At 36.5% G+C, this 142598-nt stretch overlaps 12 protein-coding genes and 1 long non-coding RNA gene across 15 annotated transcripts; 4 read left to right on the forward strand and 9 right to left on the reverse strand.

Moving 5' to 3' along the window:
* Nucleotides 1-17781: 17781 nt before the first annotated feature.
* LOC106637374 (uncharacterized) lies at nucleotides 17782-84832 on the forward strand. The gene is made up of 3 exons (XM_089590360.1): nucleotides 17782-18426; nucleotides 75863-76133; nucleotides 84099-84832. The coding sequence occupies exons 1-3, from the start codon at nucleotides 18304-18306 to the stop codon at nucleotides 84428-84430; spliced, it is 726 nt and encodes a 241-aa protein (XP_089446486.1). The 5' UTR covers nucleotides 17782-18303; the 3' UTR covers nucleotides 84431-84832.
* LOC111644118 (luciferin sulfotransferase-like) lies at nucleotides 45695-48879 on the reverse strand. The gene is made up of 6 exons (XM_089590354.1): nucleotides 48673-48879; nucleotides 48025-48211; nucleotides 47840-47936; nucleotides 47450-47751; nucleotides 46230-46324; nucleotides 45695-46158 (listed from the first exon to the last, which is right to left on the reverse strand). Exons 2-6 carry the CDS (start codon nucleotides 48197-48199, stop codon nucleotides 45841-45843), a joined length of 987 nt encoding a protein of 328 aa, XP_089446480.1. The 5' UTR covers nucleotides 48200-48211; nucleotides 48673-48879; the 3' UTR covers nucleotides 45695-45840.
* On the reverse strand, nucleotides 55917-63758 carry LOC111644119 (luciferin sulfotransferase-like). Of its 3 annotated transcripts, none has more exons than XM_089590391.1 (6): nucleotides 63729-63758; nucleotides 57668-57854; nucleotides 57482-57578; nucleotides 57088-57389; nucleotides 56397-56491; nucleotides 55917-56325 (listed from the first exon to the last, which is right to left on the reverse strand). In XM_089590391.1, exons 2-6 carry the CDS (start codon nucleotides 57840-57842, stop codon nucleotides 56008-56010), a joined length of 987 nt encoding a protein of 328 aa, XP_089446517.1. In that variant the 5' UTR covers nucleotides 57843-57854; nucleotides 63729-63758; the 3' UTR covers nucleotides 55917-56007. The 3 variants fall into 3 exon arrangements, with proteins under 3 accessions (XP_089446517.1, XP_089446515.1, XP_089446516.1); XM_089590389.1 differs by lacking the exon at nucleotides 63729-63758 and adding an exon at nucleotides 58844-58875; XM_089590390.1 differs by lacking the exon at nucleotides 63729-63758 and adding an exon at nucleotides 58848-58873.
* A 13375-nt stretch (nucleotides 84833-98207) lies between the features above and the next one.
* On the forward strand, nucleotides 98208-100297 carry LOC149375100 (uncharacterized). The gene is made up of 4 exons (XM_089590475.1): nucleotides 98208-98345; nucleotides 98419-98549; nucleotides 99604-99742; nucleotides 99801-100297. Exons 1-4 carry the CDS (start codon nucleotides 98208-98210, stop codon nucleotides 100122-100124), a joined length of 732 nt encoding a protein of 243 aa, XP_089446601.1. The 3' UTR covers nucleotides 100125-100297.
* On the reverse strand, nucleotides 100273-103300 carry LOC106637341 (tetratricopeptide repeat protein 27). The gene is given in 9 exon segments (XM_014350087.2): nucleotides 100273-100707; nucleotides 100772-101070; nucleotides 101134-101295; nucleotides 101381-101533; nucleotides 101596-101769; nucleotides 101847-102179; nucleotides 102258-102324; nucleotides 102406-102457; nucleotides 102460-103300. Coding segments are annotated over 9 exon segments (2226 nt in total). The 5' UTR covers nucleotides 103178-103300; the 3' UTR covers nucleotides 100273-100439.
* An 892-nt stretch (nucleotides 103301-104192) lies between these two features.
* LOC149375101 (uncharacterized) lies at nucleotides 104193-108295 on the forward strand. Its single transcript, XM_089590277.1, has 9 exons — nucleotides 104193-104304; nucleotides 104490-104608; nucleotides 105950-106081; nucleotides 106720-106890; nucleotides 106999-107261; nucleotides 107352-107574; nucleotides 107688-107811; nucleotides 107888-108031; nucleotides 108183-108295. Exons 2-9 carry the CDS (start codon nucleotides 104506-104508, stop codon nucleotides 108277-108279), a joined length of 1257 nt encoding a protein of 418 aa, XP_089446403.1. The 5' UTR covers nucleotides 104193-104304; nucleotides 104490-104505; the 3' UTR covers nucleotides 108280-108295.
* Nucleotides 108296-109288: 993 nt separating this feature from the next.
* Nucleotides 109289-115794, reverse strand: LOC149375102 (uncharacterized). The gene is made up of 8 exons (XM_089590476.1): nucleotides 115760-115794; nucleotides 115475-115685; nucleotides 113027-115388; nucleotides 111143-111194; nucleotides 111019-111083; nucleotides 109660-110943; nucleotides 109523-109574; nucleotides 109289-109458 (listed from the first exon to the last, which is right to left on the reverse strand). Exons 1-8 carry the CDS (start codon nucleotides 115792-115794, stop codon nucleotides 109311-109313), a joined length of 4209 nt encoding a protein of 1402 aa, XP_089446602.1. The 3' UTR covers nucleotides 109289-109310.
* Nucleotides 115795-115796: 2 nt separating this feature from the next.
* LOC149375103 (uncharacterized) lies at nucleotides 115797-116413 on the reverse strand. The gene is made up of 3 exons (XR_016292898.1): nucleotides 116397-116413; nucleotides 116051-116223; nucleotides 115797-115950 (listed from the first exon to the last, which is right to left on the reverse strand). It is a non-coding gene; the product is annotated as an uncharacterized LOC149375103 (long non-coding RNA).
* A 339-nt stretch (nucleotides 116414-116752) lies between these two features.
* On the reverse strand, nucleotides 116753-118444 carry LOC149375104 (protein ELYS-like). The gene is made up of 3 exons (XM_089590477.1): nucleotides 117346-118444; nucleotides 116968-117263; nucleotides 116753-116818 (listed from the first exon to the last, which is right to left on the reverse strand). Exons 1-3 carry the CDS (start codon nucleotides 118442-118444, stop codon nucleotides 116753-116755), a joined length of 1461 nt encoding a protein of 486 aa, XP_089446603.1.
* A 910-nt stretch (nucleotides 118445-119354) lies between these two features.
* LOC149375105 (uncharacterized) lies at nucleotides 119355-130399 on the reverse strand. Its single transcript, XM_089590478.1, has 5 exons — nucleotides 130378-130399; nucleotides 129978-130009; nucleotides 119876-120253; nucleotides 119436-119786; nucleotides 119355-119372 (listed from the first exon to the last, which is right to left on the reverse strand). Exons 2-5 carry the CDS (start codon nucleotides 130005-130007, stop codon nucleotides 119355-119357), a joined length of 777 nt encoding a protein of 258 aa, XP_089446604.1. The 5' UTR covers nucleotides 130008-130009; nucleotides 130378-130399.
* Nucleotides 130400-130682: 283 nt separating this feature from the next.
* Nucleotides 130683-132913, forward strand: LOC149375106 (uncharacterized). Its single transcript, XM_089590479.1, has 4 exons — nucleotides 130683-130724; nucleotides 131040-131170; nucleotides 132220-132358; nucleotides 132417-132913. The coding sequence occupies exons 1-4, from the start codon at nucleotides 130683-130685 to the stop codon at nucleotides 132738-132740; spliced, it is 636 nt and encodes a 211-aa protein (XP_089446605.1). The 3' UTR covers nucleotides 132741-132913.
* On the reverse strand, nucleotides 132889-136101 carry LOC149375107 (tetratricopeptide repeat protein 27-like). Its single transcript, XM_089590216.1, has 9 exons — nucleotides 135956-136101; nucleotides 135023-135878; nucleotides 134875-134941; nucleotides 134464-134796; nucleotides 134213-134386; nucleotides 133997-134149; nucleotides 133750-133911; nucleotides 133388-133686; nucleotides 132889-133323 (listed from the first exon to the last, which is right to left on the reverse strand). Exons 1-9 carry the CDS (start codon nucleotides 136014-136016, stop codon nucleotides 133056-133058), a joined length of 2373 nt encoding a protein of 790 aa, XP_089446342.1. The 5' UTR covers nucleotides 136017-136101; the 3' UTR covers nucleotides 132889-133055.
* Nucleotides 136102-136506: 405 nt separating this feature from the next.
* On the reverse strand, nucleotides 136507-137725 carry LOC106637320 (uncharacterized). The gene is made up of 4 exons (XM_014350061.2): nucleotides 137664-137725; nucleotides 137210-137564; nucleotides 136929-137130; nucleotides 136507-136863 (listed from the first exon to the last, which is right to left on the reverse strand). The coding sequence occupies exons 2-4, from the start codon at nucleotides 137524-137526 to the stop codon at nucleotides 136621-136623; spliced, it is 762 nt and encodes a 253-aa protein (XP_014205547.2). The 5' UTR covers nucleotides 137527-137564; nucleotides 137664-137725; the 3' UTR covers nucleotides 136507-136620.
* Nucleotides 137726-142598: the final 4873 nt, after the last annotated feature.

Genomic DNA, 142598 nt, shown 5'->3' on the forward strand with positions numbered 1-142598 from the left:
TTTTCGGTATATACAACGTGCTTAGCGTGATGGTTGAAGAAACAGAAGAAATTACTAATAATAATAAAAATGATAATAATAATAATAATAATAATAATAATAGTAATAATAAAAATGATAATAATAATAATGATGATGATGATAATAATAACGATTGTATATAGCAGTCGATGTATCAATAATACTCTCAATCTATTTTGTAATTTATTCGTGATTTCAGGATCAGCCACGCAATTATTGTTTAGCGCCGTTGAGTTTTCGTACAATCTAATGTACCATGTTATAAATTTTTGCCTCCAAGATTAGTTATTTTTGACGTTGTTCTAATTAAATTTTGCATCAATTACCAAAACTTCTCAAAGATTCAACTTTCCCAAGTACATTATTTTAATTCCACGAGGAAAGTTTCGCAGATAAGGACGATGCGAGGGATGGATCGTTATATATATACGTAAGGTAGGTACACGGGTTTCATTCCTCTTATCTCCACCTTGAATTTTTGTGTCTGAAAATCAAACGAAAGAATCAGCAATTTCGCAAACAATTAATCCCAAAGTCATCTAATTGTGGAAAAATAAGAGAGCGCCTTTAATGGAGAAAAGTGACTGTTATCCTTCTCCTTTGTCCTATATGTGTATGCATACGCGCGTGCAGCTATTTACTCTAGCGCGGTTTTCTTTATGCTTGGATGAAACTTTTGGTAGCAAAAAGAAAGGAGGGGGGAGGGGTTCCGTTGAATCGAGATGAGAAGACAAATGCGAGCGAGTCGGCGAAAACTTGGGAGACAATAGACGGAAAGCTCTTGGCTAAGCAAACTCCGAGGCGGAGCTTTTCAGGGAGTCAGTTGAATATTTTATTGGTGCGTGTTGGAGTATATTTTGCGAAAATAGGGAATTGAGTTTTTTTTTTTTTTTTTTTCGTACGCTCCGTTAATGGATTTAAGTGATTTTGCTCGATACTCCTTAGTGATGCACGAGTTTAACTTTCACTACACCACTTAGGACTTTTTTGTTAGGCAGAGCCACGTTTTCCGAAATTATAGTGCATAATTTGTGCTGAAAAATACTTCATTTCATACATGTTGCAGGAAAAAAAATAAAATATAAGTAGTGCCCAACTTGGTGATTTTTCACTCATAGTAAGTGAAACATCTCTTGAAAGTAATTTGTTGTGACGAGAGAAAATTAACCAGCCATAAAAATGAAAGAGCAGCAGAGCATCGGCATTAAACACCAGAGACATGTTTAAGAAAAATTTCTGAATTTTCCCTCTGCGGCCACCGTTTCGGCAGACCTTGGCCCACGTATAAACACCCGCGAAAACGAGGCAGACAGCAAAGCTCACCGACTTCCTTCGCCGTTGTGTTTTTGCCATTGTTTCCGCGTCACGAACAACTTGGCTCTTACTTTTTGATGTCATAACGCCCGCATTGCTGCATAAAATTACACACGCGTGTATAATAGAGCAAAGCTTTGTGTGGTTTTAATACGCTCGCGTGAGCTGGTTCTATGGCTGGTACAGGGTGCAGCTAAAACGGTGATTTTCGTTTTCGAGTTGTTGGGCGTTTTGGAATCGCATACGCTTCCGTAGCGGAAAATCGAGCTGGTTTCGTGAGCTGGGGTGTAAACGGATCATCGTGGATAGCCGTGCGAGGCGTTGGTGGTTTTGGGAGGGAGATTGGCGTGAAAATCGGTGTTTCTCGTTCTTTGGGATGTGGTTGAATTAAAAAAAATTTTTATTTATTTTTATAACAAGAGTTTTTTTTCCCCCTATTTTTGTTTGTCTAATCAAGGAACAGACTGTAATTTTTCATTTTTGCGAGCAACATGTGATTGTAAGTAAGAACTTGCGGTGCTAAAGTTTTGTCTGTTACTAAAATTTCAGTAATAATTAGATTTATGTGATATATTTTTAACTTTAATTTTTCTTTTACAACCTGGGCGTCTCGTGCTTTCAGCTTCATTTACATACTTGGCGAAGAAAATTATTTATTTTTATGCTCCATAAATACGACTAAAACCTTGCTTAAGTGATTGCACTCAGCAACCTCATTTCTTTATGTACATTCGAATAAAATACAAGTACGTGTTTTTTTTTTTTTTTTTTTTTTTTTTTTTTTTTTTTTTTTTTTTTTTTCAATTGAAAAATTATTAAGGAGAGAAATTTTACTAATTACTAAATAAAAAAAAAAGGAGGCTTTAACGGGATCTTTTTTTAATTGATTTAATAAATTTCACACACAATAAATACAGAAAATTTATTAGTGTGTAGTGAATATTTTTACACATAAGGCGATTGAAAATTGCTCATTTAAAAATCTTTTAAATAAGTAAGTATTTTTTTGAAATAAGTAATCAATAAAATCCAGTTGCAACTCCTTTTTTTTTAACTATAATTATGAAGACTACAAAGATTATTTTTATCTCTTATCCAAGCATGACCAGAACAAAAATTCATTTAATTAACAGCATTAAAATATCGCACGAAAAGGTCGACGCCTTTCCTCTCTTCGAGTAGCTAATATTTTCTCTCGTGGTTTCTTGTCAGGATGTCACAGGATGCCACGAGTTTTTGCCTTTTTAACGACATCCTTGAGACCGATTTGTACCGAATATTTTTTTTTTTCCTTTGAAATTTATTGTACATTGACAACTGAGTATAAGGGAATCAGAACTATCGTTGGCGTTTAATTAATACAAAAATTAATACGTTATAAAAACAATTTAACAGTTTTTTAACTCTGGTATGGAAAAAGTAACCAATACGAAAAAATTCCTAATAATGCGTACATGGTTTAATAAGTTTTCTATAAATTATCACCATCAGCAGTACTATAGGACGTGTAAAAGCTACTTTACTCAGCAGAATTTATATATATTTTTTTTCATTTTCGCAACTCAAAAGAAAAAAGTTTTTTTTGTTATTTTGGTTTTATTATACACCAACAGAGCTTGATTTTTTTACACATTTCCTTCCTCTTTTTATGAACAGTAGTCCCAGGAGTTATGGCGGTCCGCAAGAAGCCCAGTGGAGTTGAGACGAAGAAAGAGGGAAATAAAGGAAAAATACTCTCCTGAGAACTGAAGGCCCATTAAGCGCGAGAAACGAAAAGTTGCTGACTGCATCCTACGCATGCGTACCTGCATACATATATATATAGTGTGCTTTTCCGTGAGAGCGGCATACCTACGAGCCATTTTCCTTTATGTGTCCGGAAAACGCAATGACCCGCATGTGTGCACGTTTTGAGTAAAGACGCATTCCGTTTTTTCGTTTGGAGCCCTTTTCTTTTATTAGATTTTTTTTTTTATGTTCGACAACCTTGCAAAAAATGAACTACCCTGGCAGTATTTTTCTCGTAGCCTAACTCCGTCCTTCGTAATATCAAATCACTATATCGCAGACAAGATAACGCATCTGAAATTTTCAAAATTTATATATTATTGCGAAGAAATGGTTTTCAAAAGTACCCTAAAAAAAAATTTCCAATTCAGAATCGTGATACTAGTCTCGTTATTTTTTAGACTGAGTATACTAATAATAGGTAGTTAAATTTATGCAAAAAAAGTAAGCTTTTAGATTCAGTATAGTTACATAAATATTAGCACACATGAACCTCCTTTTGTTTATTTAATTTTGTTTTACAAATTCATTAAAAATTCACTATGTGAGCGGTTGCGTTGAATAAATCAATAAACAGTCGAACATAATAACTTTTTTTTTTTTTTTTAATTTTACATGAAATAGCCCAAGGGTAGGTACACAAAATACAAGTTTTTCAATGTTTTAATTGATTGGAATCAAGGGTTGTGTATCATATTCGAGTGAATTTTTTCAAAAATGACGATATACGAGTATAACAAAAAAAAAAAAAAAACGCCACGGGGATGGAGACTTTTTAATTAGCAGGTATGAGCAAATGACATACGCGCGAATCGAAAATTTCCAACATCTCCCGCATGGTAAAAAGAAAAAAAGTCCCTTTCCGTTAAAATCCTTTCGGTATAGGTAGAAATCCACGAGTATATATATTATACTTTTTCCACTACTGCGGCTTATTTAAAGAGCACTTGTCTAGACGCGTATACATAGAGACGTCGGAGGCGCGATGTTTATCCTTTGTCTCTTGCGGAAACCGCGCGTATCACAACGTACGCGTAGGTATGCAAATAGGTTTGGAGATATCGGTGCCGACGACAGGCGCGAAAATGCGCAGCTGCTCGGAGGAGCTGTGAGAGTACGTATACTTGCAGTCGAGGGCAGGGAAAATGATAATTTTATACCCGTGGCGTAGGGCTTTTGTATAATTATACGCTTCGAGAGGTGCGCCGCTACTTATGAATATTGAATGCTAAGGGAGGAAGTGATAAAAGGGTAGGTTTGGGGGTATGATGGCAAGAACTATTACCATATGGTAACCAACGTTGTTTTTGCGTGTTTTGCTCTTGCTTTGACTTTTTTACAGTACCTTGATACATACTTTTTTGTTTAATTTTATAATGAATTTGGTGATCTTTTAATGTATACTAGCAGAGATGGACCACCTGATCTCGATGCAGTAAATTAGACAATGGTCGTGTGATGTTGAAAAGTGAATACGATGCCTCTTCGTATATTTTAATTGCGTTTTTAAATAATTAGGTGCCGATACTTTTTCAATTTTTTTGGAATATAATTTTTGGCTGATAGTGTTGTAGTACATTATTTGTGCTAGACAATTTTTTTTTTTTTAATTGTTACTTCTTTAACTCAATACAAATTTATTATCTCTATATTATATTTTGAATAGTAATCAATGAAAAATTTTTTCAAAAAAAAAAAAAAAAAAAAAAAAGCACTGCACGTAGGAAAAAAATTTTCTTTTACAGTGTAAAAAAAAAAACCCATAAAATAATTGCGCTTACGCCTGGAAAGAATTTTCGAAAAAAATTAATTTACTTTGTAATAGTTTTGCTTTGGGTGCAAGACATAATCGTTTATAAATATTTTTTTTTTTTTATTAAAAAAAAAAGTCATTTTTTGCAGGGTTAATGTATTCTTAATTTTTATTAATTTTCAATCATATTAATTAATTCGTATGGTTACTTTGTACCTTGGGAGTTAACAAAAAAAAAAAAAATGTCGAAAAAAAAGGGACCCCAGAAAAATGATAAAATATTTCGTATTCATTACAACAAATTGATTAAAAAGTCATCAATATTATATATGCTACCACTGAACTGTTGGCTCTCGGCATAAATGTATTAATCCACACTTGCTTTATTTCGATAAAATATTAAAGTCACTCCTAGGGCTTGAAAATACCCTGTTTTTTTTTGAAGAATTTACTCGTACTCGTACGTGTACACTGTATACAAATGTGCACAATAGTGCGCTCCTATGGCTCGTTCAATTGAACCCAATTGCTGATTCAGACGCGCCGTCGTTGTATAGACACATTACGTCAGTCTGTCAGGCACGAAAGCACATATAGTTTCAGTCGTATGCGTTTATGGAATGTACATAACTACATGGCGTAATTGCATCGTGTTGTGCATAATATATACTCTTGGTGCGCGACATTTTGCATTATGTTATACAAATGTCGCATATAGGCCACTTTGAATCCAGTGTATAAAGTGTTGGTGTTTCATTTTTATGAGTGCAAACAACGGCCCGGTCAACAGTTAATATTACAAAGTATAGCAACACGCGCCCTTGAACCAAAAAACTCATTTAAAGTTGTCGAAAATCATTTCAAGTCATGCAAAGATCCTGAAATTACGTGAAATCCCCAAATGACTCTAAAGTCACGAAAAAAGACCTTGAAATAACTTAGTCACCCAGAAATATTGAAATTCATTGTCTTCATCACATACCTTGGCAGTCTCAAACAGACTTGGGAATGATTATTCAGTCTTCCTGAAATCGTTTCCGTCTACTTGTTAAGTACAAAAGAAAAAAAAAAAAAAAAATCAGATCCACTTCGAGATCTCAATAGAAATTCTTGAGGTGTCAAATTTTTTTTTTTTTCTGATGACCTGAAAACTCTCTTTGCGTGATTCTACGTACAACTTTCAGTCTTTTTTTGACCTCATTTCGAGAAAGCCACAGCTTTTTCGTCAAACTCATTCCTTCGATTCACCCGACGAATCCACACCAAAGAATCGCACGCGATGATTCACCAACGAAACGCGAATGGAGCACCAATTGAAGGCCCCTCTGCACATCCTATACGGAAAACGAGCACATCGTCATCCTCGTGTGCGCGTACAGTCATCGTCCCTCGTGCTATTAAAGCTGCCGCTGCTAAACAACAATCGCCCAACAGCTTAAAAACTCATTAAACGAAAAAAAAAAAAAAAAAAAAAATTCACCACTACTGACAGCACTACGAGTTCCTCGACAACGAGTCAAGAGAGCATCAATTCAAGAGCAGCGCCACAGTCATTCCACATGAATTTATGAATGTATACGTACATATGTATACATACCCCTTTAATTCGGTAAACGCGCGCGTGTAGCCACAATCGGCGTCTCTGGAGGTAATTATTTCATTTTTGTCGTTGCATCAATAATTTGAAGGGGCTCGCAAGGAGAAGGTGAACCGATAAACAACAATCCAGAGCAACTCGGGCAACCTTGGCTTCCTTTACCCCCTCCCCCCCCGCCTATATATATGCCGCATCCCGTTCTCAAAATGCACATCTTGGATTGTCGTCTGTGCAAGCGGCTGCAGTGGCCCAAGAGGCCCGTAACAATAGCTCCTCCTCGGCTTTATATACGTAATCACCAATTACGTCGCGTCCGCTCTTGTCTCTCGCTCCGGCATAATGTACACACAGAAGCAGGCACTACACGCGCTGTCGAAAATCATCAACTCACCGTCCACGTACGCATGTAACTACAGGGATTTATTAGTGTTTTCTCTTTGCGCCAATTGGAGATAAAATTTCCGGCCCGAAGAACCGCAAGACGGACAATGCAGGCGGTGGAAAAGTATATATGCGGTGATCGTCGTCGTGGAAGAGCTACTCAACGAAATGGTCATTTCTCGCCTATATCTAGATATGGTCAAAGTATGTGTGTTCGTATAAAGTATAATATACGTGTGTGTATGTATTTTAAGAACAAAATACAAACATTATTCAAACAAAGAAACTTGATGCTAATCAATACGGATATCGTGAGTCCTGTCTGATTTTATAAAAAATAGACTCATACGTGTTTTGGAAAAACAGTCACACCCTGGAGTAGATGACCCTCAAATGATCTATCAATAACCAGCTTATATCGTAAAAAAATCAACGAAATGGTAATTTTTTTTTTTTTTTTTTTTTCGATAATGTCCAACGTTTTTGCCGATACTTTCAGTATATATGCAAAGTTCGTACTCTTGCACCTGCACAGAGTACGTAAAAGTACTTTCAAACATGCCGTGCGTGAAGTATCTATTTTACGCACCGGCTCACAAACATCAACATAAGTAAATAGCTCTTGGTATATACATATATATCTACAACCGAAGATGCACATAATTCAATATTCCATTAATTATTATTTAACAAAGAAGAACATAATATATGATATATCTTATAAGAAGACACGTGTAGAGAACAGAGTTTCTTGCATCAGAGTGCGGTGTGGCCGAGTCTTTTAAAAGTACATCATCATCACATGCATCATTTTTGGCATAGCGCATGGAATATCGTTAATTGTACATCAACTTGTGCGTAAACACGTGAAAAAAAAAAAAAAAAAAAAAATTTATATTCATATTTCAAAAGCGTCGGTCATTTTCATCGAACGAAAAAAATTTCCACACGCTTCAATGAAATCCATCCCGATCTCATAAATATGTATATCACCAAAAATTCGCAGTGAAAATAAAGAGGGGCTGGAAAAATCCTTTGGTAAACATCATTTTGCGCTCGGATCTTGCTCCACCATCCGAAAATATACGTCCTCGTATCCGCAAATACGCAGCCAATTAGTTGCCACACGACCCTCACACCTGTACATATATATACACGCGGGCCTATATAAACAAAGAAGATCAGATAACGGTTAAAGTGGAAAGTTCTAAATAATGTATAACCAACGCGTACAAATATACCTTATATAGTTGAGCAAAGTTTGAGCGTAGTTCATTCGGGTGTACGCGTGTACGTGTACGAGGCACCGAGGGTTAACTATTAAGCTAGAAAATTTCACATTAGCCGGAAATCAGACCTTTTGAGATCATCCCTTTCAAATAATCGAGGTATTTTCCTTACGGCGAGTAGAAAGTACTAATCCTGCAAACAACACGGTTTTTCAAACGATTTTATTACCTCACAAGAGTGCCTATAAGTATAATCAGTACGACACTTGGTGGCAAGTTTCACCCGGGGGAAATGAGATTATTAATTACAGTGTCGAGTACAACGTGTATGTGTGTATATATATATATACATACGAGTGCGCGTATCCGCAAGAATTGGGAAAGATAATAAACTGTGTGGGAGAAGACTGCTGATGGTGAGGAATTTAGTTAATTTCCTCGGAAGGTGCACCCGTAGGTACATTATGTGTTTCAGGTCTCTGATTAACGAGCCAGTTCCGTTTACTTAATTTCTGCGAGGAGAAGCATCATGTACCGGTAAATGTATGCGCAAAATGGAGTATCGTGATGTACCATACTTTTTTATCAGTTGGTATACCCGCGTGACAGAAGTATGACCCGACTTTGGCACAATTGTTCTAGGGATTTTTCAAAACTTGAAAAAAATGTTTCGTATCAGTCATTATTCATAATACACTGCTATTAAAAAAATTTATTTTTCTGGCAGACATATTCTGTAAATACATTGGAAATATTTTATCATACTGTCAAGTGTTTCAAAGATCATGTGACAGATATTTTTACAATATTGAGAAACATAAAGTGTCGTAGGTGAACAATATTCCGATGAGATATATCATTATTAGTATAAAAAATGTTTTTTATTTTAAAATATCCGGTGCTAGTAGATAAGTGCAATGCATTCTAAATATTACAGTTTATTAAGTATTTTAATTAGTTTTTAACTATTTTTTCTAAAAAAAATTTTTCTTCATTAATACTGCATTTCACACTAAAAATAAGTTAAATTATTTAAAAAAAAAAAAAAAAAAAAATGAGAATAGTTTACGTGCCCAAGTCAGATTATGAATATCATTTGACAAGGATTTTTCGGAAAAATTATTAATCAAGTACACGTTAATTTACAAAATGATTATGTAAGTATTACGTTCATGTTCAACACATTTGCTTTTTAATTTAATGAAACACTTTCGCGAGCATTTTTTATTTTGTGAATCTAAAAATAATTGATGCTTTTTTTATACTGATTAATTTGAGCTGAATTTTATTAGCAGTAAATCAAGTAAGATAAGAAAAAATTACGGTAGCATCTACCTACTGTTCCCAGAATGCTTGAACGAGAAATCATCGTTTACCATAGTTTTCGCGTCGTTTTTTCATTACGTTGTCCTGCTAACAACTTAAAAAAAAAAAAAAAAAAAAAATGAAAAGAAAACAATGGAAAAATGGAGGATATGCGTAATATGCGAGTCACGTGTAACGTATCCAACTCCGAGAAGAAGTGGAAAAAGGCTCTTTTCGCTTGATCGCAGGGGTGAAAAGGAAAAAAAGTGCACCTCTACTTTCTCAAAGCGCGAGGAAATGGGAAAAATCATCGGAGCGGAGGTTGGGAAAATCGTGGTGCGGTGTCTGGTATTTTGATTTGACAATTTATACTTGTAATGCTCACGTAGACACTGCATGCGAGTGGTTTTTTTTTCTTTTTTTTTTATCATCAGAGTTTTGCTAAAAATTTTATTTTTAAATAGTACTTTTATTTTTCCTTTTATTATAAAAAAGCTGTGAAAAGTCTCTCTTTACGTTCGTATCGATTTTACCGTACAATATTTAAGAAAATACTTTAATTTGTCTCCAAAATAGACGAAACTTTTTTCAATCGTACCTAATCAATTAAGTAAAAAAGGTTATACTTTATAAATGTATGTATCAGAACTGAATGATACTAACATTCGTGACAATGTGCTCTTTACATGTCCAAAATTTCGAAAGATTTAACCTATTAGCTTTTCAAGAGAATCTCTTGTGCAGACATGGTTTAATCTGCATTTCCACAACTTCGCAGTTTAAACTACGAGCAGAAGCAAAACGTATTACACGAGCATGAGGTGCCACAATTTTCCACACTCGTCACGAGGAGCCTCGCTTCTACGCATAGATTGCAGGCGGGCCATACGTAAATACGCAGGGGAGACCGTAGTCTTTTATGCTAACGAGGGAAAAAGAAGCACATGAATTTTTCTCCCTTTCGGAGGGAGGCAGATATGTAGCTGAAAGGGAAGACTTTTTGGGAGGTAAAAAAAAAATAAAAATGAAATGAAATTCCGACTACCAAGGGCGAGCTAATTTCGAGGACGCCCCGGGTACACCAAGCCATTTTCTTATTTAGCGAATCGTAACGCGGCTTTCAAAGGACTTTTCATCCGTACTGATGAGTTCATAATTAAAATCTGATGGTGATGGGCGCTTTGTTAAGCTGAAATTTTCATTTATAGACGGACTGTGGATGCTTGCAAAGTGAATTTTCTATAAATTTTTTCTGCGTATTTTTGCAGTTGGTTTTTTTTTTTTTTTTTTTTTTTTTTTTTTTTTGTTAAAAATATATATTTGTTGCGTTGTAAAACTTACAATTATTTCAAAAATAACAAATAATGACATTACACAAGAGATAAGAATTAATCATCAACTGCGTTCCATTTTCATTACACCAGTCAAAAACCAGTGAGTAGAAAAAAAATTTTTCAACCTTTTATTTTGAAATTCGGACTTTTTTTCATCAAACGCAATACACCTTAGTAATAAAAAATTTAGATGAAAAAAAGAAAAATCAGAAATGGTATCATGTGTTACATAGGGATCATCAATAAGGGATATACATTTTTTAACGAGCCACTCGTTTTTTTTTCACTTTACTACATTTCTAAATTTCTAAGCCACTGATAGCTTACGCTATCCGCAAGCCACCACACAAAAAATTTTCAAGGAAAAAAAAAAATTTATTTTAAAGATGAAAAAATCGACATAATGTATAGCTATAGCTTTGTTTTCGAGATAGATCGGAACCGTGTCAGTCGTACCTAAGTACATAATATATATTCACGATCATCTACGTAACACGAGAACTTCTGTAAGCGTACACTCCCCTTTCAATGGACATTGTTGGAGAGTTAATGGACTTTGCTACAAGTATAGGTATCTCAGCGATCTGATGGCATAGAAAATTATGTAGGTGATCTCTTAATGTATTGGTATACACGTACCGTTTCAAAGGTCACTTGGCACGTTGTTTCGAAAAAGAGCCGTGCATGGATAGAAACACAGACACAATTATTTAATGGATTTTCAAAAACTTTGGAATGAAATATTTTTTCGGAAAATGTTATATACATGTGTTATTTGAAACACAGTACTTACTGAAATATATAAAGTATAAGAGCAAATATGTAAATGATTCCTCGATTTCAAAATTCTCGGTTTCTTTTTATTATAAGTAGAAGGAAAATAAGTAGTGTATAAAAAATATTATGTTGTGAAATATTTGAAAAACAAATTATACTACGATCAGGGTGTATGCGGATTCATGGCTTTAATTTCTACTCTGATACTTTGAACGAAACTAGTTTCTGAAAATTGAACATATTTTTTTTCAGAAATAACATTAAAATTGGACCGAATGTTCAATGTTTTTAATATAAACTTCAAATCAAAATCCATGAATACACTTTTTATTAAAAAAGTTATTTTGGTGAAACTCAAATATCAAAATATAGAACTGATGAAAAGAGAAGGTAGAATTTTAATAACGCGAGTATCTGTGTACACATTTTCTTTGTGTGTTTTCACAAGAAAAAATTTTGACTTTTGATTCGTGATAAATTAAATACTCAATTAGCACTTATCATCTTGGTTCTTGCTTGTGTTAACTTTTGTGAAAAAATCGTTTTAATTAATCCTACAATCATTGTTGGTTAAAATTCATTGCTTATAAACGATCAAAAGTCATGAATACAGACTACTACTTTGCCTGTTATTTTTGGTTGTCCGATAATATTAATTATATGATATACGACAACTAAAACAAAAATTTGTTTTGATATAATTTATTAATAATTGAAATGGTTAATTAATTAAAAATACATACCTCTATTTTTTTTAAATTACGATAATTTTGACACATTTTGTTTTAAATTATTTAAAATAAAAAATTATGCAAAAGATATTCGAGTCGTTTTGAAAACTATTTCACATGAAATGTTATCATACATGTTAAAGACGAAATTATAATTTTAAATCATCGTTTTAATCGAAAAAAAATAACTGAAAGTGTGTCCCGATGTTAAATGCTTGATTTTATAAAATATATTTCAGTAAAGTTGACAATTTGAATGTTGATTTCGTGAGATGTTTGATTAGGCATTTTTTCAACTGCACAGCTCGAAAAAACTGTTGTAGGAAAAAAAAACAAAAAAAACAGCTGATCTCCCTTTAGCTTCATAATAATTTCGTTGGGCGCTTTGACGTAGCCTCCCCGTAACACAACAGAGAAACAAGAACTTCTCACAAGAGATGCGAGACTGGTGTCATTTTCGTAGAACTCTGAGATTATTGGATTTTCGGAACAAAGGAAGGAAAAGCTTTCTCTCTCTCTCTCTCTGATACTACCTTTTAGATCCATTTTATATTAACTTTTGGGCTGATACTTTACTGTTGTTGTTGTTGTCGTAATGTGAACGTTGAGTTCGTAATGTAACATTTTTTTTTTGCAAGTATTTGGCAATAAAATCTAATAAAAAAAATTAATAAATGTTCCATAATTAATGCAGTTTCTGAGAGTCTTCCTGCAAATTAAGTCAAATCAATATCTATTGACTAATCAGGATATTTTAACCTAGAAACGTCAGAAGCCCATATCACACAAAATTTCATAATGTCCACGCACAACATTATTTTGTTATGTTTTATAAAAACGTATAAAAATAATAAATTGAAAAAAATTTGACTGTCTCGTGAAATAAAATCACCATAGCTCAAACTTTTTTTTCGCACTAGCGTAAGAAAATAGATTTATCTACGTACAAGTATCAATTTATTGAATGTTACAAGTCATTAAATGTTATAATGAACTAAAGCAGAAAACACGGTGTCCACTTAATAAATTATTTTCATTTCGCGATAAAAATCGTTAAAATCGCTTTGGTGTATACGAAAATTCAGCGCGACCACACAATGTACGTGTAGTACTACGAGAAATATTAACAGCCTACTTTTAGAGGAAAAAAAGTCAGATTAACGCTGACCCAAAACTTTCCAGTCTTTAAAGGCGTTTATTAGCTCGTTATCGTAAGAAATCCTTTTGAGGAGCCAAATTATTCACAAAAAGTATGACAACTACCCCCATAGCTCGTTAGCTTTGTACTTGCTTGGGAAGAAAAAACATTTTCATTCTTTTCCTCCATACAATGAAATTTCTAATCCACGAAAAAAGAAAAAAAAAATCATAGTTTTTCCAGTGTAAAAAACTGTATCCCGACCCAAGCACATACTACAGCTCTGGTCCTTAAACAAGTGCTCTCCTCCGCTTGGAACATCACGACCCTCAATAGACCGAGAGTAAGGAGACGGAGAGGAGCCGTGCTTGGCCGGACCCGATAAGCCATGTCAGGGACGCGTTTACTTTGGCAGCCGTCTTTCCAGCAAAAGGGAAGCGCCGTTTTGCAAGTGTAGCTTCCCTCTCTCTCTCAGTCGCCACTCCTCACAAAGGCTTGTATCGCCCTCCACGCGAAAGAGAGACACTGGGGAGCTTCCTCTTATCTCGCGCGGGTATGTGTGTTATACCTTCACCCTCGCGTACGAAGAGGAATTGATATGCCGCTTTTCTCGGGCGATTGATCGGACCTCGGGTATATATGTATACTATCTGGGGGACCTCAACAATGTGTGTATGTGTATTGGGGGAGTTTGAGACATTGGTTTTTATTGGAGATGCTCCGGTGATTTGGGATCTTTTTCTGCTTGCGTGTGTGGAGTGTATTTTCCAGGGATACAGTTTTATTTTTTCGCTGGTGGAGGACAACTTACGGGCTTTTCGGGGCCGTCTCTAGCTGATACGCGGAATATGGGAATGCGATTGTTTCTACTGTTTTTATCAAAGCCGAATTTGGCGAGAGGATTTTTATTGGGCAGAGTTTTTTTTTTTTTTTTTTTTGACAAAAAGTTGCCTCGAGACCGATCGCGTGAGATACATGTGACGCGATTTGGTTCAATTTTGTTATTCTTGACCTATATACCATTACACCTGAGACGCAGTAAACAAAGTAATGCTTTGGTCACTTGAATAAGTTGGTGATGAAGACAAAGTAAGTGTGGTGAAATAGCTCATTAGAAAAAATAAACGGACAGTCTTTTGGGCTTCACCGTCGTATGGTACATGTTTTAAGGTATAAGATTGTCGCAGTTATTTAGGACTCTCATATGTGATGGAAATCCATTGGTTGCGTATATAAGTACTATGAGCTCGAATCATGCACAATTTATGAGCTATGGTACATACAAGCGACAATCGCAAATAAACCAAGAGACATTATCCAAGTGTCTATATAATGTATTTGTATTGCATCATTGGATGAATGCACATTTTTTTTAGCTTCCAGCTCTAAATAAACAGCTCTTATTGTGCGAGGTTAGGCTCTCTAATAATCAATATTAATAATTCATAATAAGGTTTTCAGACAGAAATAATGCTATCCTGATTTGTGTACTCATTTGCAATTAGATGCTAGATAGTACACGTTCGAGCATACATTTACGTAAACTTTTTTTTTTTTAATGAATAATCATTATTTAAAATGTTCATTTTTTACCTTAAAAAAAAAAACTAACGAAAACAGAGCGTATCAAAGCTCGGAAGAACGGGTCGCTTGACTGAAAAAAATTCATCAAGAGAAGCTTTTTTTTCTCAGCTTGATGTGGGAATTATCAGGAGGTAGTGCGGTTTACGAGTATAGATCAATGTTGATACAAAAAAAAATTTCAATTTCATTTGCCTGTAAAAAAATGAATTTTTTTTTTTTTTTTTTACTTTTACACAGTGTGGAACTCTCGCATGCATTACAGTTGAAAATCTAACGTAATCGCGATGCAAAATGCAAAAAAGGCGATGAGTAAGGCAGCAGCATAGCTCGCCCAGAGAATTTTTATGACTGCACTGTACGTTTTTGCAAAAAAAAAAAAAAAAAAAAAAAAAAAAAAAAAAAAAAAAAAAAAAAAAAAAAGAAATGTTATCATGTCAGCACATCTCAGTGTCCTCATTTACATAACTCCACTCCATAAGCATCATCTTTCCCTCTACGTAATCCCCAAGAGCTTCATAACGCAGTGTCAGCCAGCTGAGGGACGATTCCAAAAAAGAAAAGAAAAAAAAGTACCGGCTGACGTCGCTCATCTCGCCCAAAGGAATAATCCCAGGTGGTCTTGGAGGACGGAAACATGCTAGCGGTTTTTCCTCTGCCCTGAAAAGGGGAGAAAAGCAGCGGCCAAGCTGTCGCTTGTACTTTGGAAGGGGAAAAAAATTTTGGAGGATCCCCGGTGTTTTTAGTTCTGTACTAGGGACGCTCTGACGACTCGAGCGGAACGCGATGCCCGAGTGACTCGCATCTTAGGAATTAACAATTGTACCCAGGAATAGCCACTTTGGCCAGTTCTAAATAATAGCTGCGAAAAGTGCTGATAATTTTTTTAATTTACTAGTTGAATGGCATCGATCACACGTGTAGCTTTCCAACAGATTTTAACTGATAAATTTTTGACGATTTTATGCTGAAAAAAAAAAAAAAAAAAAAAAACTACTTTTTCTTTATGTGAATCATGGCACTTGTGTTTAAAAACCACTACTTGGCGTATAGTTAAAAGAAAAGACCAATTAAAGGCTTTTCACTTTTTTTTATCAAGTTCCCAAGACGCAAGGGAGAGCCAAAATTTGTTTCACGACCACGCAAATACGAAAAATACAATAATCCTTGGTAATGCATCCCTCGATCTTGCCCGAAAACCACGCCTATTCCACCGGCGGCGATTCGAACGGCTGAACTCGTACTTCAAATTAAACCGAGCCGAACTTTCGGGTACTTGTGCACATACATATACATCCGTAGCTATCGATCGCCCCATATACTTTATGGAGTCTTTGCGGATAAATTTGGGCTCGTCTGTTAGAAAAGATAAGTCGCGTTTATAATCGTCGAATAATTTGGCGAACAAGTTTCACGTGAAAATGCATACCTATTTACTTGTTAATCGTGGACGGAAGTGCTCAATCGTCACTTTTTTGGGTGATTGATTCTCTCGAATGCAACGCCCTTTGTATTTGTACTTTCGAACTTTTGTTTTCTAAATATTCCACGAACCGGTCGATTTTAGCGCTTTTACGCTTCCCGTGTAATATATGATGTACTGGAGTATATATCCCCAGCGTTTCCAGTAAATTTAACTGTCGTGACTGTCCGTGTATAGCATGTAAAAATGTATCCACGTATATTATCAAGTGCAGCGTACAAAAGCCGCGTTTACGGATGAAAATTTCAAAAAGCCCTCGAGAGGAGCCGGCGTGGTGGGAGAAAGGGTTGTAACGGACGTCGAAGATTTTTCTCGAGAATCTTTTTGAATTATTAATCGACTGTGCACGTTGAATGTACGACAAGGACTTGGAATTTTTATGAATCTCGACGGGATTTTCTCTCTCGTTCTGGTATAGCGGAGCTATACGGCGAGTTCCTATCGCGTTACTGTATTGCAAGCGCCTCGTAAATTCAAACTCTACGTGCTCTTATGAACAACATTTGCGCAATAGAGACACGAGCGTTTGCTCCTCTGGGTCATCGTTTGAAAAAAAGAAAATACAAGCACGTGGATTTCCCAGCGAGAAATTCTTGAAAAAAAAAAAAAAAATACAAGCACTTGGATTTCCCAGCGAGAAATTCTTAATAGTTGGGAATAATCGAATTGTCTGTCAAATTTTAAATGTACCATACTTTGGTAAATCCAACTAAACTTTTGGGTTTCCCCTCCAATTCATTGGTTGCAATGTCAGTTTATGATTTAAAAATCATCGTTAAAATTAAGTTTTCCCTCGATGAGCTTTTCTACGGTATATAAGCTAAAAATATGCAGACAAAAATCATGTGATGAATGACACGGAGGTAAGTAGGCTCAACTTGAACGCGCGATCTCCAAATTAATTGACAAAACTTTTCCGTTGACTTTGATAGCATATACCTTGCACCCTTCCCATAAAAAAACATCCTCATATCCCCTGATTAGACAAACCAAAGCCCTCCGCCCCTTCGGTTCGCGTCAACGAGCGAGCACAAGGCGAGCTTGCAAGCTCTAGAATCCACTCGACGTCTCCATGGAGTTCCTCCACGAGCGTACAACAACAACATCATCATCCACAACAATAACAACGACAGCGCACTGTAGCGTATGCTTTTCTTGGGTCGCCTCTTCGTCGTCCGATTGAGCGGGAACTCCAGCAAGCGGCGGCGGCAGCGGGGCAACGGCGGGCTTTTATTTCCCTCCCCCTGTCCTCCGCTCGAAGCTGCCGCGCGCGCATCCGCGAGAAAGCCGGGAGTGCTGTACCGGAGTTGCGCGCAGAGCGCTTGCAAGCCTCGGCGCGATCGCACGGACCTTTTTTTTTTTCGTCTACACCCTCGCTTGGTGTGTGTTTGACAGGAAACAAAGAAATAAAATACACATGTGTTTTACCGAAAGTAAAACAGGGATAATTGATTGCCGGAGTGTTTGTACGCGGTGAGTTAGCGCGAGTGGTGTAAGGACGCGGCTGGTGAGACAAAGTGCCCGAGTGCGCGTAACGTCGTGGTAAATAAACAAACGTGTCGGTGAAATTTTTTTTCCATTTTATCTGTGTTTCGGGCGTCAGAGTAATTTGAACGAGCTGCGCGTTTCGACGGATGCTCCGTGGTACAAGTAAGGGCGAATGCGGGGGCCAAGAGAAGCGCAACTGGTGTTGATACACGGGGATAACGGGCGACGAGTGACGAGGTTCTCGCGCGGTAGTGTCTCGAAGGAAGGTTCTTTTTTTTCCTTTCTTTCCTTGTTTTCTATCGCCTAGTGAAATCAAAGAAGAGACGTTTATAAAAAAAAAAAAAAAGTAACAGTGCACCAGCGAGAGTGAAGAAGGAGGTGCAATGATGACCAGGTGGTGCGCGCCACTGGCGATGCTGCTGGGCTTGGCCAGTGGCATGGCCGAGAACGCTATGCTCAACCAGTGCAGCGAGCTCAAGGCCCAGGAGCACCTGGACCTCAACGAGGTGAGCCTTTTTTTTCCCACGTTACCCCACACACGTTACCACATACGTTAAACAGATGTGTCTGATAACCATCCGTATACCAACGATTGTTCGTGGTAGTCCAAGTTAACCATGAAAAACGTAAAATACCCAATGGTTTGAAAAAGTAACTGTGAATCGCGGTAAAATTACACGCTTCTGAGGTAAAAATTTCCTCGATTGCTTCATTCTCGTGATAACACATCTCTATGAAAAAAGTTTTTCCTTCATCAACGTTGATAAGAAAAATGATGAGATTCCCGAGTATGTACGTTCCATCGTACAGATGTATTTTTTTGTTTTTTTTTTTTGTTTTTTTTCCAATGGCAAACTTTATTTTTGCGGGGAGGCGTCAATAATTCAGTTGGTGAATTTCCATCTTTTCCACTCTTTGGCGGGGATCCTCGAGACATCACGGGAAACCGGCAAACTTTTAATGACGAGCAACGGCCGAACGGAATTTCATAAAAGTCACTCGCGCGACGAGACCCAATCTGCGGTACATCGAGCCAATCTCGTTTGATTTTCTCGACACCTTGCGCGAAAAATCCAAACGCGGTTGTTCAAGCGGAAATGAAAATACAGCCTCGTCTGCCGTACGGTAATAAAAGCACGAGGTCGATGACGCGGAGCGTCGGTTTTATTGCACTCTGATGCGTATGATACGCGTTATGTAAAAAAAAAAACAAAAAAAAAAAAAAAAAATTAATTAAAATGAAACACACGCGTTGTAGCAGGGAGTTGTGAGAGGCAGATGAAAAAATACAAGAAAAGACGGAGCAGAGGAGAGAAGGAGAGGGGTAATAGAGAAACGTAGGGAGAGCAAAGCGCAGACCGATTCTCGCGTTACGAGCCGGGATTATTTTGAATAGGAGGCGAGCCAAGGTCGAATTCATTTGGGTGGCATCAATTGCGGCTGCTGCCGATGCTGCTGTGTACTTACTGATGGACGGACGCGTGTTTTGTACATCGACCTTTGGTGCTGTAATTTTTTTTTTTTTTTTTTGTCTTACCTCGTGGCTGAGCTTGCGAGCTTTTTTTTATAGTAACGGTGTAAAATGTCTAAAATGAAATAGAAGGAAAAGTTTTTTTGCCTACCAAATAAAGAGCCATTTTCCTCGCGAGTGAATAGCGTAAGCTTTTACTAATGAAAAAAAAGCTGCACTTTCTCGAAAGATGAACTCTCGACTCCAGAGTCTCTTTTTGTAAAACGTGGGATACTTTTCCTTGCTCGGTTCATTAACTTTTTTCGTCTTGCTCCCGCTCTCATTGCGCATTTCACAATCCATTATCCTCGCATTATTCAAGTCTTTCCGACAACTTTTACATTATTAATTTCCTCCATGATTTCGCGGCTAATTTGCGCTGTTCTGCTTTTTACATGAATCCTGTTATTGGATTGTTGAAAAAATAACACCGTAAAATTATCGCGTGAGTTTAGTTTTCAACTAAATTATAAACTCAGTGCTAACTCGTTGGTACAGAGCTTTTTTATTTCTGTTGTAGCAATATTTTAATCATCTCTCTGTTGTAAATTATCTTATCTAAACACATGATTGATTTTACCTAATACGGTCCTCTCTAGTACAAACATTCGTTTTTTTTTTTTTTTTTTTTTTTTGCAAAAAAATAATTTTCCTGCAGTCCAGACTACACTTTACTATTTAAATAAATAAAAAGTTTGATATCGTTACGATCAGTATTTAATTATTTTCCATACATACACGTGCACACATACATTATTCATTTCTATCCGATGCATTTTGATTTGATTACATTACATTTCTATATGTATATCTAAGTTTCATTGTAAGAAATTTCACGATCTTTCTTTGTCTTATCATAAAAAAATACAAATGAAAAAAAAGACAGCCTTTTTTATTTTGGTGATCATAAAAAAGTTAAGAAAAATAAAATTAACAAGAGTTGAAGTACCTCAATGAGAAAACAAAAATGACCGATCGATAACTTGTCCCAAACGCTACCCTTTGACGAATTACCGAAATATAGAATGGACCAGACGGACGGCGCTCATCAACTAGATTCCTCAAATTGTTTCATGTTTCTTCTTTTTTCCTTCTTTTTTTTTTTTTTTTTTTTTTTTTTTGTACTTCAATCTCGTTCGGTATCTTTTTTCGAAAAAAAGTCCAAGCAATATTCTACGTATTTATACCAATGGTATTATTGGATCCTTTCACCCAAACATACGAAAACGGCAGTTTTTAAATTCGAAACATCGAATTTATTGAAAATTTTTTCTAGTACATTAGTTGTGAGAAAATTTTTTTCCCAAAGAAATATGCTCACACCGTCCAAACTGTGATACGTACAATTCGACGATTATCTTACCCCTGCGCGATCAGCAACTTCATGCACCCGTAAAACATAATATATTACGTTTCAGGTACACTTGAATATCTTCTTATTTCATTACCTACGACTGGCAACTTTTTCCCAACCTAAAGTTCATGCAAATGTCCCCATACTCCAAAAGAGTGGCGGAAACAGAAAAACATCCCGGATGAATCGCTACGAAAATACCACCAGTAAATGGTAAAGACCAATTGCATCTTTCGTATGGCCTTACCTTCCAACCGTAGATCTCAACCCCAGTTTGATTAAATTTCCCTCCCTCCTTGGACGTGGAAAAAAAAAGAAACCAATCCACCCTTCGGATGGAAAAATCTCTTTATTCTGCCTCCGTTAAGCACAGGGTAGTTCTTAATTATATATGTACGTATAGCATCGGAGCCAGTTCACGGTCAACCCGAAAAATATAAACCCCCCCCCCATCCTCCATCAGCATGTACCTATATTATGCGAAGCAACTCCATTTAATCAGATTTCAATCAACCCCGCGCAAGCTCTTTCAAAAACATCACGCGGCACATACGCACAAACGTGGAACTTTGAAATTTCATTATCCCACGAAATTGCCCTAGAAATCGGTGGACCCTCTCACCGAAACTCTGCCCTTTATTAAGCACCGCCATCGACAGCAAGAGCACGGGTTCCGAAATTGCGTTTCGAATTACCTGGTTGACGAACGCGTCCGTTTTGGAACGCGTCGCAGTACCGCGGCACAAACTGCGAGAAATTTGCGGGTGAGGTGTGTTTCTCCCTCGTCTCTGCACTGCAGACTCTGCGAGCTCGAGTTTTAGGAGCATCGAAAAATCGCTTGGGACGCGCGGCGCGACGTCACCGTTGGAGCTGCTATACCCCGTGGGAGTATGATCGAGCACGCCGCGTGTGTTTCGTGGATTGAAACATAGGAAAGGTGAAATCCGTACGAGCAACAGTGACAAACAAAACTACACACTTTTTATCTGTATAGAAGCATGAAAGTGGAAATGTTTCTGTTTTCAACAAAGTTGAATTTTCTTTCTCTTACGCTTTTCGTACTTACTAGGTATGCATGTTCATGGTAGAATGGGTGGAATCTTCCTATGGATTTTCAACCTATTTCTGTATGGATAAGATCAACTTTTGGTCCGACAGAAATTCTTATTGAGGACAACAAGTGTTAGCGTACTGTGCTAATGTCATTTATTTATTTATTTTATTTTTTTGTTCTTGCTAAGTACTCCCAAGTAAAAAATTACTAATTTTATACATACTGATCGAGCTGGGCCGGTTTCACTCCTATGTTCGTCTGACCTTACTTGTTTGTATCTACTTAACTTTGGGGAGACGATGAACTCCATCCTGCTAATGGTAGATGAAAATTAACACAAGTATAGCTTTTACAGTTGAACTAAAAAACAGAAAATAATTTATCGTTGTATGCACAATGCACGAGCGTGGAGATTGCCAATGAAGTATCTTGTAAAGAAACAAGTTAATAATGTGGTTGGCTGTTACTTTTCTAATAATCATGAGTGAAAAAAAACCGTCCATTTTTTTTTGGTTTGGTATTAAAATAGTTATTTACGTTACAAGTGCGGAATAAAAGATTTCATTGCGAGTGCGTAGCACGAGTGTGATCGCAGGGCACGAGTTACTGGCATCGGCCACGAGTGCGAGTTAATCACACGAGTACGGGAAATCGTCCGCACGAGTTACGTACAACATTTTTTGTAATATGCGTGAGGAAAATTGATATAAATAGTAGAATAAGTAATTTAAATAATGATTTTGAAGTTTAGGCACTTTGCATTATTCATCCGTATGAGTTGGATACAATTAATATTAATATAACAAATTTCTGAATTATTGAAAAATAGTTGAATATAAATTAAAAAATAATTAACTCACAAGATACCTCGACTACAAAATAAATAAAATAATCATTCTTCAAAATAAAAAATCATTTTTATTTTTTAAAAACTATATAAATAAACCTAATTTTATTACAATTTTACAATTTTATTTGAAAAATCTTGTATTTCAACTGTTGAATTAAATTTTATAATTAAATAGAATACAACTTATAAGAGAAAATTTATAGAGAGTGTGTGCAATTTTTTTTACTGAATTCCACAGTTTTCTATGTGTATTAGGAATTTATTGGTTGCTTGTGCTTCCGTTGGTTTTGTGGAAAAATTTTTGTAAAAATATTTTCAGGAGTATGGAAAATGATTTTCCGCACACTGGAAAATAAAAAATCTTTGCCGCACACCGGAAAATAGTTTTCCACACACTTTTTTCATGATCAGTGTGGGAAATTTGATGCGCCGCGCTAAAAATAGTGTGGAAAACACCTATTTTCCGCACACTATTACGAAAACAAATTTTTTTGATTTTTTGTTATTATTTGTAATTCAACAAATCGCAATAAAAGCAATAGATGCAAATGAGACAGGGGATTTGAAATGAAACCATCTTCAAGTTTTTGCGCGAGTTGAGTATAACCGTGAATAAATTTTCAACAAAAGTGACGCCATACAGTGTTCCATAAACACCAGTAGATCATCTCTATGTAGTTAAGTATACGAGTTTCGTGCCCAATCATCGAAAGCCGCGTGCGTCATCCTACTTCCACTCACGCGTCTTGTAAGGAAAAAGACAACACTCTCTTTAATACAAATTGACCGAGCAAACCTGACTCATCTGGCTTCTGCTTTGTCACCCAACAAAAAAAACATCCAAGTCAAAATGTTGTGTTTTTCCCTCGGAGCTCCGAAAGCTCGGCCAGAAAAGGGCGTGAGGCGGCTTTTTTTGTTTCCGTTGCGTGGCACATGATAATAGAACGCTCCTGTTATAGTATAAGCTTCGCGTCGTCTTTCTTGGCTGTGAGATAAATCGACGCGTGAAATAAAAAGATTGTTTCGGCATTACGTATGGAAAAGATCAAGAATTATATGTATACGATGGTCTGAAAAATTTCTTACACGTACAACGCGTGGATTCATTCTAAAAGTTCACTTGGTGGAAAAAAATGACAACACCACCGCTCCTCTGTATCTACAGAACTGAAATAAAAGTTGTGATCCAGTTGAAATGATTGAGCTTACCTTCCGAATTTTGAAGTATTTCATGTTTATGAAACTTGGGAATCGGTGGAAGCTCCAGGGTAAAAATTAAAAATTTCATTATTTCATGGTCTTAGCTACACTTCGACCATTGAACTACAGAAAGTTTCTCACTATTTTAAATACAAAACTGAGTACGTTATCATTATTATACCAGCCAATACGTACAAACTTACAAAAAAAAATAGAAACATCTTGCACATCGCATCACAATACCTCGAACAATTCAATACCGTATCACCATAATACCGAACATTCCCAAGAATTCACTGTCGCGTTTCCCATATCTATGTGTAGGATACCCATACTCGTCGACGCCCGCTCGAGCCCAATGGAATTTCAATTCTCGTGCGATCGATATACACGCGTTTCCTTCTCGCTTACTTCCACATGATTGAAGAATTTAAAAAAAAAAAAAAAAAAAAAAAAAAAAAATTGCAAGAGAATAGAGAGACGTATAGAGACATATACGACATGAACTAACGAGCAGCCCAATCTGTTGGAAATAAGCAACTGCACGCAAGCGTGTACGTCATCGAATCCACATTCAGCGTGGTACTGCACGCGCGATTTACGTCAGACCCCCTTCCCCACCCGCGTTTTGGCACGTATACGGTGGAAAAGCCACGCGTGGCAGGTCAACGTGTATCGAGTGCCATAGGGGCTCGACTCGCCCCCTCACCCCAACTTGAAATTTATCGGCCACTCTTTCCAGCATCCATACTGTGATTTTAGACGCCAGTGTGTGTGTGTGTATCCACATGCGCGAGCAAGAGTGAAGTATGCGACGAGCACGATCCGGCGAAATGGAGCATCTTTCCTTGGCGCCTTCCCACCCCTACGGGAAAATTCTTGTAGGATACAGTGAATTCCACGTGTGCCAAGGTAAGAGAGGGAATAAAGAGGAAAATAGTTGAGAAGGATACCGGGGGGAGAGGGGGTGAATTTCCGAGCGGCCCTCGTGAATGGGGTTTACTATGATCGAGCTTTAGGACTGGGCGTGAGATTCATGGCGTGTATAGCCTGCTCCTTGGAGCTTAGGGGAGGTTTTTTTTTCAACCCCCTTTTTTTCCCTGCATCCGCCATCGGCCTAACCCATGCGACTCTTTTTTTTTTTTTTTTTTTTTTTTCATTCAACTCATAATATGTTAAGACTGTTCGGTCCAAGTTTCGCGGTGGTCGGTATTTCGTTGCGCCATGGCACCCTCATCGCATGTACCTCGGATACTGCACTTTGCATTTTAATATTAATGAAAGAAATCTGTCGTACACACACACGTAATTTCGGAATGAAATACATGATAGCGGATGATGTATACACAAATAACAAAGTCACGAGTAGTAAAGTAAATTTTTTTTTTTTAGTAGAATAAGTCAGGGTGCGGTAAGACAACCCAGATAATGCAAATGGCGCGGAACCTTGACTTTGTCCTCTTTTCATTCTCCTGGAAAATCCTTGGGATACTTATTTTCGTAGCTCTCATTGCGTTCCTTGCGCTTTTATCCATACGACCAGAAAAATAATCAACGCGTCTATGTAGATCGTCTACTGCTGTAATTTTTTTTTTTTTTTTCATATAATCCATACCAATGATGAAACAATATATGTATGAGTATAAAGATGAAATTGGCATTATTTGTGTTCTGCATATACCTTTTGGGATCAATTGTTGTCGATACATATATTTTTATTACAAATGAACATTGTTCAACCGTGATCCCAAGTAAATTTAAATGTTCACACTGAATATCCCTACATCTTGAATCCCTAAAAAAAAGACCGATGAAATGTCGAGTCACGATCTCAATGGTTGGTGACTGTTCATACAAATTCAACGCTCACACGCGCTTCACCGAGTCAATATTACAAAACTATGGGTAGCGATGGTATAAACTTGGAGAGCGCATTCGCTTTTATCTCAAAGAGCATCCATTGTCTTCTGTCATAGTCGAGCCGGAATTATTGGTACAGTAGACGTACTCGGGTCTAATTGACCCCTTTTGCGCGCCACTCATTGTGCCCGCAAGGGAGTGGTGGTGGGTGCGTGCGCGAATAGAGACAAGACGCGAGCCTGTGCATACATACATGGGGCGAATTTACCGATAATTATCGGTCATTATTTCCCGATGCTGCAGTCGAAGGGACATTTTCTTCTCTTTTCATAATTATTCTACCGTTTCCTCAGGGGACAAAATATATCACGTTCGTCCATGCGTGTTTTTTTCTTCTTCCGTAACAAGCGAATTGGACGATAAAAACTAGTATTTTTTAACAATTATTACAAAATTTAATTGAATGGCCATCAATCGATACAAATAACCCATTCGCGAGCTTATGGTTTTATTTTTTTAACTAAATAAAAAAATAAATGGTGCGTGTTTTCCTTAGAACTAGACTGGGGCCCATCTATATGTGGGCTATACCAAGGGTTTAAATTTTCTCAGACATACTGATTTCTACACATGTGTAAGGTATAAAACCGGAGTTAATGTGTTAAAAAAATATCCAACAAAAAAAAAACACAAGCATACGTATTTCATGGCTGGAATTGTACTTTTGGAATGGCTCGAAGGGAAAAACCTAGTAAAAAATGCGTTGATAAAACAAATAGGTTGGTGTGTTCTTTGCGTGACTCGATGAACATCAATGAAAGTCGTTTACAAAATAGCCTTACCGACGCCTTGAAAATTCATCAGAGCACTGGTTATTTCATTTAACGCAACAAACATCACGGGCAAACATCGTTACATCGCGAAATTAATATCGCTCGCGACGCTTCGCGTGCTTCCCATCAATGGGTACGCCGAAACTCTTCGCAAAAGCCGAGAGAATAATTAAACCCCCGTCTAATCAAAGCACCCCTCGATACATCTCGAATCGATGCCTTTCCCTCCCCCTCCCTCGCACCGTGAGCACACTCGCGTCCAATTATGCCTCTCTAAAGTGTACCTATACACGAAGTACACCTACGTATGTATGCACGGGCGCTCCCAAAGAGTACCTACACACTCCTCGCTCATTTACCTACACATTTGCGTGTGCGTTTGATACACTCTCTACGCACCCCCCCACCCCCTTCTTTCTTCATCTCGATCCGCTCTCGCGCACTTTTCAGCTACGCGCGTATATATCTGCGTCGAGCTATTATATACGCTCGGGGGATGTGTTTTTCATTCGCGCGTGTGCGCTTTTGTTGCTCATGTAGCGGGGAGTTACATCCGTCGATCGAACGGCGAATGGGATATCCCGAGTTTTCTTTTTCTCTCGCGATGCGCGGATGAGGATTTTCAACGCCAGATGGTGGATGGAAGGAATCATTTTCCCGAATTTTTGTTGCACCCACCAATCGAAATTTTTTCCAAATGAAAATCCATCGTGTAATATGTATATATCTTGGAAAAAATCGCGTGATCCCTGCACAATGTGTATACGATTCTCTCGAGGACCACGTAGTAATGTAGTTAGCACGTACGTACCGTTGCATCGCCTCTCATATATATATATTCCCGCGGTCGTCGGTGGGTGACTCCTGCACTCGCGGAATACAGAATCCACTGAAAATTCCAGGTGGCAAGGGGGAGTGGCGCAACTCGGATGTTTGCGAGCTGACGCAACCCGAAACTCGGGGTTGTATGTGTATATATAAGCTGTATATGGACACGGCCAGGCAGGGGCTATACAAAGTGGAAAATGAAAGAGCCGAGTTTGCTTTATTTTTCACGCTGCTACAGCAACATCGCACTTTCTTGTGTTTGCGAGCCTTTTTTTCTTCTTTTTTTCTTTCTTTCCCCTCCACTCGGCTCTTTTCTCGTGACATATTTTCCACCCCCGTTTGTCCCTTCTTGTGCTACAGGGTGCTTTTTTTCTTCCTCTTTCTCTCTCTCTCTCGTTTGATTTCATTTAATTTTCCTGTCGCGTCGACCCACTGCAACCCTCGTCCGTTCTCGCTCCTCTAATTCTCTAATTTTTCCCCGCATCTGCTGTAACACTGGCCTCTCTCTCCCTCTCTCGAGGTGAAATTGCAAATCTTGCGGGAATTTATAACTTTCAATTTTCGCAGCGGAAAGAGCTTATTTGCACCGACAGTACACGAGATGATAAGAAAATAAATGATGTTTATTGTATATAGGATATTACGCGTTGAGTTGAATCAGTTACTTGACACACTGTATGTGCAGTCACGAGAAGTTGAACCACGTGGCAAACAATAAATCTTACAGTAACGAAGGTCATTACTTGCGCACTGAAATGTGCAAAAAAGCACAATTGGATCTGAAAAGCCGTTTTTTTGTTTTTTTTCCAACACCCCGCGTGAGAATTTCAATTTTTCTCGTGGCATAATCACGACTTTTGCGTCACAAAAGCTCAAACGCATATCTTCGCAGTCGTGTGTCAAAGGGTCTCATGTTAAATGGGAAAAAAAAGAATCCAAGGACGAAAAACAGTCAAATATAAAACAAGCTTTTTGACGCCTCTCTTTCACAGGATCAAAGTATATTTTCCACTTAAAAAAAAAAAAAAAAAAGAAAAGAAAAAGTTTCATAAAAAATCCTGCCATCGTCGTCGTACATGGCCACCCCCTACCCTTCGCCAAACCAAAAGTTCGTTTCATCCAAACTATGTGTCCATACTCGTCCCACACAAATATTCCAATACGATAATCACAACAGCACTTCTTTGACCAACACGTGCTCCACTCATACTCCTAAAACCGCATGAAAACATTGCTCTCCAAACGACACACACACACACACACTTGACTCCCTTTGCCACCTCGCCCGAAATATTTTTCCAAACGATTCGTCCTTGCTTTTATGGAAAAAAAGCACAGACACACCTATGCAAGACACGAAAACCATTTTAGTGGGAGCACTGACAAAATGTGCGGTTGACCACTTGGACGAGCGAGAGAGCGCAGCTGGAAGGACAAAAGGCTCTTTGGTTTGGGGGAGGCAAGAAAAAGTCAGCGGTTATAAGGCAGAGGCAGATGTATTTTCAGCTTCGCGCTCCCCCCAGTTGTGGTAAGGAGGGGATGAAAACTGCCTTTTGTATGATGTATACCTCCGAGTTTCGCTGCTGTGGCCGTTTTTTTCCTTCCTCTCTCCTTCCGTGTCTCGTTCCTCTTTGTTGGATCGTTAGACGGTGGTGTCCCGTGATTTTTTTTTTTTGGTTCTTCAAAGTGTTCATGCCAAAATGGAATTTTTCACCGCGAGAGACACGTAAAATGATGAAAAGTACAGATGGCATCGAGGTGTTGCTCGAGCGAGCACCATATACATGGAACAGCGTGGTTTTGTCGTAGCTGCGAATCGTGAGGGTGAAAAATGGGAGTAAAAAACATGGAGCCTTCCGCGCCCAGATGGATCTTCGATTTGGCGCAGGTGCCTTTACTTCCACGTTCCAGATGTTGTTTCCATGGGGTTTTTTTTCCTGTATTACACATTTCTTGTGTACTGTTATCCTAGCTCAATATAACACACACCATTTTTGCTGGTTGTTTTTTTTCTCATAAACTCAACAAAAGCTATCACGTATCTTACGAATCAATATATTTTTTTTCTACTTTTAGTTTTTTGTTGACTCGAGTAAGTATTGGAAAGTGCAATTTTGTTAAAACTTTTAGCGTATGTTCCTAAAGGTACCATATTTATGTAGTTAAAATTTTGTAAGAAAAATATTAAATATTAAAAACACATTAATTTTTTATTAATTACATTTATTATTGCCAGTTAAGCAAATTCCAGAGAGGCGAACAAAATTATTATTACAACTTGTACCAAAAACTAATAATTGATTAAATAAATCTTTGTAAATGTAAATATAAAATTTCATGGATATCCTTAGCTGTGCCCTTTTTTTTTTTTAATTTGAAATCAAGTAAGAAAGGGACAGATAATGCTAGTTCTGCAGGTTACATAGTATTTGTGTGATGTTTTTTAAATAAGTGGTAAAGGGGATGAAACTTTTACCTCAATTACATTAAATCGAGACCAAATAAATTTAACACTAACGACATGAAATTGTTTGAAATTCTTATTCTTATGTAATTTATATAGTTTAAGTTTAAATTTTTAAACATCATATTTAATATATCGTGACCTGGGGTGAGTTAATTAAAAATACCAGGAAAAAGGTTTTCATTTATTTATTATTTTTTTTTGTTGTGAAAGTTTTTATTTTACTTAGAGATTATTGATTTGTTCGAGTAAAACCGCAGTGGTACGTTTGAAAAAAATAAACAAGGGTTTGTATAAAGTTGGAAAGTGTATCGTATTTTGAATTTATGATTGCCAAAGTTAAAGCATTTTAGTTAAAAAAAAAAAAAATATTTTATACCACTTATTTGAACCTTAAATAAAATTTCCAGCAAAAACTCTCGATCGCGTTTGAGTGCAATAATTTGACGATCAAATTCCAGTCCAAGAAATAAAAGTGCAGGTATTTTCGAACACGAGAGAGCAATAAAATTTCATTCGATAACTTTCGTGACGGCTGCAAATCGAACGCGAATTTTCGACTCTGACGGACGGATGGACGGACGGACGCGAGCACAAAAAAAACAAAAAAAAAAAAAAACGAAAGAAAAGAAAAATACAACAGCTTTTCCCGCTACCAGAGTAATGCGATTGTCGAATAATTTAATACTTGACGTTGTATTACTGGCACACTCGATCGAATGACGTTTACTTTTTTTCCCTTTTACCATGCTGTTTCATCGTTAACCGGATGATTGTCTCGTTAAAAATTTTACCAGCATATTTTCGAGTGACTGATAATGCATACCATTTTATTGGTCCCTACACCTTCGAACCCATTGATCTACACCGATATATCCGAACATAGAAATACGTAATTCATAAAATAAAATAGCAATAAAGAAAGGAAAAATCGTGCTGGTGCACGTACGTGGTCGCACATCCAAGTGTGTTATAATACACAAAGCCGTGGATTTTCGGTGTTGGATGTACGTTGATTTATGCACCAGCACTTCCTGCTGGACTATCTTCTCGTTGATTCATTTGGTTCATTGTATACGTGTGCATGGGAAGAGGAAGAGAAGCTTGGATTTTCCGGACTGCGTGCATATTAACGCGCAAGAGAAAGGAAATGACTTCTCTCGCTTTTTTCCCTTCTTCTACGTGTTGCGATGATTTTGCAAATCCAAATCTACCTCTATGGCATTTTTCACAACTATACTAGGCTCAGCACTGTATATTTTGTGTCACATAATCAGAGTCCTTGTTTCTGGTATGTGTTGCTTTTACCTGCCAAAAGAAAAAAAAATTTTTTTTTTCTTAGCACGATATTGTGGCCGGTGACGATTGAAAATTTTTTTTTATCAAAAATGCTTTTCATTAAGAATATAAAATTTTCTTTTCAAGCGTTTAAAAGTCCGTAAGATCTGTAGAACAATTTTAATATTAATAATTTTTTTATCATCTCTTAGTTCTATATTCGTTTCCTTAATCTCGTAAATTTTCTGTTTTTTCAATGGTTTTAAGATATAATTTTCTTCAACCATTCCAGTAATTTTCAACACGTTCAGAAGAAATTAAATCATAAAAAAAAAAAAAAAAAAAAATATTCAATAGAGAGTCCTAACCTTATTCAATTTGATTAGATAATTCGCATGTGAATAAAAAATGATTAAGTATATTTAAAGGGAAAAATGAAAGTGCATCTGACACAATGACGAGTTAATTTAATTTCCATTCGGGTTTATATTACAAGGTGATTTATTTTATTTTGCAATAAAGGGACTTTTGCGGGTAAATTTACTACTAAAGAATAAAATTGATGAAATAACGGACATCCTTGGCGAACTGTATACCATCCCTTCCATTAAGTTAAACATCAAGCTAACAAACTGATACCGAAGCTCCGATTAAAATTTGTTGGAAACAAACGGAATGACAATTCTCGCGTGGATGGGAAATTACGAAAATTACCATCAATAAATTATATCCTCTGCGTACGTTTTAACGGACTGTTCCAGGTACACACGTTCAAAACTTTGTTCGCCCTTTCGTTCATCATGTAGATCGGATTCTATCGCGCGTGTCCTTGGGAGCAAAATGTTTGGATTTAAACCAGTTTTATTATGTGGATATACAAATTTTTTCGGCAGCAATACGTGCTTAGTACAAAAACCAGCTTAATGATAAAGTCAAAAATCGGTTGGGGGAGACTTGCGATGATACACGATCTAGTTGTACGATTGACGTGGTAGATAGAGTATATATACGACGGGTCATTGTTTTCTTTATTATTTTATTCAGTGACATCACCTCCCTGTTGAGTTGGTAACACAATACTAGTTAATTTTTCATTGTTTGACTCACTGCTTTATCTCATGAGCCCACTGAACTGATGTGAAATGTGTCTATTTGCGCAGTCGACGACGAATGGGCACCTTGATACATATGTGTTGCGGCATGTGGGGCTATATACTGCAGGGTGATTTTTGACCGACGGACGATGAGATGTATACCCACACCCCTAAGGCTCCGTGTGGATTACACGTATGGCTTTGACGAGGGATAATTTTCGCCCCTTTGCAGGGCTGTACGCTCGCGGCGCATTGTTTTCGTTGCGGTCTACGATTTTCGAGCACAAGCTGAAAGGAAAGTTGCACAATGCACAAACAACAGCCGGAGCTCCGTCAAAGTTGTATGATAACGGCGGAGCTTAGCTCTGATGGTGAACCGTGGCGCGAGAGTGTTTCGGATACAACGTGCACTTGGAAGTGCCGGTATTCCCGTGCAACAGCTCCTGGGGATTACGGATCGTTACGTGTACGTATGGTTGTTGGATGGGAAGTAGTACGTCCTCGGGACAGCTGGACGTGCGAATGGAAGCTGGAGGCGCCTCTTACCGTTTCGAAGGATTCGGGGGCACGACAATGGCGTGCTTTGGCAGTGGTCTCTCAAGTTTCCCACGTGATTCAAGGCCAAAAACCTTTCCGCAGCGCTTCTTTTAGTTGAACAAAAAAAAGAGTGTATGTATCCCTTTCTCAGGATGTCGATAAAGTGTAATGTGAAAAAAAAAAAAAAAGAAATGAAAATGAAAGTAATTTCTCACAAAAAAATAAAGAAATCTGCTAAATAAGCGCTGGGGTCGATAATAACAGAAAAAGATAAATCGCCAAAGGAACAGCTGGCCGGCTCTTCATTATTCAGCTCGCCCCGTTAATAACGAGAAAGTGCACGGTCTCGCGTCCGCCCTTCGAATGCCGTATATACGTATATATACTCCTCGTGAAGCTTATCTCCACCTGGTCCCGTTTCGTCAAGTGTTGCTGCTGCGGAGCAACCGAGTCGCCTCGTAAAAACTAATGGCTGGCCCTTTTCATTAATTTTTTAATTATCGCGAACTTGGTCGTGCGTCGTGAGAGTGAACGGATGTGTGATGGGGTTAATAATCGGTTTAGCTGTTGTCAGTGAGTTTTCGTTGCTCATAATACGTTGAAAAACTAAATTAGGTGTGAGTGTATGGTAGTGGCTCAGTTTTTTCAGTCGCCAGTGTTCCACAATGTATATTTAAAATAAGAAAAAGTTGCTTTGATGGCGAAAATCTTGTACATATAGGTATGTGCATGCATAAATTGAAATTGTGGATATGTCTGTTGATATATTCCTTTGTGTTTTGTATCGAGTATTTCTAAGCCTTTTGTGGATAATAAATAAATAAATAAATGCACAAATGGATAATAATAAAAGAAAAATTCAACATCACGTGAAGTAGGTTTTGTTCCTTTCAGCTCGAGTGGATTCAAATACATTGTTATTGACGTTGATTGCATGGTCAGAATAAAATGCAAGAGCGTGGTGTTGCTCGTTGGATTTATTTGATCGGCCAAGTTGTATTTATTTTCTCTTTATTCTGCTAATTGGACCGTCAAACCTTGTTTGCAATGGAACGAAATTGGAAATAACAAAAAAAAAACGGTTGGTTTACGTTTATTTTTTCTCATTCTGACTTTTGATGTCTGATGTAGGTATTTGTGATAAATATGTATGCGAGGTATATTCAAGGGGTGATAGGTACGACATAAACGATTCGGATTTCTCGAAAATTTTAATTCAAAAATTTAATTAATCGTTGCAATTTTGTATCATTGATTTTTACACCTTGTAAAGTGTCTTTTTGGCCGAATAAAAATCTTTGTAAAACCATCAATTTTATTTTTAAGTAATCAATCAATTGAAATTTAAAAAATAAATAAATAAATCTGAATAGTAGGTTATTTCCTAAAAAACGACAAAATACATTATACATCCATACAAAATCTTTCAAATTATCGCTACCCTCTACTTTTGATTAGTTTACAAGTTTTTTTTAAGTTAGAGCTTCAAGATGTGGCAAAGGTTTAGCAGTACTGTCTAGTTTCAGATTTTATTGTTATGTTCATTGTATGTAACTTTTTTTTTTTTTTTTTTTTTTTTTTTTCAACAAAATTTAACATTTAATGATGATTTTTACTTAATCACATTTAAATTATGCATCAAAAAAATCAATGATCTACGTGCGTTAGGATAGAGGGCATAAAATATCAGATTGGATCAGATCAATATGAAATTCATCGATATAAATTTTAATATACACGGATCATAATTGAAAAATGCATCAGAAGTATCGATCAAATTGTCTGATTATCTGATTTTGCATAATTCATCAAACAACGGTGGTTTCACTCACGAATAAGCTTCTAAAAGTCGGCATTTTCAAAATACTTTTTCAAAACTTTAAACTCCAAATGCTAAAAGTGATTCCAATCGTATTATTTCTCGAATTAAAATAAATACCAAGTCTTGTGAGTGACAACATAACAACAAAATCTCGGCTACATTCTTCCTCCTGACCTCATCAGCAGTATATCTCTATCACTTGTGGTATTTATAGGTCGTGAGCAAAAAAAGAGCAAAATACCCTTGGCTGATTTAATGCATCTTCCTTCATGCGCGCATGCGAAAGGGGCGTGTTACGGGGATGCGAGAGTCTACATCTTTATAGATAGCACGGGGGAATTTTTAATTAAAACTCTTACCGTGCACTTACTCTTTCGGATATATACATTACCAAGGTCTATCTTTAGAGGGAGAAATTAAAAAAAAAAAAAGATTTCATACTTTTTCTGCCGATAGAAGAACAAAAAAGAGAGTCTCCTCGGAACTCGATCGTGTGCGGAATTTATGATTGTGGAGTATGCTTTGGTTTTTAATTTCCTTAGAGCAATCACATAAATATTAGAAGAAGGGTGGTACATTTTTTCTCTGACGCAGTTAACTATTGCAGTTTAATAATAGATTTTTTACTGTTGTACATAACTTTTCCCAACTAACGAGAGAAATGTATATTTGGTAGATAAATCAGGCTCTTGTATGTAACGACTCCCCGATTATCGGAGGTTTTAATTACCCGTGAAATACTTAGAGCTACTTAGTAAAGCAGTGATACGAAAATTACCGATAATCGCTTGAGACTTTATTTCTTTGGGTATCGGAAAACAGTTTATTTTCCGTGGACTTATTCAATTTATAGTGTTGGCGTGAAAAAAACGACGTTTAGATGCAATAAGAAAACTAAAAATAAAAATAAATAAAATTTCTGGTGAAAATCGATGGCAGAAATTATCATTAGATTTTCTCCAGCAAGAATAACTTTGAAGACTTTCTTTTATTATTATTAAAAACTTATGTTTAACTTGGGCTGTCTACCAGTCAGTGGTATCTTGTAATCGATATTTGACTTATTTGTAGCTAAAAGATTTTTTCTGACTGTTTTTGTTACAGATAACAGCATTACATAGTGCACGCGAAAAGCACTAATATTTTTCTCAGATCTTGCAAATTTTTTATTACGTACGTATATCAAACACAGATCAAGTTAGGCTACTTGAATTCCTCCACTCGTCTTACCTTACTCGTCTGTCCCTACTTGATTTTGCAATACAGAAGACTTAAGTGAGAAATAAGTTAGAAGTTAGGTTTAAAGCCATAAAGGTAGATCAGAAGTCAAAAAAACTATGGAATTGTTTAATTTACTAGTGAATGAAAATTAGAATAAAAAATTTAAAAGTAAGTTTGCATTAGTAATAAACTACAAGGTAGAAAATAATATTTAATTGTATGTATTATTGATTGTGTATTGTTATGGGGAACAAAAAAGTTACTACACCTGCGTACAGTAAGTAACGATTCGATTAAAATTATCTCAACGGTATCGTCGATAAAATAAAAATCAAACCTCCGCTCACTATACTCAAATCCCATGGCGTGCACCCCTAGTTATACTATCCCAGGCATTTAGTCTCCAAATTGACTTTTTAACTTCCACCTTCCGTCTAACTTCCCCCCCCCCTTTTTGAACCCAAAAATCTACACTTCTAGTAGCAGCACAAAGACTCGAGTCTCAAAGAACCACCAGACGATAGGGACCCCCAGGTATGGAAAGTGTACACCTCCACCCCTCTTTCCTCGAGTTTTAAGTAGTTTTCTCCAAGCGCTGCACCCGAGATCCATTATCGCGGCTAAACGTCGTACGAACTCCAAAAAGTCGTGCGCGAGTTTTCCCCGAGTTGGAGCGAAAGTTACGGAAAATCTGAGATGTTGGCTACGGGCAAAGGATGGCTGAGCTCATATTGAGTTGAACTACTGATTTTGTTGACTGAGATTGTTCGGAGCTGACATGGGGGTCGTGTGGGATTCTACGAAGGATTGACAGCTCAGCCATGGGATTTGATATAAAATACATGAGATTCAGCACGTATCGTAGGATTACATATATGGATACACGTATATTTCTTTTATGTGAATTTGAGAAAATTTTATTTGGTGTGTTCCTGCCATTCTTGTTTTGAAATTTATTTTTTGTAAATTTTGAGTCTTTATTCACGCTCCTGCCTCTCCCCTCCAATTTTAAACAGTATCATGTTGTATGGTATTTTCATTTATAAGATTATTTTCCAAATAAAAATCATTTTTACGTGTTTCTATATAATTTACAAGGATTTTTAGTTTTTCTTGCGTTGTTTAAAAAATTTATACATTTTTCCCTGTCCAAACAAACCGATAAAAAATCAAATTACTCGCAGATTGGCTTTAGTTATGAGAAAATCAATTGGCTTAAAACAGAAAAATAATTGCAAGTGGTAAGAATATTATGTCTCTTGGTAGAAAACACCGCAATGAGATATGTCTGACCATAATCGTCTAGTACCACTATTTGGGGAAAATTTTTTTTACGAATAAGTTAATTCTTTGATGAAATCACAATTTTTCCCACTTGTACGTTAATAATACGTCATTGGTAGGGTTAATATAGCTCAGATACCAAAAATAACTTACTGGGAGACTAGTTGGAGAATTATGTATTTTTTTTCTTTTCGGATCGATAGGAACTCGTACTTCGTAAAATTGAAGGTCATAAATTTTTATCGCATTTGAACCTTTCCCATCAACTGTCAAACTACAGCTCTAAATTCTTTTTAAAATTTGTCAAAATACTCTTAAAAGTTCCACTTTTTTTGTACATTCCGTGGAAATGTGATCTTCAAAAACATTTTAATTTACGTGACTCATTAATCTTGAAAATTAGTAGGTATTATTTAATTTCGTACCACAGCAGGAAACAATCAAATTTCAACGAATATACGCACTCCCATGCTGGTCTCGCAAAGTAATTTTCAACGCTTGTATTTGGATGATATTAATGTTCATCCGGAATTCTCACAACTCTCATGGGAACCGCATAACAATACGCAATTTAGTCGTTTAGACTGTTAAAACAATTCCACTAAAATACATACTACAATAATAAATGACTTTTATGGATGTTTATTCAGCTACAGTATTCAGCTTACTTTTCAAGTTTTAGTTCAACTTTTCTCACTATTTTATATATTTTATCTCCCGAAACTAATCAAACTTCATAACCTGTACTTTTGTTCATAACGCCACTAATAAAAATACAAACTAAGAAGATGAATTATTTTCTCATGATTCTCAGTAACTAATAATTCTCTCATTTATTTTCTCAAATCCAAAACACACGCGTACTTTATTAATGCCATGGTTCTCTCATTGCTCGAGTGACGCACTATATAAACTTCAAAAGCATCAAGCTAAAAGTCCAATAAATCAACCCAAGCGCGATAGTGTAAACACGCCCACACGTGCGAGCGTGCGGTGGTCGGTAGTTGCCAGGGACGACCAAGAGGCACGCACAGGCCGAAGGTCGAGGAGCTGCATCCCTTTCCTGATGAAGAGGCAAAGCAAGCAAAAACAGGTCGAGGCAACACATGACGTCAGAGGTGATTTCCGAAGCCAAAGGGGTGGGGTGGAAGGTGACTTCCTGTCAACGTCGTTCATGGAGTGGTGGGTACCTACACAGGCGAGACCGAGGAAATTCGTGTCCTTGGGTTAGTTGTGATCTCCTTACTGGACAGTGTATGCGAGCTTAGTCGAGGACACCCATGCGTGTGTAAGGAGAGGCTTATTTTGGCTCGTGTTTGGAGGGGTGACAGTCGTGACATATAGGTAACGAGTGAACGGGTAAATATGTTTATGAAATAAATATGAGGCCCAATATTTATGATGGAGGGGGAGTACGGTTGTTGTTGTTGTTGTTGTTGTTGTTGTTGTGCAAAACAATGTAATGAAAGCTTATGAAATATTTGAGGAATATTTTGGGGTTCATAAAATGTTTGGTCCAGAATTTGATTGAGATTTATGTGTTAATTTGTCGGGCATTATTATGTCATAACAGAGCTTTCCTTGATAGTCTTTAATAGTAAAATCTTATTTATCATTTCCATCGTTTGATAATCCAATTTTTGTTTTTATTATTATTATTATACAGTGTTTTATCATTTGTTTCAAAATGAGTATGTGACAATGGACATCAATTTAAATTATTTTCTATCATTAAATTAATGATAATAATGTAACAGAGCACGTGTCTAACTCATTATTGGCGTTATCTACCTAAATTTAGACATAATTGGTACATTTGTCATTGCAGTGACATTTTAAAAAAATCAGAAGGCTAATCTCCGTTATAAAATTAGTTATAATGCGCACAAAGCACGCGTCTGACCTAATCTCGATATTATCACTGAAACTTTGTTTCTAATAACTTCAGCATTGCTTTGACATATTCCAAATATGTAAAGGCAATGTGTAATATCTATTATTAAATTAGTTATAATATGCACAGAGCAAGTGGCTGACCGAATCTAGACATCAACTACTTAAATTATGTTTGTAATAGCTACAGTACAGCTTTGAAATTATTTAAAAAATTTAATGGCTAATCAGTATAAAATTAGTTATAATACGCACAAAGCATGCATCTGACCAAAACTTATGTTTACAGTAATGAAATTTTGTTCAATTTTGCTTTGACATTGTTAAAGTGCAAAGGCTGGACATCATTATTATATTAGTCATGATACACACAGAGCAAACGTCTGACCAAATGTTGACATCATCTAACGGAGTTTTGCTAGTAACAACTTCAGCATTGCTTTCATATTCTGAAAGTGTAAGGCCAACTTTTATTTACATCCAATTTTTCATAATCTACGTAGAGCACACGTCTGACTGAATATTGACATTATCTACTTAAATTGTGTCCATAGTGTCTTTAGCATAGCTTTGCCATTTAAAAAAAGGCCAAGGCTACTCTTCATTATTAAAGCAGTTATAAAAAGCATAGAGAACACGTCTGACCAAATCTTGTACTTATCTACTGAAATTTTGTTTTCAACAACTCCAGTCTTGATTTGACATTAAAGTGTAAAGACTGAACTTTATTATAAAATAAGTTATAATGCACACTGCAGAGTATGCATCTGTCCAAATCTTGTCATCTAATTTGTTTCCAACAAATTTAGCATTACTTTGACATTTTTCAAGTTTTAGTTTTAATTTCTATAATCAAATCAGTCATAATTAACAAAGAGCCCGTGTCTAATCAAGTCTTAAAATAAGCTGCTTAAATTTTGTTTGCAATACCTTCAACATGCCTTGCCATTATTATAGTGAAAGGCTCATTTGTACTATACAATTTTTTATCATACGTACAGAGCATGCGTCTGAAAAAATCTCGTCCTTATCTACTGATATTTTATTCATAATAACTTCAGCATTGCTTTGACGTTTTAAAATAATGTAAGGACTCATCTCCATTGTCAAGTCAGTCTCCATTGTCATAACTAGCACAGAGCACCCATCCGATCGAACCTTGATTTTTATCTATTAATATTTTGTTTATAGCAACCTTAGGCGTTGCTTTAACACTTAAACTACGTTTAAAAGCTCAAACTGATTCTCATTTCGCATGTTTACCATGGATGCACATGTTACTATGTATTACTTGATTATCGGCGTAATAATTGTAATAGGTTTACACTATTGCACGCAAACACTTTACCAACAAAACGGGAATTGTTACATAAATGAATAAATAAATAAAAATGACTAATGTATTTGTCAGTTATTGGGTGTATCAAATGTAAAAAAACGATATAAAGCACCCCCTACATCGACCAAATGAGCTCGATAAAGTTAAAGTAATTTATAAGAGAAATGGTCATTTACTCCTTAATGGGTATTGGAAGCGCTACGTTAAAATATATTATTATTATTTAGAACACTTTACCACGGGATAGAAAAAAAAAAATTTGAGCCTACCCCGTCAAATTTAGTTTCACGAGAAGTGTCGTCTGTGACACGCCACTTTTCTCGTGATTTATTCTTACACTTTGCAAATTTTTCCCTCTTGGCAAACATCAGTTTAAGAAAACACTTTTCCGCCACACTCGCACGTTCCCAAGGGCTTCTCTCGCAAGCTCGCCTCAAAAGTGCAAAAGGAAAAAGTTGAAAATGTTCTCTTCTGTGGGTAAAAAAAAAAACAATGATAGGAGTGTATGGAGAGAAAATCCTCCAACAGCAGAGTCAAGTACACTGTTTGTATCATCGAACTACATGCGTAATGGCACTCAAAAGCTTGGCGGCACATTTGTTTTTCCAATCGAGTGATTGACGCTGATGCGTCGCTCGAAAACTACCCTACATCAACGGTGTACGAAATGCACTCGCATCGTATCAACGCGTGTGTCAAATTGACTTTCGTCGAAGTAGATTCGTGCGCTTTTTCTTTTTTGCCTTCCTTGGAAGAAAAAAGTTTTTAGTCTATTTTTTTTTTTGAAACAAATGTATTACTCCAAGAATTTCCTCTAAAGATTCGCAAATTGGTATATTTTCGAGGATTAAATTTGGTAAATAGAAGGACAAATCAGCCTATTAATGTTTAGTGATTTTCTGGGTAGTTTACTGAAAAAGGAAAATTAAAAGTATTTTATATCGGTAAACTTCGTGCAAAAAGGGTGTGAAAAGCTGTTTCATTGAGCTGCTGCTTTTGTTGTTGTCATTATTCACGTGAAAGCAGGAAACTTCCCATTCGCTTTACTACCGGAATGTCGTAGAAGCGTGTAAATGGGAATAAATTATTTGCATCTCTTTTGACGAGCGTCGTGATTCGAATCATAGATTTCAAACGATGTGGTTTCAGCGCTTCCCTAATTGATCATTCATCATTCAAATGAAGCTGAATTTATTTTATGTAAATACAAGTCCGTTAATGAATTGAAATTCGCGATTTTGTAAGAAATCCACACTTTTAATTTACGAGAATATTTACATTTTCTTTTTTATTCCGTACGGTTTAAAAAAAAATACGTATACAGTATGTAATACATAGTATTAATTACATTTTTCAATGAAAGTATATGATTTTTCATCTTACACTTCCTACGTCCTACGCTTCCGTTTCATTGAAAAATTTCAATTAAAATGTAAATGTCTGCAGTACAAAGTAAAGCGTGCACATCCACGTGGAAAATCAATCACATAAAAGGGACGAGCACGAAAATCAACACCGAAAAAATTTGCAATTGACATAGCTATTTTCATTTTCATGTATATTTTGTTGCCTGTTTCGCTCGTCTTTCTAAAAATTAACTCCAACGAACCCTTCGTTTTTCTTCACTCGTGTATTCCCGTGATTTCATGCTGCGAAAGAAATAATGAAATATTCATAAGATTACCATAGTCAAAAATAAAAAAAGCGTTAATAAGTTTTTGCTTGATTGGTTTGTTTTCTCACCTTATCCTATTCATATATGCTTTTTATTAAGGAGAACTCCAAGAACTCATGCGACCTCAAATAATGAGAGTCACATCCAATTATCATGTACTGACCGATCGATAGTCGATTTAAACATTTTTTTTGGTATAGCTTGGAAACAGTGGGGTGTGAGTTCTTTAATCAAACAACTCTGGGACTGGAAAAACTACCCCTATTTACAATGTTCATTAAGCATTACACAACGACGAAATATCGGTTAATTAAGTTTTCTATTTTTCGTACATATAAACAGAAGAGAGGTCTTTATATTGTTCACTAATCAATTGGGCGAGTGTGATTATTTCTAAGCAACTGTTTTTTTTTTTAACATGAAAAAATGAAAATAAAGAAACAGAACTTTTAATCATGACAAATCAAGTGTGTCATAAATTAAAAAAGAGGTTGTAACAATTATTCCTCGACACTCTCTGAGAAACAGTTTCCAACTGGAAAAATATGTTTTTGGCATGAAATTTTCTGAAAACTTTGAAGAAAGGCTATCTGAAAGTATAGTACGTTATTATTTGTGATGAAACCCATTTACTTATTCTAATTTTATTAAGTATTTTGCATGAAAAAATCCTTATACCCTTTAAAGCAAGATTTTCAAGTACATTTCTTTGTATTCAAGTTCCAAAGTTCCACTATAGCCTACCAAAAAAAAAAAAAAAAAAAAAAATATCCTAAAGCTTCCTAAAACTTGAAAAAAAAGAAAAAAAAGAAAAAAGGAAGTAAAACTTTATTAAAGCATCCAATCGTTAGTCTGCTTTAAGAGCCTTCTCTTTACTACTCCTCATAATGGGAAGGAGGAAGCTGAAAACATCGCAGCTATAAACGTCCCGTACAAGCGAATGAATCCAATGACGAGGATTTCGGAAAATAAAGAGAAATCAGGACCTCGGGTATGTGCACAGATGAAAGCAACACCATATGCACGGGTCCTCGTGTAACGTCCAACGACACCAGTTGGTATATGTAGCTGGGCACATGAACAAAAGGGCTCTCAGCAAGCAGCTCGAACAAAGCTCAGAACCGTGCCACACGCACCCAAAAGTAATGGTGGCATCACAGTAGCCCCAAACACCAAAGCACATTTTTATAAATATGTACTTTGCGGTTGAGCTGGGTACAAAATTGAACAGTTATTACCCTTTCCACTTCGAGCGACGTTGCGAATAACGCATTTTCGTGACGATACATCGCAAACGCCACGAGAATCCTGCTGAGCCTCTATCGATTCGTAGCCTGCGTTATTGCTATACCCACACCCACGTATAGGTGAAGTACAGCTGGTGCCATACATATACATACACGAGCAAATATAGAGGCTCCCATAACATGCGCAACGACGAAAGTGACGTATAGCACGGAAATTTAATTGTCCCGGAATTTTCATTATATCCCTCGACGCGTGCACGAAAGCCGCATTCGTACACATACGTAACAAGTGCATGATACATACCGGCTTGCACGTCTCTCGGGATGAGCACCACGGAAATAATAGGATACATAATACGATTGATTGACGATACTTTCGACGTTTTTTTTTTTTTTTTTTTTTTTTTTTTCGAATAATTAGTTTATGTTGCGAGGCTTATGGTTGCACTGGAGTTTCCATCCATCGAACCGGTTCGCGCGAGGAGGATTATCGAAGATTATGCATCGCAGATCCGCACCTATACGCGTTAGCTCAGGCGCGTGCTTTTGACCAAGCGATGGGAAATTCAGTTATTTTAACCCACCGGAGTTGATTAAACCACGGAAATTATAGTTCAATTTGATGTGTTTCAGAATTTACATTCATACGTGGCACTCGGTTGTTTTGCAGAATTATGCGACTGGCATTTTCGTTTGTGTGAGGAGGAACGAGATTGTCCTCTACTGTGGGAGGAAATTAATTTTCACATAGTATAGAGCCATAAGATTTATTTTTTTATTTCTGGGTTTATCGAATCCCTCGTGAGTTCATTATTAAATTCTAGTGGGTTCCTTAGAAATTCTTTGAAAATACGATACATTTGTTCGTTTATTCTGGGATGACCCTGGAAATCCTTCGAAAATTCTTCGTTCTTGTGGATTCTCTTCGAAGTCCTTGAAATCCTTTCCCTAGGTTCTTGGTTAATTAAGTGACCCAATGAGTAATGAGCGATCGAAAAAGTAATCCGATAGTACAAAAAAAAATTTTTGTGTCAATTGACCGAGTCATTTTATTATGAATCATCATATATAACGTACTTTAAATACGTATTTTCTTTTCTTTATCAGAATTTTTCTCATGATATCGTATTATAAATAGGAATAAAAAAAATTGTAACGTATTACATTCTAAAAATTTAGGCTATTATTTGCGATGTGGAAAAGTTTTTTTTTTGCATTTCCACGGTGAAAGTTTGTGTTTTATGTACTTGTACAGCATAGCATTACAATACTAAACTTGACTAATATACAAACTATTGAGCGTGTGTATTAAAAAAAAAAAAAAAAAATTCATAGTATACGCACCGCAGACAGAAAGTAAACTAGCCATCGCTTGTATGACTGATGGCTGGTAAGGCCACAGGGGTGGGTGGGGTTACTTTCTGGCTTAGGTATGTAATACACTGTTTTATCATTATTTGGAATGAAGTATTTGATACGTTTTTTCAGTTATAATGATTCATTACTTAATTATTTAGGAGTGTTTACAAATATGCAAAACAACCGTGTCCAAGTCATGTAATAATGAGCAGTTTCTGATCAACACTGAAAATACCCGTCAAAGAAATACAATTCATCATGTGGTACATTAACATGGAGCTAAAAAAAAAAAAAAAAAAAAAAAAACAGCGCCCTGGGAAGTGAAAATAACCTTTCCAACGACCGAAGAGAGCAGAGGAGAAATTAAGCAAAGTAATTCCGCTGTGAAATACAACATTCGCAGGCACGTGCATATAGGCACAATACCCGTACATATTTCAAGCGCGTCTCTGGCAATGAAAAATTCGTGGCTCGCGACGATCGTAAATATGGTCCCTCGCGCCCGCGGTCTCGTAATTTCCGGATGAAAATTCGTCCCGCGACTGTTGTCTCTGTGTATACGTGGTACGCATACTTTATTAAAACGCTAGAACACTGTCGTCTCGGCTCTGATGGATTATTGCGCGCGTGTATATAGCTTTGCGTTTATTTGTTTTTTTAGATAATCTTTTTTTTTTTTTTAACTCAATTTGGATTTTTTTTTTTTTTTTTTTGTATTACCTAGCTTGTGATTATTGGATAATACCGATAATCGTGTGAATGTTATGGAGATGATGGTTGCGGTTCACAATTTGCTTCCATAAAATTATTTTAATCGTAACTGCATTAAAATAAGCGGGTGAGGCAATATTTTGATATTAATTTAAAATCAAATCGATAATTTAATTAACTTTATACGTCATTGAGTTGAATGTCATTTTCACCAAGAAATTCATGTAAAGTACAAATAGAAATTTTATCAATACAAATAGAAGTTTAATGGGCAACGCTGATTCAAAATTTGTATGGATTGTCAAATGTGTAATACAAAATCATGCCTAGTTAATACATTAGAATATTTTTTACAGTCCAAAATGTTCAAATTAAATTAAATGTACTGCGTGAAAATGGCAAATTACACTAGTGCGTGAAGTCAATGACTAGTGCGATAATTATTGTAGACAAGTTTTATGTGATACTGATGTAACCAATGATTGTTGTGGTTTTAAAAAACAAATTTCATATAAACATTTTTCGCAAATCTGGATGATCTTTCAAATTTTCAGCTATCCAATCATCAAATTTTTTTATCAACTCTTCCGACATTTCCGTTTTCCACTGTCCAACCAATCCCTTTCTCAAAAATTCTCCTTCCGCTTTGAAATTTGTACCTAACATTTTTTTCTTGTTTATAATTTCGGCCACGTGATTTAAATTAAGTGCAGAATTTTTCTTCATACTAGCGAAACTTAAATGATCCTCTAACTCTTGCACCTTCTGATCCGTCAAAGATTTACCCAAGAAATTCGCCGTTTTTCTTATCACCGAAGGAAGATCCTAGAAATACCAATAATTAAAAACAAAAACTGTTGTCGGTTATCATGGAAAATTGTCAAAAAGAAACTTACGGCCTTCATGTCTTCATACTTGAGAAATAAAACATCTAATTTGTTTCTATTCTCCCAAAAACCAATAATGTGCTGCCAAAAAGGTGCATACAATACTGAAAAATAAAATACTTATTAATTGTTATTCAAGTGAAGTACATTGTTCATTTATGCAAGCCATGAACGGCCAGTATATCACATCTTGCAAGACTTAAACACTATTATGAAATAAGCAGAGGTATACTACATCATAAAAAATACTTTAATTTCTATCAACTAACATCAGTTTGATAAATAACTTTCAATTGGAAAAAATATGTTTTAACAAGCATATAATATTTATTTAAAAAACAAGGAAATACATCAAACTGCACGAATTTGATACTTTATTCCGCTGGTTGAGAGCAAATACCTGTATTAGTTTCATGTGATAATTTTACTACAGCTATTTTAAGAAAAAATGTCAGCATTAGATTTTAATGTCTTAAGATGATTTTCATCTTAAGTGGGATATTGTTTATGCTAAGATATAAATTTTTAGGAGACTAAAGATAATTTCATGAAAATCTACCACTTTCGTGCCTAGTACTTTCTTTAAAAGTGTCCAATGAATAAATAAACAACTCACATGTACCGTAAAAAAAAAAAATGTATTAAGGAATTAAACTTTGTACTTATCTTCTGGTCCTAAATTATCAAAGTGAAAATTTGGATGCTGTAAAATATTATTTTAATTTTTCTAAACGTGTTTTTTCATTTAAAATATAGTAAACCGTACAACAAAAAGACATTCGAATTAACTCAGACTTACAACTACATTATTTGAATTAAAAATGTAGAGTAATTTATAGTATATTCAAATATGTAAAAATAATTGTTTCTCCTAAATTTGTTGTAAAAATAATTTTCAAACAAGGGATCAGAAATTTCTTATTTTTTTTTTTTTTTTAAATGTCAAATAATAAACCGTCAAGTCCTAATTTTCTTATCATTATTCCCTAAAAAAGAGTGTGTTTCAATTTAGAGTAGTAAAGCATAATACAAGACAATATGATTATTTATTGAAATTCACAACGTTATTATTTACGACAAACGTGTAAAATGTACTGTCAAGTATTTTTTGCTAGTGCCTTACAGAAAAAATAATTAAAATTAAAAAAAAAGAATGAGGAGTTTTTTCTTATAAAACCTGTTGACACCATTACACCTTATGATAAACCATAGAGCCGTAATTTTCTTACCTTTATCCCCTAAAAATAGTTTGACAAAATTGTCAAAAGTACTGATGTATCCGAGAAGATACTTATGGAAATGATAATAAGAAATACAGGTATCTTTCGGATTCCTCGACACGTAGATAATTTTATTTTTCTTTTCCCCAGTGCGTAATTGTCGAGGCAACAAATGAAACGGCAAATGAGTCTTGAGAAATCTGGGACTTGGCAGATTCGAGGCAAATTCGACGCTTTTTGTATCATAATCTGGTAAATCTTCTTTAGATTTTCTCAGTGATATCCAACCTGTTACTGTTGTTCCAGTGAATCTGTACGTGTGATTGGGTATATAAATGGCTTCATTATTTTCATTGAAAACAAAAATTATATTATTTTAAACACAAGAAAATTAATTACTCGATGTAAGGGGATCTGGTGCGTAAAGGGGCTTTAGCAGCTTCTGAGTTTACGTCATTTGAGATACTCCAAACCATTTCTTGGGTCCAAGTCGTACCTAAAATAAATGTTATTTTTTATTTAAAATTTTTTGGAACAATTAACAGGTTTCCGAAAACTGGGTAGCAAAAAAATAAAATAATAACCTGATTTTGGAAAAGTGCAAATCCACACGTCATCGTCACGTACTTCAAAATTTTCTATGGCATCGGCAATTTCTGCGTAAGTATCTGGGACCCAGAGGCCCTTGTAATTCACGTACTTGATCGGAATGCCATCAGCTAAGCATTTCGATTGTAGTTGGGCCAATTCTGCTTCCATTTTTTTCAAAACCTGTTAGTTAAAAACATCAATTGAAGGTGATTCGGAAGTAAAATGTTTGTTAATATAATCAAATAAAACCATAAGATATTTATTATTTATCATTCAACACATGCCGAGTGGAGCGTAGAAAGTAAGCAAAAAGTTAATTATTTTTCTTTCATAAATAATTTTATTATCAAAACAAATAAATAATTTTATGAGCTAGAATTCCCAATCGTAATTAAAATTGGTGTTTGTATAGCTTTTGCTGAGTCTCACGCGTTTGTAAAATTACCTTGATTTTTGTTTCTCTTAAATAATATGCTTTGAAAATTTTTGCACTTTCATCCTTGTTTTTTCAACTTATACCTTTGGAAATAACGGAATTGTCTAGCTAAACACTTGGGAAAAACAAAGGATACACGTGACAAGAATTTTCCAACCTCAACAATGTCCACGGGCTCGTTATTAATCAGTTTCAATAAAAATACCTGTTTCTGCTAGCCAGATGCAGACAGTACGCTAGACAACGTGAAACTAATAGCCCACGAAGTACAGTTCAAGGTGGTAAGCTAGGCCTCGACTAAAGTACTTGATGCAGTCCTTTCTTGAGTAGTGCGTGAAAAACCACGTATTTCATTAAACTGAAAAACTTAGCTCCAACCGCGATCTTCCTACGTTGCTGTAGTTGCGTGATGTGGAACAGTTGCTTCATTTATGTGGAAACAAGGCATTCGCAGAATGTTTGCTTTCTCAATGGATTATCTTCCTAAGATAAGAACAACATTGTTTGTGGTGAACAAATAACTCATCCCAGAATGTGTAAAGGCTACACATGGCATTTCAGCAATACTTCGTAGTATTCAATGTTGTTTTGAAAAAGTTACGTATTTTCCCTGATAAATATAGCCGATGATGTTTTCGACAACTGTGCGAGTTCGTATGGAAGATTTTAATACTTACCACGTTTTTTTTTTTTTTTTTTTGTTGCAATACGGATTTATAATTTATATTCTCTCTGAGTGAGCGATTAAAAAGTTTGTAAATTGGCGTATATTTCTTTAATTTTACCATACGATTTAATTCCGCGAAAGTTTTTTTATACGTTATCTTTTCGTTTGTCTTGACATAGTGCACTTTTATGTAAGTTTCCATTTAAATTATTTTCAGTACTTGAAATAATGAAATTGCATTAAAATTTTAAGTCTAAAATTAGCTAATAAACTTGAAATAAAACGATTTAAAATTATTGGCAGATCTTGAAGTAGAACATTCAAATCTCGTTCAAATTATGAGAACCTTGACATGTTATTCATCATATTAACATTTAAACGTTATCTCCATTTAAATGACCATCATAAATATTTGGGGATCGCGAAGGTGAGGCTCGGCGAAACAACAAGGCGCCTCAACGACAGGACAAGGACACGGAGCACGGGAGCGAGAAATGATGCTCAACGCATGAACTGTACATTTAGCTTTTATTAGTTACAAGAGGCAAAACATAACTGCCTGACTCGGCAGTACTTAAGAGAGACTCTAGCTTCTTCTCCTTGTCGTCCCGCTACAGCTGTGGCAGCTCGTGGATTGGTAGGCTCGAGAGGGGCGCGAGGCTCGCTGATTGGACGAAATCAGCAGAGCTCGCGGTTAAAACACAACGCGCGGGACAAGCGTCTGTATGCGCCTCGAACGCGCTGCTTGTGCGCAAGGCTGGGACGCCACATCCACTCCCCCGCCAGTGAGCAGCTTGGGGGAATCTGCGAACGTGACGTGGCGAGCTCGGCTTACCGGTGGAGGCGTTGGTTGAGCTCGAGGAGGAGTTGCTGAATCGGATTTGGTTGGAGGTGCCTTGGAAGATAGTTGCTGGGAAAATTCCTGGACCGTCTCCGATTCCTCCAGGTGTGCTGGTTTTAGTTGATCGGTTGAAACAACTTTGGCTTCTCCTTCGACTTCGATTGTGAAGGTCCTTGGGTCGCTCCTGTTGAGCACTCGGTGTGGTCCCGTGTAAGGAGGTTCCAGCGGTTTTTTGATGCTGTCTACCCGCTTGAAAACATGTGTGCATGTTGACAGATCCTTGAAAACGAAAGGTCGTTGCGTGGTATGACGGGAGGCTGGCACTGCTTGAAGAGCTTTGAACAGGTGACGGAGGCTTCTGACGAAGGTCGATTTGTCGGCTACAGGCGTTGACGACGTGAAGAATTCTCCTGGGATACGGAGTGTAGTGCCGTATACCATTTCTGCTGGTGAAGCTTTGAGGTCGTCCTTAAAAGTTGTCCTGAGGCCAAGTAAGACTGAGGGCAAAGCGTCTACCCAAGGCTGAGGAGTGCACTTGAGTGCGGCTTTTAGTGTTCGGTGGAGGCGTTCGACGATACCGTTAGACTGCGGGTGGTACGACGTCGTTTTGACGTGGGTCACTCCAAACATCTTAGCCAGTTCTTGAAACAGTGCAGATTCGAACTGTGCACCTCTGTCTGAAGTGATGAAAATTGGAGTGCCATGAGCGCTGATCCAGTGAAGCATCGCCTTGGCGACTGTGTTGGCTTGTATGTTGGGTAAAGGGACTGCCATTGGCCAGCGAGAGAAACTGTCGATGATTGTGAGGCAGTATTGCATCCCTTGTACAAGTGGTAGTTTGATGAGATCGATGTGTATGTGCTCGAATCTGTTGTCAGGTTCGGTGAAACGACCGAGAGCTGACCTGTTGTGCCTGCTGACCTTTGCTGTTTGGCACGGTGCGCAGCACTTGGACCAAGAGGCAACTTCCTTTCGCATACCGGGCCAGACGTATTTTTGGGCGACTGAGCGAGTGGTTGTTTTGATGTTTGGGTGCGACTGATTGTGTGCTGCTTCGAAGGCTGTTCTGCGCAGCTGTGCCGGAAGGTATGGCCGCACGACGTTGTGTGACACGTCACACCAAACTGCATGGCCGTCGAGCACTAGGTGTTGTAGATCGAGGCTTGGGTGGTTGAGTACATCCGGTAGCTGTTCGTCAAGTGTTTGCGCTGCGGCGATTGCAGCTGCATTGAGCTTACATGGCATCGTGATTGTGGACACGTCTGGAGAAGAAAGGTCCTTGTGAGCTGGTGCGGCATCGTTTTGCGTGTTGGGCTCTGGAAAGTCCTCATCTTTAGTGTCCGTGCGCGAGAGGGCGTCAGCGACGACGTTTTCCTTGCCTCGGGAATGCTTGAGTGTCGTGTTGAAACGAGCTATGAACTCCAGGCAGCGGACTTGCCTGGGAGAGGCTTTATCCGATCGTTGGCGTGAGGCGAAAATGAGCGGGCGATGATCTGTGTACGTTGTGAAGCTGCGCCCCTCTAGGATCCTTTGAAAGTGCTTGATTGCAGAGCTAATGGCCAAGAGCTCTCGGTCGTACGTGCTGTAGCGACGTTGGGTAAGGCTGAGCTTTCGTGAGAAAAAACCTAGCGGGCGCCAGGTGCCGTCCGGTTCCTGTTGCTCTAACACCGCGCCAATGGCCTCGTTCGATGCGTCTGTTCGAAGCGCAAGTGGAGCGTTTGGTTTGAGGAAGGTGGCACCGACTGCTTCGATGATTGAGTTTTTGCAGCGTTGGAAAGCTTCGTTGGCTGTTGGCGTCCAGGCGAGTTTTTTCTTTTTCTTTGGTTGGCCTCGAAGCAACTCGTGAAGCGGCGCCTGGATGTCAGCTGCTCGCGGAATGCAGGGCCGGTAGTAGTTTAGCATGCCGAGGAAACGGCGTAATTCCGTGACGTTGGTCGGCGTTGGAAACTCTTTAATAGCGGTGCTTTTGGTTTCTGGAGGCCTAAAACCTTCGCTAGAAACTTCGTAGCCTAAATATAGGACCTGCGGTTTACCAAAGGTGCACTTTTTCCTGTTGATTTTGAGGTTGGCTTCTCTGAGGGTTGAGAAAAGTTGCCTTAAGTGTGTCAGATGTTCTTCATGGTTCGATGAAGCGACGAAAATGTCGTCTATATATGCCTTGGCAAACGGAAGTTTTCGAAGTAGGTGGTTCATCGTTCGTTGCATTGATTGGGCTGAGTTTCTGAGTCCTAAAGATGTGCCAAGAAACTCAAAGAGACCAAAAGGAGTAGTGACTGCCATTTTTTCGACGTCTTCTTTCGCCACAGGAATTTGATAAAAGGCCTTTTGTAGATCTACAGTTGAGAAAACATTGCCTGGGCTCTCCTGTAACAAATCTTCGATGAGCGGTAAGGGATACATATCGGGCGTAGTGCATGCGTTTAGTCGCCTGTAATCCCCTGTGACTCTCCAAGCGCCGTCCTTCTTGGGCACAAGATGCAAAGGGCTTGCCCACTGACTGTTGGACGGTCGAATGATGCCCTTGTCTAGGAGGTCATCAAATGCTTGTTTAGCTGCTGCAAGGCGATCGCCGGTTAACCTTCGAGGGCGTTCTGCGACTGGTGGGCCAGTGGTGATTATGCTGTGCCTCACTGGCAGGCCTGGGATCTGCACTGGGCTGCCGGAGGTTTCGAAAAGGTCGGCGAACTCCTCAAGAAGGGCCATGTATCGCTCTGCGGTCGGGTTGTCTAGCAGAGGCGATAGGGTGGACACCGAGTGCAGCAGCGCCTTCTCCTTGAAACCATTGGAGGATAGGCCGGTAAGTGAGTCGATGATTCGAAGGAGTCCGTGCCGTGCGAGAAAATCGGCGCCTAGGATGGCGAGAGGTACTTCAGCCAGGATGAAGTCGCATGGTAGGTCCCGACGAAGTCCGAGGTTGAGGGTCATCTGGCGTTTGCCGAAGGTGGCGATAGGAGCGTGGTTTGCGGCATGCAGCGGAGCGGCTGCAGCGTGAGCGGCTCCGTGGAGTTGGCCTTAGGCAGCAAAGAGACTGAGGAACCAGAGTCAATTAAAAATTTGATACGGGAGCGCGTATCGTAAATATGCAGGCGTGCATCCAAACCCAGCCGGGCCTCTGGCGCCTGCTCCAGAGGGGGGGTTAGCGGTTTCCCTGTTGTTGTGGGACGAAATTGCACGGGGATGTGCAGTGCTCAGCTTCAGCGCCGTATTTCCTATGGTACCAGCAGATGCCTGGGGCGGTAGGGGTGGCTGAGCGGCTGCGCTGGCGGTTGTTGGCTCTGCCGCGCCCTCGGCTGCGGCCTCTTTGTTAATTTTGAGCGGCTGGTGGTTGCTGCGTCGTGAGCTGGGTTATGGCTGCTCTGAGAGCTGCCAACTCTTAGACGAGATCCTGATGCGCGGCTGCAGGCGGAGGGGTGTACGGCTTGGAAACAGCCATCACTGAGCCGCTTGTTTCGACAAGCTTGTCGGCTGCCTCGGTGAGCTCGTTCATGGAGGCTGTTTTTAGGATGCTTCAAAACATTGCCGCGGCTTGGGGTAAGGTATCGAGCCACTTGACCTTGAGTGCGTCCTCAGTGACTTTATTGCCTGCTAGAGCCTTCATTCTACGCCATAAGGTCGACGGTTTGTCGTCTCCAAGAGAAATACCTGTAAGCAGCGTATGTAGCATTTTCTCCGTTGAGTCTGTAGTGCGACTCAAAATGGCTTCCTTGAGCGTTTTATATTTATCGTTAACAGGAGGCGGGTCGATGACGTCCATCACCTCCATGGCCGTCGTTTGATCGAGCGCGCCGACAAGCACGTTGAATTTTGCATTGTCGTCGGCGAGGTTGCTCGTTGCCATTAGACACTCTGCCTGAATGAACCACGCTTTGGCTGCATTTCGCCAAAAACGCGGCAAATCGCATTTTGTGTTGTTCATGCTTGTAGGTGGGGCAGGTGTGTCGATAGAAGTGTCGTGGTTTGTACTCACGATTGTTTTGTCGACCTCGAGGTCGGAGTCATCCGGCGAGGTTGTGTTGTTATGTTCGGGCTGCTCTGAGTCGAGAGAAAAGCCGGAGGACGATGTTGATGTCGGCGTGAAGAAACCGACGCTCGATGTAGGTGCAGAGAAGGGATGTTGCAGAGATGAAGCTGCTGCGAGAATGGCTGCACTGTCCTCGAAAGAGCGCCCGGGTATACCTTGGAGCCTTTCAGATTGTCTCCGATGTTCGTCACTTCTCGACGTTGAGCGACCTCGGCTTGTCTTTTGCCCGTTGAACATGCCCGGCCCAAGATGGCCGTTAGCGTAAGTGCTGTGTACTGCACCACGTGCTTACCGTGTGCTTACTGTCTGTTCACGTCCCCACAAAATTTTTAGTTCGGGGTCACCACTTTGGGGATCGCGAAGGTGAGGCTCGGCGAAACAACAAGGCGCCTCAACGACAGGACAAGGACACGGAGCACGGGAGCGAGAAATGATGCTCAACGCATGAACTGTACATTTAGCTTTTATTAGTTACAAGAGGCAAAACATAACTGCCTGACTCGGCAGTACTTAAGAGAGACTCTAGCTTCTTCTCCTTGTCGTCCCGCTACAGCTGTGGCAGCTCGTGGATTGGTAGGCTCGAGAGGGGCGCGAGGCTCGCTGATTGGACGAAATCAGCAGAGCTCGCGGTTAAAACACAACGCGCGGGACAAGCGTCTGTATGCGCCTCGAACGCGCTGCTTGTGCGCAAGGCTGGGACGCCACAAATATCCTCCACTTTTGACTTTTTTAATACGATAGTTGTTGAATCATCAGTGAAACAATCACTGATATCACCTGAATTTCAAAAAGGTAATGCAAAAAAGCATACATTTCTTACTTCAACCAAGGTCCTTATGATCTGATATCTTGTAATCAACGAAAATAGTCAATGAATCATATAATAAATTAGTATTTTCTTACCCAGAGTTTAATAAAGAATAGTTCACGTAAGGTGTGTGAAAAACAGCTTTCTGCAACAAGTAGCGATGAGCTCACATGACTTTCCGACATACGACTACGAGTGTAATATTATCTCGCAAGCATTAGAATTATACCGCATGAATAGTATACAAGATTTTTTTTAATGGAGTGTTAAGTATACTATTTCCTACCGAAAGCACAGTAAACGTCCAAAAGTAAAAAAAACGCCCGAAATAGGATAAATACCTATTTTCTTCACATTATTACGAAGATTCTTGTACTCAGCCCGAGTGATCCGATTCTAAAACCTTAGACTAATCCCGATAGTCCGTGCCATGTCTGGCCTTTTCTGCACTTGTTACCTAATAGTTATAGTCTGATTAAAATTTAATTTTTTTTTTATCATTTAAGGAAGAGAGGGTAGCTACATAATGATTTACTATATAAGTTAATGTTGATTTCTTTAAAGATTAAAAAAAAAAATTCTTAGCTTTAAACAATATCATCTAAGCATGTCACACTTGGCACCTCATATTCCATTCCAGCTCTTATACTGCATGAGATGATACCTATTACTTGGGAAAGGTACTTTTTCGGTAAAATAGCTTTCTGTTGAATAACTTGATTATCCTCCATTCTCTTAAATAACATAGGTATCAATAAGAAAAGGAAAAAACGTAGCTTTACGATACAATCAATGAGTCAATCTGTAATATAAATCTTTTTTATTGAATCAGATTAATTAGAATCAAATTTTCAAATACAGTGTTTGGGTATCCTTCCGAAATTAATAAACAATTATTGTCTAGAGTAGTTGGAATATTAATTTTACCTTAAAAAAAAAAAACAGTTGTTAAATATAAAATCAAGCTAAAAGTATTCATTCGTGCTAATAGTAGGGTATGACAGAAATAAAGAATAGTGATAGGGTACATCTATACGTTGATGTAATGGTAGTACGTAAGCAGTGTTACAAGTATGCAATAGATTAATATTTTCCACTTAATTAGTACCTACAAAGGAACCGTATTATTATTTTAAGAAGTTTAATTTGACATGAAAATGGTTTTAATATAATAATACATCGTTTTTTCCAATTGAACCAATCTTATATGAATATTTTTTGTAAATCTGGATGGTCTTTCAAATTTTCAGCTATCCAATCATCAAATTTTTTTATCAACTCTTCCGACATTTCCGTTTTCCACTGTCCAACCAATCCCTTTCTTATAAATTCTCCTTCGGCTTTAAAATTGCTACCAAAGATTTTTTTGTCGTTTATATTTTTGGCCATGTTCGACAAGTTGAGTGCAGGATTTTTCTTCATACTAGCGAAACTTAAATGATCCTCTAACTCTCGCACCTTCTGATCCGTCAAAGATTTACCCAAGAAATTCGCCGTTTTTTTTATCACCGAAGGAAGATCCTAGAAATACCAATAAGTAAAAACAAAAACTGTTGTCGGTTATCATGGAAAATTGTCAAAAAGAAACTTACGGCCTTCATGTCTTCATACTTGAGAAATAAAACATCTAATTTGTTTCTATTCTCCCAAAAACCAATAATGTGCTGCCAAAAAGGTGCATACAATACTGAAAAATAAAATACTTATTAATTGTTATTCAAGTGAAGTACATTGTTCATTTATGCAAGCCATGAACGGCCAGTATATCACATCTTGCAAGACTTAAACATTATTACAATGCACAAAAATTGTAAAATGCAATAGAATATTTCAATTTCTAAGAATTAGTATCAGTTTGATTAAGAAAATAAAATAAATTTAAGAAACATGTGTGAAACAAATAAGTTACTTGGATAGTATCATAAATGAACTTTTTCGTCAATAATAACAATTCTTGCCTTCGAGAGTATTAGTGAAACATTGTACCAAATACTGTACAGTAAAGAAAAATGAAAAATTTTTTTTTAAGAAATCATATCTTTATATATAGCTATTGGTTTTAAAATATTGAAGTAAAAATTTTGATGCCATAAAACAATTCTTAAGGCCGTTTTAAGAGTAGTAAAACGTAAAACAAGATAGTATTAAAATTTATAGCTTTATCTAAGGTAAACGTGCAGAATGTAGTGACAAAATTATAGCAAAAAAATAGTTTTTTCCCTAGAGCTTTACAGTGAGATAATAAAAATTCAAAAAAAGAACATTCAGCCGTAATTTTCTTACCTTTATCTCCTAAAAACAATTTGACAAAATTGTCAAAAGTACTGATGTAACCAAGAAGCAGTTTATGATGATGATAATAAGAAATACAGGTATCTTTTGGATTCCTCGACACGTAGATAATTTTATTTTTTTTTTCGCCTGTGCGTAATTGTCGAGGCCACAAATGAAACGGCAAATGAGTCTTGAGAAATCTGGGACTTGGCAGATTCGAGGCAAATTCGACGCTTTTCGTAGTATAATCCGGTAGTCCATCCTTGGATTTTCTCAGTGATATCCAGCCTGTTACTGTTGTTCCAGTATGTCTGTATTTACATGTATTTAAATATATGTATATTAATTTTCGTACATAAAGTAGTAAAACTTTGACCCTTGGTAATACAAGAAAATTAATTACTCAATGAAAGGAAATCTTGTGCCTATAGGGACTTTAGCGGCTTCTGAGTCAATGTCATTTAAGATACTCCAAACCATTTCTTGGGTCCAAGTCGTACCTGAAACAATTGAACATTTTTATATTTAAAATTATTTGAAAATATTAACAAATTTCTAAAAGTAGGGTCACGTGAATGTAAATAATTACCTGTTTTTGGAAAAGCACAGACCCAAACGTCATCGTCACGTACTTCGAAATTTTCTATGGCATCGGCAATTTCTGCGTAAGTATCTGGGACCCAGAGACCCTTGTAATTCACGAACTTGATCGGAATGCCATCAGCTAAGCATTTCGATTGTAGTTGGGCCAATTCTGCTTCCATTTTTTTCAAAACCTGTTAGTTAAAAACATCAATTGAAGGTGATTCGGAAGTAAAATGTTTGTTAATATAATCAAATAAGACCATAAGATATTGTTTACTGAGTTACAATTTACTTCATTTATAATTTAACTAATAAAACACAGTAAATAGCTTGTTGAGAATTTTTGTTTGAATAGACTATTGTTATGTGCTTTTTTACTTTTCGTTACAAAAATAGTGTGCTTTTAGTGATCGGTGAGAAATAAAAATCCAACCGAAGAAAGCTTATTGAAATTCTGGATAGACTGTCATTTCGAAAGATATCTATTGACAGATTTATTTGAAAGATATTAACAAAAACGCAGACATATTTTTAATTGTGAGGTTAAATGTGATGTTCTATCATTTTTATTAACTTTTTTCATAAATATTATTATAATACTTTGCTTGACAAAACAAAGTTCAATATGTATTAGAATTTCATAGAAACAACCATTAAAAAAAAAAAAGTGTTGAAGTGTTTGAAAAAGTATACAAGTATTTAATTCCATATTCTATACCAATAAATCTTGAACATAAAATTTATTGCAGTTGATTGCTAGAAAACAATTTTTACTCAACATCGTAGTAGAAAAATTTTGTGCAGCAAAAAGAATACACTTTACCTAGTCTGATAGTATGTTTAGAGAATTGTATATTATCAAAGTAAAAAGAATCCTCCCTTTTTAAGTTGGAAACAATGTTATCATCAAAATAAAACTCCCCTTTTAAATCTGAAATCCCCAACCGTTAGATCAAACGACGATTTTGTTGTTCTAGTTTTGCGAAGTTTAATGTTTTTTCAAAACTAATTGAATTTTTTTACTCTGTTAAATAAAATACTTTGCCACGTATTCCAGCGTACTTTATAAAATTATTTCAACCTGCTCAATTACGATGCTATGGAGTAATGAATATTTATGCTATAATTTTAAAAATTGTTTATAATAATCGTAATAAGAATCTTCATATTATTTTCTTACCGACCACGGGTAGATTGAGCCCACAAAGTTGAACAGTGGCTTCACTAATAAAAAAAAACGACGTTCACATAGTAATAAATTTCTAAAAGCAACTTTCGTTGAGATAAGATAAGTATCGCTAATGACGTACAAACACAGCATTACTTCACTGAAAAACCAAATTTTGTTAATGTAAATTAATGCTTACACGAATACAAAAAAAAATGTATATTAAAATAAAATATTTATTCGAACAAAATAATGTTAATTTTGCTTAACGTAATATTTAAAAAATTTAAATAAAAAATTTTTTATTAAAAAAAACTGTTTATTTGTATTTGTATAGACGTTTATTTGAATTGACAAAGTCTTTTTTTCAGTCTTGATAATGTAGCTGATAATTTTTTTTGTATGCTTGTACATTTTTCTTTGGAAATTGAAAATGTACTACACTTTTTTGACTGCGGACTATGTGACAGTTTTCTTTGTCTATTCGTTCTTAGAAAGTCATTGGAAAGCCCAACACGAAACGATCGAAACGTGTGGTACGTGAAAAAATTCAACTCCACGATATAACCAATTATCACGTCATTCTTTTGTTATACACTTTAAATAAAGTTTTTTTTTTAGATAAAATTTTTTAGTACTAGAAAAAAATGCGTCTAGTTTTTGCCTTGATAATCAAATTGCAAGTGATGAGTCAGTTTTTGAGTGTTTAACAACAAATTGTGTTTTATTATGTTTAATTGAAAATCATTGTTACTTACATAATAACCTAGAAAAAAATTACATGGATGAAAATTTCTTGAAAACTTTTTAAATTATCCAACTTTGAGCTATTCAAACTTTTAATATTACATTTTATTTCATATAAAAACTAAAAAAAAAGTTCAGTTCAAAAGGTTTTCAGTACATAAATGAATAGCTTTTAAACATAAAATAAAATAAAATAAAGTGATTAACCATTATATTGGTGGATCTGAAACTAGAAAGTTAAAATCTCGCTCAAAATATAAAAAACATATTCTCTCTCATCCGCGATGAATCGACTCTCGAAAAGTTAATCCGTAGTATTCCTTCGATACAAATCCATCTCACTTACAAAAATCCACCTACCCAATACCTATGATACGTATTTAAGTATGACATGGGTATTCATAGAGGTATACATGTACACGGCGCACTAATCACCAAACGGTCGCGTTATATCCCAACCACAGCCCGCTCGCTTATTGCTCGTACGACCAGAGCCTTTATCTTGGAACGCGAGGGCTGCCTGGCTCATAATTCCACGAGCGTAATTGTAATTAGTGGCCGTGCGGTGTTATCCTTAACGAGCCTTGCTGCTAAAGGGGGCCCTTCCTGTTGGTTTTGTGTGGTGAATAAATCGTCAAATGTTTGACGCAAGGGATCATGATTGTAAATTTTGATAAGATAATCGAATGGTTAGCGGCTGTAAGCAGTGATAGGAAAAATGTTGAGATTTTTATTGCGTGCTGGATAATTTTCATTGGTTAAACGAGAAGATATTTAAAAAATGAAAAGTATCAAACTGACTACTGGGTATCGGTAAAAAGTAGTGCATTTCAAGAAAGGTTGGATAAAGGACTCTTAGCTTTGCGAGGATTTTTGTAATGGAACTTTATAGATTTTTTTGAACAAAATATGTAATAGTCCGAATCGTGATAGAAGTTGAAATGTGGATACAAGTCTTGGCTTATAGAAAGCAGGAATGCTAGAATTCCAGATACATGTATAAGAAAAAAATTTGATTGTTGTACCCAACTGCGTATGAAAGGTATTACTTATGTAGTCATTCTTTCTAAGAATCAATGTTTTTCAAATACACCCATGTAATTGATTTTTCTATTTTTGTTCAATTAAAATTCTATTTTTACAGTTGCTTGTAAAATTTAATACAGGTCTTCAAGAAGTTAGTTGAAGTGTAATGAAATATCGGCCAATATCAATAAAATATTCATCCAACGTTATCCAAAATTGTTTATCTGGTTCCTTTATATTTACTGTTCATATGTTTGAAGATTGTTTGGATAAGTGAAATTCAGGGCGTTTGAATCCTTGAAAGAAAAAAGACCTGACCTAAATCTTTTGTTGTGTATGAAAAACCTCATTCTAAATCTTAATTAGTTGAAACATAAGATGTTCTTCTATTAAACATAGATAGGAAGAAATTATCAGCATTTTTAATTTCTTATATTTTAGAATATAAAGAAAATTTAGGTGTAGTACAGCTAGTTTTTGTATGATAAAAAACTTACAGTGACTATTCGTACTTAAACAGCAGTTGCCAGATATCTTTTATATATATAAATCTATAGACTTGGACAGGATCTTTCTTTTATTAAATTTTATTTTTATAATTTTTACTTCAAAGATTTTGCTGAATTTTGTGTGCATTCTATTGAATTTATATTTTATCTAGAAAAACAATTCAATGTCATCTTTAAGTAGTTCTTTATTTTAAATATCAGGTTTTACTACGCCAAATATTTTCATGAAACGAACTACCAACTCCTTGTAGTTTGATAGGTGCTGCTCTCGAGTATTAATGATCTTTAAAAATTGTCTTCAAAATACTAATGTGAAAAAATACATTCAAACCTTGAATCAGTACCTATGATTATTAGATGTCATCACAGTACAATATTTTGTCGTGGATATACCAGAAACTACGATATTCATGGATAAATAGTCCAACAAGCAAATGCACTTCAGCCTTGAAAATTACATAAAAAAATCTAGTATTTTAAATGATAACAGATATGGTTAAATACCAACCTTAGATTTATTGAACATCGATGACTAACACAGCAATAAGGACATATTTATTTCAAATGGATTCCATTAAAACCAATGCTGTATGTACACTGAAGGCACTTTATATCTATTGGAACGATGAAAAATATTACCTGTCGAGTGACAGTAATAGTCTTGATTATATTATATGTTACAGAACATCATTGACCGTGTGTAGACAAATCGTTCCGACAGATATAAAGTGCCTGGAGTGTACGTGAATTTCTGCATTTGTGTGCAAGACTAAAATCTCCCGGTGTTCCATTGGACGAAGCATTTCATCGAGACACGCGTAGCCATAAAGTTCCGCACGTTGATCCACCGACGATATCACGTAAAAAAATAAACAAGAAGAAAAAGAATAATTTTTTTTTTCTCATTTAGAACAAACAAAGGCTATGAAAGAACAAAGTTCCCAGTGAAAACTTTGAAAGCAGAGTCGAAGGAATGAGAGGGAAAAAAAAGTTGATCCCCGTAGTCGAGGGAAGAAGCGACGGCGTGGAAAATAAAAACTTCCAGAAAAGCCAAGGCTAGTGTAATGCAGCTGTTGGCTTTCTTCTTTCGAACACTGAGCGCGGAATAAGTGGCCCGCGATTCTCGAGACCCATTCGCTCGTGGTTAATGGTCCCCGTGGACTCTTGATTTTTTCAGGTTTTTTTTTTACTGGAAATCTCGCTGCGCTCGACACTCCTCGTCCCTATACACTCTGTTTTCCAAGTTCATTTTCATACATACATACTGGCTTTGATGAAATTTATTTACCATATGGTTTTATAAATGTAACGTTATTGTCGAAACACCAAAGCAACCCTACTCTAGTGAGGCTGATTAACCGCGTTATCGCATTCGAGATTCGCCGATTCGGGTATCTGGCAGTATATGTGTGAGCAATTGGCGTATGTTTCAGTTTATATTATTAAGATAATTTGATTATCGGTTGACTGTTGGTCGAGGGGGTGACATTGAATCGGTTCGCAGGCTGGATTTATGTGTCGAAAATTAATGTATGGTGTGATTGATGTATTTTTTGCTTTTGCAAGTGTACGAGTTTACTTTCGTTTTAGATAATCTATACAAAATTTTGGGTGTTTTTGTTAATTAGTTATTGGCTTTTTGTGATTGCGTATCGTAATTTTACTTTCTTACCTACAGCCCTTATCGACTATTTATCAATTAAATGGTGATGCAGTAAGAAAAAATCTATTTTATCAGGTATTTTTTGCACCTTTGTGGTATTGAAATCAGGTCGTGGTATGAAAATGAAGCTACCTACTCTAGATTAACTAGATTCGAAGGGAAAGTTTTTCCATTTTGATGAATGTATACCTGAAATCGAAAATTGTACGTAACAAGTATTGAAAATAACATTACCTCAAAATCTTGAATTCACATTGCAATCGGGCGAAAAATGCTGTAATTACTTTCTTTTGACATTTTCTCTTTGGAAAATTAATCGAGTAAAATTCAATCGCACGTATCTTATGCCAATAAGACGTTCATTGCAGAAAAATATAAGTTGAAGATTCAGGGAGCGATGAAATGAGATTACGTGACTGTGATTCGACGAACGAACTTTCTACTCTGGTTAAAACGAGAAATTGGAATTCGAGGTGTCGATCGATTGCTAAAGATACGAACTTTAAGAGTATGATTCATTTGAGTATTTTTTTTTTTGTACTTGATGACTTTATTTTAAAAAAAAAACTTATCCTCATATTAAAATTTTTTTTTCAAGTGGGATTTGACCCTTGATCATCAAGATTGAAAGTTAAGTACACTACCCCCACTAGCTATAAACTTATTTAATTGGCACGTGAACCCAAAATACTAGCAGTCTTTTAAGACACAGTGTAAAATTGTAAATATTTTCGTAACATGAAATTTGTTTGTGTAAACACAAAAAAAAAGACTCATACCTGAGATAGTTCGTCGAAAAGTTGGTCAATCAATTAAACAGTGAACTTTCAGCCAGCCCACCAATGTCATATCTTAATAACTCTAATTTTCAGCCAACTTTAACGGCAAAAAACGCTTTTAGACCACGAACCTTCAGCCTCCCTCAAGCTAAGATATCATCCCTTGCACTTACTCGTAGAGCTTTTTATGAATTCTCCTTGCGGTCGCGCGCACTCCGGCGTTGGTTATTAAATTCCCTGAGTGTTGACTTTCCGCACGAGTGTTGAACTTCCGCCGGATGTGGAGTGGGCTCTAATAAACCCCCCGAGATTAATTTTCTAAGATGCCATGAAAAGCTGCCACTGTTGTTCCCCTGATAAAAAAAAAAAAAAAAAAAAAAACAACGTTGTGAACGCTATATACCTTCGCGCGGGCAAAGGATACGTTTAAATGCCGGCGTTTCCGAAAATACGATTCGTCGATTCCACGCGATCACCGGAACATTGCTTGGAAAGATGGAAAAATGTAGACAACCGGTTTTGGCTCCCAAGGGAACATGTATATTATTACGTGAGGAGTATCAACGGTTTAAAGTTTCCATTTTTTTTTTTTTTTTTTTTTTTATCAATTTTTAAACGATTTCTTGACAATTTCATTGATCGTCTTATAAAAAATTACGTTCTCATAACCCGTGTTTTTGTTTTATTTTATGGTTTGTACTCGTTTGATATGATTTCGGTGTTGGTATTTATTTCAAAATCATTTGAAACAAAAGATTGTGCAAGAATGAATGAAAGAATGTTTTTAAATTCATTTACAAAAAAAAAAAAAAAAAAAAGAAAGACGGTTGTACAGAAGTGTCGTTGTAAATCTGATTCGTGAGTATACCATTTTTTAGCATTTAAAAACAAAACCTTATTTCTTTTTTTTTTTTTTTGTAAACGAATTTCAAAACACTTATCAGCTCAGATGATTTCATATCGATTTCCTGAAGGACAGCCCAAACGACCTATTATTATCTCCAACTCCTCAATAGGTAACATAGGTGATAACAATTAGATTCCTCGCATTGGCACGCACTACGTGCAGGCACTCGTGTAAATCCCGTGATACTTCAGTCACAGCGGGCCGTGTACACGAAACTCCGGAGCCGCTGGCGAATTTTCGCGCCCACATCGAAAACTTCCGGCCCGTCAGTCCCAGCTCGCGGCGAACTTTTCCAGGGGACGAGCCATCAGCAGAAGCTCGTACTTTCATCCCCCCCCCATCTCTTTCCATCCGTATCGACTCGACATGTATACATATACGCGCAAAGAAGAGGCAGACAGTCGCACGAGTATCCGCGCGATTACGTAAGCAGTCCCTCTCGCCGGCTTTCCGAAGCGAATTTCCGGCGCATCGCGTGCAGCCGAGCCTTCGGACTTGGCCGCGTGAGCTTTCCCTGTTTCTGGGCTCGTATTATGCATGTACGGGAGATAAAGTCCCCGAGTACACGCGCGCGTAAGCGCTCGTCAATGGGCGGGGAAGTTTAGTTTTCGTGGGCTCGTTTGAAATGTAATGTGATGGGTGCGCAAAAAATAGAGGTGTTTTTTTTGTTCTGTTTTTTTTTTGAAAAAGATTTTATTGTTGCTTTTTCTTTCTTGAGGAGAAACAATACAAAAGTAATTGTTGGTGCAGGCTGAAAATCGGAAAATTACCAACCAAAGCATTTTTACCAAGTTGGGTAGTTACTATTGTTTGGTCGAGTAACAGTGCCCTGATGAACAACAAGTTGCGAGTTGGCGGTCGGGCTTAGCTGGATGTTGCTGATTTTAACGGTTGGATTATAATATTGCGCGTTTGAAACTTTTGATCTGGTTGTGGTGGTTTAACTTCAAAAGTATAGGATTATAGAGCTGTTTTTGTTTTACAAACACGGTAGATATGTATATCAGGGTGTTCGTTATTTTCGGATTTCGTTTTTTCAATCATATACCCTTTGATATCTCGTGGATGGATGTTTTGTTTTTAAAATTTTACAAAATTAGATTTACATTACTTTTCGGGTAGAGTTTTTTTTTCAAGTCCAAGCCCATAGAGTTAAACAGAGAAAGTTTGAACAAAAGCGTCCGGTGTTGCGTTTCCACTCATATTCACTAAAGCTGACGGGGTTTCAAGCGTGAGTTTTCGTGCTTTTATTTTGGGATTTAAATGCGCGTTCATGCGGACTCACGCGCTTAGGTGCACCTTTTTTCTCGTTACTCCTTGCCATGCATATAATATGCAGGTAAACTTTTTTGTTATACGAAATTTTTCGTAAATTATAACAGTAGAGTATGTGTACAAAATTTAATGCAAGAAATAAAAAGGTTCCGACCAACTGTTTCATTTAATCTTGCATTTTAGGAATTTATTCACGTGATTTATACACGTTTTGTATTTTTTTTTTTTTTTTAATGCATTATTCCAATTTACCTTTGTAAAATTTTTTTAAGAATGTTAATAAGACAAAAAATGAACTGGATGATTATACCAACGAACAAATTGACAAAATCACAAATGGTTTATGTATTCTTACTGCAGATTTATTTATAGAATGTAATATTTACTGAATTATATGTTTTTGCTTGGTTATGGAATTGTTGTTAAAATGATTTTTGCAAAGTCTGAGAGCAGAGATAATGAATTGAAATCTGACCCTTCCATTAGGCAAATGTTTGAGGAAATAGTTTAATGTAAACCCATGCATTTGTTATTTTTCAATTCATACTTTACACTATCAATTTTCAGGTGAAGAACGCCTCATTTTTTTATTGAAGCACCAATTTCACTTAAATACTATTAGTATGACTAAAAAAAAAAAATAAAGTTTTCTGTTCAACAAATTCCTATCTAACAACTTTATAACGAGGAAACAGCTTTACCGATACAAAAAAGCACCTTTGAAAAATTTTTTCGACCATTCCAACACACAGCCGTGACTCGAAATCACCCAGTGTATGCTTCGATGGCCTACTCCGTCCATCCATACAGTACAATCTCTTTGTGCAGCTTGGAAAATCGAAACTACGATACTTTTATCGTTTTTTTCTGTAAAGCCGAACTTTGGCGAAAAAAGACAAAGAGAGAGAGAGAGAGAGAGAGAGAGAGAGAGAAAACCTTAATCACGAAATGTGGGATACGGGCTGCACGAGAGGAAATCGAGTCATTTTGCGCTCACCCGCTCACTGTCGAGGGATGTATTTTTTTTTTTTTTTTTTTTTTTTTACCCCTGTGGATGTCGGATATTGCATTAGGGGGGCGGGTCCATACGTGCTGTTTCGCATATGTATGTCTGGAATGCAAAGTACTTTCAGAAAAGCTATCGAAGCGCTCGGCAAGTGTTTTTACTTTCAAACGAGCTTTGTTTGTACAAAGCGGCATACTCTTAAAAATGGACTTATGAGTGTGGACGTAGAGACAAAGGCTATATCTTTTACTATTATTATTATCATTATTATTATTTTTTTTTTTTATTGAGTTTTTTAATATAGAATTGCATTTTTGTATTTTTTTTTTTCTTTAATTTTTTGCTTGTTTCCCTTGCTAAAAGGTTTTGAAGACTCTTTTATACCAGTGGGGGAAAAATAGCTCGTGATGGTGTGGGGTGCTATAAACCATTTCATTTTATTACAACCTCCGTTGTATGAAAAAATTATAAAAATCCCTTCTCTTGACAGTGTGATGCTCGCACGAAATTTTTTTCATTTCCACGCGCCAAGTAGAACAGCTGAATAAAAAGTCAGACAATCGCTCGTGTCAAATGGAGGAAAGTGCACTTCCAGATACGCGAAAAAGTAAAGGGAGCAAAATAAAAACAATTGGTCGAAAAAAAGGAAGAGGAACAACAACAGTAATCACTTCCATTTTGTCGCCTCGTTCTCGGTTTACGACAACTAGCCTGCTGCGTCCCGAGATAATTAAACGGGCCATCCTCGAGAAGAATGGAAGCTATTAGCAGCAATTAACCAGAGAAAAATTTACGACGTTTAATTAATAAATAAAAAAATAAAATAAAAAATAGCTGGAATGGAGGAGAGCGAAGAGCTTGAGCTGCCGTAAGAAGTATCGGAATTAATTTAGTTGCTTTAATTTTCTACAGAGCAGCTGCCGAGAACGTCGATAATGGAAGTGGTGGCCGGAGAAAGGGAAGGCTTTGGAGAGTCGAGACGCTAATTAAACACCTTCGACTGGGGTTTTTGCTCAAAGCTTGATTTAGAGGAACTTTTGCTGAAAAAATTGGATTTTGATATTTTTTGCTTATGCTTATGAAGGTTTAAGAGTTTAAGGTTTAAGACTTTCCTAATATTCATTAACAATGAAAATTTTTGTAATAACAAGTGATAGGTGATTCATCTATGAATAACTAGACTCTGAGATGTTGTCACAAGAGACGAAAATTTAATTTTAATACATTATTGTTTGTTTGGTATTTACTTAATAATCAACAGAACGTGATCATATCTTAAACATTCCTTTTCCATTTTTTTATTCGTTTGTAAAAAAAATTAATGGAATTTTATTTCGTTTCATCTTATTGCTGATGATTTGTGAACGACGACAGTTCATACCAAAATTTTTAATAATTCTTTTTGACAATAAAATATAATTTTACATTTTCAGTTGTATTGCTTTGTTGCATACGATATTGTCTTTGTATGTATGTATTTTAATAAAAACATGTCAACAAAATTCCTGGATTCATCGTTGAAAAATTTCACTTGCAAAAACAAAATAGAAAGTAGTTTTGATATGCATTTTTTTCTCTCGGTTTGGTACTAAAAAAAAACCAAGCCTGACATGTGCACAAAATTTTTTCCCAATTTTGACGGGTTTCACCAAAATGGAGAGAAAATTGAGACGCAAAATAAATTAGTACTGTACACAGTTCACGGTGTTCATTTTTCGCATCGAAGGTACCATTAAATACGATAAAATATTGCACGCTAAACTAAATTTTCCGCGAACAACAGAGTTGCACTCCAAGCGAGCGATTCCAACTGCTGACTGGATTGGAAATTTGCTAGGTTTTTTTTTTTTTTTTTTTTTTTGGTAGAGGGGAGGGGGTGATGGTTGAGACGCTTGTCCAATATTGGCTCAGCATGCATTGAATTGGTGTTGTATGAAGAATGGGATTTTTAATTGGTAGATGCACAGAGTGGTATCAGAATAAAACTTTTAGCGTTGACTGCGTGTAAGATTGGGAGTGAAATGGGTATCAGTTTAATCCGATTAAATCCAACGTGAAAAATGTATCCTTGTAAAATACGTGCATACAAATAACTCTCTGCGTACATTTATTTTGGCATTCGCATTGTCACTTTGCGCAAAGGTGTTTATCACTCGAATTTTTGAATATCCCCTCACTAAGGGTCAATAAACAACTCGTAGCACTCGCGAGGGTGGTGATTTTTCAACTAGCGATTTCTAACTCTATAACCACGTATCAGAAAATGATTTCCGATGTCATTTATGCACTAATCGCATAACTGTATATGCCATATGCTATTTTTAGTGATGGTGAGCGTCAAGTTCGATTTTACATAAAATATGAGTCTACAAGCATACGCACACATAAAACTAATCGACACTTTTCGCCAGTTTATGCACCAAAAAAACAGTTATTGGGTCTTCATTTTGTGCATATGCATGCATGCGTAAAGCCTTACGCACATTGTTTTTAAAAAATGTTGCCTTCGTCATACCATACAGTAGATGATCGAATTATCGAGTTCTGTCCCTATTATCGTGGGTCTGAGTTATATAGTCATAAAAATTCAGTTAAAAATAAATTGAGTACATTGAGATAAAGAAAACAAACAAACAAGATTTACTCATAAACTACATTGTATTAAATTATAGTTTTATAATATTAACTTAAGCCCTTGGTAATTGGACCATATACCCCTTCTTGTTGTGTTGGCTATTATTGTTCGGCAGAGTCAAATTGGGTTGGAGCCCGAATAATCTTTCGTGAAATCTCTCTGCGGATTAGATCAATGATACAAGAGTGACGTCGAATCGAGATATTTCCTCCCAGACTTATTAAACGAAAGCCCTTATCGGCCTTTCCAAAAGAGTCATTCAAGCTCAATGGCCTCTTCTTCTTCCTTTGCTTCGCGCAAAAAGAGCGCCCGGCGCGTTATCGCCTCTCGATATTCCAATCCTCCGTGGTCCCACTTTTTCTTTTTCCTCCACCGCCACGAGCCTTTTGTCGAAAGGAAAAAAAAAAAAAAGTAAAACCGTACTCCTTTGCTTTTGTTGAGACCGTTGCCAGGGAATATGAGTACATATTTTTTTTTCCTTCCCCCTTCTAGCTATAGAATTGAATTTGGACTTTTTGAAAGAGCTTTTCCAGCGCTCCTTCCCTGTTTGAGGAATATATTTTTCCCTCGTTTTCGGTAATTTTTCACCTTACCAAAGCTCTTGACTCCCGAAACGTGGGTGTGTAAAGACAAGGACTTAAACCACCGTCGGTTGAACGACGATAAGAGCTATTGATGTCTGCGTTTGACCCTTTGGTAATCTAATGCGATTTCAAGTGTTCTACAATGTAAATGACCCGAATATCGATAGTGTACCCAAATTATGATTATTGTGTTTTAAACGTACCGTTTGTGAGTGTTCTTGAGACGTAGAAAAAAATATAATAATTATTACTATTATGTTAATAATTATTTGCAATGAAACAACTTTAATTGCATAGCTCAACATATGATTTTAGTTAGTTAAATACTATGTTTAGTACATGGAAAGTAAAAGAAATCCTTTAATTTTTCCGAAAGCTACCGATACTTTGAATTTATTTACCAAAATTGTGTTTTTACGCCATGGCAAACAGAAAAACACAAACATAATGTAAAGCAAACGTTTTCTTTCAAAAACGTATATTTCATTTTTAGTATTAAACGTGTGCTCAGCAACTTGAACAATATTTTTCCAATACCAGCCCAACGCTGATAATTAGGTTAGCATATGGAAACATCGATTTCCATACAAAGAGACCGAGCATCGATAAAACATCGCCCTTTTGTGTTCTTTATCACTGTATATTTACGTCTTCTACTTTTGCCGTAGGAACGTGAACATCTCTCGCGGTGTATTTTAAAATATCGCCAAAGCGATCGATTCATCGATACAACCTCACATTGAATATTGAAGGCAAGTCGAGTTTCAACATTCCTTTTTTTTGATGATTCAATAATATACATGCGATATTTAAATTAACTTGGTTTTGAGAGTAATGCCACATCAGTGCAGTGGGTAGCTCCTTTTTATGCACTTCCAGTACTGGTCCCTTTTGAGGTAATTGTGCATTCGAGTAAATAAATAAATATCGTGCATGTCAAAACGAGACTAAATGGACTAAAAGTACCTTTTTTTTTATTTCGTTGCAGCTACTCTTCAACCGTGAGTGGATCGTAGTCTTGAAAAAAAGGCTATTACTTCATTTACGTGGTCCTTTTGAAGGGAAAACGTGAAAATTTTTTCGTACGAAACAACATCCTTGTCGAATTAAATCTGCATTATTTTTTCTTCCAAAGGAAATATATATTGGAATTACTGACTAATAATCCATTCGAAATAAAAAATTTACAAATATCGTACACACTTGCTTGTTTCTTGTTGGATTTACGTATTCGCAACGCGTAAAGAAAATTCCAAACAAAACCCACTTCCTCTCTCGGGTTCCTTCGCGTTTCCGCGAAAGGAGAATTCCCAGCTCCTTCAGTCCTCCCATTCACCCGCAGAGACGCAAAAAAAGCCGAGTCTCACCCTAACGACGACGGCATCCTCTCTCGGGAGTGCCCCGTGAAAAAAAAATTTCACACCTCAAGAAACGCAGAACCTTCCAAGCGTAGGATTTCAGAAAATCCCCGAATAAGAAAAACATTGCTGCGTACTGCAAAAAAATGATAAAAATGACGTCACACTCGTGCGAATTTCAAAGGAAAATCGTGCCTCGAAAGGACACAGAACCCAGGAATTGTGTACACACATATGCGCGAGCTGAGAAGTAGGAATTTAATTAAGCGAGTGACGCTGGAATTCGCATCGATTTGTTTCGGACAATTCGGACTTTGTCGATGTTACAGAGCTAACTAGTCTTCTCCACAGGGGGGGGGGTGATTTGACCGACGCTTCTGTCCCCCTATGGTGTACTTTGGATTTCACGGTGGCGGACGTAACTATGTGATCTGTGAGGGAGGTACACGAGCGCAGGCTACCTGTGGGCTTTGATTGCTCGAATGGACGGTGATATCGCGTTATAACGCAAAGATCGATTGTCACATAGTTTTTTTTTTTATTGCTGGTGTTGTGGTCTTACAGTTTTTTTATGCCGTTTGAGTGAATTGTCATGTAGCAGTTGTGAAATTCATTGTCTGACTATTTGCGGATTTTACTACTTTGACACGTTAAGATCGACATTGTCTGACAAAACTGTGGCTGCACTACTTAAAAAATGCTTAAGTCTTTTTTCCAACTTATTATTGACTATGTAATGCTTGAAAAGTTTACGTGTGGTTGTCACGCATGTCTGGCCGAACACGGACTTTACTACTTATTACATGCAAAACACGGTTCGTTCTTGGCTGACTAAACAAGGATCTTTCTACTGATTTTTTTTCTTTCAATGGATTGAAAAGTATTATTATAGATACTTCTTAATACCTGATTGAGTTCACTTCCATACAGCTCTCTTTTTCTTCTCTCACTTTTCGCGACTTCCACACTTTCATTTCCACTAGATACGTCGATCCTTTGCGTTAGTTTTCAATAAGCGTTACGTATTGATACTCGAATTCAACGCTCTCACGGTGTTGTACTGCAATTCTAAAGAAACTCTTTTGATGAGTACTGTACTTTTAATTGAAAATTTTTTTTCTCGCCATTACGATAAGACTTTTCTGGCATGTAACTATACTGATTAAAAAGTTTTCTGTTTCAAATAAAAGTTGAAACTCTTTTTTTCTGCCAGGTGAAAAAAAAGGATAATTAACGCGTAAAATCTTTTTAAAGTACGACTACGCCACCAGAGTGATATAGTTTTACAAGAGCAAATAGTTAAATTACTCATAAATCATTGTTTAATGTGTTTAATAAAAGTTAGTTCTAGAATGAGTATTTTATGTGAGAAAGTATAATGTCGTGCAACCAGAGAATGATTTTACTCCTATAAAAAATGAAACTCATTTACAAAAGGGCAGTATTATTCTTAAATTCAATCGCTTATTTAAATTTTTAATACACCGATTCGCACCCAAGCCACGGTCTTCCGTCATCAACGTTAACAATACGGTATCACAATCTATTTTCCAGCTCGAAAACCCCGACATCCAGCCGAGCAATCAATATTCCTCGCGTGAGCCCCGTCGAAAAACGATAACACGCAAAAAAAAATCCTCTCTAGGATAAGAGCAAAGAGTTGAAAAAAAAAAAAAAGGTTACAAATCGCCAGCCGAGTTGCGTTATCTATACACGAGAAGGAGCACAGGATAATGGCCGTGCTGCGAGAAAGTCGCGCTTGGAATAATAATCGCAGCGACGCACGCGTGCTCGATTTTCCTCTGCACTTTCTGAGCTGAGCTTACAATTAGAGCTCGAAGCGCGCGTGTCCGCGGGACGTTTGCAGCTTTTACGTGGTGTGCACCCTTTTGAAAAAATGAAATTGAAGTGCAGGTGTGTCAAAGGGGGAGGGGACGATTTTGTTATTTTCGTGGGAGGAGTCGTAGTGTTTGTTCTAAAAAAAAAAAAAAAAATGTCACCAGCTTGTTTCATTGTCATTTTTTTTTTACATTACAGAGTGTTGGCTGAACAATTGTGAATAAAAATGAAATTGCTTGTTACTTTTAATACAGTTATCAACAAAGATGAAATTTTTTTTTTTTTTTAACCGTTTGAATATTTATTCATATACTTTCGAACGTTCTTCTCTTTTAAAACAAAATGCTTGCTTTTTTTATTTAACTTTGTTAAATGCTGTATTACAGTGATGAAAAAAATTGTATGATGTTTTTAGAAAACAATTTGAGCACAACATAATTAAGAATACCTGTTTACTAAAATCTAATTATTTTGCAACCAAGCAACTTATATTCCCTTGCAAGTCCCGTAAACGGATATTTACGTTGGGCTTGCAAGTAATTGGTAGATTGAACCTAATTTCCGTAATAATTCACCGTAGCTCAAAGGTTACAAGACAAAGACCGAAAAATCGAGCTTCAAAGTCTGGAGCATAGCTGTAGGTGCAGAGCAAATAAACAGCAAAACTCGGCGTAATAGGTCAAAGCTGCCGGAATGACCGTGCAATCACTTTTTTCATGTTCCTGCCTCTTGCCTCTTTCAAAGGGTACGAAAAGATGGACCGAGGGGGTTGGGTTATAATTGGTTGGCCTAGTGAATTTTTTGTTTCCTTTATCTCGGCGCAATTGAGAGCTGCGTCGAGGCTGACGTTTGTTCTTTGTTAGCAGAGTTAAAGAGTGGGAGGAGCGATTCTAGGTGAGTCTTTGTTTTTTCTCGACTGTGCAAACCAAAGTGCGCTTCTTTAATCCACACGTGGCTGTTGGTAAACAAAAACTCCTGAAAAAGTCAACCCTTTTTTATGTCCCTCTTCGGGTACTTATCTCTGAGCTTTGATCAAATACGTTTGTTCGTCAATTCTTGGGAGAAAAATCAAAAGATGAAGGTTTATTATACAACGAATAATCTTAACTTTGGCTCGACGTGCAAATACCTTTGTTGTTCTTTCACCAGTTGAGTCACCATTAATCTTGTGTGCTTCGTAGACAACCCTTTCATTGTTCATCCTCAAACGCTAATCGCGACTAATCAGCGAAACCATTTCTTCCCATCATCGAATCGACGAAAGCGTAAAAAAAAAAAAAAAAAAAAATAGACTCTCGAGTAAATCCCCCTGCTATCGAGATTGCCAGCTCGGCTCACATAAATTCACACGCCTACGTGTACCCGAGGCAGCTCACGGAGGGACTTGCATGAACGATCGCCACATGAGCTTTGGCGTGTCCTGCATACGTGCGTGTATATACGTAGCGAGGAAATAATGCTCGATAATCTGATGCTTTGTATGGTATGTTGCACAGTAAGATGAATGGATCTCCAAGACGACCGCGCAAACGTGGGAGGAAGGAAAAGCTCTCAGTGTGCGTGTCTCTTTTGAAAATGCTTGTTTATCGAGATAAGAAAATGGTGTATCTTCCGAGTGAGCCAAGGGATTCGCTCTTACGATCCGAGGCTCTCTTGGGGCTACATTTACTACGGACAAATTGAGCGCGTGTGTGTTTTACCTTTTTAATTGCCTCGTATTTTGTTTGCGTGTTTAGAAAAGCAGTGTTTCGATTATACGGTGGTGCTGTGGATTTAAGAAGAAAAAGTTTCGATTTTGCTGTTTATTGCATTGTGAGGAATGGTTGTAAAATCAAACTGTATGAGTTTCGAGCGATGAAACAAACAAACGCGAATTTCGATGAGAAATTTTTTTTTTTCATCAGAACGTTGTAAAAATATTAACTAACCCATGTTGGAAGCTCTTTTTATGGATTTTGACATGACTTTGTAATTAAAATATGTTTATTAATCAACTACATTTTTGTAGCTCGTTACTACGAAAAAATTGGCTATGAAAAAAATCAACGAATCGTTGCTTTTCTTGAATGTATACAAATTTAATTATTCATTTAACCTGTAGTTTTTTAAATTAAAATTTCAAACATCCGTTACGTTTGTGACTGTTCTCTGAAAAATTTCAAAAATTGTAAATTTCCAAAGTATTAAAATTATAGTGGAGGGAATATCACACACACTCATACTTTCCAAGTGTGTCTTAAGTGTTGTGGTTGGTTTTTTTCCTACCAATTCAAAGCTTTACCAAAATTTTCATGACAAAAATGAATGAGTACACGAAATTTTGACAGGCCCGACAAGGAATTCCAAAGATTCCCATCCAACGCAAACACCACTTTATCACTATAATTATAGACGTGAGATGCTCTCCATCCTTCAATGCACTTGTTCGTGTTATACCGGGGCATCTCTGGCATTAAACCGAAAGCTCAGACGTCTTATTTGACTTTCCATTGGACTTGCAATCCATCCATAGCGAGCTTCCAACAGCTATACCGATACCCACAAGCCCAATCGATTGCCAGCTCTCATCAGCTTCCCCCTCCTCGGTCGAGCTTTCGATAACACCCACCTCGAGACCTCGCGATGGATGCCTATATACGATGTGCATGAATGAAAACAAAAGAATAGACAGACAACAACAAAAAATTACTTTTTTGATTGCAGGTGATGGGCAAATGGTACGTGGTTGAGGTGCTGGAGCACAGGACCGAGCGCCAACAGCCGACTCCGACGACCGGGACATTCGGCACTACGCGCATCCAAGTGGACGCCTGCCCCATCGTGAAGCTACGCTCTCTCGAAACCAGGGACCCGAGGACCGGTTTGCCCCGCATCAACCTCCTCTGGGAAGAGACAGCTGGCACCCTCGAGTACACCTTTTGGGTGCCCGGTGCGCAGAGCCTTGGCGTCTGGAATGCCGATACTGTCCAGAACGGTGGGTCTTGGCTCAATATCCTGGTACCTCCTGTTTGCTTTTTGTGGCTTATCCATCGGGCAATTACCGTGCACCATCCCCCCCCCCTTTCTTTTCTTCTTTTTTGAAAAGAAGATAAGCTGGCGGTGTAGAGAAATTTAATTAAAAATTATTGGAGAAAATTCTTGGTTGTTGTTGCTAAAGGTATATCAATCTGTACTCCCGAGTCAAAGAAAGTACCAGAACAGTGGAGGAATGGGGGTTGGCCTCGCTTTTGGCTTTATCAGCACTTTTTCTCCCGGCGATCGGGTTATCCGAGCCCATCTCGCCTGTGCTCCCGAAAATCTTTTTCTCCTTCTCTCCGTGCGCGTGCAAGTGGAGCGGTGCGAGCGAGACAAGGAAATCGAGTGGGTGAAATAGGGGCTGAGCTGAAATAATGGCCACGAAGGAGGTCGTCGTCTGGGCTTTCCAAGGATTTTCACGTAATCGCGTTTAAAGGAGGGACCCTGGAAAAACTCGTTGGGTAATTGCGGAGATTTTAAATCTTTCGAGGGAACTCCATGATTCGCTGAACGCGTGATAGTCGCTTATTTTTTTTTCGAATACTGGTGTTGCGGTCTTACAGTTTTTTATGCCATTTGAGTGGATTGTAGCAGTTGTGAAATTTACTGTCCGACTATTTGCTACTTTGAAACGTTAAGATCAACATTGTCTGACAAAACTGTGGCTGCACTACTTAACAAATGCTTAAGTCTTTCACACAATACAATATATTATCGACTACAAGTCGTTTGAAAAGTATCATTACTACATATGGCTGATCGAACACGGACTTTACTACTTATTGCGTGCAAAATACGATCCGTTCATGTCTGACGTAACGAGAGTATTTCTACTGATTTTGAACAATATTGCCGGTTGAACGTATGTGATGGTATACAAAGTAATACGTAAGTTGCATGGTTGAAAACGCATCAGTAGTGAATGTTATTTTTCAAACCAAGAGTGCAGCAAATGTTCAAATGTTTAAAAAAAACTCCCGAGGCAAAAGTATTCATTGTGAGTTTTTCTCCTGATAACAAGTCGCATCCGTTGCATTCGTTTTATAACTTCTTTATAACTTCTTCAATTTGGATGCCGAAAAGAAGATTTATGCTTTATTAACATCAAAGGACATCATTTAGTTTTAAACATGAGAATTTTGTAATGAAACATTATTTATCGGTAAATCGATTTCGCTTTTAAAGAATGAAAAAAATAAAATAACGGACTTTGTTTTCCCAGCACTTTGTCGAAAGGTTGAAATTTTTGGTCTATTACAAGTTTCTCTTGACGAGCAAGTAAAATTAACTTGATTGGATATCATCATTTCAAAACCAGCCTGCGATTCCCAAATTTCAACTGAGGCTAAGAAAAGAGCCCAAACAAATATCTCTTCTCAAGGAATGGGCAAAAAAAGCATTTGCTTTCTTTGAGCTTTGGAAAACTTTCCGTCAGATCATAAAGGCCGATTATGATAATAGGGCAGGTGTGGCTCGAAAATTCCGACGAAGCGAATGGAATCAACGATCAAAACAGGAGAAGGGAAAAGAGGATCAGCGGGGGTTCTCGGATAAAGTCTGTCGAGTATCAAGATACTCCGCTCCTTTGGCGCTTTTCTTCCGTGGTGCGCAATGTAAGAGACTCGATTGTTATGGAAATTAATGTGTTGGATTTCGCGTAAGGGAAGGGATCTGTTTTAATTAGAAAAGGAGATCTTTGATACTCGAAACTCCGGGAGCACAATACACGTTTTTTGAAATTGGGAACTATTATTATTTTATTTTTTATTTTTAACTCACGGCATCATTGTACCTTAAAAAGTCACGAGCTATGCACATACATATATCAAAGGTGTAAATGAACTCAGGATTAAGAAAAAATTCATGAAATTTCGCAGATTTAAATTCGTTGACTTCAGATTGATATCATCGAATGTACAGACAATCTCGAAAAACTGAGAAAAAGCCGCAATCCGTCACACTTGTTTCCACCAAACTCCAATATTCACTTTCATGTATCCGAAATAAGCCCATCGATCACAGACGCGTCAAAAATAAAATAAAACGCGCCGCTCTGTATCAATCATCTCCTGAATTGTTTTTTTTTTTTTTTTTTTTTTTTTTTTTCACCCACTCAAAAATTACCCTCTTAGCCTCTAATTGATTCACTCTGGGGTAAGCGAAGCGCGTGCAAATTAGCCCGTACTGCATCGAAGCTCGATAATGCACGAGTTCCATCAACCAGTCGAATCTCACCGCCTTATCGCGAAGCTAAGTAACGGGAGGGAGCATTAAAGCGACACAAGCTTTTGTGCACAGAGGGCCGTTCGCGAGACTGGCTCATCAGCATAATTCCACGCCACGGGGCAAGGGATAACGCAAGCCTCCAATTCCAGCGAAAAAGAGACGAAGCTCCGAAAATTTCCACCGAATATCTGAATTACTCGGGTGAACTATCGATCACTGCCAAAGCGAAATTTCACATTTAAGGTACACGCGTGCTCTCGATATTACTCGCCTATACGTGAGCCGAGAAACTTTGGCCTGTGTACGGATAGTCGAAGACACGTGGTTCTTGATGGGCAATCAAGGAGCCGAGCTTGCCAGTTTCCTGCGTGCGTCCGTGTATGCTTCAACGCCGGTGACAAGGTGAAATTGGCTGACGCATCGAGTATCGATTGATGATCACTCGGTCAAACTATACGTTGACGGGTGTATGAATTGGACCTTATTTCGGGGTCTGTTGAGACGCGAGGCGCTCCTGTGCGAGATTATTTTTTGAAAGGTTGGAAAAGTCAATCAGGTATATACGGGAGGAAAGTTTTAGAGCTTGATATAAAGTATGGGTTGATCCATGGGGATTCTGATACTGGTTTACACAGACTCCATTATCTGGTTGTAGAGCTTGAAAGACCCTCCAAATGATGCATCTTCATTTTAAAAAATGGTACTCTTGTGTTGTGGTGATAAAAACGATTCTGTAAAAACTCAAGGTTGAGTCCATTGATAGTAACTTGCTAGTTCTTCTGTACATCATGTATGTGATCGTTATGTGGTTAAGGTATAGAAGAGGACAAACTTTTTCCACGCAAAGCGTCAAGTTAATCAATGTACGGTATGAACGATGCCCTCGTTACAACTGTCTCTTTGGATCAAGTTTTTTTTTTTTTTTTTGTATAAAATTTCTTGATAAACATAAAGATTAATATAAATCCCAATTAATTGATCAACAGTATAGTAGATTGTGGAGTAATGAGACACTAGCACCAGCATTGACACATGAATGATAAATAAGGTTTGAAAATTCAGCACAACTTTGTTGCTACAGTGTTATGAATTGGCCTTAAAGATGAGACTTTCTTTAACACCTTGAATATTGAAAAGAAAAATCATTTGTGGTAATATAAACATAATTTAGCCTGAAAATTTTTTTAAAGGAAACCAATTACTTGTATGTTTCGTATTTTTTGTTTGAACAATCAAATTTACGCAACCTTCAAGGGTCACCTATTTTTTGTCTATACTTGAGTAAATATACGTATGACATTTCTCTACTATCCCAATCATTGTAAGAAAATTTTTAAAATTGTCGCGGACAATTCAAGTAGTCAATATCAGTGTCTGGTCAGACGGTGCGGAGTACTCTTTCAACTAGTCATTGTTGGTCTCAGGCAATACGAAATCACCCTTGACAATTTAGGAAGTTCATATTGATGTCTCGTCAGGTGGCACACAATCGTTGGAGACAACTCAAGTAGTCAATATCAGTGTCCAGTCAGCCACTAGAAAATTGCCGTTAAAAACTGAATTAGTCAAAAACAGTGTCTCGTCAGACAACAAAAAGTCGTATCAGAGAATTCCACTTGTCAATACCAATATGTGGTCCGACAGTATCGATATCGTTTTCAAAAATGCAAGCAGTCAATATTAACGACAACTCATACAAAAAATTTTACACAAAGATGAAAATAATAAAACCAACTAAATGGTTTTTAAATGCAAATTTTTTTCTTTAGCAACAAACCAGCGCAAACCATACCCTACTGTACCCGGCCAAATCCAACAGTCACAATTCCACCTCCATTCCTCGCTCGCTTCGTCGCCGAGAATCACCCTTTTCGTTCGATACTTTTTCACTTTGTCTCCCGTCCTTCGGGCAAAAACTCCTCTCTTCTCCCTCCCCTATTTCACACCAATATGCTTCATCCTTCCGTTGATTTTTTTTTTTTTTTTTTTTCTCTTTTCACTCCAACTAACACCATTTCGATGTACCCCCTCGCCTTTCTGCCACTACTGCGCTACTTCCTTTTATTCATCCATATTTTTAATATCGACACGCCCGCAACAGACAGCCAGATGGGCTTCTCATACGCCACGCGGCCACGGCTCTCGGGGATTTAAATCGCACACGTGCCCGTCGGGATGTTCCCCGTGTACGTGTAAGTACGTACACACGAGAGCACCTTTTCTCACGTAACGGCTGTTGGAGCTCACGAATGACAGCTTGCGGATTTCGCGGCATCACCAAAGCTACGAGATATTGAAGTTTCGTTATGGAATCTCGTGCTATATCGTATTTGAGATTGTTATCGGGTGATTTTTTTTTAAACTGCAAGTTTCTTGGGGCGCTTTGATTCATAAATTGGAGGTCGCAAATGGTTTTCAGTGGTTTTCTGATAATAAAGGCATGGAACCTGTACTACGCCTAACAGACAAATTAATGGTAGGTAAAAAAAAATTTTGAACACAAATTTTTCCACCAACATCTGTTATAGAAATGATGAGGGAATTTTCATCAAAAGGGTTTAAAATCCCATGTTATTTTTATTTCAGAAAATATCGAGGGTCGTTATTGAGATGTATGATTTTTTCTTTGAGCGAAAGTTGAGTAATGTATTAATAAACGTAACAGAAAAATCCGTAGTTCTAATGATCACGTTTGCTTAATTTGGATAAATATAGATTTAAAGTACGATTTGATCAAATGTTGATTTGCACCTAATAATTCGTATTTACATTTTATTCCAAACGTATCATTTACGTAGACTATCAGACATACCATTTACAGCTCCGGACCATTCAAATAAGATTAAAATTATTATAGTAGGCCAGCCAATTCCACGTTTAAATTCAACCCTCTGCTTCATTCCCAAATAAGCAAAAAAAAAAAAAAAAGTAACCTCCCCCTGATTTCTCAAACCAGGCGATCGCTCAGCTTAGAAAAACAATTTTAAAACGCAAACACGATTACCCATATGGGCACCTGCAGCGCGGCAAATTGAAATTTCCACACACAGCCCACGTTTGCGCGTCCGAGACGTCATTATTCCGGCCTTCTCCGAACCACCCTAGCACGCGTCAAATTGAAAACTCAGCCCCGCACAGCTTGGCGAGCGTTGAATCATTAGACCCCCGTTTCCCATGTACACACATCCCCGTGATCCCCCAATTAATTCCACCCGTCCGATCTTGGCGAGTAATTGGTTCATCTATAAGCGCATCTGCATCCATGTACTCGCCTGTTTCGCGCTGACTCCCGCTGCGAGCACCCCAATCGACGAGCCGTCGGGTACAACCCACCCCCGGAGGGATGGAAACGCTCGCTGATGGATTTTTTTTTTCGAGAACAACCATATACGGCGAAAGCTTCTCGTAATTACACGCGGAAGGCAGTAGTTGCGCGCGACTAAAAGTCTTTTGTCGGCAACAATGAACCGGTGCTAACTCGTTTTTTCTCGTGTGCGCGTTGTCTCGGATTTTCGGCCGAGCGTGCGTTGTACGGTGAAAAAGTTTCAAGCTCGCTTAGAAGGGATGGATCGGTCGCATGCTCGGGGGGGGGGGGGGGCGAGGTTGTTAGCGCAGTTGAAGGAGCAGAGAAGCGGGAACTTTTGCATCAAAAGAGACGCACGTTGCGTTAGGGAGAATGGCGCTTTGGAGGAAATCTCTAACGAAACAAATATTTTGAAAGTTGGTTGTTGCGATTTAAATTTCTAGTTGATGAAAATCAATGGCTTTGTTGATTCGCGTGCAGTTCATTGGGAGTGGTTGAATGAGACCGCAACCATGAGGTAGATGCGAGAGATTTTTTTGCTGAGTTGAGATTTAAAATTAATACAGATAGACGCATAGAGTTTTTCAAAAATTTCACAATTTTTCATTTGAATATTTTCGCGTAAGGAGTCCAGAAGTAATTGTTTTACCAAAGTAGCGAACGCTTTCGACGTTTTTTTAAACGTTTTTGTAGCTTATTAGAGTTTTTTTTTCATGCATCGTTTTGAAATCTTGTAAACGATGGCTTTCAACGTTTCTACAACTTTTTTCTTTTTTACAAAATAATATGATTTTCTGGTTTTGCAAAACGCAGTGTGCCATTAGAGAAGAGACACAACCTTTTCCCTGCCCTTTGTTTTAATTCGCTCAAAAGTATAATGATGACCAGGTCAACTGTATCTACTGAGAATTAACGCAGTTTCCGTAGAGTCTGGCCGAACCCTGGTTGCTCTCCCCGTTTGCGGGTCAACTAACCAAGCTACCGCTGATTTATCGCATCTGATTAGATGTTTGGACAAATAAACCCTTTGTCCACCGTACCACTTCTATAGTAACAATTTTCATCATCAAGCACAAAAATGCACGGTGAAACAGTGCACGCCCGACCATACTCGAGTCTATGGTCCAAGCAATGTCAGGCAAAACCAATTGAAAAATCAGACGCGAAAGGTCACGCGAGCTTCGCCTCGAGCGAATTTGCAAGTCGCACGGATCGAGTCAAACGCCCAGTACCGCAACAACAACGAGCTGTCATCACCAGACATGCGCGTGCTTTCTCCTTAACTAGACGCTTCACCACACCGCAAACCCAATCAGCCCTACCTCCTTCGCTTCCTTGGCACAGTTTCGATTCACATGCACACTCGCGTGTTATGCACACGTGCACGCCACTCGAGTTAGTACGGACGGCAGTGTTTTGAACGAATCTGCTGCAACGTCGTCGGTTAATTAATAACCGCGTGCCACGTACCACTGCAAAACGGATAACTAATTGGACAAGTTTCGCGGGGAGTCATTGGATGGTCCGAAGAAAGCACGGCCTGATGCTGCGCAACTATACGAAAGCCGAAAGTCGAGGGTGTGAAATTTATGTAGACCCCTTAACTCTCTCTCTCTCTTTGATACGAAGGTGTGATCTCGATGTATAGAGTACGAACGGGGCTGAGTTAAAATTGTTCGGAGTCTGTAACGTGGTGTGCTTCTTTTTACGGAGTTACCGGCTCTGATGTATATACGTGGGGTTTTGCAGTTTCGGGCGGGGGTTTGGAGATTAATAAGTTTATCGGAGGAGATCAGAGTTCTCGAATGAATACTGCACGAGTGAAGTTGGATAAATTTTGAAGAGCCATCTCAACCTAAAATTACCAATTTCTACTAGGTTACGGATGGTTATGTAAATAAAAATAAGAAAAGGAAAAAAAATTTTTGAAAACTTTGGTACAATCAGTTTGCCTGTGCGGTCGTGAAGAAGGGTAACTTTATTCGAATTTTTTGTGTAAATCAATTTTTTTTATTTTTTTTTTTTATTTTCGGCAAAAGATGCAAGCAATTTTATTTTAAAAGAACGAGTAATAACTTTGAACTTTTTCATAGTGTTTCCTCAATAACATTAAATGCAATTATTGGTAATTTTATTGAAATGTGATGCTCATTTGTATAAATTGAAATAATATATCCCCAGAAAAGAATTTTAATCATTAAATTCCTTCCTGATGCGTATTAGAACCAATAAATTACTACACATGCAGATATAACTTGAATACCAATTGAAATAGTTTCGCAAAAAATAGTAATTTCACGTAAAAAAAAAAAGAAAAAAAAAAAAAAAAAAACTTGGCACTCCATCAAGTCCCCAAAATGAATTCACCAGAAATGAAAACAATTCTGTCCACAGGCACGATATCCGAGAAGCCGGCGTACCGTCAGTTCGTCGGTACAGTGCACGTGATGAAGGCAGTGGCCGCGCACGCGGTGCTGACCTTCTGCGCGCGCGACATCGACGGCCAAAAGTTCACTCTTCTCCTGGGCCGGGAGCACAAGCTGCCAAAAACCGATCTCCGGAGTGTCCACAACCTGCTGTCCCGCCGAGGCCTCCAGTTGCTGAGCATCAGGGAGAGCTGCGCCAATGGCTCGACCGCCTCCGCCACCGGCAAGGCCTGGCTGTCCCTCGTAGCGCTTGCCTGTCTCGTCACGACCCTCCCGAGGACCCTGTTTTTTCCCCACTAAGCGGAAACTATTGTCACGATTTACTTGTGATCATTTGGAAAACGACTCGCTTTTTTCAGTTTTTGGATGGGCCGAGGCATATCTGCTCACCTGTCGGGGAGTCACATACTTGGATTGTAACGAGTCTTACTACGTTATACTCTTTCAAACCGAATCAGTCAGATCCCTGTGCTTCGCAGTTTTAATACATTGGTAATGCCTAGAATAGAAAAGTTTAGTGTATTATTTAAATAACTTTCCATGATTTTCAAGTAGTACAGGTTTTTCACTGATTCCGTTTATTACCGAGACAGAGTAACGGATGCACGGGTCCAGGTGATACGTGGTGCGGATGCTTTTTTTTTCCAAGAGCGCAAGCGTGTGTGCGTCCTTGTCGTTAGTCTTTATTGTTGTTGTTGTTGTTGTTGTTGTTATTGTTGTTGTTGTTATTGTTGTTATTGTTGTTATTGTTTTTATCTTTGGGATTCGGATGAATTCTTGATCAAATTGATTTGTCTAAAATTTTTTTTTTTTTCTATATGTCGGACGTGTTCGAGGATTGCATTGAATGATTTTTTGTTGTGCAAAACGTCCTAGTTGTAGAATGTAAGAGCTCGCGGTACGAATGAAGTTTTAGTCACTTTTTCCGCGCGGCTTTCACGTGTCAATTCCACAACAACAACAAAAAATAAATAAATAAAATAAAAACAAACAAGCTTTCATAAACTAAACAGGTATGCTTTTCACGAACAACGAAAGAATATACACTTTTTTATACTGGTGAGCTAAAAGACTTTTTTATTGACACGAAAAATCGAAAGAATTTTTTTATTCGCAAAAGGGGGGCTCCCACTCCTTTGTAATACGCGTTCGATGCTTTTACAAGTACACGTTTGTCACGCAAAGAAGAAATGAGAAACGGACGCGGCTTTAATTCGCAACAGAATCCGTTTCTCGAGCTTGAAAAAAAAAAAAAAAAAAAAAAAAAAAAAAAAAAAAAAAAAAAAGGTACTACTGCATCAAAGAAGAAAAAAAGTCGAGCACGCGCGCTAAGAAAAAAAGGGCAAGAAATTTCCCGAGCGTCTACTTACGCGACAAAGCGTCCTAGAGTGACGACAGATGAAACGCGATCGCATTGGAAAGTCATTCGTGCGAGAAAAAAAAAAAAAAATGGATGGGGAGCGAAAAATGAGCCAGCTGGGATTTATCGAGCGCGCGCACCGACTCTCGCGATTTTTTAATGAAAGGAATTCTCGTTTTTCCCTTGTTTTGACAACACATTATGCCCTTTATTTTTCAATTTTCACGAGTGGCTCAAAATCAATCGGTATTTTGTACATTGACACGAATTTTTATAAAAACTTGGATATTCGTACAATCATTAGTTAGGAAAAATGATATTGTAATGTTATATTTTGCGTCTGTTTACTTGGTTACGATTTCGAGGAAATTCAAGCGCTATTTACTTAAACTCAAGGAAAACTGACGATAAATCTCAGAGCCGACTGCACTCGACACAGCTTTTATCTATTGATCGTACTGCCAACGCCAAGTAAAGCAAAAAAAAGCCTTGCTTTTACCTTGTCGTTAAGCTACTCGAGTTTTTAATATTTTTTTATCGATGTAAAATTTTAGTTGGAATTTGTGTAAAATTTTTTCAACAAAGGTGAGATTGAAACTGAGAGATTATTAGTACTCGAAACTATAAATTTATCTTTCTATCGCTAACTAACGTTACGTATTTCCATATAATTGTGTGGTGTTTTATAAATTACAATGCATGAAAAACTAGTATCATAATGGACGAACTTTAGTGAGAAAAGTCTTTATAAAATTACATTTTTTGTTTTTTGTTTCTTAATGTGGATAGTTTTTATACACGTTTGATATTTTTGTTATGAATAATCCGTCAAAATATATATGTATCTACGATAAACTATTTCTAAGTGTTTCATCTGCTTAATCAGTTGTACAAAAGACTTACAAAAAAAAGTGGTCATGCACATTTTAAAAATTTTCACGACAATAAACCATTTGTATTTACGAAATAATAATCTATTATTGTTTAAAAATTGAAAAATCTACCAAAGTTGAAGAGAAAAATGGATCACAATAACTTGTGTGAAAATTATTTCGTTAAATGTCACGTAAGTAACTCAACCATGTATATGTATACATAGTTTGACATAGTTTCGTCGTTGACAAACTCACGTAGCTTGACGTATAATCTCCCATCGGTTAACCAAATAGCCAAATTCATATGACGTAACTGTAATATAATTAAACTGAATTAAAAAATCGTGCAAAGTTAGAAGGAAAGATCCAAGAAAAAACGGGGACAATTTGTAAGTGTACGGTCCAAAAGACGGACTGGGCCAGTGCGAGTGACAGCATTCCCCCGTTCCTTGCCGTCCTCCACCCGCTTGTTTTTGTCTCCTCGTCGTTGATCGATGAAAGACTCCTCGGCTCACTTGCAGCTACACCACTTGTATGTGTCCTGGACTCGGCGCCGATTTTTCTTGTCAACGACCGGATACACGCATAGTCATGGCCCACGGGCCACATAATGCCACGTATCATCAAGCACAAGAGAGATAAATCGCGTCCGAGAGGGAGAGGAGAGTCTTTGAACCCAAGACTGACCTTACACCGGACGCTCGTGATGGCGACCCCATGGGTGACGCGTTGTACAATGAAGGGAGACACCGAGCTAGTTGTAATTATTTAATTTTGCGAATCTTCATTTGAATTACAATTATTTTATTGACTTGAAACGAATGAAGTAAAAATACTGCTGAGTTTTTATTTTTTTGCGCAATTCAACGCATGAAACAATCGTGACAATAAAAGTTGTGTAATATCGTTGGGTTGAGAAAATTTTATTCGCAACAGTACGAGGATGGAGAGGCGGAATCAATCGTTTTAGGATTGTTAAGTGTTTCGTAGTGCAAAAACGCGAAATAAGTAGATGTAATATAACCCAAGGAGAATTTGCTCGATGAGATGGTTATTTGTAGGTGTGTAACGCCATGCCTATAAGAATACATTGTTACGGCGATAATATTAGAGATAAATTCAGTTTTACCACAATCTCCGTGGATGCCACAATATCTAGATGCATCTCTAAATTATTGTTTATTTTAGTTACGTTCCACATTCCCTGGCACCTAAAATTCACGATAAGCTAGAAATTTTCTATAAAACGCTGTAAATTTTTTTAGTCCTACAATCAGTTTATTATATTATCAATAATAAAAAATTTTTGTACAATTTATACTCGAAATAACACCTGGAAAAGTAACTGGATAATAACCATATCTGTAATTCTACTCAAGTAAAATTACCCATAGTAATGCATGCATATGTATATATAATAGAATTACATTTAACTGAAATGTAAGAGTTGTAGCCTTCATGTCTTAGCAACATGGATAACACAAATAATTTATTATATCCTCTGATGCGACGCTTTTAAATTTTTGTTTCACTTACCATCAGGATATCCACGGGTTATTCTACGAATGGCGGAATTTTCCATGGCCCAGTCTATTTAAACGTCATTTATAATGATATGGTTCTCGAAACTTTGTTTGAAAAACAAAACAACGTGGTTTTCTTCCAATGAAATAAAAAAAGTTATTCGTAAGGTCAGTCTCCCCAAGACAAAAACTATGAACCCAAAACGCTAAATAATCCAGTGTGACTTCGTGAAGCGTTTGGTTATCGACTCGGAAGGTGTTGGGTTAAAATATAGCTGTTTTGTACAAGGGCAAACTTTAATATTTATTTGGTAGTACGTTGCAATCCCAATTTTTCGACGGTTTATAAGAGCTCGTAACGCTACCCGTTGCGGGGCCCAAAAAATCAAAACGTGTTTTGGTCACAAACAATACCAAAATTTTTTTTTAAATTAAAAAAATCCCTTTATAGTCTTTGTCCATTTGGGCCTTTGAAATATTCCGTTTTTCATAGAATGACCAACAAATACATACATATAAATGAATGTATAAATATAGATATATATATATATATATTTCCGGACTCTGTTGTACCGGTTATTGTTAATCGTCCGTTAATCGTTAAGAGCATTGATAAATACACGTAGATAGATTTATTAATTTTAAAGATATCCGGTGTAAGATCAGTCGATGCGAGCACAAAAATATTGTCTCATCGCGTCTCGTACAAGTTTATTTAGAGAGTACTATCATTATTATTTATTCATATTGTACCAAATAGCACCTCGTGCATACATTTTAGATGACTTAGCACCTCGAGTGTGATGTAATATCGTCGTATGCTTAATAAATGTATCAATTATAATTATATAACGATAACAATGATAATAATAAAGATTTGAAATATTATGGAACAATAAAACAAGCTACTGCGACGTTTGAACTCTGGTCTTATTTATACGACTGTCCATCCTTGAATCGATGTTTAAATCAATGGTATATTGCTGCAAAATACAAAATCTACCCCGGAGTTTATATACAGAGGTAAGTTCGTACGAATGTATTACGAATGTCGTCTACTCTCCTTGTAGAACAGGAAATCGGATTTTCCAAAAATAAATGCAGTCAATCCGTACAAGGTATCTTGTCTTGACACCTTGGGGATGTAAAATAAAAAAACCTGCCACTTTCGTATTCTCTATTTTTTTTTTTTTTTTTTTTAATATTAATCTAAATATAGTAGCTTACTTGGAACGTTTGTAAATTTATCTTTCATTTCTTTTGAGAGTGGCTCCCTTTGAAGAGAGATACATACCCTTTCAGAGAAAGCAGCTTCGCTAAATTGATGTTTTACTGCAGAAGACAATTTATTGATTGCAGTAAATATACGAGGTAATCGGAAAATGTTTAATAAAAACTAAAATACGCAGACTTGGGCACCAATGTTTTATCATTTTTGGCATGAAGTATAATTTTTTATTATTAATTTCATGCAGTGCTTACACTGAAGAATTTTTTAAAACTACTACTGGACAACACATTGCTGGAGAAAATAAGTTTAGTAATCGCACATGAATACACATAGGGAAAAAAAGTAACCGCAAAGTTGTCAGCAAAAAACATGGCATCGTCAGGTGCAGAAGAAAGAAAAAGAGGTAATTAACGCCAAGTCAGCCGATCAATAACCCACGGAGCATTTCGGCCCTAACGTCGATGGTTAAGGTGATTCTGCAATTATCCCACTACTCCCACATCCATTTGGCATACACGGACATATTTTATTTTTTACCACTTCCACCACTTTTTTCCTTATCACTGTTAGAAAAAAAAAAGGTCTAGATGGCATAATCGCTCTGGCAAGCTTTTTCGTTCGCAAGACATTATTCTTTCTCTCGTTTGTTTTTGCCTCTATTTGGGCACTTCTTGGAAACCTTTTTTTGTACTTATTTACTTCTTCATCATTATCCTTCTCCTACATTTTGTTTTTACTCTTGCACCATTAATAATAGCACTGTTTGTCAAAGAATAATTTTATTTTTCCTATCCGTTTTTTTTTAATTTTAAATCTTAGTAACCGTTCATGACTCGTGGCGATATTTTTTTTTTGAGATCAAAAGAAATCGTATAAAAAAATTCACTTGGTTACGTTAAACAAAAAGGTATAACAAATAAATAAATGAATGAAACAAAAAAAAAAAAGCACACAGTTTTCTTAAACAAAAGAAGCCTCGATTGCGTATTAAACGATCTCACTGCTACCCTGAGTAAAAAGCTTCGTCGTAATACTCTTCGGATTCAAGCTCTGCTACCATTTCCTACTCCTCTTTGAAATGGCAAGGCTTGAAAGTGCCTGAGAATACATTCACAGTTTGCAAGCTTACCAATCTCGACACCAGTATAGTGTCGCTTTTTACGAGCTTTTTTTTGTCACTTCATCTTCGCATTTTCCCAACTTTTTAAACATACATTTTTTCCGGTTGTTTGTTCAACTTTTGTCTCCTTACATGCTGATACATTACTGATCATACAATTTCTTTGGAGCAAAACAGTAGTTTTCGTACCATCGGAACAAAGTACAACTTCAGTGCCCGAAGGGTTTCGAGGCAAGCCCTCTTTTCGCCTATGGCAAAAAAAATTTTTTTTTTCCAAAGAAATTAAGGTGCTCAGTGATCTTCCGGTAATTTACTTGTGAAATTCAAGTAATATTTGTAAGAAAAATTTACGAATTGACAGTTACGAACATTAATTTTTTTTTTTTTTTTAATTTGAAAGCATACATGAAAGAGAAGAATCTAACGTTACACGACATCGGCCTTACTGCTCTCAGGGACTTAACATTAAGGTAATAATGCTAAAAAACTCTACTTGGGCAAAATTACTGTAAATAATTGTAAACAGTGAATTGTGCTCGTCAATTGTTTGTGTTGTATTAAAAAAATATTACAATCAAGAAATAAAGTAGTAACAGTTTCTTTAAAAAAGTATATGTGACAGCCATCAAACTATTGAGTTTCAGAAAAGTACTTCAAACAGTTTAAATCAATATTAAACTAATGTTCCGTTTTTTTTTTTTTTTTTTTTTTTTTTCACAAATCTTATTGAACGATAAAAAATGCAATGGTGTACTAAAATTGTAAAATGGGAGTTTTATTTCGGCAGATTTAAATTGTGAACCAGTGGCCACGATCATTCGTGCCTCGACGATGGAGATATTTAAAAAATGCATGTATTTTTCTACACGTATAGTAGCAGTAGAAAAAATTGCCTGCTCGCATGAGTCGATAATAATGCGAGAGGGTCGCATGCAACAAAGTTACGACTGAACGTTTATTACTTTAACTGTATACTGTTTCACAACTAGTACTTATCTTGAGACTTGTAATTTGTAAACTCTAATAAAATTATCAAATTTTTTTTTTTTTTTTTTTTTTTTACAAAATCAATTTGAAATCAGCTGCAATTATTTTAACTATTTATTAAACTTCAACGAATTGAGTATTCATGATAATTGTATTAGAAATGTTATGAAGTTTTAAACACGAAATAAGTAATAAAAATTTAAATGATATAATGGGAAATTTTAAGTACGCAAGTAAAAGATAAAAAGTGCCACTACCGAAGCTGTGACGTAAGCTGCATTGAAAGCTCGAAGTGTTTTGTGGATAAAAATTCGTATGTGCTTATGCAAATGTATCGGAGCAGTCACGCGAGTCCTGTAGCAACCTCCAGACATGTTATCTCAACCTTTGATAGTATTTTAATATTTTATCGATTTATCGGAAAGTAATATCGTTAGTCTAAGGTATGACTAAAAAGTAGAAATACGTGTATTCAATAACCGTAAAAAAATTCGCTGCACAAAGCTTCCTCAAATATTCTTCTGCGCTGTTTTTTTCAATATCAATTTCTGATTCCAATTTAACTATGAATTTTTGTATTAAATTTATTGTCGATCGTTTACTCTCACTAGAGACTTATTCATGATCCTATCTCTTTTTTTATTCTGACAGTTAACAATCACTTGAATGGTTATTTAAGCATCGCATCGTAGTAAGTTTTTGATATGTGATTTTTTTTTTAAGCTATAAAAATCCACAATTCGAATCAGCTTGACATAACACATCGTGAAACTCCATGACAATGCAAAACTTGATAAAATAAATTCCAATATTCAATTTTTTCTAAATCGTATTATAATTATTATTATTGTCAATAAGATTCTTTTTATTTTTTATATATAAAAAAAAAAAAAAAAACGGGAGATTATTGTTTTGTGATAAGTTAAAGTATATATATATTTATGTTAAACTTAATTAAAAATAGTTGATATTAATTAGGATCAACAAAGGTGCATAAAACCATACACTATTATAAATTGAAGCATCACAGTCTGTCAAATAGTCGAGGCTATGTAAAAGCTCCTTATGCGAGCGAGAGTATTTTGTCACTCGACAAACAAAAAACCGGAAGCTTGTGCAGCTTTGGAAATTTTTTTGTGAGTTTGCGAGGTATTTTTTTTTTTTTTCATTCAAAGGTTATCCGTTTATCCACTTCCAACAGCACGTTTTGTAGGTAGCCTTTTTTTCAAATATAACCGAGTTAAAACGCATACGAGAGGTGGAGGGAAACAAACCTGCCATGGATTCTATTAAACTTTTCGACGGTGCTTTTCGTGCCTAAAAAAATAGAGTATTTGATTTCAAAGAGGTAGATCAAGAAAAATAACGTTGGTTTTGATAGAGTATAATTTTGAAGTTAATTTAATTCATAGAATATAACTTCTAAATGAATGAATATATGAAGTGTTTTCCTATAATTTTACAATTACGGAATCATCAAAATATGAATTGAAAAAAAAAAAAAAAAAAAAAATACTAACACATATTAACAATGTAGGTTGTAAAAAGTTGTTTGAATAAAATTGATTAATTACGTTTACACGTAAAGAAATCGACAAAAATCCTAATTTTGCCTCTTAGCTTACCCCCTTATTCTTGTGTAACCAATAATCAACACTTGACAGCCACTTGACAACAAATACTTCAAGGTCGGATAATACACCCAAGTTAGGATTATATCAATTGAAGGGGTAGAATTTCATTCGTGGGTATATTTCTGTGACTGTACATTTACGTTTCGCGTGTTTTCGACAGGTGCGTGAAAAAAATATGAAGAAAAAAAAGGCAAGCGCGTAAGTGTCAAGATGAGGTGCAAAAATCCCCGAGCAACCTATTTTTTTAATGCACCCGAGGGAGGTGGAAAGTACTTGCATCATATATCGTGTGGTGGTACGGGAAAAGGGCACGTCACGGGATCGCGTGCCTTTCGATTGTTAATGTGTCCTTGTTTTTCAGGCCATCACGAAAGTACCCCGACTCTCTCTCTCTCTCTTGGGAAATCACTCTTAGAAAAGATTGAAAGAGTGATGTGTTGTAAAAGATTTCTTTTTTGTCTTAGATTACATCCCTCTTTTTTTTTTTGTTTTCTTATGAGTACTTTTACGTATCAACGTTTGTGTAATGTTTCGTTCTATATTGACTATAAACGACGAAAATTTCTTTTTATTTTATATCCTTTATTTTTAATGGATCAGTTATCCTTTGCCCCCCCCCCTCTTCCTCACAATTCCTCGTCATTTTTTTTGTTTTGTCACTCCCCATAGTTTAATTCGCAAATTTTACACGTATAAAAGAGGAAGCAAGATAAATGTTATTTTTTACATTTTTGCTGTCACAATGTCACATAATACTAGTTTCGTGTATCATGATATCATTAAAAAACAATGATTCATAAAAGGAGGAATCCAAAAGGCAAAATAGAGATAAGTACGTACATGAATAGTCAAAAAAATTACAGGACAAGCACGCTTTGACAAAAAATATAGCTATGATTAAATAGAAATTCAAGGGCAAAAAACTGACGTAACGATTTAATGTAAGTGCGACAAAGTAAGATTAATGTTGAAAGATGTCGATGTTGATTAATTTTACAAGTAAGCTTAAAATGGAAAAGATGCAGAAATTAAGGGATAGAGAAAACTGATGCACAAACGTAGTTAACGCAGTATACAATTGTACGATCGAGACAAAAAGACAAAGCCAAGATCACAGATGAAAAAAAACACAGTATTTGAGGATACAATGTTGCAACGCGAATGAAAAAACAAAGGCGAATCATAACGGGTTACTCCCTCACGTATTTGATTAAAGATTTTTTGTAACAAGCTCGAACCATTTGAAATTGGGCAGTTAGAAATTTAAGTTACATGAACTACGAACTAAACGCATCAGTCGATGAGATTGATATCTGAAAACGCGCCAACGAAAATATTCAAAAAATATTCAAGAAACTTGTCAGCAGCTCCTTACGTAGTCTTCTAAAAAAAAACTTCCATCCTATGTATACAGTCACGCAGAAATGGCCCTTGGGCCCATGTCACGCAACACTTTCTTCAAACAAAGCCGCGACGGCATTTAATGCCATTGTCAAACCAAATCACAGTCCAGTACACCGAACTCTCTCGCATCACCTCTGGCTTCCTCAACAATACACACACGTGCGTCGAGTCTCGGCTCATCCATCTCGCGAGCTTTCCTCCCACGCACACACACGGCCCCACCCTCTGTTTTCCCTCGCCTCCCACGCAGCGAGTAACGTCTTTCCGCTGTACTTAACCCGAAATTCCCCGTGTATGCCCCTCCTTACCACTTTATACATATATATATATATATATATATACGTATAAGAGGTACATAGTCTTTGGGAGATTTGTTCGTCAAAAACGCGCTTTAGTGTGGGTGTACTTGTACATGAGTTATCGTGCCCGGAATCAAAGGAAGTGCTTCTATTCCTTATAATACATCTACGCGCAGCCAGAGTATACCAACCACGAATTAATCACCCTCGAGTGCACACAATCCAAACTTACCCCCTTCCGTGTACACGTCGTGTATGATATGGTATATAAATATAATGCCGGGTATTACCAATGAAGGAGAAAAATTTAAAAAAATCAGTTGGCACGTTGTTATTCTAGAGTTTGTGATTTGTTTTGTTATTTTATTGTAATCTGATGCCATTGGCGGGAATAAAGTTTAATCCTGAGCATGGATAGGCTCACACAATGGAGATCTTTGAGTCTTTGAGTTTGGGAAAAAAAAAAAAAAAATTTCAAGTACGAAAAAGTGTTGGTATATTTTTGGAATACTTTCGTGTGTGACTTGGAGGTGCCGAAAAGTGGATTTTGACTTTCCAACTTGACTCGTACAAGCGCGTGCTAAGCTGTAGGAATTCACTGGTGACGTTGGCGACGGATTAACGGGCGGATCGACGCCAAAGTCATTAAGTCTGCGTTAGGCTCATTATTCAGTTAATGAATTCAGTTGGGCGTGCGTCTCGAGGCTCCCATTTGAAATTTAAATGCAAAGGAGACAGGGGGATGGATTGAATAAAGTGCCGACTACAAAGGGCACCTCGCAGGCATTTTTTTTTTTTTTTTTTCAAGAAAGTGATGCCAGTCCATCTAAAATATATTTTTTTCTTACTCTCCACCATTGTGGAAAAATATCTCGATGGGATATGTTACTGTTCTGATTCACTTACGCACGATACTTGTTAATAAGAAAAAAAAAAAGAAAATACAAAATTCATGGTACACGTAAAAGTTTTGTCACTGTAGAAAGTAAAGTATGTGTAACTTCATCGATCGTATGAGAATTGCTGTAATTGGGGCTCATTCGATCCGATTGTAAGATTTATAACAATCGATTGGACTTCTCATTGGAAAAATAATTCGATTTTTTTAATTGAATTTTATTCTTGATATTTCAATTCTTTCATAATTATTCCTATGTAAGGAATGAGCTATACCAACGCCTTTTTTCCCTGCGAACGTAATTTATACGTAAAAATTGTGCAATTTCCATAAAATTAATTATTATTATAAATTATTTTGATTTTGTGCTTGCAATTTAATTTTTTGTGTAATGACAGAATCGTATAATCGCTTCGTATTTTTGATAATTAAAGAAAACAAAACAAAATTCCGTTGTATTTATTTTCTAGCTCACCTAATAACTGTTTCTTTTTTTTTCCTAAAATATAATTATTGTCGTGTGAATATGAAAAATTTTTTTCCATCACTTGTAATTTAGTACTCAACAAATATTTTTCCCGTTAGAAAAGTGTTATATTGCGAGAGAAAAGAGTTTACCATACAATTTTTAATACTTTATTCTTCTAAATTATATTTCTTCATCAAAACACAATATAAGCTTTTTGCAGGAAATGTTTTTTTGTCTGTCATCAATGTACTGATGAATAATATTTTTATACCAAAATTGTGCTACAAAGTAATGATTTGAACTGTACTACATCGGCATCTCTCCCTATCTCTTTTTGACCCCAAATTCTCATCCCAATGATTAATTTTTTTTTCGCTCTCGTGAATCCATGGCTGCGAGAGGAAACAAAATATCAAAGAGTGGGAGAGAAATAAGCATCTCCGAAAGTGGCCCAGAGGTGTGGAAGTCACAGTTTAGAAGCAGTCATGAGGTCAATTACTCCACTTGCGCGTGCTATATAAAAACTATGGGTTGGTATATACTCAGTCAGAGATGCCTGAAAAATTCAACGTGTCGCATCTTCATTTTTTTTTCGCTTTTCAGTTCACCCCGTGTGTTAAATCTTCTTCAAGATTATTTATTCTATGGTATAAAAATGATCATGCCTGCATGAACGATTGTACCCCATATCTTACTTCATTCTTGGGTACAATATAAATTATGATTATTGTTATTTTTTTTTTTTTATTCAGCGCTGTGTTTATATAAATTAATTGAAAGAATTGCAGTGAAGCTCTCATTATGAATTTCATCTTGATCGGAGTTCGACGGGTGATCATTTTTTTCGTACCCCTAGTGTGTCTAGTGAAAGATGCGAAAACTATATTTTTGAGTGAGTTGAAAAAATTAAATGAAATGCCGTTTATGTTTATTTTTTTTATATAAATTCATATTGCCTCTTTGAGTCATCATAAACTATCACAATAGGCTGTTCATCGCTTGTCCAAAATACCAAATCGGATTATCTTTCGCAAGTTTTGGTGTTCATGTACGAAAGAGATTCTCTATCCGTTTACACGTATTCGGGATCGTCTTCTGTGAATTTGCTCTTACAAGAAATTCGACCCATTTGTGAATGTGAGTATCATATTTATTTATTTATTTTTTTTTTTTTATATGTATAACAAAGTGAATTGTACGGCAAATGTCAAAAATTTATTAAATGTTTTTTCTGAACACTAATTCAGTTTTTCGGTGTATTCTGTCTATTGCGAATTTTTCGGATACTCAAATAACCTTTTCAAACTGTGCGAAATTGTTTAAAAAGATTATAGTGTCTAAAAATTTTCGCCCTAAATTAGAACCCTGTGTTGGAAATTTATTTTGGTGAAATAAAATCTATTTCTGTTGCAACAATAAAGTTGTCACATGCGCACAAATAATCATACGAAAAATAATAAATTAAAATGATGAACAAAAGTAAAATATTAAAATGCGCTTCTATTTATAATCAGCATCAAATTATTTAATCTACCACGAGATAGATACATGAAAAAAAATCGCATTTTGAAACATGTATATCAAAAAATTTGGAAAAATTGCGTCTTTATAACGAAAGTAATTGGGCCAATAATTAATAATACATATAATTCTTTGTGATTTCTATTTGAACTGACCAAGTCTATTAAAGATAAATAAATTGCTTGAAAACTTTCTTTCCCAACATTATTTTTTCGACTTGACAAATACTACTGGAAAGCACAGCGGTATTTAAAAAAATAGGTCCATTAGTACATACGAAGAAACCCATAAAAAAAACTTACATATTGACGATTTTTTATGAAATCAATCATACAAATTTGCTGTTGAATTTCGAAGTGACGATGAACTTACAATTTTACAGCCTCCAACAATTCGACAAACACACCCGTAGCCTGTTCCGTCAATGCATTGCCCATCATAGCACTTGGTGTTGCTAATCTCGATGTCACTATAAGTTTATTTACACATCTATATATATTTCAACGCCAATAATAATAAAAATAATAATAATTTTAATCCATTTATCAAAAATATTTTTTTCAGGACCAAGGACATTTGCACGACTGCGAGTTCTTCATTGCCGATAAATACACGCACAGGTAAGGGGGATGAAACGGGTAGTAATAAATTTTGTCATTTGTCTGAAAAAAAAAAAAATAAATAAATAAATACAAAAGGCTCACAGTGAGCGACGATCACTACTACCGAGTGGCGAAAAAGTGCCTGGACACGAGGATGTGCGAAGCCCTGGATGTCGTGAGGAGGGAAGACTTTGATCGCGCGCAGCTGCGAAATTTCGGACCTGTGTCGGTACTGTCCCCAGAATTTCGGAAAAATCGGCCGAAAATCCAGCCTCCCGATCGAGATGTCGTGGTGCGTTAATTTTTTTTTTTTTTTCTTTTTTTTCCTACCAAGGGCGTAGAAATAAAAAATAAAAATTTGGTAGGAGAACGTGAGTGATGCCACAGACCTTATAATCACCAAGACCGTGGAGGAGTTCGTTAACGAGACCGGCGGCACACTGAGGATCGCCAACTCGAAAAACGACAGTTTTTGGGCTTTCGAGGAAAGTTACGAGTCAGTACCTATACTCTTTTTTTTAGTCAAACAATTTCTTTCCTTGTATTCCCCTCGATCTATCTACATACGAGGGGCTATCGTGAGCTATTTTTATTTCAAAAATTTTTCAACGACTTCATTGGCCAGTTCGTCGAAAATTCTTGATTAACTTATTATTAGCGTTTTTAAAAAATTGAATTTTTCAAATCTAATGAAAGTTATTTTGATGAAAAATTCAATGTTATTGATGATTAAAGATTTTTCCAATTAAGAACTAAATTCAAGTGTAAATTAAAATAAGAAACAATTAAGAAACGTTTTGGTAACTGAAACAATTTTTAACTATTAATTATTGAAAATTTTTAACTTTGCCAACTCTCAATTAAAGCCTTTATTAAACAAACATGATTGTTTTCTAAAAAACGTGCAACACACGCTTGCGTCAGTGAGCTGTTCCACAAAAAAAATAATCAGCTATTAATATTGGTTGCAACTGGCCAAGTTACGTATAGTTTAAAATATACGATTCAGTTCGATTGAATTTAATTGTTGACTAAAATACCAATAAACTAACAATTATATTTAATTCAATTAGCAATTTAATTAAATAGTTAATTAAAGTACCGATTGTTTAACAATACGAAATACCATTCAACTAGCAATGAAAATTATTTTTTAATTAATAGTAACGAACTTAAGATTAACAAAAATAATGTATTTCAATTGTTGATTGAACCCTTATTAAATTAATATTGAGTTGAAATTTTAAGAAAACCCATTTACTATTTATTTTACGTACTCAATGATAGAGTTTTTTTTAATTTTATCATAGATTTTACCTCATTAAACATAATTGTTATGTTGATTATTAAATAATTTGAAATAATTAAAATTGTATGAAATATTTGAATCGTTTTTCATACTACTTTAAAATTTAATTAAATTTTATTTAAAAAAAAAAGGAGATTTTTAAACTAAGTAGACGATATCAAGTAATAGATGTATAGTGTGCACCTCATGCGAACAGAGTCTTGAAGAATATATAGGTATATATATTATAATGCACACGCAGTATAACGATCAGGGGCTTGACGGACCTGCAGTTCAGCGATCGGACGGAGATCGAGGTCTCGTCCCACGTCAACCAGCTGATGTTCCTCTTTCATTTTCGCATCCCGTTGAGCAACACGACGTTCAGAAGAGTATCGAAAGTAAGCAAATCGCGATTCATTTTTTTAATTTTTTTTATTCCAATACTATGTGTTTCAGATCGGCAACGACGAGGATTTACAAATGAACACCGAGTTCCATGGGTTGATCTTCGGGGCCAAGGTTTTCGTGAATTTTGAGTCGCACAGGTGTTTCTCGGCACTCGAAGATTTCAAGATAAGCGACTTCGGCACCACCAAGACCTACTTGTGCCGATTTTTCCGGAGAAAACTCATAGACTCCGATTTGGAAGATGTCAGAGAGATGAACAACGAAATTCTGTTTATGATAGCCGACAAAGTCAAGAGTACCATGAAGATCGTCGTCGAAAACAATTTTGACTGTAGATTCATCATTGCTAGCACGTACCATGGAGATGTGTGAACACTTTGCTGTTGTTTGCAACCTTTTTTTTATACTTTTTGATTTCTGAGTTAATTGTGTAGGGAAATTTTTTGTAAAAGATAAAAAAACGACCTAAATGTCAGTACCAGAATTTAATTGACATAAAATGACAAAAGTTACGGAAACGTTTGAAAAGTAATAAAAAGTTTTATTCGGTTTATGTACAACATATCAATACGTAATTGATACAAATATTACAAAGTACTTTAGATACGAAAATCAATAGATCTTCACTTTACAATAAAGTACGAGTGCGGCATTGCTGAAAGTACACGTTTAATAAGTAGTTTCTATTTAATTTAAACCCTTTATCTTTTCCAATTCATCAAGAACTTTCTGCAGATACTCCTCGACTGTACTCAAGTTTTCCACGATGTCCGACATATCCTCCCACGCTAAATCCTTGATTTTTCTAACAACAGATTGAAGGGATAATTTTGCGCTCGCGAGTATTTGTCGTTTCTGCTGAACAGCGCAGTGCTCCGTACTTTTTAGGGAAGCTTCTGCCAGTCTTTTGCACGTCTCTAGCACTTTGTTCGAATCTTCAATAGTTGTGAACCACCTGAAATGTCAAAAAAAGACTACATAAGCATATTTAACCCCCATAGGGTGGAACAAGATCTTACCTTGGATTCGCAACGGCTGCTTGATAGGCTCGTTGAAGGTAACGTGCAGCCTTTTCGTTGTCTATTTTGTCTTTTTTCAGCAACGTAAGCTCAGCATACAGCCTCCAGACATCCGAGTCCGTAGCTGTCATCGATGTTAATCTGCCAAAGAGTTCTAGGGTCTTTTGTAAATATTTTCTCGATGAATTCCCATCCGAATCTTTCAACTCGTCGATTACTGCTTTTGATAAAATTGTGAGAACTTGGATATCTACGTGGACACCTTTGACATCTAAGATCCGGTGGTAGCATCTAATCACCTGTGGCAAGGAAAAATAAATTTTCGTAAATTCAGATATAAATGGTTGCTCGATCATTCTTACTTCTGAAAAGTGACCCAAGTCGGTGCTGACAACCATCAGATTATCCCACACCTCCCATTTGTCGAAATTACATTTGATGGCGTCTTGTAGCGAGCGCCAAGCTCTTGCTTTGTCTCCAAGTTTGATGTAAGCTTTGGCTAAATTATTCCAAACTTCAAAACTCTAGAACAAGTATTGCAATTTTTTTTTTTTTTTCAACTTTCGAAAAAACTTTCAAGTCATCGTGATAATCGGTGAAAATACTAACCGATTGTTCAAGGGCACAGTATTTTCTGTAAGCCGAAGCAGCAAGTTTCCAGTCTTCAACTTGCAAAGCAGCAAAACCAAGTCTGACCCACACGTTTTCTTGAATGTTATTCAACTCCAGGGACAACTTTAAATGTGGAATAGCTTCTTGGTACTGTTAAACAATAAGAAAATTATAAATTATGATTCAAAAAAATTAAAAAAAGAAAAACTCACGTTTTGTTTGGAATAGTAATAGAATCCCCAGTGCCTTTGCGCGCGACTACTTTTTTCCCCTGACAGTTTCCAGGCGGTCTCGTAATGTTCAACTTCTTGTGTGTTATCACCCAACAAACACCATAACTTGACAGTAGGTTTTTTAGCCAACTCTTGCCTAATAACATCCGCAGCCTAGGGTGAAGATTTTTTATATCAGCATCTGTGTAACCACCAATCAAAGAAATTACATTTGAACTGTACAAACTTACTTTGTGTTTCATCTCCAAGATTGTGTAACAAACGATGACATCTTCCCACAGAGAAAGGTTCAAATAGAGGTCCAAAGCGCCCTTGACCATTCCCAGATTGAGCATCAAATTGGCCAAGTGTTGCTTCAATACCCATACTGGCTTCATGCCACTTGCAAAAAACGAATCCATCCTGAGAGCAATGGGCGTTTTTTCACACTTGAGTTGCTCGATCAAGTATTCAACTTGAGAAAGGGAACGTTCTATCGTTCTCTTGTGATTTGACTCTAAGATGCAGCGTTGGAACAGCGCGGACATTTTTAAAGCCCAGCTCTCAGTCTCATCGATGACTTGCTAATAAAATCACGTATAAATGAATGACTAATCAAAACTACTGTTATCTAGACAAAAAATTAATTAATCCGTATTTACGTCCAGGTAAGGCGCAAGCACTTCGTTTGTCAGTTCATCCTTTGGCTGTGATATTTTCAACTGAAAACTCAAGTAAAAAAAAAAAAAAAGTTTATTTAAAGATATATATACTGTAATATTGCATTCAATAAACAAAAATAATTTTTACTATTTTGTCAAGATAACAGATTCTTCTATGCTTCCAAGTTGAGCCTTTTTTTTTTTTCTGAAAATTCAATTTTCTCCAAGCGCAAGTCATCGCTCAGATTTGTGACTTTTGGTAAATTATCGCACCCCCTGTGTGGAAACGGTTCCTTTTCCAACTTGACCTTTAAATACAACTGAGCTTTCTCTTGCTGCTGGTACTTTGTGCGCTTACCCAGTGCACCTTCCAGATTAAAACTTAACTGTGCCTCAACTGCAGCTTCCTCCAGGTATTTCTCTGAGCTCTGTATTCTTGTGTAATACAAATAAAAGTGCGTTACCTCTAATTTGAAAATAGCCTTCAAATGACTGTCTTCCACCAAATCAGACTCGCAAATGGTCTTTATCAGCTCCTCGGATTCAGCAAACAAAACAGCAGACGACTCTTCCAGAAGCAACTGATGGATTAAATTAGCTCTAAGTAACCACCAGGTGCACAACGGAAACTTTGTCCTCAAGGTCTCACTGTGAAATATTACTTTGGCCAGATAGAGCAGTTCTGGCTTCACTACGTTCTCATTGTACTGATCCTCCAGTGTTAATTTGGCAGCTGCAATATTCCTCAAGCCCAGCGAGCATTCGACATCCGTGTTCGCGAAAGGACCAGTCCAGTTGTTTTGGATGAAACACAGAAGGGACGCAACGCCAATGCAAAACCACTTTTCACCAACATCTGAACTGGCATTGATTTTTTCACTAATGTTCTCCTCAAAGTTTTTACTAAACACTGATGTCATTGTAGATTTGAAAAATCGCTGTGTCTATTCGCACCAAATCCACGTAATTACGTGGATATAAGGTTAGGAATTTTAAAGAAAAACGCTACTTTTTCAAATGAAGTATGTCCACGGAAAGTAAAGTTCGCACTTCGCACACGTGATAATAGATTTGTTCGATTAAGTAGATTCGTTCACCTTACAATCCAGGGACGGTCGGGGACGGTGTGAGCGAGTCGGAGACGAAAGTGAACAAGTGCTCTTCTCCGATCGTCCGCGATCGTCCCTGACCGTACGCGATGCGCAGTTGTACACGTTAGGTTAGATTAATGCTGTATGTAAACAATAGTTTGTAAATAAAGAAGTGCAAATACAAACAAGTTTGTTTACTTTTTGCATTAATCTAACCTAACGTGTACAACTGCGCATCGCGTACGGTCAGGGACGATCAGGGACGATCGGAGAAGAGCACTTGTTCACTTTCGTCTCCGACTCGCTCACACCGTCCCCGACCGTCCCTGGATTGTAAGGTGAACGAATCTAGAGGTTCTAACTCCTAACTCTAGCCCGAACACGCGTTCTTGCTCCGAGTGCTCCGAGCGCTCCAAGTGCACGTGACTCAGGCCGCCTGTGGATAGCCGTGTAAGATCCAGCTCAACGTAATCGCGAGTAAACAAACCATTTTTTTGTTTTGATTGCATTGTTGGATCTTACACGGCTACCCACAGGCGGCCTGAGTCACGTGCACTTGGAGGCTTGGAGCGCTCGGAGCACTCGGAGCAAGAACGCGTGTTCGGGCTAGAGTTCGGAGCACTCCGAGCGCTCCGAGCGCTCGGAACCTCTTAATCGATCAAATCTATTATGTAGATATATACATATTTATTTATGTATCAGACATCGGTGTACGTGTACTCACATGTGCATATATTTATACACACATCGCTTTTAACTTAAACGTTATAGCCATGGGATTATATAGTGACTTGCTTTTGACGATTTCAGAGTCAGTTCGCCTCGCGGTCCAGCCAAGCGCGGATCGTTTAACCGTCGCGTATACTCTTTTATACGTACTCTCCGCTCTTCGATCGTTACATCTGTGTATACACTTACCTTGCCGATTTTTCATTCAAATCAGTCGTCGGCTTCAAGTGAGCTTCCAAGCCTTTTTTTTCCTGGGTACATACTTGATCAATCTTGTTTGCCTCGCGGAAAACGATAATTCGCTTTTTCCATTGCGAGCCTTCAAAATATAAATTATTGATCTCTCAATTTTCAAAACCGATATTTTAAACCGATAAACGATACAACTTTCTTTTCTCCGCTTTTTGAAAAGGTCTATAGCTAGCAAAATGAAGCCAATGCAGACTACAGTTCTGCTGGTCGCGCTGTGTGCCACTTCGGCGGTGGCGATGCTGCCCAACGTATTTTACGGCTCGAAGGTACTCAGTGGAGGTAAGTGCCCTTGTTGTTGTTTTTATTTTCCCCAACACTATACATTCAACTATTGAGTAAATAAGGGAATTAATTTTTTTTCACGAAAATTCAGCTATTGAAACTCGTGCGATTGAAATCTTCGCTCAAACGATAATTGATATAGATCGGTTAAATAATTACTTATTCTTCGCGGTTATTATTTTTGATGTTCTGTTGATGCGCAAAAGACCCAACCAATCGGGTGCTCGAGGTAATTGTCCATCATTTTAATTATTACGCAATAATAGGTGTGCACTGTATATATAAGCAAGTGGAGCGAAGAATTTTTATGATACCCCTTATTCAATCGCGTACTTGGCAGAGTAAGTCTCAAAGTTACAGGAAACGATTATTCGCCGCGTATGCGAACGAAGACTGGAGGTTTTTCTTACACGTAGCAATTCAGAAACACTAGTGGGAGAAGCTTTAAATCGATTTTATCATTATACCTAGTGTTTTTCCGGCAACTCTGAATTTTATTTTATTTTATTTTTTACATCTGTTCATTGGAAAAGTCGTTAAAAAATTTTCTTTGATGTACACTATAGCATTAACTGATAAAATAAAAACAATCTTACGAGTAAAGTGTATCCCTATACGCGTAGAAGAGCGAAGATAATATTTAAAGATCGAAAATAAAAAAAAAAAACCTGCAAGCCGATTCGTTTTTGAGATATTTCAACGACGAAGTATTATTATTTGTATAAATATATGGGCCTCTGACGTATCATCATTCTATGGCGAAGGTCAACTGGTTCCAAACTATACTTGTGTATACCCATACAAGGTTCATTTTGTGCACGTGGAGGTATACATTTAATACAGGTTTTTACTCGATGACTTAAATTTATTTATGAAGTGCACCTTTGTTATACCTCCGATTTATTTATCAACCTTGAATCGATGAGAAACAATTTTCCAAGACTTGGGACACACTAAGTATTTCGTTGCGCTAATCCCGGAAAAAGGGGAATTTTTTTTCGAGGATCATAGAAATGGTTTGAAATCTCTTGGCCGGTTATAAGGAAAAAATATTTTTCTCTTAAAACAAATTTAAAAAATTGTTGCTATTTTAAAATCAGAAAATGCGGTAATTACGCAGAAGTGGTGCTCCACCCCAATTTGGATCTTTAAATTTTTTTATGGTTTCGAGCCATTTTCTATTAATCATAAGGTGGGGAAAGACGTTTTTTACCATTTTTTACCATTTTTACGAAAGTGAAATTTTTTTCTGTAATTGAAGCGAAATATGTCGTGGGTTGGGAACAAAAATTGCAAAGAAAAAAAAATGAACATACATGTTTTTCAACAAACACACAGCAACCAGTTGTGATAGCCACACATGCGGCCAGAACGCCAGGTGTACGATGAGCGAGGGCCGGCCGGTTTGTTCGTGCTTGAATCTGTACGATGGCGATCCTCTTACGAGGTGCGAGCGTGTCGAATGCATCAGTAAGTATTTATTATTATTATAATCATCATCATCATCATCAGCCACAATGTCAGTTTTTACGTTTCGTATAACTGCAACATACTTAATTGGCAATGCCTAATCTATCATCGAGCACTTACGTCACCATAAAAAGGTGTGCGCGTGTATATATATTTACGGAAATATAGTACATACAAGTGGAGTATCAAGCTCACTTGTATATACCATAATTGCATGGCAAACGATTATATTATTACGCGCGGCGAACGCGCAAGGTCACGTAGCCCCTTTTTTGGTTCCTCATCGAGCCTTATTTCGTAATCTTTTCATCACACATTTCTGGATCGCGTTATTGACTAGTTCTCACAATTTATTTTATTTTTTTTATCTTCTTCTATTACGATTCGAACAACTACTATACCGATTAACTCGTTTCTTTTCTGAAAATAAAATAAATGCGAGTTAAAAAGAAAAATAGTGCAATTAAATAAAAGGTGTGCATGGTCACTTTGATCAACAATCATTAATCGAGCGCGTATATGTTTTTTAAATTACCAATACTAAAATATAATTTTAAAATTTTTAACGGGAATCAATGGGGATGAAAAATCCTGCAAATAAAAGAAATAATATATCTGTTTTGTCCCCGAAATTGCAGTAAACGAGGATTGCATTGGAAGCCGCACCTGCAGCGGGAACCGATGCATCGATCCGTGTACCTACGCCTGCGGCACAAACGCGCTCTGCCAGACGGTCAACCACATACCGGTGTGCAACTGTCCTCCAGGTCACACGGGCAATCCTCTGCACAATTGCGTCTACGACCCTGGCAAGTACATTTTTTCTTTTTTTTTTCCTTTTTTTCTCAATGTTATGAACAACTACATACATTTACTCCCTGGCGTAAAAGTAAATTTCATGATGATATCCCAAACAGAGGCGCCGTGCAAGAGCCCAAATCCTTGTGGGGCCAACACCAAGTGCGAAGTCAAGAACGGCGTGGCGGTGTGCTCTTGTTTGTCGGGATACCGAGGGCGTCCTCTCGAGGGCTGCCGTCACGAGTGCGAGTCCGACTTTGACTGTCCCCAGCACCAGCACTGCTCGAAGGACTTTCGCTGCGAGAGCCCGTGCGCCTCCGTATGCGCCGAGAGCGCCGAGTGCAACGTCATCAACCACCGAGCCAACTGCGCCTGTCCCAAGGTCATCATCATCATACACATCTTTTAAACCACATATACATTACATACGTAAAATACATAACCATTGAATTTTTTTTTCTCATTCTTGCAGAATTGGCTGGGTAACCCGCTCATATCCTGCCAGCCCGAGTGCACCAAGCACTCCGAATGTCCTGCCGGCAAGCCTGCCTGCCTCTATCAGAAATGCGTCGATCCTTGCGAGGGCACCTGCGGCACCAACGCCAATTGCGAGCTCCGCGACGTAACGCCCGTCTGCAGTTGTCCCAAGGACAAAACTGGCGACCCCTTCGTTTTCTGTCGGCCCTTCACCGATGGTATAATATATACATACATACGTGTATTAAATTAATATTAGCGCGTACATTATGCAAAATGCCCCCGATAACAACAATAACTCTTTGGGGCTACAATGTTCATTGACTTGCAGAGGACCTGTGCAGCGGGAATCCGTGCGGTGCCAACGCCGAGTGCCGACCGGGCCATGACAACACGGGTAAGAAGCGCCCGGTGTGCAGGTGTCCCCACGGCTATGTTGGAAACGCGCTAATCAGGTACACGCGTGTATATATATTGCATTGTATGCAATTTGATCTGATTTAAGTGATGTATAACATATTATGTTATCAGTTGTAAGAGGGGCGAGTGCTTGTCCAACAACGAGTGCCCGGACAATCAGGCGTGCATCAACTTTGCCTGTCAGAACCCGTGCACGGGCCGTGAGTGCGGTTTAAATGCCAATTGTACACCTAGAAGACACATTGCAGTGTGCCAGTAAGTATTATTAATCATACTAAAAGAAATACACGCCAAGTATCAAGGAGGTATAAAAAAAATACATTAAGAGTGATAAAATTTATGTAAATTATTCAATACGTGGGTATCGATGAATCGATAAAACAAAAAATTATCACTTATTTTTTAGGTGCGCCGAGAGTTACCGAGGGGACGCACTCTTCTCCTGCAATCCCATCGAGGGTGGCCGTGCAGCCAACTACTACGGTCGCTACGCGCGCTACTGATTCTTATTTTTATTCCGAGCAACTGTTTTTTTTTTTTTTTTTTTTTTTTTTTTTTTTTAATTTGGATATTAGGGTAGTTCCCACTATCTACTTATGTTGTACATAAATAACGTGTTCGATCCCTCCCTGTTTTCCACCTGTTGCAGTATTTTTAAGTTATTTCTCTCAGCTTATGGAGGTAATTGACCTTTTTTTTGTATACAACCGCTTTTATAACTATTCTCATTGTTTGATATATACATATACACACGTATGTATTGAGCGTTTTACATTTGTGCCATTCTAGTCGAAATGTCGAATCGACGATTAAACGTTATTTATTTTGCATGCCAACTGATATGCATAACGAATTTGCCTAATTTATCACATAAATTGTAGATGAAAAATAAAACGATAAGTACGAGAAATTTTAATACAATAGCTATTGTTTTATTTTCTTGTGACTGTCTATTTATATTACATGGGATGACTATTTCGGATTTCATAGACTTCATGTTCAAAAAAACAACGAAAGAGACAAAAGAATCTGTAGCATATGCCTTTTTTGATAAAATTGTATGGTAAATTTCTACATGAACTAATTGATAAGATCTGAAATGCTGACGTTATTTTTATTTTCTTATACCGAATTTGAAAAGTAGCGTTCAAGGGATGCTTAATTCCAATAATACTAAATATCGTATTTTGTGGCCTGAAAAAAGTAAAGTACTGGTATTATCAGTGGCTTTGAATGTTGAGTGTCAAAAAAATTTATTTAACATGTGACGACAATTGATTGATATGTATTAAATTCCATGATCTTAACATGTTTTGTTTGCTTGATATGATCTATGAGGTATGTATGAAAGGGAATTTAGGACTTGCTTAAAAATTACTAGACTCAAACCTTTATAAAACTATGATGATGTATTAATCAATTATTTACAAAAGAATATTACAATCTGCTTTCTCGTTTGGAAAAAAATAAAAAAAAAAAAAACGAAAAACGACAAAATATCAACAGATTAAATGAAAAACATTTAATTGACACATCATTGTTCTTTGTTTTTCGCTTTTTTAGGCATTATAAAACAGCTTCGCGGTTGAATTTTGGCCCAAGGTTTTTTTACATTGCCAGTATCAACTACCTCCAAGATACTCGTTGTTTCAACCCCATCGATGCGAATGGGCGTTAGAAATCTGTAAAATTCATAAGAATTTTACACATCGAACATTCTTTTTTTTTTTACTTGAAGGAACTTACTTCTGTAATCCAGTCGGATGTGCAAATTTGAAAGTGGTCGTTTGACAAACATCTGAAAATAAAAGTTTCATTTTCTGAAAATTCGATTCTTATTCACTTTAAATGTTGCGGTAAATATATCTTTTTTGATCACAAACCTTCAGAGATAACCGGAACATCTTCAACTGTTTCGGGTAACGAAAATTTATAGTCTTTACTATCAGTATGCTCGAGTTGATCACGTACTTTCTTAGCTTCATTACCAGTAACAGAAGAATCATATTTTCTCTTTCTTGTTTGTTTCATGGATATTGGCTCTTCGGGGATGACTTCCTTGATGATCGTTTTAGTGAGTAAACTGCGTATTACACGCCTACCTTCAGGCACACTCACGATTGAATCGACGCTAGTCGCTCTGCGAGCTCGACCTGTCGTATTCCTTTTTTCCGCTTTACTCTTTGACTTTACAGTTCTTGTGTCAATTAAAATTTTTTCGATGTCTCCCGGTTCTGACTGGACAGAGCACTTACGCCTGCGAATTGTGGGCTCTGAACTGGAAGGTCTCGTAGTCTGGATTGCTCGTATAATTTCTGCCCTGGCTGGTGGGTTACTCAAATTGATGATATTGTTACTGGTTTCCTTTGCCAGTGACGAGGCTCGCGTCTTCCTCAAACATCGTTTATTATCTTCTTTCGCTGTGGGTGTAGCCTGATCATTTTCCTGGACTACGGCACCTGCTCTTTTTTTTCTAGTGGTGGTTGATTCTTGTTCATTTTTCGATACGGTCCTGGTTCTGGTTGGTCTTATTTTTGACAATCCTTTTTTATCGTTGTCTACGGACTCAGCTATTCTACTTCGAGTGTGAGACATTGGCAGATCATCGTTGGCAGGTACCAATTCAGTAGATGTGATTTGTTCGTCATCCTTGGATATCCATCCGGCCTTTGAGCGTTTGTCAGCAACTATCGAAGTATTTTTTTTAAATTTAGATGCTCTCGACGACCGCACTGTAGATACTTGTTGTTCTTCAGCCATTTCGTCAGTTTTCAAATCAACATTTTCTTTAGCAACAGATGCAGCTATAGTTTTCCTAGTGGGTTTCACTGTAGGGGCTACATCCTTGGTAGAAGATCCAGCTCTCCTCGTGCGTATTGTTGTAGTTGATTTTGATGACTCTGATAATTTAATTACTTTTTTAGGTCGTCCTCGAGTTCGTTTTGTAAGAGTGGATTTGCTAAAATACTCTTCCTCACAATCATCTGTCGGCTCCATAAGTGGGTTGTTTGGTAAAGTCAACATGTTGCTATCTTCCTCAGGTTCTTCAACATCAGACGATGATGAGACTTTTTCGATGAATATGTTTGGAACATCGGATGTTTTTTTTACATGTTCCGATATTTTTTCCATTTCCTCTGGCAATGACGTACTTTGGTTTATTCGGTCTGTAAATATTGAAGGCATTATAAAATAGGTTTGAGGTTGCCGTGAAGTTGTTCCCACGGGGTTTTCTACATTACCAATATGATCTAGTTCCAAGACACTCATTATCTCATCCCCATCGAAGCAAATTGGCGTTAGAAATCTGAAAAATTCATACAAATTTAATACATTGAAATTTTTTTTTTACTTGAAGGAACTTACTTCTGTAATCCAGTTGGATGTGCAAATTTGAAAGTGGTCGTTTGACAAACATCTGAAAATAAAATTTGCGTTCATTCTCTCAAAATTCGATTTTCAATTACTTAAGCTAGTTGTTTCCTAAATCAAAAGTATTTAAAAAGGTACGAAATTTTCAGCAAAACTAATCTAAGCGTCGAGAAATATGTATAAAAAATTTGAGACCGATTAACCACGTCGTTATTACAATATCCTCGTCAAAAAATCACTCTTTTAATATTAGAGCAATCGTACAAACACTACATAGTCTCATTATTTAAAAAATTGTAACTTACCGCCTATTTACAAATTATTGAAAACTACTGAAAACTATCTTAGGCAGTAAAGAAACACATACATTTTTTTGAGAATTTTTTACCACATAGTTTTAAAGTAATAGTAATCAAAATAGTGCTCTTCGTTTGATTTTGGAAGATACACTGTAAAAAAAGTCTTGTGTATATGTACCACATTGTTCATAAAATTACAGTCGAAATAGTCAAAATACCAACTAAAGAGTAGTAGATACCAACCATTGCAATTGTACTACGTTGTACGTAGGTCTTCTTATTTCCAACGCCCGTCATAGTAACTTTACTAAGTTCATCATAATAAATTTACTACTTGTATTGTTCAGTTTTATAAATCTCGTAGTAACATTACCATGTTGACTGTAAAGTTTATGTAGGATTTTATATTTACGAAACGATTATTTACAACTTCAATACAGAAAATAAACATGCATAAATTATTTCTTTATATTCGTCTAAAACTTCATTAATAGAAATAACAGTCGTGTTCACACTATTTGTTGTTTGAGTATTAAGTATCTTGCAAAAGTAAAATACTCCATCATGGCAGGCATTATAATTACTGTAGTAAATTTACTATTCTTATTGTTAATATATCAAGTCCAGAGTAGGTCTTTTTATTTTCAATGTCCGTCGCAGTATTTATAATATTGATAGTTTTTACAGTATAACCAAGAGTATCACGTAAGGAGCAACACCACATTGTCACATGAGCACAAGTTACAAATAGGTAGATGCATATGTTTATGTACCTACGTACGGAGAGGTATTCACATTTCTCTCTGATATTTTAAATTCGTCATGTTAACCCATAAGGGCCGCATATAGCATATTTCAGTAGAACTAAAACCTGACACTATTTTGAAGTTTAGAATTAAGTGGTGCCAGGGAAATCGTAATCACAATCGTGCCAAGCAGACGACATGCAGAAAATAAACAATCAGTAAATTTACACCGAAGAAGCAATATTTTTATTGCAGTGTACCGAATACCGAATTGCTCGTATACATGTTTCACATTATGTTTAGCTTTTTTTCCCCCATTTTGGTGCTATGTCAGTGGAAATTGCATTATCAATCGATAACTTCTCGTGCCTATGTTGGTAAAGATGTCATAAGAAATTTTTCTTATTGTTTGCTTTCATTTTAATAACCTCTAAATGTACTTTGTTGAATATACAAATTCACCTATTACATATACTTACACTTGCTCAGCCTTACAACTACATGTACAATCCAATCGTTTATCATTTTTCCTCTGACTTATGGCGATATCAAGTTCATAGGGGGTAACGAACAAGCCTCCCATATCAATAAAACCAATTAAATAAGTAATGTGTATTATTTTACCGAGCTACATTTAAACTGATACCTGTCATGTTTTAGATCTACCAAAAATGTGCTAGATGCGCCATTTGTGGGTTAACATAACGAAAACAAATACGGGATGATAGTTGAACATAACCTTATTATTGTATATTTATACATACGATTAACCTATACATTGGGAAACAACTACCTTAAATGTTACGGTAAATATGTCTTTTTTGATCACAAACCTTCAGAGATAACCGGAACATCTTCAACTGTTTCGGGTAACGAAAATCTATAGTCTTTACTATCAGTATGCTCGAGTTGATCACGTACTTTCTTAGCTTCATTACCAGTAACAGAAGAATCATATTTTCTCTTTCTTGTTTGTTTCATGGATATTGGCTCTTCGGGGATGACTTCCTTGATGATCGTTTTAGTGAGTAAACTGCGTATTACACGCCTACCTTCAGGCACACTCACGATTGAATCGACGCTAGTCGCTCTGCGAGCTCGACCTGTCGTATTCCTTTTTTCCGCTTTACTCTTTGACTTTACAGTTCTTGTGTCAATTAAAATTTTTTCGATGTCTCCCGGTTCTGACTGGACAGAGCACTTACGCCTGCGAATTGTGGGCTCTGAACTGGAAGGTCTCGTAGTCTGGATTGCTCGTATAATTTCTGCCCTGGCTGGTGGGTTACTCAAATTGATGATATTGTTACTGGTTTCCTTTGCCAGTGACGAGGCTCGCGTCTTCCTCAAACATCGTTTATTATCTTCTTTCGCTGTGGGTGTAGCCTGATCATTTTCCTGGACTACGGCACCTGCTCTTTTTTTTCTAGTGGTGGTTGATTTTTGTTCATTTTTCGATACGGTCCTGGTTCTGGTTGGTCTTATTTTTGACAATCCTTTTTTATCATTGTCTACGGACTCAGCTATTCTACTTCGAGTGTGAGACATTGGCAGATCATCGTTGGCAGGTACCAATTCAGTAGATGTGATTTGTTCGTCATCCTTGGATATCCATCCGGCCTTTGAGCGTTTGTCAGCAACTATCGAAGTATTTTTTTTAAATTTAGATGCTCTCGACGACCGCACTGTAGATACTTGTTGTTCTTCAGCCATTTCGTCAGTTTTCAAATCAACATTTTCTTTAGCAACAGATGCAGCTCTAGTTTTCCTAGTGGGTTTCACTGTAGGGGCTACATCCTTGGTAGAAGATCCAGCTCTCCTCGTGCGTATTGTTGTAGTTGATTTTGATGACTCTGATAATTTAATTACTTTTTTAGGTCGTCCTCGAGTTCGTTTTGTAAGAGTGGATTTGCTAAAATACTCTTCCTCACAATCATCTGTCGGCTCCATAAGTGGGTTGTTTGGTAAAGTCAACATGTTGCTATCTTCCTCAGGTTCTTCAACATCAGACGATGATGAGACTTTTTCGATGAATATGTTTGGAACATCGGATGTTTTTTTTACATGTTCCGATATTTTTTCCATTTCCTCTGGCAATAATGTACTTTGTTTTTTTCGGTCTGTAATATTTTCGGACTTTTCCTCCCAAGCCTTAGAATCAAAGCTTGTTGAGATGCTCCTAATTGGAGGTCGAGGAGACGCTTTTTTCGGTGGTTCCAAAATGGCCTGATGTGTTCTACTTACATTAGATTCGGGTAACATCTCTAGTTCCTCCGATACGAATTTATATAAGTTATTTCTTAATGGGTTTGCATATTCTTCTTCAATGCTTAGGTGCTGTCCGGATTCTTCTATCCTTGATCTCGATCGTACGTTTTCGGCTTGTATCGTTCCTTCGCCAGAAGTATTAGAATTCAAAAAACTCAGGACAAGATCATCTTTTTGTGCTACTCCAGTTTCTGGCATCATTTCTACAATAAACTGGGACTCACTTTCTTGCCCATCTTTCGACTCATCGTCGGTTATTTCGTATTCTTGAAAGCCAGCGATACCCTGGCTATTAATAAAAGTTGGTTTTGTGTAACTAAAACCAATACTGTCGTTCACTTTAACTGGACTCAAATTTTCAGTTAAGCACTTTTCATTAAAAGAATGATCTGTTTGTTGTTCTTCGCTGTGGATTATCACCAGGCTATCTCTCAGCTGAGCGCGATTGTCTTTATTTTCATCTTTCTCAGTGAAGGAACTTGAAAAACTGTAAAACGATTCTTCATCGAAATTCTCTTCGCTGTCATCCAGCTCTTTTTCCAAATTTTCTAGCTGCTGATTGTCTTTGTGTGCATCCGTATTGAAGAATGTATTTGAAGAACTCAGTTTTTCATAGTCCTCCTGTAGACCACCCTCTACATTATAATCTTCTTGATATTTTTCTTCTTCTTCTTGATCCATATCTAAAAAACATTCTTCATCAAACTCATTTTCAGTAAACTTCGTGTTAACTTGTGTATCTTCTTCAGACTGTTCTACTGATTTTTCACTTTCACTTTTATCATGTTCAACATTGTGCAACGTAGATAGTACTTTTAATTGTGAAGTTTCCATGCTCGTATCAGAAGAAAGAATTGAAGATATATAAAAAGATTTGGATTTACGAGTTAGTGAAGCGGGCGACATTTTTATATCCACTTTAGAAGTTTCCTACAAAAAAAAAAAAAAAAAAAAAAAAAAAAAATTAGTAATTGAAAGTTATTGTCTGGATTGAGATTGCAAGTATGTTAAAGTACCTGTTCACACACGTTTGTGGTTGATTCGCTACACAAATCACTTTTGTTGGACGATTCTTCACTACATTCACGAGAGTGATTACTATTACTCATTTGTAAACTTGGTCCCGGCCGAGATTCAGCGAAGTCGACCATACTCGAGTCCGTTAAAATTGTTTTGTCTCTAAATGACTTTTTAGTCAACTTTGGAATACAGCAAGTTTCTTCTAGCCTAAAAATTTTTTATATACTCCGTAAAAATGAGTTTATTTTATATAGATGTTTATATAGTTGTTAATAACTTACTGGGATTCTTCACTAACATTTTGAATATCACCCATAGTTTCCTCTTTGTTACAATTTTCATCATTAGCAAATGAGTTCGAATCATCACTTTCGCTCAATCTGTCCACGTTAAAATGGATTCGTCGTAATGACTTAAAACCACTAGCTACCAAATGTTTTTTTGGGGTATCTGCTTCATCGTTCACATTATCCTTTAATCAATTTATAAGTTAATTTATTAAATCATTTTATATACATATGCGGCCTTATAAATCCTTTTACATATTTTTTGACCTTATACATTTAGCTTACCTCAGTAAAATCGTAACTAGGCGCACGAGACTTGCACTGGATTCTGAGGATTGATTGCGGCGTTTGAGTATCCAAGTTGTTTATTTTTTCATTCTCTTTCCGTTGCACAAGTGGTGTGCTACATATTTTAGTCATGCTAAGCCTACAGTCAGATGATCCCGATTGATCCAAATCTAAAACAAGCAATTGAACGAATACATTAAAATTATAATAAAACGAGGTTCACAAATATATATATATATATATATATATATATATATATATATATATATATATATATATATATATATATATATATATATATATGTGTGTGTGTGTATGTGTGTGTGTAGATAAAGTATACAACCATTCAATGTTGAGTCCTTGGATTGGTTGTTAAGTTTTCGCCGCTTTTTGACTATTTCATCATCAGGCTCAATTACCATTTTTAAAGCCGTCTTTCTCGTGAAGATCTTCCGTTTTGGGTATACAACATAATGTGTATCACTCTTGTTATTTATTTGAGTAACAAATTTTGGTTGAGCATTTATTGTTGCGCATGGCGCAGTTAGAAAAGGCGTATAATTTAATGGTCCAAGCCCATCTCGATCGGGCTTGCGACACGTCTCAAGTGTCTTTTCTACTGCCAAGTTGTAAACATCACCATCAATGTCCCAAGATTGAGACATTGGTTTATGGTGAAATCTACGTGACTCATTGTTGTTACTTATAATGGGATATGGTGAAAATCGTCGTCCCTTGGCCGATTTCGAGGTATTTTTTCTCCAGCTGTTTGCAAAACGTTTTGAGATTTCGGGTACATTTTTGTGAACCAAATTTAGTAAATTCCAAGCGGTTGAGTTAAAGTTTATTTCCTCATCAATTGATTGATGTGGGTTAAAGTTTTTTTTTACAGAAAAAATGTGGCTGGCTTCTACGTGGCGGTTCGTCAGCAAGTAGTGGATCAATCTAGTTTTGTCATTATAATTTTCTTTGAGATAATTGTCAAAGGCTTTCTCTTCTTCCGGGTTTAAGGGAAGTTGCAAAATTTTTCTGAGCTTTCCATGTTTTTCACATGAGCGGAAGAAACTCGTGAGTAACGGTCCGCAATCCGATGGCGGTCGTGCATGGAATGCTAACAGTAGATGACCCTGTTCCACCGCCAGATCGATCATTATGCGCCGATGATCGGACGATATCACTGGTGGTTTAATAATGAGCAGATAATTTAGAGCTGTTAAAAAAGAAATGATGAAAAAAAATTAATTGACAGTTTGCGAATGTATGTTACATATTTTTAAAATTTGAAAACGTACCTAATTTGTGTTGATTGTTTTTTAAAAGTGAATTTATAGCGAGTTCATGCTGCCAGTCTTCGATGTCATTGCTGGAAACAATTTGGCTTGTCATGATGTTGAAAAAGCCATCGTAATCCTCGTGATCGAGAAGCCAAAAAGCTCGGATGAGTTCAATAATACTAGGACTCAACTTAAAAGCTGCGGGATACTTCATAAGTTGATCGACTGCTGAATTTGAGTCTTTGAGAATCATGCACAGGTCCATGAGCAAGTAGAAGATGATGCAGTGTTTAGTGTACGTTTCAGGTAATTGACCATCTTTATCCTCCTCTTCGTCACTTTTTTCTTCACAATAGCAGTCAGTTAAAAAACTCCTAAGCAAAGATTGCAGCGATGGAGGAGGATAAAGACCATCTTGATTAGGACACTCACTGTCTGACTCTTCTTTCCATTGCACTTTGAGTGGTGAACAATTTCTGGCAATCAATTGATCAATGAATAAAACATCATTTTCCTTATTGTCCTTCGTACAAGCGTCTCGTCTTTTTTTCTTGTAAGACTCTACAAGCTTATTTCTTGGATACTGAATTTTCGTAAGCGCTAAAATTTGCACGTCATCACTTTCGTCGATGTTTTGCATTTCCGGCAACAGACCGACATCATAAAACCACAACACAACTTGAAAATAAGCTGCTATTTTTTTAAGGGCCCTTTTATGTTTAGTTAAATCAATTTCAGTATTGGGTAATTTTGATATAACGGTCTTCAAACATTCGAGTTGCTGAACACAGTTATGTAACGTTTTCAACTCAGACTCGTCCATATTGACACCCGACTGATCAAACAACGGCTTGCACAAACTATCGGCCATCAACTTGATTTCAGATCCACGTTGGATACTCCACCTCAGAAACTTTAAGTATAGATACTCTGCACTGCCATCTGACCACTCTATGGCACAGCGCAGTAAGAAATTGGCACACCGTTGATCTAGGCATAACGACAGCAGCATTTCTCGAGCTACTTTTTGTTCTACTTTTACACTATAATCTGGGATGACATAATCAAAAGGTATAAGGCCTGCAAGGAGACACCTGCGGTAGATTTCATTAGGCATGATTAGTACAATGGGTCCAGCTGTGGTGATCTCTCGTAGTAGCTCTGACTGCACCCCTCGGGTGAGCCAGAACACTAAATTTTTCTCCGATAAATCGATCCACTCCAACCTCAAAGAACTAGGGCAAAAAATTTCCTCTGGGGAGTGTGGAAATTTTTTTGCAAACTCTTGCAACGTCTTAGGCTTGTAAGAACAACATAATATTTCGTCTCGTGAATGTTTCTCTTGTCGTGTGTTGTAACAAGCCAAAATGTTGTTGGGGTTTCGGCATCCAGCAACTGTAGATGGCATTTGTTCTTCGTACCATCGATTCAAATCAAAAAGTAGGGATCTCTTTCGAGTCCCGATGAGTAATAGAGACTCCTCGCCTCGGCGGGACCGTAAATCCGACGCGTCGCGATTGACTCGTTCAATTATAACGAGACTGTGGACTTTTTCATTTTTTTCTAATTCGATCTCGAATCTAAGACTTGGGTCTGGCTTCAAATTAAAATATAAAGTGGGGTTTTCACCAAATTCATCGTGTATCTTGTTTTTAAAAATTAACATATACATGCGTAGCACTGTTACTGAATCTGGTGTACTACCCTAAAAACATGTATTTTAAAGTTGATTTGTGAATATCGAGTTACATAATTGAAGGAGAAAAAAAAGATGTTTACCTGATAAGCGGCCCATAAAAAACAAAAGGGCTTGGGGTCGTCGGTGGGTTCAAGAAGTACTGCATGAGTGATAAATGCGTACTTATCCAAAATTGGACTCACCCATGTGAGAAATCCATTAAACTCCCAGATCATAATACGACCTAAGCAACCACTGATCAAACAGCCAATTTTGGAAGAGCACTGCAAGACAGTGCATAGTTTTTCGTTGAACAGTGCAGTAGCCTCAAATTCTTTTCTATTGAACTTTATATAATGTTCAGTTTCTAAAATCACAACATTTCATTTTGTCAATCACCAATACAGTTATATGCGAGAAAAATAGTTACAAATTTACCTTCACTTATCAAATTGTATGCTGAAAAGAATAATTCTACTTCATTACTTGTTGAAGGTTCTAGCTCATTACTTTCTGAAGGTTCTACTTCATTACTTTTTGGAGGTTGTACTGCAGGTGAAGAATTAACAAATTCTAAACAGGCTACAATAGGCTTATCACTGTAAGATGACTTAGACCATAAATCTCTATTAAGATCAACTATCAAGTGCTGGAAGTTTCTGAGTGATACAAAGATTAATCCACTATTTTCTGGTAAAACTAAGTCTCGATTTTCTTCATTAAAATTTTCCCAGTCGGCCCCACCGTACATCACACACGCCTGTTCAACACCAGCTGGTACCTTTAAAAATAATTAGTATCTCATTAAAGCTAAAACCATCTACTATGAGATAAAACTAGTACATGGCACTAAAAACAAATAATACTCACTAGAATAGTACATAAAATTTTGGAAATGCAACAATCAAAAACACACAATTGCCCAACGGAATCTTGAATTCTAATAGCATTGCTATCAAGCCCAACAAGCAGTAAGGGCAAACATCCTGGACGAGCAGGAAAGGCTGACACAGTGGTTATCTTATATGTGAAGGTCCATGATGTTACGTACTCACCAGACGTGACATTCACTACAAATAAACTTTTGTCGCAGCTTATCCAGGCATAGCTGCAGTCGCTGTTTAAAAAGCCACCTGATCTTTGTTCGGAGCGTGGCTCATTCCAGGAGTTGTTTTGTACAGTCTCATCCGGAACTTGAAAATCCGACGACTCCCATAAAGGTAGCTTAAGGCTTATAGTTTTGCGAATCTACGAGAAAGGTTGAATGATATTAAGGACCTACTCGGGCTCAGGTTTACTATCTGGCCGTACGATTTTTAACTTTATAAAGGTTTCAAGTAAAAGAGAGAAGTTGTGTTGTATCAGCATTCCCTATAAGGCTTGAAGTGAGGAAATATTTACATAATTGCAAAATAAATAAATTAGTTAATCAATTTTCGGATGCAACGTTGTGTATTTGTAACTCCACCTATAAACACACTTATAATACATTTGGAATTCCACTTGGAATTGCTTATGGGGTTTTGGTTTGATGCGTATGGTAACAACAAAACAATAAAGAAAGTTTAAAAGAAGTCGAGGACCTTTACAGAGAAATCCATAAAAATTAATATTTAGTTAGAAAGAAAACTTCAGAAAAAAAGAAATTTTACAGTACATATAAAATATGCGAAAAATTAAATAAAGGCACTCGATTTCACTCTCGAATCAAATTGTTGGTTTAAATCAAAAGAAATTTCAGCTGACGATGATAAAGAGGAAAAGAATAAAATTAATTTAATAAGCAACTCTCAGTTAGAAGTCGAATTAAATGATGCGCAGCTCAAAAAAACTTGTAGTTCCACCATTGATTAACATCAAATTACTTATAAACAATTCAGTAGAAGTAATCGGGATTTATGATTCAGGATCAAATGTATCCTTAATAAATTATAAATTGATAAAATTAAAAAACGAAAATGATAAACTTAAAACAGAAAAAGCTAGTTTGATGGCGATTAATGGTGCAACGAAAGCGAATGGAATGATAAATATAAGAGTAAAAATTTATTATATAGAAAAGTCAATTTGATATGTTCGTAGTAGAAAGTGAGGAAATCAAGTTTGATTTCTTAATCGGATTAAATATGATGAAAGAATTTAAATTAATCCAAAATGAAAATTTACAAATATTATGAAAGAAGGAAAAAGAAAAAAATTCTGAATGTATTTATACTAAAAAAATAAATTTTAATAAAAACATAGACACAAATAAGTTTGAAATCTTACTACATGCTCTAAACTTCCATCAAAAAACTAAAATTTATGAATTCACAAGATAAATATAAATCAATTTTTGCAAAAGATAAATATGATGTTGGCTCAGTTAAAGAACACGAAGCTCGCATAGAGTTATTACTGTAGATAAATATTGCAGTAAAAGTCCTTATATAGGTGCACGATTGAAGATAAAAAGGAAATAAAAAAACAAATCTCAATGTTATTAAAATACTAGTTAATAGGAGAATCTTAATCCTTTTGCTGCCTCAGTAACTTTAGCATTTAAACAGACGATGGAAAAAAATCTAGATTATGTATGGACTTTCGAGAACTAAATAAAATAGTTATACCTCAATCGCAAGCATTCCCATTGATTCAAGATCTAATAATAAAAACAAGAGACTGCAAATGTTTCTCCACGTTAGATTCCCTCTAGAGTTTTCCCTGGCTTGCTGGGGATTAGCGGATCCGATGCACCAGGCAGGGATCGCCGGCCTAACCGACGAGGAGTGGTTCCTGAAACATGAGACTTCTCCGGGGATGCTAAATAACCTGGATCCGATGCTTCGGCAGAGGTCGCCGGCTTCACCGGTGAGGAGTGAACGTTCTGAAATATGGAGTCCTCCCCGGGGAAAGGCTACACAGTGGCGAGTAGACCCGATGCAACGTTGGTGCAAAGAGTGTCAGATTAACTGGCAAGGTGTCTCACCGAAGATACTCACACTGTGCCCATGGATTAGGTGTAACATCAGTAAAAGGGTTGGAAAATGGGTGCGGCAATACATCCCTACACATAGGTGGTGAGCGGGTAGCCCCGGCGACTTGGCCTAAGAACTATCGAGGTAAACTGGGTAAAAAAAAATAAAATAAGGTGTAAGATAAATGAAAAACAAGGAAAGCGGCCATGGACAACCATAGCACATGAATGCGTAAAGAAATGTAATTAAACAGAACATACAGTTACCGGTTTTGCACCAGTGTTACTTTTAGAAGGTAAAACTATCACGATCCTACCGAAAAAACTAAGAGAAGAAAAAACACTAACAGAATTACAAGCAAGGCATACTATTAACATACGTAGTTAAAAAATCTGTTACAGTCGAAGAAGCCTGACATGATTACAATGACCTAAATAGCAGAAACAAGAGATCAAGATTCTCCGATTTCCCTGGACTAGAGGAGGGGGAGACAATATGCAAGATCTTATCAAAGCAACTGATGAACTTCACAGCAAAAGTGCTCCAACGCTTCGAATACTCCTAAAAAGATATTAACACGCCCAAAGAAAAGCAGCTCACCCACCAGGCCTCCTTTTACAACTTCTCGAAAGCTAACCCAATTAAAACAACAACATAAAGACGCCCTTATTTGCCCAAATGGACAATCAAAATTCACGTCCACAACATTTCCCACCTAAAACCTCACTCTTAATACACAGCATCACAGCTCGACTTTAGCTCACAAAAACTCCTCTACAAATGGCAAACTTCTGCGGTATCACTGCCAATGACGTCTTACTACCCATAGAGAATAACGTCGACTTTTTATCTCCAAACACAAACCTTATCCAAGTATCCATTATCGAGGGGCACTTAAAATAAATTTAAAATAATTAAAATAAAAATATATAAATTGTTTGTAATAACATTCTTATTATTATAAATTAAAATAATGATAAAAGTATATAGAAGAGGTTAGGGGTAATGGGCACTGCATGTATACCACCTTGCATGAGCGTATGCAACAGCCCTGGTATACACACAATCCATGCAGTCTGATAGCATGACATGCACTTTCCACACCATGCTTGCAGTGTGCGCTCAGAAATTACGACAGGTGGACATTACGGTGCTTTCACGTGTGCTCCAGGCCGTGCTCCACAGTCGCGGTCGTGCTATCACAATGCTATCGGGGTGAGTATATATACTTTATAGAATAAGTATTGGGTCATGGACAAAATTTTCACAGACAGAATTTCCGCCAATATTTCCAAGTACAAAATACCGTTATCAGTCGATAAATGTATCAAGCTAACTATACTCGAGAAGTCATAAATTTTAATGCTGAACTTTTTAGATGTTTACAAAACAAAATGAAAGCTTTTTTAATTTTTTCTTTTTAGTTCCTTAGCTAGATCGTTTGGTATAAGAATTATAAAGAAAATGGAGGTATGCATTTATTTTGTAAATCATGGTATTAAAATATAGTCCGGGAGCCAGGGTACTTTTCGTAGCCGATGGAGGTCTATGGTTGCACCAAAGTTTTTTTTATGTGTTTTGATGCGCTGAATCCGATTTTCGAAGGTGCTTGGCTGTAAAGTTGGCCGATTAATTGTTATAAACATTTTTTACAAACAAATAAGAAATTTTCATTTTTTTGACATAAAAAAATTTTTTTTAGATTTTTTGGCCAATTTTAAGACAAAAAGTATTCTTGTCATTTTTTCGTAAAACCCTTCGTTTACGAGTAAAAAATTCACGAAGTTTCGAAAAACAGGGTTTTTCACGAAATTCGACCATACGTTGCACATTTATTAATGCATATTTTTTAATCCAACACGGCTTAAAACTTTCGTATAATATAGTACTACAATAATATGGAATGAGCAATGTATGATTTGAATTGGATTTTTATCTAGCAATGCCTCATCGTTAGGTCTATTGCGCGCTTACGCGGTAAGTATGTACTGGAGACCACGCATGAGAGTTCATTATGTTTATTTATAAAGAGCTGCATTTAAACTTTCTTCCGATATTTTCACTCCTTATTTAAATGTCTAAGGATGCACATCATAAAAATTGTTAGGTAGCATATTGTTAAACAATTTGTTTAAACCAAATTTTTTTTTTTTATTTTTGAAAAAAATTTTTTTTTATTTATCTATCATGTTTTTAGCAACAAGAATCTAATAAATGCATAAATAATTCCCAATAACCCAAATATCTGCGTTATCTACAATTTGTACATTTTACAACATGAAGCATTTAGGTGACATATTAACTTAAATTAACTGAATTCTTAGTCTCAGTTTATCATTTGCATTGCATAAACTTGTTTTACTACTTACCCTTTTTCCTTTTTACAGTAGAATATCGGAAGAAAGTTTAAATGCAGCTCTTTATAAATAAACATAATGAACTCTCATGCGTGGTCTCCAGTACATACTTACCGCGTAAGCGCGCAATAGACCTAACGATGAGGCATTGCTAGATAAAAATCCAATTCAAATCATACATTGCTCATTCCATATTATTGTAGTACTATATTATACGAAAGTTTTAAGCCGTGTTGGATTAAAAAATATGCATTAATAAATGTGCAACGTATGGTCGAATTTCGTGAAAAACCCTGTTTTTCGAAACTTCGTGAATTTTTTACTCGTAAACGAAGGGTTTTACGAAAAAATGACAAGAATACTTTTTGTCTTAAAATTGGCCAAAAAATCTAAAAAAAATTTTTTTATGTCAAAAAAATGAAAATTTCTTATTTGTTTGTAAAAAATGTTTATAACAATTAATCGGCCAACTTTACAGCCAAGCACCTTCGAAAATCGGATTCAGCGCATCAAAACACATAAAAAAAACTTTGGTGCAACCATAGACCTCCATCGGCTACGAAAAGTACCCTGGCTCCCGGACTAATAAGAGCAGCAAATGAGATATCATGGTATTTGCAATACTGTATCATATCATATGATGTTTGAAAAAAAATTGTCATTTTCTAAAGTATTTAATTTAAATAATATTTAGTTTATTGAACATTAAAACTATATAGCATATGATATTTTACGCAAAAAGTCCCATGTACATTAGTGTACACACATGTTTATCCGTTGTTATGTCAAACAACTTGAAAAAAATAATTTAAAATTCTTAATGTTTAAGTTAAAAAATCTCAACTAGGGCGTGAAAGTATCGCATCTATCAATTCGTATTTATCAATTTTTGTTTAATGACCCATATACATTTGCATAGACAGACACACAGACACATATTGATTTATTTGTTTAATTATTTATAAATCTAATACTTCATAGGCTCGATGGATTAGACAAATACTTTGCTTATGAAAATGTTCATATAACTATGCAGCGAGCCCAACATAAAGTGAAACATACATCTATTTGCAAGCGCTACGATTCAATTAAAGAATTCGGCAAGCAGATGCAGGAAAATCCATCGCTCTTAAAGTTTATTGATAAAAAAGGCAATAAAACTTCCCTCTCTGCAGAGTTGTTAAACTCTTCATCTCATGGATACCACGTTATTCTCTATGACAAGGATTTTTTGAATAAGTTTAATGAAGAAAATAGTATATTTGTAGACGCTACATTTAAGACGAGTCCAAATATTAATGGAGTGCACCAAATTTTAACCATTATGAGCAAGAAATATAATTCGGTAAAGAAGCTATTTTTTATCACCATATTTTATTATGTTAATTCTTGAGGTGAATTATTACCTTTGTGAAAGTTGAGCAGCTATTGCACCTAAATTAAAATTCATGGTAAAGTATTACTCAACGGATCTACTATTTGAATTTCAAAGCATGTTGCCGACCAAAGTCGAAAAAATGCATTCAAATTTTAAATTCTAGAGTTAGTCTTATAAGGCATTATTATTATTTCACCCAAATTTTTAGCTTTTTTTGGCTAAAAGTCGAGCCATATGTTACAAAAAAACTAGGAGCAGGTTGTTTGATTAATCTTTTTTCTAAGAAAGTCCGAAACTCGGGGCTAACCTCAGTACGTAAACAAGCGGATTCGTATCTATGTAGGTATATATATTGAGCCTGCTACTCAATATTTTCAAGTGTGATAGTCTATAATGTCACACAAATGGATAGGACAAGCATGATGAGCCACCTTAAATCTATATAATTATCTATGGACGCGTTCGCAAATCGTATGTATATATTTGTATTGAAAGATTTACGTTGAAAAAAAAATTCTGTTAGAAAAGATTTATTGCTCTCACAGGGCAGAGCAATCTTCCAATCATATTTTATTTTAAAATTTCTGTTACCTCACCCAAAAATGGCTCTTCTCTCTTTACTACCGAAAATGCATTATTGTTCAATTATTCAACATAAGAATCTGTTGAAAAAATTACCGAATGGGTTTAAAGTTGTCTAGTTTCACATTATAAATAAATATTATTAATACTCTTTTTTTCATAATGTTGAATATTAAGTTAACATAGTAATTTATAATAAAAAAAAAATTAAATCTTCAGCTCCAATAGAACCGGAATTATGAATTTTTGAAAATTAGTCTTCAAGTTAAAAACTCGCTTTCATCGAATTTTCGACCGCTTATATTATCTAAAATACGTAAAAAAAAAAAAACCTCGAACTTTTATGTTTTTTGCTAAAAGTAGAGTCTAGAAAAAAAAATTCAGCCAATTCTGAGATGTGTTGGTCAAAAAGTGCTCGGTTTTTAAAAGAATGACCCATTTACGTACATCAGCGTTGGTATTCTGATACCGTCTGTCATTTATAACCATGAAGCCAATTTTTACGTCTTTCTCGGCAAATATCTTTGGAAAGTGCCCCATTACAGGCTTGCTAACATAGAGAAAGAAACTTAGTAGGTTAAAAAATATGACCATACATTTATAAAGCGCAAAAATGTAGTATATATATCGTTCGATTTTTGGAAAAATCACGCATTCTGACTAACGACATCATGAGCCTTGTGAAAAATAATTAGATTTATAATATCAAAAAACATTGAAAAATGCCAAGTTAAAAAATAAATTAAAAATAATCACACAATGCCTAATAGCATCCGTGTAACAACGATATCCTCACACATAAAAAAAAAAAAAAAAAATTTTAATCATCAATCATAATTAAATAATTTATATACATTATTTATGTTTTGAATGTATACCATTTCTCTTGCACTCACGCATTAACAAATGTTATAATTGGTTGGAAAAAAGCTCTAAGCCATTCGAAACTTGTTGATGCTGTTTTTAACCATTCATAACTAGATCGGTAGTAGAAGTTGTAAGCAAATAAAAAATTGACAAAACTCATAACTTATCATTTTTACAGTTTTAAGTGTTAAATTGCATAGATGCATTAAATTCCTAAATCTTTTTAAAATTCGTAATTAATTTTTAATTATTAATAAGTTTTTAACTCTTTAATGTTTAAACTGCCAAGTAATATATTATTATAAATAAGTTTTAACCTACCAATCATGTCCAGTGTAATAAATATTGTAAAAAAAATCGATTACGTCTTATATAATTTTAAAATTTTTTAATTCCTGATCACTATTTTTCATGAATTTTACATATATGCAAGTTAAACTATTGAAATTTAGCATATTTTTATTTTAGGCTGTAATACGAAAAGCTAACTCAAAAAAATATAGGATATATTTGAGACAAAATAATAAGGAGAACAATAATATTGGCTATGAAATTATGAAGAAAATTTTGTTAATACCACTTTTTCCAGCTGATAAAGCTGAAAAAGCATTTAAAATAATAAGAAAACTTTTAAAAAAAAGTTTTAAAAATGATCAGAAGAAATTAGCCAAATGGAAAAGATTTTGGGATGTTTACTTTCGAAATGAATGGATGGTTAAAGTTACTCCGGAAGTATTTAGCATATTTAATATGGTAGATAGAACCAATAATAAACTTGAATCCTATCACAAGATTTTGAATTCGAAGTTGAGAACCAAACCAAGTACAGATATATTCATAGGTGAGTATGTGTCTACAAGATAGTTCTATTGATATAATTATCGTTCAGATATAAATAAAACAAACAAACAAGTAAATTTTAACTGGAAAATAATTTAGTGTATACAAGTGTTTAAGGACAGTCCGGAAAAAATTTAAGTTCTTTCCTTGTCGACTGTCTGTCAATCCTTTCGTTCCTAAAAAAATTAGTAGGATAAATTATTTATTGTAAGTGCAATAAGTTATCCATAGAACGGTATGGTTAAACGAGTAAAACTATTGTGAACTAATCGGAAATATTAAAGCGATATGTGGTGATATTTGTATAATCAACTTTTATCAATGCAATTGATTGACGAAAGAAGAAGTATCATGCATTTTTTTTTTTAAATAAATATGAGGCCTGACTTAAGTGAGATTAATCATGACTTCGAAATAAAAGACAACTATTCGTCGTTCGTTTAACATCTGATTATAAACCTTTCTCATCTAACTTTAAATCAATCTTAACAAGTCTGAGTCAGAATTAACCTCCGAGTTGCGTCGGAAACCCACCACTGTCCAGTGCAGCGGTGCTTTATACCAAATGGATCCAATATGTATCCAAAACTGAGAACACAATCATCCATTTCCTTTAACATCTTTCTATTCGATGTTACTATAAACACATATATAGATGTTACGGGTATATGCGTTTCACGTATTCATGTGATGTCATCATCCAGTACTTTATACCAAATGGACCCATTATGGATCCAAAATTGCGAACACAACCATCCATTTCCTTTAACATCTTTCTATTCGATGTCAGTGTAAGCACATGTATATATATATATAAAAACACATGGTATTAGCCACGATGTAAAAATACAAGGTGCGGCCCGCGCGGCGTTGCGCATCCATTTTGATTGATCAATGCTTCCACCATGATGTAAGAATATAAGGTGTGGCGTTCCAAAGTCTCATTTTCGTGCCGTTCTGCGCCTTTCAACACGACGCCATATTGGAGGGAGATGTGACTACTACAGCGGCGAAGAGCCTGTACAATGAAACGAAGCCGCTAAAGTTGAAACTAAAACTTATCCCATGCACGCATCTCACCTCGAATTGAGATATATATATTTATATATTTGTGTATATATACGTAAACTGATCATTGTTTACCTGTTTATTTAGTTTTTTCTGTGCAAATATTGCCAAATTGGGTGTTTGGTCACTGAAACAACTGAATTGAAAATATTGAAATAAAAAATATATATTGTTTCAGGAGTTTCTTGATGTTAATACGCTTTATATTTTAAAAGCTATTGAAATTCGCAGACAGACATGGCGGTGCGATGGAAGCGTTCCTGATTGGTCAATCAAAATGGATGTGCAACGCCACACATTATATTTCTTACATCATGGCTTCCACCGCGCCGCCATGTCTGTCTGCGGATTTCAAAAGTTTTTAAAATATAAAACATATATTAGCATCAAGAAACTCGTGAAACAATGTATATTTTTTGCTTCAATACTTTCATTCCAGTTATTATAGTGACCAAACACCCAATTCGGCAATATTTGCACATAAAAAACTGAACAAACAGGTAAACGATGATCAGTTTACGTATATATGTACAAATATATAAATATATATATCTCAATTCGAGGTGAGATGCATGGGATAAGTTTTAGTTTCAACTTAAGCGGCTTCGTTTCATTGTACAGGCTCTTCGCCGCTGTAGTATATAGCCACGTCTCCCTCAAATATGGCGTCGCAATGGAAGGCGCAGAACGGCACGAAAATGAGACGTCGGAACGCCGCACCGCGTATTTTTACATCATGGTATTAGCTAGTAGCTACAGCTACATAAAGTTGCGTTCGAAAATTAATCTATTTTGCAATATGTAAATATTTCTTTACCTCAAAATTGATAGAAAATGCTTCTTTCTTTTACTTCTCAAGTTAAAAATCATGCGGCCGGTTTTTTCCGGAATATGCTCGAACATTTGAATGGAAGTCGACTTACCTCGCAGCTGGTTTCTGTAAGTTGATTCATTTCTATACCACAAAAAAACCTTATAACTTGTCAATGTCAATATTTTTAAACAAGTTTCGAGGGTACAAACGTTGCTTCCCGCGAAAATGAAATAGGGCTAATTTGAAATAAGCGACGGAAATACAGTTACACAAACGTGTTTTGCAAATGTTCTTGAAAAATTTTACGAGTGTTAATAAAAAAAAGGCAAATTTACTAGTTGATAAAAAAACAGTTCTAAACTTTGATCACGACTCAACAATTACGATTTACTGCCACGTAGAATCACACTGCTAACGAACGTTATACTTAAGCTGATGAAAACTGAATGCTATAACTTTCTTCACAACTTCACGCGATGTACTATTATATTATGTGTGCTTGTGCTTACTCTGACAATGTGTGATAATGACTTGACAACAAATGGATGGACGACAAGTGTGCAAGTTGTCGTTCATCTATTTGCTGTCACATCATTAAAGCTTATCCTGATAATGTGTTGATAATGATGTGACAACAAATAGCTGGATTTGTTACACAACGCTCGACTACCATATTAGTGGCGGTAAAGACGAAAAGTATATGTATCCAATACCTTTAGTATTTTAGTATACAACGTGATATTTGCGCACACTACTGAATAACATTTTTTTAGTAAAAAATAATATAATTTTAGTATAATATACTACGTGCATCATGCGTGTGATGAGGTGTTTTCCGCAATCGTTACCAGAGCAAGTAATGTTCGGTAAGTTGCGCTCTACATTACCGTCAGATCAGAAAGTCAACTATATATACCTTTAATTTACTGGCGCTCTCATCAGACAAGTAAAAATAAAAATTGTGCTTTTATACCCACACATGTTCTCTTATAGGCACGCATAAGCTTACGGACACGTAATCTTCAAAAGACGTCAGGTTACAGATAAATTGCTTACTTACAGCCACGTCAGCTTACGGGCACGTAAAATCTGAAAGCATCGATTAACTCTATGCAGCATAGATATTTTTTTCCTACCAAGGGCGTAGAAATAAAAAATAAAAATTTGACAGGAGAACGTGAGTGATGCCACAGACCTTATAATCACCAAGACCGTGGAGAAGTTCGTTAACGAGACCGGCGGCACACTGAGGATCGCCAACTCGAAAAACGACAGTTTTTGGGCGTTCGAGGAAAGTTACGAGTCAGTATACACTTTTTTTTAGTCGAACAATTTCTTTCCTTGTATTCCCCTCGATCTATCTACATACGAGGGGCTATCGTGAGCTATTTTTATTTCAAAAATTTTTCAACGACTTCATTGGCCAGTTCGTCGAGAATTCTTGATTAACTTATTATTAGCGTTTTTAAAAAATTGAATTTTTCAAATCTAATGAAAGTTATTTTGATGAAAAATTCAATGTTATTGATGATTAAAGATTTTTCCAATTAAGAACTAAATTCAAGTGTAAATTAAAATAAGAAACAATTAAGAAACGTTTTGGTAACTGAAACAATTTTTAACTATTAATTATTGAAAATTTTTAACTTTGCCAACTCTCAATTAAAGCCTTTATTAAACAAACATGATTGTTTTCTAAAAAACGTGCAACACACGCTTGCGTCAGTAAGCTGTTCCACAAAAAAATAATCAGCTATTAATATTGGTTGCAACTGGCCAAGTTGTGTATAGTTTAAAATATACGATTCAGTTCGATTGAATTTAATTGTTGACTAAAATACCAATAAACTAACAATTATATTTAATTCAATTAGCAATTTAATTAAATAGTTAATTAAAGTACCGATTGTTTAACAATACGAAATACCATTCAACTAGCAATGAAAATTATTTTTTAATTAATAGTAACGAACTTAAGATTAACAAAAATAATGTATTTCAATTGTTGATTGAACCCTTATTAAATTAATATTGAGTTGAAATTTTAAGAAAACCCATTTACTATTTATTTTACGTACTCAATGATAGAGTTTTTTTTAATTTTATCATAGATTTTACCTCATTAAACATAATTGTTATGTTGATTATTAAATAATTTGAAATAATTAAAATTGTATGAAATATTTGAATCGTTTTTCATACTACTTTAAAATTTAATTAAATTTTATTTAAAAAAAAAAGGAGATTTTTAAACTAAGTAGACGATATCAAGTAATAGATGTATAGTGTGCACCTCATGCGAACAGAGTCTTGAAGAATATATAGGTATATATATTATAATGCACACGCAGTATAACGATCAGGGGCTTGACGGACCTGCAGTTCAGCGATCGGACGGAGATCGAGGTCTCGTCCCACGTCAACCAGCTGATGTTCCTCTTTCATTTTCGCATCCCGTTGAGCAACACGACGTTCAGAAGAGTATCGAAAGTAAGCAAATCGCGATTCATTTTTTTAATTTTTTTTATTCCAATACTATGTGTTTCAGATCGGCAACGACGAGGATTTACAAATGAACACCGAGTTCCATGGGTTGATCTTCGGGGCCAAGGTTTTCGTGAATTTTGAGTCGCACAGGTGTTTCTCGGCACTCGAAGATTTCAAGATAAGCGACTTCGGCACCACCAAGACCTACTTGTGCCGATTTTTCCGGAGAAAACTCATAGACTCCGATTTGGAAGATGTCAGAGAGATGAACAACGAAATTCTGTTTATGATAGCCGACAAAGTCAAGAGTACCATGAAGATCGTCGTCGAAAACAATTTTGACTGTAGATTCATCATTGCTAGCACGTACCATGGAGATGTGTGAACACTTTGCTGTTGTTTGCAACCTTTTTTTTATACTTTTTGATTTCTGAGTTAATTGTGTAGGGAAATTTTTTGTAAAAGATAAAAAAACGACCTAAATGTCAGTACCAGAATTTAATTGACATAAAATGACAAAAGTTACGGAAACGTTTGAAAAGTAATAAAAAGTTTTATTCGGTTTATGTACAACATATCAATACGTAATTGATACAAATATTACAAAGTACTTTAGATACGAAAATCAATAGATCTTCACTTTACAATAAAGTACGAGTGCGGCATTGCTGAAAGTACACGTTTAATAAATAGTTTCTATTTAATTTAAACCCTTTATCTTTTCCAATTCATCAAGAACTTTCTGCAGATACTCCTCGACTGTACTCAAGTTTTCCACGATGTCCGACATATCCTCCCACGCTAAATCCTTGATTTTTCTAACAACAGATTGAAGGGATAATTTTGCGCTCGCGAGTATTTGTCGTTTCTGCTGAACAGCGCAGTGCTCCGTACTTTTTAGGGAAGCTTCTGCCAGTCTTTTGCACGTCTCTAGCACTTTGTTCGAATCTTCAATAGTTGTGAACCACCTGAAATGTCAAAAAAAGACTACATAAGCATATTTAACCCCCATAGGGTGGAACAAGATCTTACCTTGGATTCGCAACGGCTGCTTGATAGGCTCGTTGAAGGTAACGTGCAGCCTTTTCGTTGTCTATTTTGTCTTTTTTCAGCAACGTAAGCTCAGCATACAGCCTCCAGACATCCGAGTCCGTAGCTGTCATCGATGTTAATCTGCCAAAGAGTTCTAGGGTCTTTTGTAAATATTTTCTCGATGAATTCCCATCCGAATCTTTCAACTCGTCGATTACTGCTTTTGATAAAATTGTGAGAACTTGGATATCTACGTGGACACCTTTGACATCTAAGATCCGGTGGTAGCATCTAATCACCTGTGGCAAGGAAAAATAAATTTTCGTAAATTCAGATATAAATGGTTGCTCGATCATTCTTACTTCTGAAAAGTGACCCAAGTCGGTGCTGACAACCATCAGATTATCCCACACCTCCCATTTGTCGAAATTACATTTGATGGCGTCTTGTAGCGAGCGCCAAGCTCTTGCTTTGTCTCCAAGTTTGATGTAAGCTTTGGCTAAATTATTCCAAACTTCAAAACTCTAGAACAAGTATTGCAATTTTTTTTTTTTTTTCAACTTTCGAAAAAACTTTCAAGTCATCGTGATAATCGGTGAAAATACTAACCGATTGTTCAAGGGCACAGTATTTTCTGTAAGCCGAAGCAGCAAGTTTCCAGTCTTCAACTTGCAAAGCAGCAAAACCAAGTCTGACCCACACGTTTTCTTGAATGTTATTCAACTCCAGGGACAACTTTAAATGTGGAATAGCTTCTTGGTACTGTTAAACAATAAGAAAATTATAAATTATGATTCAAAAAAATTAAAAACAAGAAAAACTCACGTTTTGTTTGGAATAGTAATAGAATCCCCAGTGCCTTTGCGCGCGACTACTTTTTTCCCCTGACAGTTTCCAGGCGGTCTCGTAATGTTCAACTTCTTGTGTGTTATCACCCAACAAACACCATAACTTGACAGTAGGTTTTTTAGCCAACTCTTGCCTAATAACATCCGCAGCCTAGGGTGAAGATTTTTTATATCAGCATCTGTGTAACCACCAATCAAAGAAATTACATTTGAACTGTAGAAACTTACTTTGTGTTTCATCTCCAAGATTGTGTAACAAACGATGACATCTTCCCACAGAGAAAGGTTCAAATAGAGGTCCAAAGCGCCCTTGACCATTCCCAGATTGAGCATCAAATTGGCCAAGTGTTGCTTCAATACCCATACTGGCTTCATGCCACTTGCAAAAAACGAATCCATCCTGAGAGCAATGGGCGTTTTTTCACACTTGAGTTGCTCGATCAAGTATTCAACTTGAGAAAGGGAACGTTCTATCGTTCTCTTGTGATTTGACTCTAAGATGCAGCGTTGGAACAGCGCGGACATTTTTAAAGCCCAGCTCTCAGTCTCATCGATGACTTGCTAATAAAATCACGTATAAATGAATGACTAATCAAAACTACTGTTATCTAGACAAAAAATTAATTAATCCGTATTTACGTCCAGGTAAGGCGCAAGCACTTCGTTTGTCAGTTCATCCTTTGGCTGTGATACTTTCAACTGAAAACTCAAGTAAAAAAAAAAAAAAAGTTTATTTAAAGATATATATACTGTAATATTGCATTCAATAAACAAAAATAATTTTTACTATTTTGTCAAGATAACAGATTCTTCTATGCTTCCAAGTTGAGCCTTTTCTCTTTTTTCTGAAAATTCAATTTTCTCCAAGCGCAAGTCATCGCTCAGATTTGTGACTTTTGGTAAATTATCGCACCCCCTGTGTGGAAACGGTTCCTTTTCCAACTTGACCTTTAAATACAACTGAGCTTTCTCTTGCTGCTGGTACTTTGTGCGCTTACCCAGTGCACCTTCCAGATCAAAACTTAACTGTGCCTCAATTGCAGCTTCCTCCAGGTATTTCTCTGAGCTCTGTATTCTTGTGTAATACAAATAAAAGTGCGTTACCTCTAATTTGAAAATAGCCTTCAAATGACTGTCTTCCACCAAATCAGACTCGCAAATGGTCTTTATCAGCTCCTCGGATTCAGCAAACAAAACAGCAGACGACTCTTCCAGAAGCAACTGATGGATTAAATTAGCTCTAAGTAACCACCAGGTGCACAACGGAAACTTTGTCCTCAAGGTCTCACTGCGAAATATTACTTTGGCCAGATAGAGCAGTTCTGGCTTCACTACGTTCTCATTGTACTGATCCTCCAGTGTTAATTTGGCAGCTGCAATATTCCTCAAGCCCAGCGAGCATTCGACATCCGTGTTCGCGAAAGGACCAGTCCAGTTGTTTTGGATGAAACACAGAAGGGACGCAACGCCAATGCAAAACCACTTTTCACCAACATCTGAACTGGCATTGATTTTTTCACTAATGTTCTCCTCAAAGTTTTTACTAAACACTGATGTCATTTTAGACTTGAAAAATTCGCTGTCAAACACAGTCTCGTAGTGTCCGCTCAGTATTTCCTTCTCATGGCTTATCGTATTTTTACCTGAAAAATTTTCATACAAATTCATCTAGTGTAATACAATGTAGATTTTGGAAAATCACACGGTTTTATGGCCCTACCTTCTGCCAAGGGAATATTCAGTAGCAGGTGCCAATCGATTCTTGTACGATTTTCTTCCATTTCGTTAATTTTTGAAATAAAATGCTTGCCTATAGCGTAGAAATTTTATTTATACTCAGTTTATTACTGAGAAAACTTAAAAAAACACCGGTATATATACGTTCAATCGATCACATGGACTGACATAACCTAACAATGAAAGTTTACGAAACATTTCTTCTGCTCCGTTGTTGTCACGTGTACCGTATATACCTATATATATATTTCCATGTGTTCTTGTTTGCTCCGAAAACACCGGGAACGTGTAAACGTAAATGTTCGTTTATTATTGGTATAAAAAATAATACGAGCTCTTTTATTTATAAATGATGAAAAGGGTCAGTACAAACTTCTCGCCAGGAATTATTTTTCATACCAATAATAAATGAACATTTACGTGTAGACAAGTGGTAGTTTTCTTAAAAAAATGTTTTTTTTTCAGTATTTTGAAAAAAAATAATTATTTTAAAACTAACAAAAACTAAATACGAATTATCAGTAATATACCTTTATTTCATATTCCCCTTTAAACAAGATCGAACAAACATATTTCTGTATAAAATCGCAATGCAAAAATAAACAGCGGTTGGTATGATTAAGAAATAAAATATCCTTGAAATTCATCTTATCGTGGGCACATGACACTGCGACCACCATCAACAGGTAATGTTTGACCAGTAATGAAACTAGCATCATCGCTAGCTAAGAAGGCAATAGTCTTGGCGACTTCATCGGGGTGTCCAGGACGGCCCAAGGCATGAGTATCTTTACTGTGCTCGAAGAACTGCTTGAGCTTGTCTTCATCCATACCACTGCGTCTGTGCAAGTTGGTGACTACAACACCAGGATTCACAGCGTTTACTCGAACCTGGAAAATGCAGTGTTCTAAGTAATGTTCTGATAAAAAAAGAACCAAAAAATCGGGACATAAACCTGTTTGCCAGCAAGTTCCAAAGCAACACATCTGGTCAGCTGGTCTATGGCAGATTTGCTCATGCAATATGAAAGAACTCCGGGGAAAGCTCTGAGCCCAGTTACACTGGAGACGTTAACAATGTTGCCCTTGGTATTAATCAAGTGGGGCACAGCCAGCATCGTCAAGTGATAGATTGACCTGACATTGATGTTGAATACTCTGAAAATCAAGGGGTCGTGACATTAGTGGTCAAAATGCTACTTGAAAAAAAAAGTTATTTCGATGAAACTCGTCCAACCTGTCGTACTGCTCCAAACTGGTGTTCTCAATGCTACCGGACTCCAGAGTGCCGGCGTTATTGACCAAAACATCGAGTTTCCCATACTTTTTCAGAGTCGACTCGAGGATTTCCTTGACGTCGGACTCATTGGTGATTTCCCCGGTAACTATGAAAGGTTTGGGATCCTTGCACTGGTCCGCCACCTTTTGGAGGTTCTCCTTGTTACGGCCGTGGATGGAAAGCAACGCTCCGAGCTGGGACAGATGGATGGCCGTGGCTGCACCTATTCCGGAGCTCGCACCCGTTATCAGCACGACTTTGTTCGCGAACGACATGTTTTTTTTTTTATCTCTTATCACGCGTCAGCTTTAGTCTGGAAAATATTAATCAATTCACGGAAAAGTTCGTCTCTACGATTTTACGAATGAAAGAATCGAATTCTCCGAATGCCTTGATATGGTTTTTTAAGTACCATACGATTTACGGTAGCACTTGATCTCTGGATTCTGGTCGCTCAAGTTGAAACACTTGTTGAACAGAAGTTCGCTCGCTCTCGAGCCTTTTTTTTTTTTTTTTTTATTTGTGATAATATGTGGCGGCAACTTTTAATTTCCAAAATATCTAGATGTAAGAATAAAAGGGAATTTACGTGGACGACATTTCCATCAAAATTTTCGCCTATTTTGGCAAGGTCGAACTTACGGCGAAATTATTACAAAGTATCATCGGAGTTTGAAAAAAAAATTATTCTCGTGCAGGTGACTCAAAAAATCAGAGTAGCATTTTTAAAACTGGAAGAAATAAAAAATTGTTTCTGGATCATAAGACAAAAACATTTTTAATGCGAGATTTCCGATCTGTGCTTTCCAATGTTTTTGAAATACCATAAATTAACAATTAAAAACTACCTAAAATGTATTTTTTATAATTATACTTGATTTGCATCTTTTTTTTTTTTTTCACTCATTCCACTAGATTTTAATCAGTACGTTTGTTTTTCTAACAAAATTATAGCAACACAAAAATATATACTCCCATTTCAACACACACTAATGTATTCTCAGTAATTCAAAATAACAGATCAGTATATTACAGTAAAATAATTTTTTTTTTTACACCCTGTGATGGTTTGATAAATGAACAACAAAAAAGTAGTTAACTTCTTAGTTTAAATTCAGAAATTTTATATTTTAATGCTCCTAACTTGTTAAGCTTTATATAATTGAAATTCTTTGAAAACAATTTATTACAAATGAATAACGTTCACACGTATTTAATGCATGCATCCTCTTGATTAATTCTTTATAATACTATGCTAAAAATGACGATATTTTATATCTACTTACCAAATCACTTGTAGAACTATATTTGGACGTCCTCTATTATGTGTATATATATAAATATCTATTGTACTGCGTGTATGTTTTATCAAGAATTAATTAACACATGTATGTTACATAAAAAATTAACATTATTTTTATAAACAAATTATAAGTATGTTAATTTTTGTTTAACAAAATAAAAAATTAAATCGCATTGCATTTAAACAAATTTATTTGCACAAACAACATTATACATTTGATTATATTTATCAAGCATAAATTGACTTTTTGTCACCGATATAAGATGTAATTAATTGACATGATTAATGTTCAAACTTGTGTCAACTAAAAACAGAGTAAAGCTTGCATGGTTTTCCTTTATTGAATTTGTTGCTTATTGGTTGAAAAAAAAAAAAAAAATTTTTAAAGAATTGGTAAACTTTAGTAATATGTTAATCATTAAAACAATTTATTCGTCTTGAATAAGTGTATTTGTCTTACTCTAAAATTTTTTCAAATTGTTCGAAGATTTCACAATATTGCAGCAATTCCAAAACATTGTGGTAAGTGGAAACACAAGTGGGACTTACAACATTTACTCAAAATTGAATAAAATTATTTTTTGGGTGCACGTAAGCGTGCCATACATATTACATTAGACATATCTGCTATTATTAAATGATTTCGATAGTTTCCTTTTACAAAGACAATTATCAAGTTCAATTCTTCAAAACCATTATTAATTATTATAATTATCAATAAATTTTTGTTCTATTTCATCTAATAATTATTTATGTTCCATTCAACGTTTCCTCTCCAAATTAATTCACCAAAGTCATGGAAACCTGAAATCACAGCACAGAAATCACCTTTGTCAACAATTTCGTAAATTAAACCAAAAAGGTATCTTGAATTACATATAAATAATCATAAAAAACGATTTTGTACTATAAATAAAATATTACTGGTAAATTAAAATAAACCTATGATAAAAACAAAGTAATGTCAATGCTGGTTATTGAATTGAATTTTTTTTTCTGATTTCACACAAAAAAGCGATAGTGGATACACAATATCCAACAGCTAAAATAACAATCACCATCTCCAATTCCATGAAATTATCACGATCCAAGTATAAGAAGTAATCTTTATTTTCTGCATTTTTCAGGTATTTGTCGAAACCATTTTGTACCATTCTGTTGATAAAATTCTGGAAATCCTCGTGGTAAGGACTGGCCCGCTCCATCCAATGCTCAAAAATAAATTGTTTGAAGTAAGGCTTTGCCTTTTTAGCATAACAACCCCTTGCATTATTTTCATCTTGAAAGTTGGAGTCGAGGTCCACGCAAATTGCGTTTTTGCGTCTCTCCACCCGACTCAAGCACGACTTCAAAGAATTGATTTGGATTAATTTTCTCTTCAAGTGGACGCCGTTGAGAAAACTGTTTTCCGAAATAAAGGAGAAAAATTCAGATCTTAGATAAACCGTCGGTTGCAAGTTGGACAGATCATTCAAGGCGTCGAAGGATTTTACTTTATTCGTGATTTTTGCGTTGAAAAATCCCATGTACAACTCGACAGGGTACAAGACAAGTGAGAATGCAAACAACACCAGAACTAAGGTTTTTAGAAAGGCTTTTAAATCACAATTTGTGCAAAAGCGATGTTGAAAGTATTTATCCAAAAAGTCCCCAGTGCAGAGTAAAATTAAAATTAAAACCGGAAGTATGAAAAAAATGGTACCACTTTCGAAGTGATGGTCATTAGTTTTGTGTACAACCGGAGCCATGGCGACTAGATTCACGTAGCCACTGAACAAATGCAACTTTGTCCTCGAATCGGGCCACCGTGGCGTATTGTACAGTTTGCCCAGAAACAGGTTTATCTTATCCTTTCTTACCGCCCCGAAAGAATACCGTTGTAATTTCATGGAAAAATTGTACCTTTTAAATATCACGGTTAACATGTGCAGGACATTTTTATCGGAGTACAACACTGAGCGCAAATTTCGGGTATTAGTATCGACAGATACGTACTTTGACGGTGTCACCGTTAAATTGTAACCGTTTGCACTGGCCAATTTGTTAGGGAAAACGGTCGAATCAGCACTCAATTTTTCACGGTAAACATTGTCCCAAAATGGATTGTAGTGATGAAGGAAAGCTCCCGCCACCTCGTTTTCCCCGTCAACGTGGATTATCGAAAAGTCCAACATTTTCCAGCGCCACGCTTGTATCAACAGATTCTTGTAGCCGTGCAGCTCGTAACGGTTGTCGTGATGCATGCTAATCACTAGGCACTTTGGACGCTGCAGCGCGGCATTTTTTTTCCTCAGATTGTTCACCACATCGGTCAATAGTTCCAATCTACGATCGTTGAAGATAATTACGTAAACGGCCGTGTTGCGGTAGAAAAGCATTTCGGGTATTTTCAATGACTCGAGGGTGGAAACGATCGCGGTGGGATGTCGCTGAGTTACGGCCCGCACAACTTCGGGATATCGCCGGGGTTGGATTTTCCTTGGATGCGCGTACAAAATACCCAAATGCTTCGAGTCCAAAATTTCGGACAATTTGAACCGCAGTGCGTTCAGCCACTCCGACGACTGATTCCGAATGGCCATGTCTCCCTCGCGGGCTATCACTTGGCAGAGCGTAAATAAAATCAGGGTAGCACAAAGGGCTTTCATTTTTTCCTAAGATTTAATACTTTCTAAAAGAAAAAGTATACGATTGCACGTGTAAATTGAGTAAGCGTAAAGGTACACTCGTCTTTGCCGTGCAATTGATGAAACTATACGCTGCAAACTGTAGATCCTTCATGTGCGCACATACTTTAAAAGTTTTGTTTTGTTATCTGATGTGTGATTTTTACGGAGATTTCAAATAAGCTTCTTCATAATCAAGAGAAATTTGATGCTATGATTTCAACTGGTAACATATGTGGTGCCGTATTTTACAATTATCTTGTTTAATATTTAAAACACAAGTGCATGAAATGAAATAGGAAAGTCATGTAGTAGAATTTTTTAATTCATATTTTCAGTGCATCGAGTAAAATTCGTAACATGTCCCACGTTTCCAATTTATTTAGATAACTAATAAATGTTTCATTCAAATTAATGGCATTTGAATCATTTGTGCGTAACTTGAAAGTGGAAAAAAGTGGGAAAAAAAAAAAAAAAAAAAAAAAAAAAAAAAAAAAAAAATAACAATAAACAAAAAGAAAAAATAAATTTTGCCAACGACTGAAGCAGAATCGAGAAAACAAGTAGCTATTGTCGCTGTTAGTTTTGATGTGGGACAAAAAAATGGTTAAAGATATAAACTATAGGTGAAAATATGTAGGCTCCTGGTATTCCTGGTACAAAAACTGAACTTTGTGTTGATCGATTCTCCAATTTTCGACGCCTCACCTAAAGTTTTTCATCGTTGCTTCGGACGAGATTATAGTATTCGTAATATTTAATACCGCGTATTCCGCCGTTTGTTCTAATTTTTTCCTGCCAACGATCCTTTTCTCTTCTCGTACACCAAAACAATCGCCGACAACGAATACCCCGTTATTAAAATTGTAAGAAAAACTTTGACGGTAATAACTTCTTCGTCGTTATAGTAGTTGCGCAACTGGTCCTTCGTTTCGAATAAATTTTCAAAGTGACGAATGATACCGTGTTCCATGAACGCCGAGGAGACTTTTTGAAACTTTTCGTGAAAGGGACAGCCCGACTCCAGATAGTAGACAAAATGCTGACACATGAAGGTCACCTTGGTCAACTTCATGCTATCCGGTTTGAAGTAACGCGGCAAGTAGTACTCTTTGAAAACACAAAAGACCCACTGGCCGGATTGTAGCATGGCGTTGCACTCATCCGCCCTGCTAAGCCTCAACGTTTTCGAGTGTATACTGTGAAAGCGAGTCTTGTACCTGAGGCTCGGCCGGTTCATGTTTTCCAAGCAATTGTACGCGTAAATGGGAAACTGCGAATCGTCCAATTTTTCAAGGGTGTCGAACTCCTCCAGCTCATTGATCATCTTTATGTCGACCACGTCCGAGTAGAAATCGGCCGAGTACTTCATGGACAG

Source organism: Copidosoma floridanum, unplaced genomic scaffold, assembly GCF_036245765.1.
Source record: "Copidosoma floridanum isolate Cflo_tuat_1 unplaced genomic scaffold, Cflo_Japanese_pri ptg000012l, whole genome shotgun sequence".
Classification (NCBI taxonomy): Eukaryota; Metazoa; Arthropoda; class Insecta; order Hymenoptera; family Encyrtidae; genus Copidosoma; species Copidosoma floridanum.

What these genes read in the sequence shown, in the direction of transcription:
- LOC106637374 (XM_089590360.1), top strand. Translation starts at nt 18,304, where the DNA reads ATGATGACCAGGTGGTGCGCGCCACTGGCGATGCTGCTGGGCTTGGCC. An exon ending in AGCACCTGGACCTCAACGAG is followed by an intron (nt 18,427 to 75,862) that starts GTGAGCCTTTTT and finishes TTTTGATTGCAG; the next exon opens with GTGATGGGCAAATGGTACGT. An exon ending in TGCCGATACTGTCCAGAACG is followed by an intron (nt 76,134 to 84,098) that starts GTGGGTCTTGGC and finishes TTCTGTCCACAG; the next exon opens with GCACGATATCCGAGAAGCCG.
- LOC111644118 (XM_089590354.1), bottom strand. Translation starts at nt 48,199, where the DNA reads ATGGAAGCAGAATTGGCCCAACTACAATCGAAATGCTTAGCTGATGGC. An exon ending in ACCAGATCCCCTTACATCGA is followed by an intron (nt 47,752 to 47,839) that starts GTAATTAATTTT and finishes TCACACGTACAG; the next exon opens with ATTCACTGGAACAACAGTAA. An exon ending in ACTATTTTTAGGGGATAAAG is followed by an intron (nt 46,325 to 47,449) that starts GTAAGAAAATTA and finishes TTTATTTTTCAG; the next exon opens with TATTGTATGCACCTTTTTGG.
- LOC111644119 (XM_089590391.1), bottom strand. Translation starts at nt 57,842, where the DNA reads ATGGAAGCAGAATTGGCCCAACTACAATCGAAATGCTTAGCTGATGGC. An exon ending in CTGTGCTTTTCCAAAAACAG is followed by an intron (nt 57,579 to 57,667) that starts GTAATTATTTAC and finishes CAATTGTTTCAG; the next exon opens with GTACGACTTGGACCCAAGAA. An exon ending in ATTGTTTTTAGGAGATAAAG is followed by an intron (nt 56,492 to 57,087) that starts GTAAGAAAATTA and finishes TTTATTTTTCAG; the next exon opens with TATTGTATGCACCTTTTTGG.
- LOC149375100 (XM_089590475.1), top strand. Translation starts at nt 98,208, where the DNA reads ATGTGCGAAGCCCTGGATGTCGTGAGGAGGGAAGACTTTGATCGCGCG. An exon ending in CTCCCGATCGAGATGTCGTG is followed by an intron (nt 98,346 to 98,418) that starts GTGCGTTAATTT and finishes AAAATTTGGTAG; the next exon opens with GAGAACGTGAGTGATGCCAC. An exon ending in GCTTTCGAGGAAAGTTACGA is followed by an intron (nt 98,550 to 99,603) that starts GTCAGTACCTAT and finishes ATGCACACGCAG; the next exon opens with TATAACGATCAGGGGCTTGA.
- LOC149375101 (XM_089590277.1), top strand. Translation starts at nt 104,506, where the DNA reads ATGAAGCCAATGCAGACTACAGTTCTGCTGGTCGCGCTGTGTGCCACT. An exon ending in CTCGAAGGTACTCAGTGGAG is followed by an intron (nt 104,609 to 105,949) that starts GTAAGTGCCCTT and finishes ACAAACACACAG; the next exon opens with CAACCAGTTGTGATAGCCAC. An exon ending in CCAACTGCGCCTGTCCCAAG is followed by an intron (nt 107,262 to 107,351) that starts GTCATCATCATC and finishes TCATTCTTGCAG; the next exon opens with AATTGGCTGGGTAACCCGCT.
- LOC149375102 (XM_089590476.1), bottom strand. Translation starts at nt 115,794, where the DNA reads ATGGGTGATATTCAAAATGTTAGTGAAGAATCCCA. An exon ending in AATGTTAGTGAAGAATCCCA is followed by an intron (nt 115,686 to 115,759) that starts GTAAGTTATTAA and finishes AAAAATTTTTAG; the next exon opens with GCTAGAAGAAACTTGCTGTA. An exon ending in TGTTCCGGTTATCTCTGAAG is followed by an intron (nt 109,575 to 109,659) that starts GTTTGTGATCAA and finishes TTTTATTTTCAG; the next exon opens with ATGTTTGTCAAACGACCACT.
- LOC149375104 (XM_089590477.1), bottom strand. Translation starts at nt 118,444, where the DNA reads ATGCCTAATGAAATCTACCGCAGGTGTCTCCTTGCAGGCCTTATACCT. An exon ending in AAACAATCAACACAAATTAG is followed by an intron (nt 117,264 to 117,345) that starts GTACGTTTTCAA and finishes CTTTTTTAACAG; the next exon opens with CTCTAAATTATCTGCTCATT. An exon ending in ACTTGCTGACGAACCGCCAC is followed by an intron (nt 116,819 to 116,967) that starts GTAGAAGCCAGC and finishes TTTTGCAAACAG; the next exon opens with CTGGAGAAAAAATACCTCGA.
- LOC149375105 (XM_089590478.1), bottom strand. Translation starts at nt 130,007, where the DNA reads ATGAATCAACTTACAGAAACCAGCTGCGAG. An exon ending in TTACAGAAACCAGCTGCGAG is followed by an intron (nt 120,254 to 129,977) that starts GTAAGTCGACTT and finishes CCTTTCTCGTAG; the next exon opens with ATTCGCAAAACTATAAGCCT. An exon ending in AAATTTTATGTACTATTCTA is followed by an intron (nt 119,787 to 119,875) that starts GTGAGTATTATT and finishes TTATTTTTAAAG; the next exon opens with GTACCAGCTGGTGTTGAACA.
- LOC149375106 (XM_089590479.1), top strand. Translation starts at nt 130,683, where the DNA reads ATGCGTGTGATGAGGTGTTTTCCGCAATCGTTACCAGAGCAA. An exon ending in CGCAATCGTTACCAGAGCAA is followed by an intron (nt 130,725 to 131,039) that starts GTAATGTTCGGT and finishes AAAATTTGACAG; the next exon opens with GAGAACGTGAGTGATGCCAC. An exon ending in CGTTCAGAAGAGTATCGAAA is followed by an intron (nt 132,359 to 132,416) that starts GTAAGCAAATCG and finishes TATGTGTTTCAG; the next exon opens with ATCGGCAACGACGAGGATTT.
- LOC149375107 (XM_089590216.1), bottom strand. Translation starts at nt 136,016, where the DNA reads ATGGAAGAAAATCGTACAAGAATCGATTGGCACCTGCTACTGAATATT. An exon ending in ACTTGGGTCACTTTTCAGAA is followed by an intron (nt 133,687 to 133,749) that starts GTAAGAATGATC and finishes TCCTTGCCACAG; the next exon opens with GTGATTAGATGCTACCACCG. An exon ending in GCAGCCGTTGCGAATCCAAG is followed by an intron (nt 133,324 to 133,387) that starts GTAAGATCTTGT and finishes TTGACATTTCAG; the next exon opens with GTGGTTCACAACTATTGAAG.
- LOC106637320 (XM_014350061.2), bottom strand. Translation starts at nt 137,526, where the DNA reads ATGTCGTTCGCGAACAAAGTCGTGCTGATAACGGGTGCGAGCTCCGGA. An exon ending in AGTTTGGAGCAGTACGACAG is followed by an intron (nt 137,131 to 137,209) that starts GTTGGACGAGTT and finishes CTTGATTTTCAG; the next exon opens with AGTATTCAACATCAATGTCA. An exon ending in TGGAACTTGCTGGCAAACAG is followed by an intron (nt 136,864 to 136,928) that starts GTTTATGTCCCG and finishes TGCATTTTCCAG; the next exon opens with GTTCGAGTAAACGCTGTGAA.